The sequence below is a fragment of the Ylistrum balloti genome, unplaced genomic scaffold, assembly GCF_031769215.1.
Source record: "Ylistrum balloti isolate Yb309-2 unplaced genomic scaffold, AGI_CSIRO_Ybal_v1 Utg370092, whole genome shotgun sequence".
NCBI classification, from domain to species: domain Eukaryota; kingdom Metazoa; phylum Mollusca; class Bivalvia; order Pectinida; family Pectinidae; genus Ylistrum; species Ylistrum balloti.
This window is the reverse complement of record NW_026782123.1, coordinates 646,376-790,554: the sequence shown is the minus strand read 5'-3', so window position 1 is coordinate 790,554 and position 144,179 is coordinate 646,376. Positions and strand designations below refer to the sequence as shown.

At 38.1% G+C, this 144,179-nt stretch overlaps 3 protein-coding genes across 3 annotated transcripts; 2 read left to right on the top strand and 1 right to left on the bottom strand.

The window, feature by feature from the left end:
* Positions 1 to 43,082: 43,082 nt before the first annotated feature.
* On the bottom strand, positions 43,083 to 85,935 carry LOC132549954 (sushi, von Willebrand factor type A, EGF and pentraxin domain-containing protein 1-like). The gene is made up of 30 exons (XM_060213940.1): positions 85,871 to 85,935; positions 83,423 to 83,527; positions 78,535 to 78,768; positions 77,932 to 78,120; positions 76,873 to 77,067; positions 75,836 to 75,943; positions 75,385 to 75,621; positions 70,248 to 70,424; positions 68,607 to 68,792; positions 67,626 to 67,730; positions 63,536 to 63,760; positions 62,951 to 63,136; positions 59,523 to 59,705; positions 58,989 to 59,168; positions 57,519 to 57,698; positions 57,114 to 57,215; positions 55,249 to 55,485; positions 54,805 to 54,999; positions 54,413 to 54,592; positions 53,886 to 54,065; positions 53,540 to 53,713; positions 51,532 to 51,714; positions 47,996 to 48,178; positions 47,724 to 47,906; positions 47,341 to 47,523; positions 46,023 to 46,199; positions 45,663 to 45,845; positions 45,298 to 45,427; positions 44,849 to 44,916; positions 43,083 to 44,191 (listed from the first exon to the last, which is right to left on the bottom strand). Exons 1-30 carry the CDS (start codon positions 85,929 to 85,931, stop codon positions 44,184 to 44,186), a joined length of 4,917 nt encoding a protein of 1,638 aa, XP_060069923.1. The 5' UTR covers positions 85,932 to 85,935; the 3' UTR covers positions 43,083 to 44,183.
* Positions 85,936 to 87,556: 1,621 nt separating this feature from the next.
* LOC132549950 (reticulocalbin-2-like) lies at positions 87,557 to 107,654 on the top strand. The gene is made up of 6 exons (XM_060213936.1): positions 87,557 to 87,757; positions 90,879 to 91,043; positions 97,334 to 97,481; positions 98,571 to 98,736; positions 100,544 to 100,739; positions 103,928 to 107,654. The coding sequence occupies exons 2-6, from the start codon at positions 90,881 to 90,883 to the stop codon at positions 104,203 to 104,205; spliced, it is 951 nt and encodes a 316-aa protein (XP_060069919.1). The 5' UTR covers positions 87,557 to 87,757; positions 90,879 to 90,880; the 3' UTR covers positions 104,206 to 107,654.
* Positions 107,655 to 121,159: 13,505 nt separating this feature from the next.
* Positions 121,160 to 129,953, top strand: LOC132549944 (peptidase inhibitor R3HDML-like; the record flags this gene model as incomplete). Its single annotated transcript, XM_060213929.1, is given in 8 exon segments — positions 121,160 to 121,183; positions 121,185 to 121,269; positions 121,477 to 121,528; positions 125,891 to 126,047; positions 126,336 to 126,560; positions 128,892 to 129,010; positions 129,530 to 129,627; positions 129,883 to 129,953. Coding segments are annotated over 8 exon segments (831 nt in total), but the record flags the coding sequence as incomplete, so codon positions are not given.
* Between the last annotated feature and the right edge of the window lie 14,226 nt (positions 129,954 to 144,179).

Below are 144,179 nucleotides of genomic sequence, written 5' to 3'. Positions count from 1 at the left end.
GTGTGATATAAACCCCGGTATTTATGGATAAAACACTTACCCCATGTAGTCCTATATAAACCCCGGTATTTATAGATAAAACACTTACCCCATGCGGTCCTATATAAACCCCGGTATTTATGGATAAAACACTTACCCCATGTAGTCCTATATAAACCCCGGTATTTATAGATAAAACACTTACCCCATGCGGTCCTATATAAACCCCGGTATTTATGGATAAAACACTTACCCCATGTGGTCCTATATAAACCCCGGTATTTACAGATAAAACACTTACCCCATGTGATCCTATATAAACCCCGGTATTTATGGATAAAACACTTACCCCTACACCATCAGTACTTACCGCTGTCTGACAGAAACAGCAAAACCATACCAATGTCACACATTCCAAATGTTGTAAGTCATGATGCTATATATAACACAAAGATAAATTGACATAAGTTATTGGATAAAATTCTATTGAAACAGGTCATTTATATGAATGGTTTACTGTAGAAGATGGGACGTGTTACCAATTTACAAATTTACTGTAGAGGATGGGACGTGTTACCATTTACAAATTTACTGTGGAAGATGGGACATGTTACCATTTACAAATTTACTGTGGAAGATGAGACGTGTTACCATTTACAAATTTACTGTAGAAGATGGGACGTGTTACCATTTACAAATTTACTGTAAAGGATGGGACGTGTTACCATTTACAAATTTACTGTAGAGGATGGGACGTGTTACCATTTACAAATTTACTGTGGAAGATGGGACATGTTACCATTTACAAATTTACTGTGGAAGATGAGACGTGTTACCATTTACAAATTTACTGTAGAAGATGGGACGTGTTACCATTTACAAATTTACTGTAGAGGATGGGACGTGTTACCATTTACAAATTTACTGTAGAGGATGGGACGTGTTACCATTTACAAATTTACTGTAGAAGATGGGACGTGTTACCATTTACAAATTTACTGTAGAAGATGGGACGTGTTACCATTTACAAATTTACTGTAAAGGATGGGACCTATATAAACCCCGTGTTACCATTTACAAATTTACTGTAGAAGATGGGACGTGTTACCATTTACAAATTTACTGTAGAAGATGGGACGTGTTACCATTTACAAATTTACTGTAGAAGATGGGACGTGTTACTTACAAATTTACTGTAGAGGATGGGACGTGTTACCATTTACAAATTTACTGTGGAAGATGGGACATGTTACCATTTACAAATTTACTGTGGAAGATGAGACGTGTTACCATTTACAAATTTACTGTAGAAGATGGGACGTGTTACCATTTACAAATTTACTGTAGAGGATGGGACGTGTTACCATTTACAAATTTACTGTAGAGGATGGGACGTGTTACCATTTACAAATTTACTGTAGAAGATGGGACGTGTTACCATTTACAAATTTACTGTAGAAGATGGGACGTGTTACCATTTACAAATTTACTGTAAAGGATGGGACGTGTTACCATTTACAAATTTACTGTAGAAGATGGGACGTGTTACCATTTACAAATTTACTGTAGAAGATGGGACGTGTTACCATTTACAAATTTACTGTAGAAGATGGGACGTGTTACCATTTACAGAATGGGACGTGTTACCATTTACAAATTTACTGTAGAAGATGGGACGTGTTACCATTTACAAATTTACTGTAAAGGATGGGACGTGTTATTATTCATATGCTAATATACAAACTTTGTTATTGCGAATATGACAGAATTTGCCAGCAATACTGTGAAAAAGGATAGTTTTTAATTGATTTGTAACTTGTTGGAATATCAATAAATCTCATATAACTTTACTCACACTCATCAATCATACATGATATTTATTTAATGCCGACAGTAAATTCTCAGCATGTATGAAAGCACACACGCAAACAATCTGTGCCGTCAATAACGTGTATGAATAGTTCAGAGCTGACACAGTGTTAAGTGAGATATCAGGGGAGATATCAGGGCTGACACAGTGTTTAGTTAGATATCAGGGCTGACACAGTGTTTAGTTAGATATCAGGGCTGACACAGTGTTTAGATAGATATCAGGGCTGACACAGTGTTTAGTTAGATATCAAGGCTGATACAGTGTTTAGTTAGATATCAGGGGAGATATCAGGGCTGACACAGTGTTTAGTAAGATATCAGGGCTGACACAGTCTTTAGTGAGATATCAGGGCTGACACAGTGTTTAGTGAGATATCAGGGCTGACACAGTGTTTAGTGAGATATCAGGGCTGACACAGTGTTTAGTGAGATATCAGGGCTGACACAGTGTTTAGTGAGATATCAGGGCTGACACAGTGTTTAGTGAGATATCAGGGCTGACACAGTGTTTAGTGTGATATCAGGGCTGACACAGTGTTTAGTGAGATATCAGGGCTGACACAGTGTTTAGTAAGATATCAGGGCTGACACAGTGTTTAGTTAGATATCAGGGGAGATATCAGGGCTGACACAGTGTTTAGTTAGATATCAGGGCTGACACAGTGTTTAGTTAGATATCAGGGCTGACACAGTGTTTAGTGAGATATCAGGGCTGACACAGTGTTTAGTGAGATATCAGCACTGACACGGTCTTTAGTGAGATATCAGGGCTGACACAGCGTTTAGAGAGATATAAGGGCTGACACAGTGTTAAGTGAGATATCAGGGCTGACACAGTGTTTAGTTAGATATCAGGGCTGACAGAGTCTTTAGTGAGATATCAGGGATGACAGAGTCTTTAGTGAGATATCAGGGCTGACACAGTGTTTAGTGAGATATCAGGCGAGATATCAGGGCTGACATAGTCTTTAGTGAGATATCAGGGGAGATATCAGGGCTGACACAATGTTTAGTGAGATATCAGGGCTGACACAGTGTTTAGTGAGATATCAGGGCTGACACAGTGTTTAGTGAGATATCAGGGCTGTCACAGTGTTTAGTAAGATATCAGGGCTGACACAGTGTTTAGTTAGATATCAGGGGAGATATCAGGGCTGACACAGTGTTTAGAAAGATATCAGGGCTGACACAGTGTTTAGTGAGATATCAGGGCTGACACAGTGTTAAGTGAGATATCAGGGCTGACACAGTGTTTAGTTAGATATCAGCACTGACACGGTCTTTAGTGAGATATCAGGGATGACAGAGTCTTTAGTGAGATATCAGGGCTGACACAGTGTTTAGTGAGATATCAGGGAAGATATCAGGGCTGACACAGTCTTTAGTGAGATATCAGGGGAGATATCAGAGCTAACACGGGCTTTAGTGAGATATCAGGGCTGACACAGTGTTTAGTGAGATATCAGGGCTGACACAGTGTTTAGTGAGATATCAGGGCTGTCACAGTCTTTAGTGAGATATCAGGGCTGACACAGTCTTTAGTGAGATATCAGGGCTGACACAGTCTTTAGTGAGATATCAGGGCTGTCACAGTCTTTAGTGAGATATCAGGGCTGACACAGTGTTTAGTGAGATATCAGGGCTGACACAGTGTTTAGTGAGATATCAGGGCTGACACAGTGTTTAGTGAGATATCAGGGCTGACACAGTCTTTAGTGAGATATCAGGGCTGACACAGTGTTTAGTGAGATATCAGGGCTGACACGGTCTTTAGTGAGATATCAGGGCTGACACAGTGTTTAGTGAGATATCAGGGCTGACACAGTGTTTAGTGAGATATCAGGGCTAACACAGTCTTTAGTGAGATATCAGGGCTGACAGAGTCTTTAGTGAGATATCAGGGCTAACACAGTCTTTAGTTCAGACGCTTTTGCCAGCGACCTCTAAATAAACGCAGGTTATCTTGTTCTAATGTTAAACGACCTTCCATTGAATCTGAAAATTACAATTCTAAAGCGGGTATCTGTGAAGTGTTCGGGTACAATGACGTCATACCTTGATACATTCTCCTCCAGAACAGAACAATGGTACGTAATAGTGATGTACCTTTATAGCCGGCTATATCAGAGAACGCCCCTTAACATCGCTTTCTTGGAAAGTAGGTTATAGTCGTAGTGATGTGTTTATCATTGTATTTGCCTCGATTCATAACATGATATCAACACTAAATTATTGCCTTGGTTTCCCTTACCATCGGATTTTCCTTGTATCTTTGATGGGAATTTATAGAGACGTAGGTAATTTTCCAAGTAAGGTACTTGCGAGTATCTTTGGAGCACTCCCAGAATACCATGGAAATATCCTTTCGACCACGCTACACTGGGGTTTCCAAGCTACACTTAAAACGCATACAGACGTGCGATGAAGATCTGTTTCGCAACTGTAGAGTTATCCAGCGGAATTATTCTTTACAAATGACGCAGTTCCCTCCTGTCTATTTCGGCGGAGATTCTGAACAGGCTTAGCATTGGCTCATATCTAGGGTTTTCCTTACATTATGTTTCTTATGACAAATTGAATTTCGGCAAGTTGTCATTTCGCTACACAACGGAAGTTGTGACACCACATGGCGTCTGGATTAACCGAAATTATAAACAAGGCATGCTCTCTAATTGTTTTAGCACAAGCATAAAGTTGAGTGTGATTTTTGTTCTATTAAACAAACACTTTCGTTCCAAATGTTGATATCGAAATCCTGGTCCATATACAAAGGTCGATGAAGGTTACTCGACTGTTAACCTGAGGGCGACACGTAGGTGACCTAGTGAAGAATGTTCAAAGGCATATAATTTATATGAGATGTCAATGTAATAAACTGTTTATAAATCATAATGTAATTATCTACAGATGATCAGCTAGGGTTAAAAGCAAAACGTCAGTAAAAAAAATGTCATTTCTGATGAGGGACGGAAAAAACTCACAACAGAAAGGAATGATGGAATATCAACGTAAAGATTGACAACACTTGAAGACACGTCATTATACCTCGTCTTTGGAATCTAATTAGGTTGTGTTACCTGATCGGGAGAGATGGGTGAGAACATGTCCCGGGAATGCGTGATACCGGGGTAGTAATCCGTCACGGTTCTAATGTAAGTAATTATTTATTTACGAGGGAAATCGATGTTATCATGTAAATCTGGTAATTTTAAAAATAAAAAAGACAAAGAACGCACGAAAGACCCATAAAAAACAACAGCAATCTGGCATGAATCTGAACTTTGTATAAAACAGGGTGTCGGGTGATGGACTGGAGCCTCTAATATATGTTGATTGCATTGTTGCGATGCTTCTGTTTGCTCACTCCAACTGTTTTTTCTGTATAATAAACAATGTATAACCTGGGATAGCTGGAGGTATTATTTCCCGGGGTGCACCGCCTCTGGTACCTCTTACTTCAGGTAAACAACCCTTCATATTTCACGATATTAAGATCCAGAAATGCACCGGACTTTCGCGCTAATCGATACCCCTACACGTAAACACAAGTAGTATCTGATTCCTGTATCATACTGGTCAGGTTAGATTTGTTTTGTAATCTGTCTAGGTACACAATGTACTTTTATAACTGACACTATTATAAAAAAGTTGCGTTCTTATTTTCGGATGAAGAACATTTTTTCGTTATCGTTTGCAGAATAAGAGGTTGAAGTGTCTCGAGAATTTAATCGTTAATCGTAAAGAAAGAACATTAATCTTACACCTTTACATCAAACACCCTCAAGTTTCCAAGGGAAATAACTCGAAGTGAGTGTTATAATCTGTATATATGTTTTTGTAATCGAAATCTGATTTGTAGATTAAATCTTGTGTAACTGGTACAGTGACCCTAAAGATGCCATTTAGTGAAGCAGGTTCTAACAAAAGTTTATTTACAAAATCTCAGTGACATTAGAGAGAAACCATGACACAAATAAACATTACATTCAACAGAAATGATGCTGGAGATCGGCGGAGATATCCCTTTCGTACTACACGTCCGTAATTACGGGACCATAGCGAAGTTAATTACACCGTGAGTGACGGTACCATCTACAACCAATAACCCATCTTTATATAGCAGATCTTCGCTGGTCTTTCTTCTCTAAATATTGTATTTTAAACGACCAAAACAATAGTGGATGATAGAATGAATTCATTATGTGTTTTTGTTTTAAGCTATCTTTTGATTTTTTTTTCATCACCAGGCAGTATTCATCAAACCAGGGGAGTTATACAATACAGTAGAAATAAAAATGAATCCTTAATGAGACTAACACGAACACGAGATTTTTAAATATACGTTACTGATTTTTTGGCACGTGTACCACAGAGAAAGTATCCATGACAACATAAGGGTGATGTACCTGAAAAAACTATCCCATTCTACGTATATTTTGTTTGTAATTGTTAGAGAGACTTTCATTAAACAATTCGATATCATTTTCATATCAGTTAGAGCAGTTCTCTCTGTTAATAGAAGCCACATATCTAATTGTTTTATATCGCCAAACTCACATTTGGGTGGGATTTATAGATTAATACTACTGATCATAAAACGACAATGCATGGAAAAATGGTATCCATGGATTTAATGACGTCACCAATGTATCATACAATAGTACCACAAATTAACTGATGGTGAACTTCCTTTATACTGTACGTACCTGGAGAATACTGATGGTGAACCTCCTTTATACTGACGTACCTGGAGAATACTGATGGTGAACCTCCTTTATACTGTACGTACCTGGAGAATACTGATGGTGAACCTCCTTTATACTGTGCGTACCTGGAGAATACTGATGGTGAACCTCCTTTATACTGTACGTACCTGGAGAATACTGATGGTGAACCTCCTTTATACTGTGCGTACCTGGAGAATACTGATGGTGAACCTCCTTTATACTGTACGTACCTGGAGAATACTGATGGTGAACCTCCTTTATACTGTGCGTACCTGGAGAATACTGATGGTGAACCTCCTTTATACTGTGCGTACCTGGAGAATACTGATGGTGAACCTCCTTTATACTGTACGTACCTGGAGAATACTGATGGTGAACCTCCTTTATACTGTACGTACCTGGAGAATACTGATGGTGAACCTCCTTTATACTGTACGTACCTGGAGAATACTGATGGTGAACCTCCTTTATACTGACGTACCTGGAGAATACTGATGGTGAACTTCCTTTATACTGTACGTACCTGGAGAATACTGATGGTGAACCTCCTTTATACTGTACGTACCTGGAGAATACATCATGAGATGTTTCAGGAAGTTTGACTTACAATAAACTACATCAGTGGGAATGTGTAGTTTATCGGCACTAATTTGATCAAACATTTCGTTTCGGTGTACGACTGAATCCAAATGTTCCCTTTTTAGGTCAATTACCTACTGACGATATCGAAACATGTAGGAGCGTATAAAACCAAATTGAAACGTTTCAAAAGCGTTCCAAATAAAGTTTGGACAATTTATAACTCTATGGTAAAAATTTTATTAAAAATTTTCAATTAAAGGAACGGATCGACAGAAAATAGATTTTTAATGTACTGGGTATAACATGTAGGCTAGACTACTAGGTCATTACAGATCGGTAATCTGGACGGCAACACAGACTATCGATTTCCAAGGTATCTCCGTTTTCATGAATATATAAGTAAGCACAAAAGTACATATTGTAGAAATCTGTGTACATTACGTTTTGTTTACAGTGTTCTGTTATGGACAGGCGGATATACAAAGTCAGTAACTGTGTGAATTATCGAGTTTAAAAGTCCAGAAGACAGACTGTCACTGTGCATGCATTTACATGTCCAGCAGGCTATATGTACTTTCGTAATCATGATCCACATCACCTCGGTTAAGAATAAAACCGTTCTTCTCTGACTTCCTGTTCATCTGGGCTGTTTTCTGGTGGCACAGATCTGATAAAACCTGTCTATTCTGACTCCCCGTCCAAACTGGTTTATGTCTAATGACACATATCAGATAAAACCTGTCTATTCTGACTTCCCGTCCAAACTGGTTTTTGTCTAATGACACATATCAGATAAAACCTGTCTATTCCGACTTCCCGTCCAAACTGGCTATTGTCTAATGACACATATCAGATAAAACCTGTCTATTCCGACTCCCCGTCCAAACTGGCTTATGTCTGATGACACATATAAGATAAAACCTGTCTATTCCGACTCCCCGTCCAAACTGGCTGATGTCTAATGACACATATCAGATAAAACCTGTCTTTTCTGACTCCCCGTCCAAACTGGCTTATGTCTAATGACACATATCAGATAAAACCTGTCTATTCCGACTCCCCGTCCAAACTGGCTTCTGTCTAATGACACATATCAGATAAAACCTGTCTTTTCTGACTCCCCGTCCAATCTGGTAGAAATATGGATTGCAACAGAGGTACAGAGATGTAACTTATCTCAATATTAAGACATACTGTTTTTTCAGTTTCTTGTTTATCGTAGCTGTACCTGTTATAGGAACCAAATGGTTAGATTTCGTTATTTTTTCTATGCTTTTAATTTCAGGCAAGCGTTGTTATACTTAAGATTAGACCATTCACAAAATTATAGCCCTTTTTGAGAAGATTGATAAAGATTATCAGTGTCAAACGAACACTATTTAACACTCACTGTTGTGTATACCGCCATTCGCTGTTTTGATCAAAGATAGCCGAGCTCATCACTTGAACTCTCGGAACCTCGTTTTAACCCGCCGTTTTGTTATGATTTCTAAATTTTTCCTGCGTCGCGCATGCGCAAATACATTGTTTACACTCTCCGAACGATAATGATACTAAATAGTGTTGGGTCGCTCCTATTTTATTTTGATTTTTGACGTTTTTATTAAAACGACCATACAAACTTTTAAGTATTATAATTAACAATCAGTCCACAGCTTTCAATAGATATATAAATGCTATAATGTTTTTCCCCAGCTACGAAATGACAATCTAACTTTTTAGTCCTTTAAGGTGTGTAGAGGAAGGCATATATGCGTTCGTTGGTGAAGATTAAAATGATAACCTTATAAAGTATTATCTTAAACTTTCAATCATCCCCTCTTAACCTTTTTACGCTTGTGTAGGTCCTTATATATCCTCTATAAATTTCCATAGCGTAGAATTCACAAATCAAAACAACCAAACAATCAAAAACCTTCAAAGCGTTTTCATTTAAAATTATTCGTAAAATTAAACAGAAATAAAAGTGTTTTGTTACGTATATTTATTGATAAAACGATTATTTTCATTTGGCAGTATTACTGGCTACGAGTGGCGATGTTGTTTACATTCATGCCGTCAACTTGGTACACTAATGGCACAATTTCTGACTTTACTTAATAGCCAAATATGCAGGAAAGTCCCGAGAGTGTTCAATTGGCCAAACTATACTGAAAAAATCGTTTGAACCAGCCACAGTGTTTAGGCTACTAGACCATACAACTGAGACCAATTCATAGTGACAAGTCAACATAGCAGTTTTCTCGGCTACACAGTGGTGACAAGGTCACGCAGCGATTACTCGACCGCACAGTGGTGACAAGGTCACGCAGCGATTACTCGACCGCACAGTGGTGACAAGGTCACGCGGCGGTTAGTCGACCGCACAGTGGTGACAAGGTCATGCGGCGATTACACGACCGCACAGTGGTGACAAGGTCACCCAGCAGTTACTCGGCTACACAGTGGTGACAAGGTCACACAGCAGTTACTCGATCGCACAGTACTGACAAGGTCACACAGCGATTACTCGGCTACACAGTGGTGACAAGGTCACACAGAAGTTACTCGGCTATACAGTGGTGACAAGGTCACACAGCGGTTACTCGGCTACACAGTGGTGACAAGGTCACGCAGCGGTTACTCGGCTACACAGTGGTGACAAGGTCACACAGCAGTTACTCGGCTACACAGTGGTGACAAGGTCACACAGCGGTGTCAAGGTCACCAAAACCATAAAATACTGTGGTCTTAACACTCCATCCTCCAACTGCTAGTAATAATGGAGGTGATACATTTTTATCAAAACCATGAGACAAGTATCTGATGTGCTGTTTGCATGATTACCACTTTCTGACACATCATGTAGAGACTAAAGTGTAACCCAGTTAAGCCACGACTATGTTCCTGTATACACGACTATGTTCTTGTATACACGACTGTGTTCCTGTATACACGACTATGTTCCTGTATACACGACTGTGTTCCTGTATACACGACTGTGTTCCTGTATACACGACTATGTCCCTGTATACACGACTATGTTCCTGTATACACGACTGTGTTCCTGTATACACGACTATGTCCCTGTATACACGACTGTGTTCCTGTATTCACGACTATGTTCCTGTATACACGACTGTGTTCCTGTATACACGACTATGTTCCTGTATACACGACTATGTTCCTGTATATACGACTATGTTCCTGTATTCACGACTATGTTCCTGTATTCACGTCTATGTTCCTGTATACACGACTGTGTTCCTGTATACACTTCTATGTTCCTGTATACACTTCTATGTTCCTGTATACACGACTATGTTCCTGTATACACGACTGTGTTCCTGTATACACGACTGTGTTCCTGTATACACGACTATGTTCCTGTATACACGACTATGTTCCTGTATACACGACTATGTCCCTGTATACACGACTATGTTCCTGTATACACGACTATGTTCCTGTATACACGACTATGTCCCTGTACACATGACTATGTTCCTGTATACACGACTATGTCCCTGTATACACGACTATGTCCCTGTATATACGACTATGTTCCTGTATACACGACTGTGTTCCTGTATACACTTCTATGTCCCTGTATACACGACTATGTTCCTGTATACACGACTGTGTTACACGACTATGTTCCTGTATACACGACTATGTCCCTGTATATACGACTATGTCCCTGTATACACTTCTATGTTCCTGTATACACTTCTATGTCCCTGTATACACGACTATGTTCCTGTATACACGACTATGTTCCTGTATACACTTCTATGTCCCTGTATATACGACTATGTTCCTGTATTCACGACTATGTTCCTGTATTCACGTCTATGTTCCTGTATACACGACTATGTTCCTGTATACACGACTATGTTCCTGTATACACTTCTATGTTCCTGTATACACTTCTATGTCCCTGTATATACGACTATGTTCCTGTATTCACGACTATGTTCCTGTATTCACGTCTATGTTCCTGTATACACGACTATGTTCCTGTATACACGACTATGTTCCTGTATACACTTCTATGTTCCTGTATACACGACTATGTTCCTGTATACACGACTATGTTCCTGTATACACGACTATGTTCCTGTATACACGACTGTGTTCCTGTATACACGACTATGTTCCTGTATACACGACTATGTTCCTGTATGCACGACTATGTCCCTGTATACACTTCTATGTTCCTGTATACACTTCTATGTTCCTGTATACACGACTGTGTTCCTGTATACACGACCATGTTCCTGTATACACGACTGTGTTCCTGTATACACGACTGTGTTCCTGTATACACTTCTATGTTCCTGTATACACTTCTATGTCCCTGTATACACGACTGAGTTCCTGTATACACTTCTGTGTTCCTGTATACACTTCTATGTTCCTGTATACACTTCTATGTTTCTGTATACACGACTATGTTCCTGTATACACGACTATGTTCCTGTATACACTTCTGTGTTCCTGTATACACTTCTATGTCCCTGTATACACGACTGAGTTCCTGTATACACTTCTATGTTCCTGTATACACGACTATGTTCCTGTATACACGACTGTGTTCCTGTATACACGACTATGTTCCTGTATACACGACTATGTTCCTGTATACACGACTGTGTTCCTGTATACACTTCTATGTTCCTGTATACACGACTGAGTTCCTGTATACACTTCTATGTTCCTGTATACACTTCTATGTTCCTGTATACACGACTATGTTCCTGTATACACGACTGAGTTCCTGTATACACTTCTATGTTCCTGTATACACGACTATGTTCATGTATACACGACTATGTCCCTGTATACACTTCTATGTTCCTGTATACACTTCTATGTTCCTGTATACACGACTATGTTCCTGTATACACGACTATGTTCCTGTATACACTTCTATGTTCCTGTATACACTTCTATGTTCCTGTATACACGACTGTGTTCCTGTATACGACAAGTTATCAACGTCTCTTGAGAGTTTGTATCCAATTTACAGTCCATGACAATAACATGTAGCATTTCATGATAATTTATTTAGCGTCACATTATAACAGGTTATGACATCAATAAAAAGGCGCACATAAAATATAATGTATTTGTCATAGAAGTTATTCTCTGAAATTAAGTCAACGCAGTGCGTTTATTTTTATATTGAAAAGCGCTAAAAAATAATATCAAAACTAAACCCTGCAGCACAACAATAACTTTGTAGTTATATGGATACATAATTGATATTATACCTTGATGCATGGGTCCAAAAAGTACATTTGTATTTGGATCCGAGCGCCTTGAATTTGTATCTGGACAAGTACAAGAATACACACTTCCTACGTGAACCTGGTACAGGCGGATGTACTTTGATTCTGAACCTGAATTCAAGCACCAGTAAGTTATTTGATATCCGGACACTTTCAGATATCTGAATACAGGCGCCCGTCAGTATGTACATTCAGATATCCAGATACAGGCGCCCGTCCGTATGTACATTGAACATTTAGATATCTTGATACAGGCGCCCGTCAGAATGCACATTGTACATTCAGATATCTAGATACAGGCGCCCGTCAGTATGAACATTCAAATATCCAGATACAGGCGCCCGTCAGTATGTACATTATACATTCAGATATCCAGATACAGGCGCCCGTCAGTATGTACATTCAGATATCCAGATACAGGCGCCCGTCAGTATGAACATTCAGATATCTAGATACAGGCGCCCGTCAGTATGAACATTCAAATATCCAGATACAGGCGCCCGTCAGTATGAACATTCAAATATCCAGATACAGGCGCCCGTTAGTATGTACATTGTACATTCAGATATCTAGATACAGGCGCCCGTCAGTATGTACATTATACATTCAGATATCGAGATACAGGCGCCCGTCAGTATGTACATTCAGATATCTAGATACAGGCGCCCGTCAGTATGTACATTATACATTCAGATATCGAGATACAGGCGCCCGTCCGTATGTACATTGTACATTTAGATATCGAGATACAGGCGCCCGTCAGTATGTACATTCAGATATCTAGATACAGGCGCCCGTCAGTATGTACGTTGTACATTTAGATATCGAGATACAGGCGCCCGTCCGTATGTACATTGTACATTTAGATATCTAGATACAGGCGCTCGTCAGTATGTACATTCAGATATCTAGATACAGGCGCTCGTCAGTATGTACATTCAGATATCTAGATACAGGCGCCCGTCAGTATGTACATTGTACATTTAGATATCGAGATACAGGCGGCCGTCCGTATGTACATTGTACATTTAGATATCTAGATACAGGCGCCCGTCAGTATGAACATTCAAATATCCAGATACAGGCGCCCGTTCGTATGTACATTTAGATATCTGGATACAGGCGCCCGTCAGTATGTACATTTAGATATCTGGATACAGGCGCCCGTCAGTATGTACATTGTACATTCAGATATCGAGATACAGGCGCCCGTCAGTATGTACATTTAGATATCTAGATACAGGCGCCCGTCAGTATGAACATTCAAATATCCAGATACAGGCGCCCGTTCGTATGTACATTTAGATATCTGGATACAGGCGCCCGTCAGTATGTACATTTAGATATCTGGATACAGGCGCCCGTCAGTATGTACATTGTACATTCAGATATCGAGATACAGGCACCCGTCAGTATGTACATTATACATTCAGATATCAAGATACAGGCGCCCGTCAGTATGTACATTATACATTCAGATATCAAGATACAGGCGCCCGTCAGTATGTACATTGTACATTCAGATATCGAGATACAGGCGCCCGTCAGTATGTACATTATACATTCAGATATCGAGATACAGGCGCCCGTCAGTAACTTTGTATTTGAAAACAAGCGCCAATATAATAATGGACCTGGATACAGACGCCCGGATAAAGGCGCCCGTCATTAACATAATATCTGGATACACGCGCCAATCAGAAGTTTTCTGGATAACCAGAGATCAGCTTGACGAGGAAGCGGTTACAAAAGTTCACCTTTTATGTGGTGTTATCCTTCAGTGTTAAACAGGCCATCCTTCTGTGTTGTATTGATGAAGGGCTTACACGATCAGTAAGAAGCTTTTCTCTGAGCTCACCAGTACCAACGGCAAGATGCTCCAACAAATGACAAAATAATTCTCTATATATCCCATAATATCACAAATATTATCCTCAGTCTGGATGCGTGCCTTATTCTGAATCATTTTCTCCACAACAGTAAGGGCACATGCACCAATAACGAAAACTTCAGGCAAGTTGACACTTATACCATAAACAAGTAGCTGTTCACAAACTTCTCCTGATCGTTAACGAATTACCTATTCCTGTGGCCATTTTACTGTAGTACAAAACTATATTGTGTATGTATGTCATTCATTGTTATTGTTACAGCCAGTACGTAGGTATAATTTACTCTTCCACATAAATCTACATTTAATTAGTCCGTGGATGGAAGTATTGCTATACTGTGCCGTCGGAAGATTTTTTTGTCCGACATCCGTAGTTCAGACACATTTGGAAGTCTATTTATAGAAATCGGTGAGGAAGCTTTAGGTCCCGAGGGGTTTACACTATTTTTAGAATTGTTTGTTATCACATGGTGCAGACTAGCTGTTCGTCGGAAATGATGCTGCTTCGCCGAAAAATCTTGTGAAAATCTCCTAAACTGTTTAATGTCTGTACATTTGTCTCTTTCTTCGTCACTAAAATCCTCTTCCTCCTCCTCCTCCTCCTCCGTCAAATGTCCGTTTTGTCTTCTTTGACGTTTTTTCTCCTTCTCCTGTTTCATGTCGATGTAAAGTTGTACCATGGCTTTTTGGAACACGTCAGAACCTTTAGGCACGGCTCTGGAGGGGGAAGATGTTTCCTGTCGTATCTCTTCTAAAGAGTTCACTGACGATCTCCGCAAATCGTCCAGCTCCATTGGTCAGCCAGAGTCCAGTCTCGTAATGAGAGATTTAAATCACTTTCAGACGTTTGCTGTGTGTACGCTCTCTGACATCACCGACCTATCTCCGGGTTTATAGAATACTAGTATTAACGAGAGATGTACACACTTTAATATCCCTCACACCGACCTGCCAATCACTTCACTGGTCCGGTCTCACGGAACAGTGTGATTGACTTGGAGATTCAGGTGTTTACGTTAGCGTTACAAACCTGTTCGGCCGTATCGGTAAATTGAATAATCTTTTACTTTTCGTGGAGTAAACTATAGTAAAGAGCGCGTTAGTCTCCGTGATAAATGTTTCTCATACAGTCACAATGGACCTTAAGCGATCAAACATATCCACGTGAAAAGGTATTACGTGAAAACACAGCCCTCACTGATACTGAGACTTGTGAAAAACAGCCATAAACCGCACTTTCTAGAAGCAACAAGCTCTTGGTACCAACGGTACACCTGTAGATATGCCACCTGTATATAGAGCGTGTTCTAACTCCCTAAATATCTCCGTCCACAACAGCCTGTAGGGATGACAGGAACATAGATCGATATCGCCATGTTTACTATTTCACTTGGATGAATAAAAGGGGTTCTATTGGACTAAACTGCTAAACAGACAGAAAAAAACTATATCTCGATGCAATACAGCACCGAAATGAATACCGGTCGGTAATTATATCGCTTATACTAAGTGGTCGTCTGTCTGATGTGTCTATCAATACGTATTATGTAAATTTCATTATCCATGAACAGGTGTGCGATGTGTTTTTCATTTTCTCGATAAAAATATTGGTTTATTCGTGTATAAATACACGCATCATTACATATTTAATTTAGAATTTGAAGAATTATCAATATAAAATTTAATGCATTTTCAATACTCTATCACCTGTTTAATATACTTGATGAAGCGTAAATGAACATTCTGAAAGCAGGTTAGCATTTAACAAAAGCATTTCAGTGTTTAAGGGTATCTGCCATTGATAATCTGTTTTTCGACTTGAGACCATTCCTTTCCTTTGAATAACACGCATGGTGAGCCTTTCATCGGTTAAAGGAGAATGGCGAAAGATTTCTGTAAAGCTTATTCTCAGAATAGCGAAACGTGGTCCAAATTGATCGATCACAATGGAATATATGTGCCCCTTCCCTGCCGGTGTACCTAGAATTAAAAAGTCAATAAGACATGGAGTTTTGGTGAGAATAATTTCAATGTTTCGTCGCTGGTACAGTAATTCACATAATGTACCATTCACAATTGATTCGAGATAGAAAGATAAAATAACGCACACCGAAGGTAATTTCACAATCAATGGCGGGCTATTTTCATTATATCTAACATGTATGGCCGTTCATGATTCTCTATCACGTTTTGTAAAGCGTCAGTAAATGTGGAATAGAATTCAAATTAATTCGAGATCAACACAGCGGTGTTAAAGTGAGCTTGTGATAGATATAATTGGATATGGTCTTGCTAATTTCAATGACATAAGTACACATAATTATATTGTAAATACACACTGAGGTGTTGAAATGGCAGGTTGTTAAGTCTGGGGGTCCTACTCGTCCTGATAAAGCCTGGCTCCTTGTCCTTGTATAACCCCACCTTGCTTCTAAACATGCCACACCAACAATTCCGTTCGTCTATCTTGATTTGGTGATAACTCTATCCTGCAACTGGTTTTCTGACCTGAATCAAAGTAACGTTAACATCAGGTAAACGCTGATTCAACACGAAAAGTTCGAGTCTCAAAGATCTAATTTTTTCTTAAATGTTGTAAGAAAAATATAAGATGCAACGGACATCACTGACTGGTCATTGTTCGCCTTTTTTGTCTTTCTAACTATAAACTAAATATATAAATATTAAATACACGTATAAATAGATTTTAGGTCTGTATTCAGTGTAGCAAATTTTATGCCATATTTACTATAAAAAGAGTTTATGTCTGTATTCAGTGTAGCAAACTTTATATCGTATTTACTATAAATATATCTTATGTCTGTATTCAGTGTAGCAAACTTTATATCGTATTTACTATAAATATATCTTATGTCTGTATTCAGTGTAGCAAACTTTATATCGTATTTACTATAAATATATCTTATGTCTGTATTCAGTGTAGCAAACTTTATATCGTATTTACTATAAATATATCTTATGTCTGTATTCAGTTTAGCAAACTTTATATCGTATTTACTATAAATATATCTTATGTCTGTATTCAGTTTAGCAAACTTTATATCGTATTTACTATAAATATATCTTATGTCTGTATTCAGTTTAGCAAACTTTATATCGTATTTACTATAAATATATCTTATGTCTGTATTCAGTGTAGCAAACTTTATATCGTATTTACTATAAATATATCTTATGTCTGTATTCAGTTTAGCATACTCTGCTATAGACACATTTGATGTGATCAGTTATTTATATTTTGTTGTGGGGGTATAGCTGTTACTTCACCTACCTAGTTTGCTTATTTCTAGGTGAGGGATCTGGATGGCTCAGCCCACAGGGCATCTGTTTCAGTCTCAGGTGAAAATGGAGTGACAGATTTGTGTTTCTGTTGAGGTTTTCATCGGCCAAGACATCTTCACTAATTTGCTAGGATAGCGTTCGGCTTTCTAACCGCATGTTGTTCAGTGGGCTAGCCACATGTTTGGTACTACTAGGAAATCCCGCCTCAAAATCACAGATCGACAAAACCAGCAAACACGCAATTTCTCATATCTCTGTATTCAATGTAATAGAACATATTTCTAAGTAGGTCGTAGTCACAGACGTGTCCGGGTTAAAATAGCGAATAAGTAAATATCCTATATTGAATCTAAATCACTGAAATCCTTGATCAATGTAGCGAGGTTACAAATCTGGAGAGGACCATAACTAGGTTCTCTGTACCCTCTAATGATTATCACCAACACATGAAGGTGTGAATGACCTGACAAGACATTAACGTTGACCTGACAAAATTATGTGACATCTACTCCTTTTTCGATTTGTTGTATTCTACATGTACAATTTCCAATATCCTATATAATTAAACATGTCCTGCTACCAATGTCACTGGCCTACCCAAAGGATATCACTGGCAGAACCAACCTTTTATAAACAATAATAATGCTCCTTATCCACTTCGACACAATAGATTGTATGATGTGCCCCATACAAGAACTTGTCAATATAGCACTAGCTTCTTTCCAAAACTCATGAATGAATGGAATGGCCCATCTTGTCTGTATCCCTCATTAACTTCTATTTATGCGATAAAAAAAATCTTTTTTATCACAGCAAGCTACCATTCCTCCTTTCCAATGTAATGACACTTTCAAATATAAAGGACAAAGAAAAGCTAACATAATTTTATGTCAACTAAGAAACTCTGCAAGTAATCTGAATTTTGATTTATTCAATTCCCACCTTAAAGATAACCCTGCCCGTAACTGTGGCCACCCAGTTGAAGATTGTACCCACTTCCTTTTCCACTGTCCCTTCTTTATTAACCAGAGACAACTCCTCTTTAATTCCCTTTCTGACCTTAGTGATTCTATACCTCCTACAATTGATACATTTCTCAAAGGTTCTCCTATACTTGATGCAAACATGAATAAATTTATTCTTGATATAGTTCAGAGATTCATAACTGACACTGGTCGGCTATTTTAGCAAATGTTCATCCCATTCTATACTTCTATCTTTTCTATCTCTCATTTGTATTTGATGTCTCAAATGTGGGTCCGCCTGTCCATTTTAGGGACTCAGCTCAGGATTATGTGCAAATGGACTGTTTGAACCTGCAGCCTGTCCCACCACAAATGGACATATTTTGACCCAGTCTTGTAATATCTTGTGATACCTAATTTGTATTTTTTAGTTTATGTTACTGTTCTGGAACTCAATAATACAAACGATGGTGATGCCTATTTTGCATTTCGGTTATATAATCATCCATTTGAATCTATCTTCTACATTCTTATTCCTAATATTATTATTATCTGTTATCTCTAATTTTGATTGATGTGTCTGTATATTGTTTATGCACTGTAAGGAGAGGGCTTTCATAGGCTCTGCCTGTTGCCCAATTCCTACTGTCAATACCACCATGACAATAAAATATTCTGAAAAAAAAGTGGGAGAGTGAGTCTTCACATTATTAACCAGATAACATATTTGTAACATAACAAACACGATATAAGCAAAAGAATAAATATTTGACGATAAACATATTTGTAGTGTATGTCGATCTATTTAATGATATGGCATAAGGACTGAAACTTCATGGAAGGGCAAAATGTCAAGTACTCAGACACGTGTTCAAGTCTGTAGAATAACTAGAACCACAGAGTTAAGGAACATATTGATGTATGTGATTTGGTTGTCTAGACATCCATTTTTGTTTTGACTTTAAATTGACGTAACCAACAATTTGATGATACTGAGGAAAGACAAGCTAACACATTCAGACTGTGAAATGATGCGATGTTTGTAGATATTATCATAGAATATACTATTTCCGTGAATTATACACCCTGTATGTAAACACTGGGTCAGAGTTCTCACTATGATCACGTGGTGAGCAAATAATGATTTTAAAACAAGCAAATGGGTACTAATCTGTTTGTCACTGTATGACAATTGATCACAGCTGGTACAGTTCTGTACGTGTTGATGGTGAGACTAGATGTTTACTATAGTTACTATGGGATATAACAGGACACACTGCGCGGATCTGTATGGCATATACATTCCATCATCTATATTTACACCGCTTGCGCTCTAGATATATGAACCTTAATCAATTTGAAATCCAGATCAATATGCATTTGACGTCATCATATCAAAGGAAAGTTGAACATTAGATAATGGCGCCAAATGATCCCCCTTCCCCATTTAAATTTTTTTTTCTTGGGTTGTAAAGTTTGTATTGTGAACTCCAGAGGTACCATTGTCCTGTCACACTACTTCTAACGTCTGTATCAGAAAATGGAGAGTAACATCGTATTGATGTTTGGCATTTGATTCTCTTTCCAAACCCAAACCTTTGAAAAAAATCATCAACAGAACAAAAACTTAACACTACAATTTTCTGATTTCTCCGATGTGTACATCTTTATAAACTTTACGCATGATCGTGTCCACACAGAATGTCACGTATACAGTACCCATGACCGTGTCCACACAGAATGTCCCGGTATACAGTACCCATGACCGTGTCCACACAGAATGTCCCGGTATACAGTACCCCCGACCGTGTCCACACACAATGTCACGGTATACAGTACCCATGACCGTGTCCATACAGAATGTCCCGGTATACAGTACCCACGACCGTGTCCACACAGAATGTCACGGTATGCAGTACCCATGACCGTGTCTACACAGAATGTCCTTCTATACTGTACACATGACCGTGTCCACACAGAATGTCCCGGTATACAGTACCCATGACCGTGTCCATACAGAATGTCACAGTATACAGTACCCACGACCGTGTCTACACAGACTGTTCCGGTATACAGTACCCATGACCGTGTCCACACAGAATGTCCCGGTATACAGTACCCATGACCGTGTCCACACAGAATGTCCCGGTATACAGTACCCATGACCGTGTCTACACAGAATGTCCCGGTATACAGTACCCATGACCGTGTCCACACAGAATGTCCCGGTATACAGTACCCATGACCGTGTCTACACACAATGTCACGGTATACAGTACCCATGACCGTGTCCACACAGAATGTCACGGTATACAGTACCCACGACCGTGTCTACACACAATGTCACGGTATACAGTACCCATGACCGTGTCCACACAGAATGTCCAGGTATACAGTACCCATGACCTCCAGGTATACAGTACCCATGACCATGTCTACACAGAATGTCACGGTATACAGTACCCATGACCTTGGCCACACAGAATGTCCAGGTATACAGTACCCATGACCGTGTCTACACGGAATGTCACGGTATACAGTACCCATGACCGTGTCCACACACAATGTCACGGTATACAGTACCCATGACCGTGTCCACACAGAATGTCCAGGTATACAGTACCCATGACGACCGTATCCATACCCATGACCGTGTCCACACAGAATGTCCAGGTATACAGTACCCATGACCTTGGCCACACAGAATGTCCAGGTATACAGTACCCATGACCATGTCTACACAGAATGTCACGGTATACAGTACCCATGACCTTGGCCACACAGAATGTCCAGGTATACAGTACCCATGACCGTGTCTACACAGAATGTCCAGGTATACAGTACCCATGACCTTGGCCACACAGAATGTCCCGGTATACAGTACCCATGACCGTGTCCATACAGAATGTCACGGTATACAGTACCCACGACCGTGTCTACACAGACTGTTCCGGTATACAGTACCCATGACCGTGTCCACACAGAATGTATATACAGTACCCATGACCGTGTCCACACAGAATGTCCAGGTATACAGTACCCATGACCTTGGCCACACAGAATGTCCAGGTATACAGTACCCATGACCGTGTCCACACACAATGTCACACACAATGTCACGGTATACAGTACCCATGACCGTGTCCACACAGAATGTCCAGGTATACAGTACCCATGACCTTGGCCACACAGAATGTCCAGGTATACAGTACCCATGACCATGTCTACACAGAATGTCACGGTATACAGTACCCATGACCTTGGCCACACACAGAATGTCCACACAGGTATACAGTACCCATGACCGTGTCTACACGGAATGTCACGGTATATACAGTACCCACGACCGTGTCCACACAAAATGTCCAGGTATACAGTACCCATGACCATGTCTACACAGAATGTCACGGTATACAGTACCCATGACCTTGGCCACACAGAATGTCCAGGTATACAGTACCCATGACCGTGTCTACACACGACCGTGTCTATACAGAATGTCCCGGTATACAGTACCCATGACCGTGTCTACACAGAATGTCCCGGTATACAGTACCCATGACCGTGTCTACACAGAATGTCCCGGTATACAGTACCCATGACCGTGTCTACACGGAATGTCAGTACCCATGACCGTGTATACAGTACCCATGACCGTGTCCACACAGAATGTCACGGTATACAGTACCCATGACCGTGTCCACACACAATGTCACGGTAAACAGTACCCATGACCGTGTCAACACACAATGACACGGTATACAGTACCCATGACCGTGTCCACACAGAATGTCACGGTATACAGTACCCATACCGTGTCACACACCGTGTACCACACAGTACCCATGACCAGTGTCCACACAGAATGTCCATATACAGTACCCATGACCGTGTCCACACAGAAAGTCACGGAAAGCAGTACCAAACCGTGTCCACACAGAATGTCACGGTATACAGTACCCATGACCGTGTCCACACAGAATGTCACGGTATACAGTACCCATGACCGTGTCCACACAGAATGTCACGGTATACAGTACCCATGACCGTGTCCACACAGAATGTCACGGTATACAGTACCCAAGACCGTGTCCACACAGAATGTCCCGGTATACAGTACCCATGACCGTGTCCACACAGAATGTCCCGGTATACAGTACCCATGACCGTGTCTATACAGAATGTCCCGGTATACAGTACCCATGACCGTGTCTACACAGAATGTCCCGGTATACAGTACCCATGACCGTGTCCACACAGAATGTCATACAGTACCCATGACCGTGTCCACACAGAATGTCCAGGTATTTAGTACCCATGAACGTGTCTGCACAGAATGTCACGGTATACAGTACCCATGACCGTGTCTACACGGAATGTCACGGTATACAGTACCCATGACCGTGTCCACACAGAATGTCACAATATACAGTACCATGACCGTGTCCACACAGAATGTCACGGTATACAGTACCCACGACCGTGTCTACACAGAATGTCCTTCTATACTGTACACATGACCATGTCCACACAGAATATCACGGTATACAGTACCCATGACCGTGTCTACACAGAATGTCCCGGTATATACAGTACCCATGACCGTGTCTACACAGAATGTCCCGGTATACAGTACCCATGACCGTGTCCACACAGAATGTCACGGTATACAGTACCCATGACCGTGTCTACACAGAATGTCATGGTATACAGTACCCACGTCCATGTCCACACAGAATGTCCCGGTATACAGTACCCATGACCATGTCTACACAGAATGCCACGGTATACAGTACCCATGACCTTGGCCACACAGAATGCCACGGTATACAGTACCCATGACCTTGGCCACACAGAATGTCCAGGTATACAGTACCCATGACCGTGTCTACACGGAATGTCACGGTATACAGTACCCATGAACCCGGTATATACAGTACCCATGACCGTGTCCACACAGAATGTCACGGTATACAGTACCCATGACCGTGTCCACACAGAATGTCTACACAGAATGACCGTGTCTACACAGAATGTCCCGGTATACAGTACCCATGACCGTGTCTACACAGAATGTCCCGGTATACAGTACCCATGACCGTGTCTACACGGAATGTCACGGTATATACAGTACCCACGACCGTGTCCACACAAAATGTCACAGAATGTCCCACACACGGTATAAGTACCCACGACCGTGTATACAGTACCCATGACCGTGTCTACACAGAATGTCCCGGTATATACAGTACCCATGACCGTGTCTACACAGAATGTCCCGGTATCCAGTACCCCCGACCGTGTCCTCACACAATGTCACGGTATACAGTACCCACGATCGTGTCCACACGGAATGTCCCGGTATACGGTACCCATGACCGTGTCCATACAGAATGTCCCGGTATACAGTACCCACGACCGTGTCTACACAGAATGTCCCGGTATACAGTACCCACGACCGTGTCCACCCAGAATGTCACGGTATACAGTACCCATGACCGTGTCTACACAGAATGTCCCGGTATACAGTACCCACGTCCGTGTCCACACAGAATGTCACGGTATACAGTACCCATGACCGTGTCTACACAGAATGTCACGGTATACAGTACCCCCGACCGTGTCCACACAGAATGTCATATACAGTACCCATGTCCACACAGAATGTCCACACAGAATGTCCACACAGAATGTCATACAGTACCCATGACCGTGTCCACACAGAATGTCACGGTATACAGTACCCATGACCGTGTCCACACAGAATGTCACGGTATACAGTACCCATGACAGTGTCCACACAGAATGTCACGGTATACAGTACCCATGACCGTGTCCACACAGAATGTCCACACAGGTATACAGTACCCATGACCGTGTCCACACAGAATGTCCATACACCCATGACCGTGTCCACACACAATGTCACTGTATACAGTACCCATGACCGTGTCCACACACAGAATGTCACGGTATACAGTACCCATGACCTTGGCCACACAGAATGTCCAGGTATACAGTACCCATGACCGTGTCTACACGGAATGTCACGGTATACAGTACCCATGACCGTGTCCACACAGAATGTCACGGTATACAGTACCCATGACCGTGTCTACACAGAATGTCACGGTATACAGTACCCATGACCTTGTCCACACAGAATGTCCAGGTATACAGTACCCATGACCGTGTCCACACAGAATGTCACGTATACAGTACCCATGACCGTGTCCACACAGAATGTCCCGGTATACAGTACCCATGACCGTGTCCACACAGAATGTCCCGGTATACAGTACCCACACAGAATGTCCCGTACAGTACCATGACCGTGTCCACACAGAATGTCCCGGTATACAGTACCCATGACCGTGTCTACACAGAATGTCACGGTATACAGTACCCATGACCGTGTCCACACAGAATGTCACGGTATACAGTACCCATGACCGTGTCTACACAGAATGTCACGGTATACAGTACCCATGACCGTGTCCACACAGTACCCAACCGTGTCTACACACAATGTATACACAGAATGTCCAGGTATACAGTACCCATGACCTTGGCCACACAGAATGTCCAGGTATACAGTACCCATGACCATGTCTACACAGAATGTCACGGTATACAGTACCCATGACCTTGGTCACACAGAATGTCCAGGTATACAGTACCCATGACCGTGTCCACACAGAATGTCACAATATACAGTACCATGACCGTGTCCACACAGAATGTCACGGTATACAGTACCCACGTGTCCACCGTGTCCAGGTATACAGTACCCATGACCGTGTCTACACAGAATGTCCCGGTATACAGTACCCATGACCGTGTCTACACAGAATGTCCCGGTATACAGTACCCATGACCGTGTCTACACAGAATGTCCCGGTATACAGTACCCCCGACCGTGTCCACACACAATGTCACGGTATACAGTACCCATGACCGACCGTGTCTACACCCATGACAACACAATGTCACGGTATACAGTACCCATGACCTTGGCCACACAGAATGTCCAGGTATACAGTACCCACGACCGTGTCCACCCAGAATGTCACGGTATACAGTACCCATGACCGTGTCTACACAGAATGTCCCGGTATACAGTACCCATGACCGTGTCCACACAGAATGTCCCGGTATACCCATGACCGTGTCCATACAGAATGTCACGGTATACAGTACCCACGACCGTGTCTACACAGACTGTTCCGGTATACAGTACCCATGACCGTGTCCACACAGAATGTCACGGTATACAGTACCCACGTCCGTGTCCACACAGAATGTCACGGTATACAGTACCCATGACCGTGTCTACACAGAATGTCCCGGTATACAGTACCCACGTCCGTGTCCACACAGAATGTCCCGGTATACAGTACCCATGACCATGTCTACACAGAATGCCACGGTATACAGTACCCATGACCTTGGCCACACAGAATGTCCAGGTATACAGTACCCATGACCGTGTCTACACGGAATGTCACGGTATACAGTACCCATGACCGTGTCCACACAGAATGTCACGGTATACAGTACCCACGACCGTGTCTACACACAATGTCACGGTATACAGTACCCACGACCTTGTCCACACAGAATGTCACGATATACTGTACCCATGACCGTGTCCAAACAGAATATCCAGGTATACAGTACCCATGACCATGTCTACACAGAATGTCACGATATACTGTACCTATGACCGTGTCTACACAATGTCACGGTATACAGTACCCATGACCGTGTCTACACAGAATGTCACGGTATACAGTACCCATGACCGTGTCCACACAGAATGTCCCGGTATACAGTACCCACGTCCGTTTCTACACAGAATGTCACGGTATACAGTACCCACGACCGTGTCCATACAGAATGTCACGGTATACAGTACCTATGACCTTGGCCACACAGAATGTCACGGTATGCAGTACCCATGAACGTGTCTGCACAGAATATCACGGTATACTGTACCTATGACCTTGGCCACACAGAATGTCACGGTATACTGTACCTATGACCTTGGCCACACAGAATGTCACGGTATACTGTACCTATGACCTTGGCCACACAGAATGTCCCGGTATACTGTACCTATGACCTTGGCCACACAGAATGTCACGGTATACTGTACCTATGACCTTGGCCACACAGAATGTCACGGTATACTGTACCTATGACCTTGGCCACACAGAATGTCACGGTATACTGTACCTATGACCTTGGCCACACAGAATGTCACGGTATACTGTACCTATGACCTTGGCCACACAGAATGTCACGACCTTGGCCACACAGAATGTCATACTGTACCTATGACCTTGGCCACACAGAATGTCACGGTATACTGTACCTATGACCAGAATTGGCCACACAGAATGTCACGGTATACTGTACCTATGACCTTGGCCACACAGAATGTCACGGTATACTGTACCTATGACCTTGGCCACACAGAATGTCACGGTATACTGTACCTATGACCTTGGCCACACAGAATGTCACGGTATACTGTACCTATGACCTTGGCCACACAGAATATCACGGTATACTGTACCTATGACCTTGGCCACACAGAATGTCACGGTATACTGTACCTATGACCTTGGCCACACAGAATGTCACGGTATACTGTACCTATGACCTTGGCCACACAGAATGTCCTTTAATGGTGTTATGACTTGTTAATTGTAGAGATTGCTTTATTTCAAAAATTACCATTTGAAATTCAATTAAACGGTGTTGGAGGTGTGGAAACGAACGGGCGGACGGACAAGGTGATATCTATATAACCTCCTTTCGACTTGTTTGCGACAGATACAAATACAAACAAAATGAGAAAAAACAAACACAAAGAGATATTTGGTAAATATCTGTCAAAACAATTCAAATTTAATACACTGAGAAGAATTGCATAAGAAATAGAGTGTCCGTAACACCATATCTCACCTTTGGTATTTGCTTGATGAGTTCAGACGTGTGAGTACATTTTATGAATTTCATTGCCAAAACCGATAATACCAGTGCGAACGCCAACTTGTTGAAAAAAGGTCGGGAAGGATTGAGAAATATCTATAAGTATCTATAAAGTCCAGCACGTTTATACAAATAAAAAGATCAAGTTACGTGTATATATATATCTTGTAATGTACTGATGGAAAACACGTTATTTGATACCGTCAATGTGAATACTATGAGTACATAGATACGACATACCAAGAACGGGAGAAGCTTCTATTTATAAACATAATCTACTTAATTATTTTACATCATAAATTTAATTAATTGACCTTCATGTAGAAAATACGATAACAGTACGTACATCATAGTAGTATACACACACTGACAGCTAGATAATACGGGCATAGGAAGGACATTCTGTTTATCTATTCTGGTCTTTGTGACGTCAGAGAGTTATGGCACTGCTCCGAAAATCTAAAATATTAATATAGTTATGAACTGGTCTTAGTCCAAGGATTAAAGAAGTGTAAATCCGGTTTTATGATAATGAGGTGTCTGCGTGTGAATTTTCTGTCTGTATGGTAAAAGTTCCAATACAATACAATACAATACAATACAATACAATACAATACAATGTAATACAATACAGTGTAATACAATACAATATAATACAATTTAATACAATACAATACAATACAACACAACACAACACAATACAATACAATATAATACAATGTAAAACAATACAACACAACACAATACAATGCAATACAATACAATACAATGTAATACAATACAATATAATACAATTTAATACAATACAATACAATACAATACAACACAACACAACACAATACAATGTAATACAATTTAATACAATACAATACAATACAACACAACACAACACAATACAATATAATACAATTTAATACAATACAATATAATACAATACAACACAACACAACACAACACAATACAATACAATACAATACAATATAATACAATGTAATACAATGTAATACAACACAACACAATACAATACAATACAATGTAATACATACAATACAATACCATATCTGACATACGATTTACATATACTATTTTTCACCCTATAACTATAATTACGACAAACATGGCGAGATATTAGAACATCAGTATTAGAGGACAGTATAGTTACATACAGAAATGAGATGGTAACATCTGAACAAACATGGTTAGTATACACCCAGGGGTACTGCTGATAAAGATATGCTTGTCTGTTTACTTGTGATTTGTAGTTGTTTGTAGCTTCCTCGTTGAACAACATACGGGAGGCTTGTCGCATGCCATTCAGAGTAATCAGGGCAAGGACCAAGGAAACAGAAATCGGTCCGTTTCTTAGTTTCCCGAACCGTCACGGGTAATGGACGTGGAACACGCACCTAGGAACAATAACTACCAACTGAGCCAAAGCACTACCGGAGACATTTGACGGGATAAACAATATTTAAAAGTATCGTTATGGCGTATGGGTAGTACAATGATAAAAAACCAGCATGTAAAACACACGTAAAATAAGCCTAATAACACTCGAACATAAAGTAGCACTTCCTGGCTAGCATACAAACTTTACTCTGTAGAGGACAAAGGGAAAAATCACAAAGTGCAAATACCATTGTTTAAACATTGGAGATATTACAACAGAACTGTATAGCACTGGGGTACTCTTCTGAAGCGCTGACCTGTTGTGTCAGTAATATTTCACCCTACTATTTTTCACTACATATCCCTATAGTACAAATTTACTTGTATATCATTTCCCTATCTCCTTAGTCCCACAAGAACCAGAGCAGTACCTTTGGCTACTCCCCCCCACTCCCACACACTTTTTGCCTACCCTATTTGTATAACTACCACAAACAGGTGTTTATGTAAACCTTTTTCATTCCTTCCTGCATTTAGCACATATACATACAATGTAGTTACATCTAAGATAGATGTCACATGCCACATATAAATTAATGGTATCACAGGGGATTGCATTAACTGTGAAATACTTATCAAGACTTTTTAAGATATCAAGATATTTTAAACGCGATGTAATAGATATAGGTCAGTGTAATAATACTGTCCCCTGTGTCTGGTCTCGTACCCTTAAACCTTGAAAATAAGAAGTGACGTATTTTATTTATGAGTAAGTAAACAGGTTTTTTTTTCTAGGATAAGCTTATTTTTGAGATTTGCTTTTTAGGATGTATATAGTTATCTCCGTGTAAGGTCATTATCTCCGTGTAAGTTAGGTCTTTATCTCCGTGTAAGTTAGGTCTTTATCTCCGTGTAAGTTAGGTCTTTATCTCCGTGTAAGTAAGGCCATTATCTCCGTGTAAGTAGGGTCATTATCTCCGTGTAAGTAAGGTCATTATCTCCGTGTAAGTAAGGTCATTATCTCCGTGTAAGTAAGGTTTATCTAAGTTAGGTCATTATGGTTAGGTCATTATCTCCGTGTAAGTAAGGTCATTATCTCCGTGTAAGTAAGGTCATTATCTCCGTGTAAGTAAGGTCATTATCTCCGTGTAAGTAAGGTCATTATCTCCGTGTAAGTTAGGTCATTATCTCCGTGTAAGTTAGGTCATTATCTCCGTGTAAGTAAGGTCATTATCTCCGTGTAAGTAAGGTCATTATCTCCGTGTAAGTTAGGTCTTTATCTCCGTGTAAGTTAGGTAATTATCTCCGTGTAAGTAAGGTTATTATCTCCGTGTAAGTAGGGTCATTATCTCCGTGTAAGTTAAGTCATTATCTCCGTGTAAGTTAGGTCATTATCTCCGTGTAAGTAAGGTCATTATCTCCGTGTAAGTAGGGCCATTATCTCCGTGTAAGTTAAGTCATTATCTCCGTGTAAGTTAGGTCATTATCTCCGTGTAAGTAAGGTCATTATCTCCGTGTAAGTAGGGCCATTATCTCCGTGTAAGTAGGGCCATTATCTCCGTGTAAGTAAGGTCATTATCTCCGTGTAAGTAAGGTCTTTATCTCCGTGTAAGGTCATTATCTCCGTGTAAGTTAGGTAATTATCTCCGTGTAAGTTAGGTAATTATCTCCGTGTAAGTTAGGTCATTATCTCCGTGTAAGTTAGGTCATTATCTCCGTGTAAGTTAGGTCTTTATCTCCGTGTAAGTTAGGTCATTATCTCCGTGTAAGTAAGGTCATTATCTCCGTGTAAGTAAGGTCATTATCTCCGTGTAAGTAAGGTCATTATCTCCGTGTAAGTAAGGTCATTATCTCCGTGTAAGTAAGGTCATTATCTCCGTGTAAGTTAGGTCATTATCTCCGTGTAAGTTAGGTCATTATCTCCGTGTAAGTAAGGTCATTATCTCCGTGTAAGTAAGGTCATTATCTCCGTGTAAGTAGGGTCATTATCTCCGTGTAAGTAAGGTCATTATCTCCGTGTAAGTAAGGTCATTATCTCCGTGTAAGTTAGGTCTTTATCTCCGTGTAAGTTAGGTCATTATCTCCGTGTAAGTTAGGTCATTATCTCCGTGTAAGGTCATTATCTCCGTGTAAGTAAGGTCATTATCTCCGTGTAAGTAAGGTCATTATCTCCGTGTAAGTTATCTCCGTGTAAGTAAGGGCCATTATCTCCGTGTAAGTAAGGTAATTATCTCCGTGTAAGTAAGGTCATTATCTCCGTGTAAGTTAGGTCATTATCTCCGTGTAAGTAGGGTCATTATCTCCGTGTAAGTTAGGTCATTATCTCCGTGTAAGTAAGGTCATTATCTCCGTGTAAGTAGGGCCATTATCTCCGTGTAATTAAGGTCATTATCTCCGTGTAAGTAAGGTCATTATCTCCGTGTAAGTTAGGTCATTATCTCCGTGTAAGTAGGGCCATTATCTCCGTGTAAGTTAGGTCATTATCTCCGTGTAAGTAAGGTCATTATCTCCGTGTAAGTAGGGCCATTATCTCCGTGTAAGTAAGGTCATTATCTCCGTGTAAGTAAGGTAATTTAGGTTATTAGGCCCATTTATGTTTTCGAGTTTCAGGCTATATAGTTAGGTTATTAGGCCCATTTATGTTTTTGAGTAGGGTATATAGTAAGGTTTTTAGGCCTGTTTATGTTTTTGAGTAGGGTATATAGTAAGGTTATTAGGCCCATTGATGTGTTTGAGTTTTAGGCTGTATAGTAAGGTTATTAGGCCCATTGATGTGTTTGAGTTTTAGGCTGTATAGTAAGGTTATTAGGCCCATTGATGTGTTTGAGTTTTAGGCTATGTAGTTAGGTTATTAGGCCCATTGATGTTTTTGAGTTTTAGGCTATCTAGTAAGGTTATTAGGCCCATTGATGTTTTTGAGTTTTAGGCTATATAGTAAGGTTATTAGGCCCATTTATGTTTTTGAGTAGTAGGCTATGTAGTTAGGTTATTAGGCCCATTGATGTGTTTGAGTTTTAGGCTGTATAGCAAGATTATTAGGCCCATTGATGTGTTTGAGTTTTAGGCTGTATAGCAAGGTTATTAGGCCCATTGATGTGTTTGAGTTTTAGGCTGTATAGCAAGGTTATTAGGCCCATTGATGTGTTTGAGTTTTAGGCTGTATAGCAAGGTTATTAGGCCCATTGATGTGTTTGAGTTTTAGGCTGTATAGTAAGGTTATTAGGCCCATTGATGTGTTTGAGTTTTAGGCTATGTAGTTAGGTTATTAGGCCCATTGATGTTTTTGAGTTTTAGGCTATATAGTAAGGTTATTAGGCCCATTGATGTTTTTGAGTTTTAGGCTATCTAGTAAGGTTATTAGGCCCATTGATGTTTTTGAGTTTTAGGCTATGTAGTTAGGTTATTAGGCCCATTTATGTTTTTGAGTTTTAGGCTATATAGTAAGGTTATTAGGCCCATTGATGTGTTTGAGTTTTAGGCTATGTAGTTAGGTTATTAGGCCCATTGATGTTTTTGAGTTTTAGGCTATGTAGTTAGGTTATTAGGCCCATTTATGTTTTTGAGTTTTAGGCTATATAGTAAGGTTATTAGGCCCATTGATGTGTTTGAGTTTTAGGCTATGTAGTTAGGTTATTAGGCCCATTGATGTTTTTGAGTTTTAGGCTATATAGTAAGGTTATTAGGCCCATTGATGTTTTTGAGTTTTAGGCTATATAGTAAGGTTATTAGGCCCATTGATGTGTTTGAGTTTTAGAGTTTTATTAGGCCCATTGATGTTTTTGAGTTTTAGGCTATCTAGTAAGGTTATTAGGCCCATTGATGTTTTTGAGTTTTAGGCTATATAGTAAGGTTATTAGGCCCATTGATGTTTTTGAGTTTTAGGCTATATAGTAAGGTTATTAGGCCCATTTATGTTTTTGAGTTTTAGGCTATATAGTAAGGTTATTAGGCCCATTGATGTTTTTGAGTTTTAGGCTATATAGTTAGGTTATTAGGCCCATTTATGTTTTTGAGTAGGGTATATAGTTAGGTTAATAACAAACAAGACTGTATTTCTATGTTTTTATTATTGTGGTTGACTGCTGGTTTAATTTTTTACAAAACCCAGTTGTACATTAAGCACTATCACCGTCACTCATGAAGCCTTACATGATCTCGGGATCAATTAAACATTTCGTGATCATTGCTGCGTTATTACGATGTAATAAACCTACCCTTATGATACACGAACACGTGCAGGCACAGAGAAAAAGCCTTCGTTAGCATGTAAGAATAGAAAAGTAGGTAAAACCTGACCAGGTGATAATTTTATGAAACTTGAAATGACATGCTCATTACCATGTGAACACCTATTAAATACTTTATTAAATGTCTGGACATTTACAAAATTTCCATAGGTAAACATTATTTGAATATTCTTATAAGATATTTATATTTTAATCAGTGTATTTTGAACTGGCATGCAGGTGTTCTCACAGAGAATGTTGACAGGCTCGATAAACATGTACAGGCGTAGTAAATCTGTGGGCTTACTTCTTAGTCACCAAGTTGAATTTTGGTCACATATTCTGGCATGACTCCAAACCGAATGCAAAGTTTAAAAACAAAGTAGAGATACAGTACCTTCCGTGTTTATATTTCGTACACTCCCCCTCTACGTTATACGTCTGTTGTAAACAAAACTGTTTCATCAGACTTGGAAATCCCACATAGACCCGGAAATTGATTACAGGCAAGTCTGACACAGGTAGGATATCTTTACAACCAGTTCAATAAAGCTTATGACATTGTCCAGTGGACCACATAACACGTTGGTCATTTGAAACACAACCAGACAAACAACAAATAAACAATTCCTTAAACGTTAACAGTTCCCCGTGACCTTTCCTCACAGAGGACCGAAAACTTCTGTTAGAAAAAAATAGTCTAGTTCTCGGATATTGGGATAAAGAAAAACAAAACGTAACCGAACCTCAGATGTTTGGGGATAATAAGCTGAAAACTCTTATATGAGATAACACACTGGGTATCAGAATTGCTGAAATATCTAAGTCTGAAACTGTCGTGATATGCGGTTTATGGTCTGCCTTAATCACATTGCTTGGCGTGTGTGAGCTCTGTTATACATGGCGACCGTGGATACCTTGGGTTATAAGAAAGCTGTTGGGTTTATCATCTTCAGTGAAATCTGCCCACACGACGAGCCGTGTGGACGGAGAACCGTGTCCATGGTCACAGTCATGGCGTTGTAATGGTCAAGCGTCGCATGGCATTTATCACACCGTAAATCACTATTCTTTCTGTGTAGATTATGTCGGCAGTGTCAGACAAATCAGATAGCAATGTTAGCAAAAAATCAACGTAACGACTTTCCTAAAATATACGTTGTTCGAAATATCAGAAGTTAACAGAAAACGTTATCAATGTCGTGAGTTTATAGGTAAAGAGTGTAGATCAGTTATCATGTTACATAAAAGGTGTTTATCACCTAAGTTCTGGAGAAGGATTCCAGGCATCGTGTTCACTAGAAATAGTCTGTAAACACGCAGCTATATAATATGTATTTTATGACGAAATGAACTTAATACAGTATCGAGACTGAGACATTTCTCACACACTTCGTGGTCACAGGGTCAGCATATCTTATAGATAACTCTAAACAAAACAACCGTTTTTTCTCTAAAGAAAGTTAGACTGCAAATATACATATTATATATTTTTCTCCAAGCTATCCATTACATAATCTTGTATAATGATTAATATTAGCAAAATTCCTGGGATTAGGGAATATATATCAGAATAAAAAACATCAAAGTAAAAACGTTGCTACACTTGTTCGTGGTAAAATAAACCCCTACCTCACCTCGTGTATAGAAAAGACGGTCCCTAATCACCCCATCGGAGTACAAATTTGATACACTTGTTCGTGGTAAAATAAACCCCTACCTCACCTCGTGTATAGAAAAGACGGTCCCTAATCACCCCATCGGAGTACAAATTTGATACACTTGTTCGTGGTAAAAGAAACCCCTTTCTGAACTCGAGTATAGAAGATACGGTCCCTACTCACCCCAGCTGAGTACAAATTTGATACACTTGTTCGTGGTAAAAGAAACCCCTTTCTGAACTCGAGTATAGAAGATACGGTCCCTACTCACCCCAGCTGAGTACAAATTTGATACACTTGTTCGTGGTAAAAGAAACCCCTTTCTGAACTCGTGTATTGAAAAGACGGTCCCTACTCACCCCATCTGAGTACAAATTTGACACACTTGTTCGTGGTAAAAGAAACCCCTTTCTGAACTCGAGTATAGAAAAGACGGTCCCTACTCACCCTACACTTGTTCGTGGTAAAGAAACCCCTTTCTGAACTCGGGTATAGAAAAGACGGTTCCTACAAGTGAAGACCAATGACAGGAAATCTTTAAGTAAATAAAACAGACGAAACAAATATTGCATGTGTTTAAACACAGGAGTGGAACGTTTCTGTTTGTTTACATGTAGGTGGTATAATAAACAACCTGTCAGCATTGTTTAGGCTGGTTGTTTATACTGTATCGGCACGTGGGATATTAAAACGTGATGTTATACATTTACCTATATCTCACGACCCTATTGTTCTGCTGTATTTGGTATTTCTATTGTTAAAGGATATCTGTTTGTTGTTATCTACGATTTAGTGGACCCCACGGGAAAACTCTTCTGTTAAGGAATGAAAAAGGTCACGTGTCTTTGAGTGCATATCTCTAATATTTAAAAAAATCTTTATTCGTGGGTAGATTTACCCAAGTTAACACTACTGATGCAACTCTTAATGGAATAACGGCGCTTAATGTAATAATTATTACAATGAGCGTTGCAGCGGCTACGCTTAATCTAATAAAGTTATTTTTATTACATTAAGTTGGGCATCTGTAACGTTTAATGTAATAATTATTTTTTATTACATTAAGCGCCGAAACTGTACTATTGACAAATTTAAGAAGGTCCTTAGTGTAATAAAGTCCGAAATGAAGGGGGACATATTGAGTCTTCTGTTTTGTATTGTTATGTCATTTTGGTTACTATTAAGGCCCCACATCGAGATGCGGAAACCCTGTAAGAATCACCATGTCCGTCTGTTCGTCCGTCCATCCGGACAGCCGGATGTATGGACATCAGCACTTTTGTTTTCCGATGATCGCTTCAGTTATGATTAGATTAATGATTAGAATGATCAAACCTTGCATGTGACTAAAATGCCAGTTACCTCACTTTTTGTATGCATACACATTATGATGATCCCCGTCAGTCGTGTCATATCAAAGACGTTTAAAATGGCATTTGAAGCTTTCCCCCTTAAAACATTAATACTGCAAGGAGCAAGGAACAGAACGGCCTGGAGTCAGTATCACGGTGTGGGTAGTGGGTTGGGTACATGTATTTAATGCCATGCATGTCATGTTCTCATGATATTATCTGCAAATGACTTAAGCTGTTGCGCGGACGTTAATCGACAATACAACACCACCCTTTTTTGGTCACGAAATCAAAGGGTTATTGCTTTGTGTTGCTCTTTTGTTATGCTGTTGCTAGTCAAGATGCATCACAATATTTCTTAACACCAACATATTGTGTTTGAAAAAATATTCACTTTTTTTGGAAGGTCACAGGTTTTGGCTGTATCTTTTAGATTAAGAATAAGAATTTACACGTGATCAAATTGCATATAATCTTATCATCTTTTTAATGATCAACACTGCATAACATAACCTCGCAATATTGTATTCATGGAAGCCTGGTCTCCTCACAGATCACAGTTGAAGACACGATGTAATCTGGCTAAATAATAAAACAAATTTTACACAAACCATTCATGATCAACAAGATAGATGTGATGTTAAACTTAGAGGCATGTGCCAGCACAACATCCATATGTTTTTAAGGCAACAAGAACTTCAACGGGTTTCGAACTCAAAACCTAGGAGGTAATAGGCTACAACGATCACGGGGCGCAACAACCGAGACCGTTCGGCCACCGACACCCCGGCCCCTCCAAACCTTGACGGGAACATACACCATTATAGTATATTATTGCTATATTGTCTTGTAATCGACACGCAGTGTACTTCCGTAACAGTATAAAAATGGTTACATTAGCGGTAATTTAAATACTACCACGACGCTTAGTGTAATAATTCATTGCGTCAACTACGTTATCCTATATTAACGGTTTGGACCGCGTATGTATGTGTATTTCCAACTAACCTGTCTAATACTATTGTTTATTTTGTATGTCTATAGGTAGGTTATAACCATGTAACCCCGGATCACCAAGGCTGTGACGTGTACAGATTATTATAATTAAACGGTAATAAACATGACGGTGAGTGTAAGTACAGACGTGTATGACTAACAATTTAATAATCTCTTCAAACACTTTAATGCAAGGTGACCTTTTGTTCAGAAGACAAAAATAAAGTGTTTTGCACGTTTAAGAACACGTGAGAACACTCTCTTAAGATGTAAATATTTACTGTAGTTCATTTTTCTGGTGTAGTGCTCGTCTCTTTATAAATCTTAACAGACCGTTTTACAGAATCATTGCCGATGTGTGCAAAATCATTTTTTTTATCAAAGTCAAATTTGAAATTTGAGGCATTAGCACTATTACACATAATGCTGCTCCTAATCAATTGAGAAAAACAAGCTTATGAACATCGGACAGAGTCTGTGAAGGTTATATGCCCCGCCCCCAAGGTTACTTAAAGAAAAAACAAAACAAAAACTGTCAGAGAATGTTTCTGATAGTTTCCTTAAATAATAACACAAGAGCGTTATGTACCATTGATTTCTAAAAAAAAAATGATTTAATATTTTGGCCGAATCGATCTGCCTTTCTTCCTCTATCCAATATTCCAATATTCTCATTACTCTACTCAGCTAATTAACATCGCCGTCAATAAATGTTAGGACATGGATGTTGTATAGGAAAAGCTAACTACCAAACTTTGATTTGACAGTAAATGAAAATCTCGAAAAAAAATGTTGAATAAACGTGCAGAGAGAGGTACGCTGCACTTACAACCAAATCGTTATCACCTGAATATGGAGACTTTGTCTAGCTTCCCATCAACTTACTGTTGAAGTGTATTTCATAAACACCATTAAAACCTCTGACATGTTTGTTATGATGAAAGACAGAGATAGTCTACAACTATTTTACTCTGTCGTATTTGATTCTCTATATATCAAAACGATAAATACGCACTAAAGCAGTAATCGGTAATCGTGTTTAGGGTCCAGATTGAACACAGGACCATGATGACATCAATTTAATCAAGATAGAAAACAATATTATTTACAGAAGAACTTCGTTACAGCTGTCCCATGAATTTTGCTCTTTTTTTATAATGATAAACTCATGTTTGCATCACAGTTACTGTCTTCGAAGTGATGAAACATTGTGAAAAAAAACCCAGAAAACCATTCTGTTTTGGCACTTTCTATGCATTTTGTCTACAAAAAAATCTCGTATTTTACGAACAAAAGAAGGAAACTTAAATATCGTAAAATGTTTATTAGAGATACAAAAATATCACAAGAATGAAATGTTTCCAAATTAATGGTGGATTTTTTACACACATGCTATCATTGATCACCACTATCTGAAATCGTGCACATACATAACGTTATCTGACTTACGACTAATCCATAGTCTGTATGTAATTGTGTACTGCAGTCTCGGAACATCCTTAGAGATAAGTTCTTTAGCACCATACCGAACTTCAGTACCTCTCTCACACTTACCATTGTTTTATAGCTAAACACTCATGTTAATGTTGAATACGACCACGTGACACTGCGATTGGCGTTAAAAGGGATGGAAGTGGGTATGGCGGGTGACAGGGCGGTGCTATTTCGCGGCAATTAGGACATTTTGTTTAGAAGGGTAAAGGGGGATAAGGGATAGAAACATATAAACGAACAGTCAAATCAAACAATACCATTGTAAAAGGGATTATATTAATAGCTTAATATTGATAAGCACGGTTTTCATTCGATCGGACACACTCAAAAATGAACGTTTTTATGTTGATGGTATGTATGTTATACCATGTATATATAACAAAAATACATTTCAATCAACATGATTAAAACACATGTTTCTTAGAGATTATAGAAAAAGGCAGTATACATCACATCTCTTTCAAATATCGTAATAAAATAACACTGAAATAACTGTTCACTATGGACATACACAGACTACACGCCCCAAATACTCGTACATTGTAAGGTATATTGTCACACACACAGTGTTCTTCATACTTCACAATCATCCAGTCTGTCTATGAAAGTTAGAGAAAATCGTGGAAATGCCGAATATTTGGCCTTCACAAATCAATAAGGGATACACGTTTTTTGTAAAAACGTGGACCTCCGCGTAGTTCCGAGTCACAATAGATAGTTTTAATAATACAAGCACTGAGACGCACCGTGTCTGTAGTGTTCACATGTTACGTTAACAATGTTAACGACGATATCTGGGGTGCCGTAACAGCCGAAAGGATCAGACACAAAACTGTACAAGAACCTGATTTTCCAATATTAGATAGATGTTACTTCTTTGAACAGACTGCGGTCAACACATTGCTTAGGAAGAACACATTGGGAAAACTAAAATATTCATCCGACTGAATCGTCAAGTTATTTGGTAATGAGCAGCTGTTTTGATGACGGCGCCTCGTGTTTCAGTATTGATTTTGGAATAGTCTTGATATAAATTCTGGCCGCGTGTTTTTCAGTATCATCTGGTTCGTAAGCTACGGGGACAATGAAACGTTCATCAACCCACTGTACATGGTGTGCTGATGCCCTGGCAGAACGCCGCCCAGGCCCTCGTTTTCGTCCCTCCTTAGTATCGGCCGACCATTTGGGACCTTCTTCACATTCGGATTCATCCTGTGAGTCTGGAATTGTAGTGAGGCTGCTTCTCTCTAGCTGTTTTCTGGATATACCGTCCAAAAACTTCATTACCTCAGGGTCTAAATTAGTCAAGCTTTCCTCATCAGAAAAGTTCAGTTCTTTCAGCACCATCTGAAAAGCATCCGATCCCCTTCTCATTGGTATCCGTTGGTTGGGGGAGGGACTCCTGGACAACCGTCCTGTACTGTGGTCACTATCACTGTCCATTTTTATAAGATAGTTGTCGATGGATCAAGTTGACGGATTGACTAACAATCTTGTTTCTTTTATATCCACAGAAAACACATTTGAAATATCAAAACACTTATTCCAATAATGATGTTTTCGGTTCAAGTTATAATGACCATTTGTGACATATTGCCGTGAATATGCGTGGTAACAGTTGTAATTGTTCAACAACGGCTCATTAACATGTCCGTACACAGTAGTCGATATAGTGCAAATGATTGCTGCCAGCGGGACTTGTTTACAACTTAAATACTATAAGAAGGTCTGGCTAAAGCTAACCTGGAAAGGTGCCAAATCTACAGCTCATTTCCAATCACACAATTGAGCTCTTTCAATCCGCTCAGATCTACGTGTAATTTATATACACGATTCTATATCACTATACACATAAAGGCGGCATATTATCGTCAATATATTTTCTTACTGCACCGATCCGTGTCTATACACGTGAGTTATTTTTGATTCCCATAAAGTTATTTTTCATACCTGATTTGAAATTTATAGTTAAAGGTGAACCGACCGATATTCAGGTAGATAACTTAGAAACGAAGTTAAGACAAGTCAATACGATGTATATCTGTGTTGCCCACACTGTAAGCACTGTATATGTGGACCATTTTTCTCTTCCTACAGTTAGCCTTTGTGTGACATAGATACAATATTTACAGTTCATTCACGTTTGACGCCCATACTGTATTACATGTTAAGAAGACAGAAACAATAACGACGGTTTAAATGAAAATTACTCACCTGGTGATTGGCTATTTATTTGCAGGTCGCTATCGGAATCAGAGAGGCAACATAACATACAGATTTAGTCTCTCATAACATGTAGATATAAATATCAAAAATCACAAGGGACAACTGCTCGGTGGGCGCAAGAGGTAAAATCATTAAGATATATCGACAATATCATAAACGTATTCAAATGAATGTGAAATCTCAGTTTTTAAATTCAAATAATTATTTGTAATTAAAGAAAAGTTGATCGTCAAGTTCTAATGATATCGGATATACTTAAATACTTTCTAAACGGTCCTGTTACTTAATATGTCAGGGGTAGAATTGTAAAGTTTTCGTTCGTTTATATTTTACAATGATTTCCAGTTTGAATTCAGATTTTTAACCTGTCGTTTCTTGTTATTGAATTAACTTAGAAACAGAAGACGCTTACGATTCTGGAACAGCTGGTTTCTTTGGTTTATGTTCTGCCTTCGCTTTAGTGGTTTTACACGCGAACAGCAAATTTCTACGGCATGTTGATATACCATACTGTAGTAAACAGTTTGGTTATAGATTGGTAAAGATGCCGAGGAATTGCATTAGGGATGAATTTCTCTGAGTTCAGGAGAAATAGAAAAAAAAACATGATATGAAAGCAGTAAAATTTTGCAATCGAAAAGAAACTTCAAAATTATACCAGCTTCACTTAATGGTGAGGAGGTAATACACATACTTCCTGATTGTTTAAACGCGTGTTATGTTTTGGCTTGATCACATCTGTATGATGGACAGGGTAGGTACCTTCTATGTAAAATAGAGAGTGTTGACTGTGTAAACTCTATCACACAGCTTGAAAGTCAACACGACGTTATCGGGATATAAGATTCAATTAAAGACAACTGTAGACCTACCGTTGTACGGTTTCCCACCATAAACACTGTTGACTTTTTATTTTGAAGTAACAATAGTATTTGTTTACGGGTCAAGCCAAATAGGTGACTATGATTTATCAATTTCTGAGCAAACAAAGTGGGTGTTCCACATGTTAAGATTAAGTTTTATGACAATGAATGAAATCAGATCATATCGAATTTCCTGTAGAAAAGATTTCATATCAATGTAAACAACATCAAAAACATCTCCGGAGTCAAAAGAAAAAAAATGAGTTGTCGAAGAAAATAGTTAGTGAGAATTTGTATGTAGATCTTTAAATCAGCCATTTACTATTGTGATAAGAAAATGAGGGGTGACGTGGGTGTCACACAGTGCCTGGTTCACGTTCACACTCAATCACTTTCCAGACATACAACTGTATTACAACGGCTTTTATCTACATTACAAAATAGTAGGATTCGAATATTCCTCGTTCAATTTACTATGTCACGAAGAATTTTATCTGTAGATACAAATATCACACGAAATAATCTGTTATCCTTTGCGTCACTATGATTTATATAATGGTTAGGGCTAAAATGTGTTCTCTTGTTTCATTGGATGTAATTTTTAGAGGACAGAATTTAAAATATTGTCTACCTGCTGACTACCTACGTCACAATGCTATTGCTTCTGTTGTGGACTAAGTGTTTCCAACGTTGGCAGTAATGTGTTACGAATGAAATGTATAAAGAAAAAGATGGACTTTTTGTTACATTTAAACGTTTTATTTTCTTTATACATTATACAACCTCGGGATAAGGTTTTCCTCTACTTCAATGTAATGGCGAAGTCGTTATCTATTTCGTTTTCGACATTGCTACGACTGACGTTTAATGTATTGTGATCAGTGGCTCTGATTAAGTGTAAAGAACTGTAATTCTGTGACAAATCCCTTTTAAATTTACTATTAAATACTACATTGAGACTAAACACTTGAATTAACGAATACTCTTTTTGGTGACATAGATTAGAAACACGAAGATCCTTACAACGGCTAGGTTGATACCAAGAAGGGCTAGACAGAGTTACAGCTTTAATTAGAACCTTGGTCAGTTTGTTCTGTAGATGCTGGTGTGACCTGACAACACCAGCTATTGTGAGTGTATTGTGTCTGTTTTTTTGTTTGTTTGTTTTTTCGTCGTCTTTGCTTTCGTTTCAATACTTCGTTTGTTCTTCTGATACTGACGATAGATCGTTTTCAATAATCTTCCTTTTCAACAAAGCTGGTTTGGATAATGTACGGAGGGCATTTTCTGGTACAGTGATGTTTATTATATTTTGATTACAAACGGAGGATAAAACGACATGAAGTATGATCAAATGTAGGCTTGTTTTGTCTCGATAAAGTGTTAATTGCCGTTTACATTTCATCAGCAACTCAACTCACTCATAAATTCGATATCCTACAGGAGTTCCATATTGAACTCACAGAGGTCATAAAATCGTGACATTTAAGTCTGACAGATTTATCAGTATATTTCAGTATATATATAACTTTACCTCTAATACAAGTATTCACACCACACACACACACACACACCCATTACTCACACCCACACCCACACACACACACACACCCACATCTCACACCCAAACACACACCCACACCCACACCCACCACTTACACCCACACACACACACGCCTACACAAACACACACACACACACTCTCTCTCACTCACATATTTATAAATATCTTAAAGGTGTGACACACATATCTATATATTTATCTTATACATGTCTTACTGGTGTGACACACAGATATATATATCTTAAGGTGTGACCCACACACACACACACACACACACACACACCCTCTCTCTCTCTCTCTCTCTCTCACACACACACACAAACACGCACGCACACACACACACACACACACACACACACACACACACACACACACACTATCACAAATACACTCACTCACACACACATATATTAAAAATATCTTAAAGGTGTGACAAACATACACATATGTCTTATTGATGAGACACATCTCAGAAGTTCATATTTATTTCACGTGAATAGTATTGAGAGATAAAGTTTAAACAGTATCGCAAAATCAAAGATAATTAAAAGTAAAGATTTTGGTGTGATAGCGGGAAGTCTATCATTAGATGCCATTGTATTTGTAAGATTATTCCGTACTTAATAGTTACACGTCTGAGATTGATAAGATAATCACGGTTGTGCCCCTTTAAAGCAGTTAAACTTGAAATTCAGTTCATAAAACATTGAAAAAATGAAGGATTCAAGCAGAAAGGTACGTTAGACGATAGCAAACATAATTCTCACAGCTTTCAGGCACAATTTGTTTCCTCTGAAGGCACTCTCCCTGAAGATCGTTCTCAAAATTCTGCAAAGAAATATGAAATAAAATGCTCATAGATGGTAATCTCATCATCATTACAAACTTAAATCAATCTGTTTTTTAAAGCAAAACCGGTAACAACGCAACATTTTTCAATCAGTACAACAACATTGGTTTTAATTTTTAAAGTTTATAATATCAACGTAAAGATTTAATATCTGTACCATGAAATTCACTGAAGCTGTTATAAACATGCCTATTTCTTGTCAATTAATGTCACGCTCAAATCCAAAAAAGGTATATGTATCTAAATGTAAAAGAATGTTAAAAAGTCTTTAGGATTTGGTGAAAGTGATACCACGACTTTAGGATTTGGTGATAGTGATACTACCACGACTTTAGGATTTGGTGATAGTGATACCACCACGACTTTAGGATTTGGTGATAGTGATACCACCACGACTTTAGGATTTGGTGATAGTGATACCATCACGACTTTAGGATATGGTGATAGTGATACCATCACGACTTTAGGATTTGGTGATAGTGATACTATCACGACTTTAGGATGTGGAGAGTGATACCACCACGACTTTAGGATTTGGTGATATTGATACCACCACGACTTTAGGATTTGGTGATAGTGATACCACCACGACTTTAGGATTTGGTGATAGTGTACACCAGAACATCCTTACTCACCGTGTTCCATATCTTTATATGTTATAGCAATGTTAGAACTCTTTAGTCTCCTACTTTTTCTGAATTTTCTGTAACAGAAATATCACACAAGAATATGTACGTCAGTTTATATAATTATGTACTCATCTGAGAATTAAAAACCATTTCCATTATTAAATTCGGATATGATTTGTGTTTGAAAGTTTAGTTGTCAGAAAGTAATTTAAAAGCAAATATCCATATGTTGCTGTATTCGTTTTATCTGATACAAGGGTCAGAATATGTGTAACAGGAAAAATCTTTAAAATTTCACGTGAAGCGCCCTTTTCCAGCTGTAGATCACAAGGCATTAAAACAACACTAAGATAACACTTTGGAATAATTTTCATATTAAATTGTCGTCTCTCCACTTCCAATTATGACCTTCATACATCCTTCAGTAAAAAGAAAATATACAAGTCTTTGCCTACCGTACAAGAAAGTAAGTTGTGGCTGCTATACCAGTAACCAGTATTGCTGCTACACAAGCAGCGATAATACCTATATCCAGAACACTTAAGTCATCCCCGGAATCTGCTTCCGGTGGAACCTGCACCACAGCTAATGAAACAGAGAAGTATACATTTGTATGTAATACATACAGTCGCATCATAGGACAGAGTAGGATTGTAATAACATTCTCCTGTTCGTGAGCTTTTTATCATTGTGTCGATTCTGTTAATTATGATTGTCAGCGTACATTATAGAGGCACTAGGTTTTATACGAAATACTATAATGTGGTACATAACATTACTTTAATTAATCAGAGGAATAAAGAGAGAAATGAAGATTTACTTTTGATTTTATCACATGCTGGTAGTGATGAGTTCCATGTTTTATCTTTCCTGCACCTCAAATTAACTGACTTCTTGTTATTTGTACAGCCAACATGTACAATCCCTCCTACTGATAATGATGATGTTTGGTCCATATTCAGCACGTGCAAGTCACTTAAAGGCGGGAGTGCACATTTCACTTCTGTAAAGTATAGTTCATTACTATATGTCCATATATGGAAAAAGGAAATTGATATGAAAAATTGACATTAACTTATTAAATAGCTAATTACAAAGATGCAGTATGTTAACATATTACATTCTTTGATTTCATAATATTTCAAAAACGTAGCTATTCTCTACATTTAAAGATACATGCCTGAACACCAGGGTTGATTCGTTCCCCACGTGCCGTCAAGTCCACACGCAAGCGTACTTGCGCCCTGTAGTTCGAATCCATCCTTACAATAGACACTAATGGTATCCTTGTATATATAGCTCTTCTTTTTCGGTATAATATTGTAATCAATCCCCAATGGTGGTGAACAGTTAATATCTGAAACACATGTCTTATATAACTCCACACATCCAAGTTTTACCATAAAATCCTAAATTTGTTTACTGTTAGTACTGATGTAAGTCCGTTTCTATAACATATTGACTTATTTACGATATCACTAGTCTACATTTGAGCCTCACGAGACTATATATGATTGTGCGGTATAACTTTGGATACCTGTTCTTGGTCGTTTTACATTTTTTATTCAGTTTATGAGTCTCCATGTAAATCCTCCTGTTGTATTTGTTTTATACTCGTTTCCTTGACTATAAGTTTGGATGAAGATTTCAACAACATGTAGGTACTTTCCTCTGGGTTTTGTCACATTCGTGTAGTTTATCTGATGTATCTACATTTACTAAAATGTTATCAGAACTCACTGCACCTTAATGTTCCAGCTACTTTGGTACTCTAGTACTTGGACACGAGACATGCCCAGTAGACCTGACATACACCTTTAACGTTCCAGCTACTTTGGTACTCTAGTACTTGGACACGAGACATGCCCAGTAGACCTGACATACACCTTTAATCTTGGACACGAGACATGCCCAGTAGACCTGACATACACCTTTAATCTTGGACACGAGATATGCCCAGTAGACCTGACATACACCTTTAATCTTGGACACGAGACATGCCCAGTAGACCTTACATACACCTTTAATCTTGGACACGAGATATGCCCAGTAGACCTGACATACACCTTTAACGTTCCAGCTACTTTGGTACTCTAGAACTTGGACACGAGACATGCCCAGTAGACCTGACATGATATGTTTTGATTGGTTGGATACTCTGTGGAGGGAGGATTAAGAATGTTTTAGTGTAGGGGCTAGACTCTCTGTCAGCAGAGTTGAGTCATATTCCGAAGGGACAACATCAGGGTTTTGAAAAAAAGTAGTGTTTTAGACAAAGGATTGGATGATTTGAGAATGTGTCTAAGACAATGCCCAGAAATGTGTAGGGAACCTAGAACCTCTGTTCCATATACAGGGCTTTATCATATGGATTACTTCGCGGTATAAACATTCAGAAACCAAGTTGTGATGTTTTCATTTCAACCCTAGTACATTCTCATTACCAATTATACATATTAGCTTCATAAATAACCTATTTAGGTAACCGTGTATCTTACGTTGACATGTTGGTGTCGATGCGTTCCACGTGCCGTCCTTCAGACATTTGAGGTAGGGGAAACCAACTACCTTCATTCCTGGTCTACACCAAACCGATATGATATCCCCGGGGGTCACGCCATTTCCCTGGTCAACCATCACATACAGGTCGGAAGACAGACTCGGCAGCATGCACGTCATAGCTAAAAAATCACGTTGTATACGTACAACCGACATAAACACTAGTAGAGTCGTTTATAAACAAATTAGAGACAAAGAGGAGGGAAATACCATACACACACATATATATAATTGGAAATGTCTGTATTCAAAGTGTACGAACGTGACGCTAATCAATGTAATAAAACAATAATGGGTAACTGCAAATGTTGTAGTAACATACCTTGACAGTCTGGCAGATGACCTGCCCAGCGTCCGTTAGCTTCACATATCATTTGTTCATTTCCTAATGTTTTATAGCCTGCCTTACATCCGACAGTTAACGTTCCGCCGAACTGAAGATCAGCAGAGCTCTTAATGATATACTGTAATGTGTCAGGAGGGGTAGGAACCTGGCATGAAAGGGCTGTACAAAATATAAATGTCAAGAAGTAAGTTGTTATATCAAACTTTTATTTGAGTTGATAAAATGAGATTTATAAAATCCATACTGACCATCACACCTATGCATTGTTCCGTTCCAGGTTTTGTCATGCTGACACACTAAAGTGACAGGATATAGAGGACTGTATCCTTCAAGACATATGACCAAGACCGTGTCTCCGTATCTGTACACAGTCTTCTTCCCTCGGACTATCACACTGTGGTCTGGCAACACCGGACTGGGGCATCTGATCACTACAACATCCATTTGTTGAAAAAGAACTCTGTTGACAAATGTTAGAAATCATGCCTGTGACAGACTGACGTTATATTTTTATACCTCTTTACATTTTCACTGGCGACCTTGATTAAACCAGGATATGGACAAAGAAAAGCACCTGCCATTCGGTGCAATGTTTAATGAGCAGTAATATAAACACCTGATAGAAGTCACATTCTCACTATTTCCTAATTTCCTGATAGAAACTGTAGTGACAGTAAACGAGAACGATAGATATATACGGGCATGACTTCAATTACTGGCTTTTCTTATAGAAACTTAATGTCTTTATCACGATCTAATTATCAACGTTTATATAAAACAAGACAAATTATGTATGTTGTTGCACAGCTGGTAAGAATTTGTTTTACATCAGTGAAACAACTATCTGATAATGAAATACAGCTGTAATCAGATTCTATCTCAAGCCGATAACATCAAAGCACAAGATCAAGGACATCTGCTAATTAACTTCCATCTGATCTTCAATCTTCCATCAAACCAGACTGTCCGCGTCACCATATAGTAACTAAGAAACCAGACTGTGCCGCGTCAACATATAGTAACTTAGACATCAGACTGTGCCGCGTCACCATATAGTTATTAAGACATTGGACTGTGCCGCGTCACCATATAGTAACTAAGACATTGGACTGTGCCGCGTCACCACATAGTAACTAAGACATCAGACTATGCGGCGTTACCATATAGTAACTAAGACATAGGACTGTGCCGCGTCACCATATAGTAACTAAGACATCAGACTGTGCCGCGTCACAATATAGTAACTAAGACATCAGACTGTGCCGCGTCACCATATATTAACTAAGACATAGCACTGTGCCGCGTCACCATATAGTAGCTAAGGCATTGGACTGTGCCGCGTCACCATATAGTAACGAAGACATCAGACTGTGCCGCGTCACCATATAGTAACGAAGACATCAGACTGTGCCGCGTCACCATATAGTAACTAAGACATAGGACTGTGCCGGGTCACCATATAGTAACTAAGAAATTGGACTGTGGCGCGTCACCACATAGTAACTAAGATTCCAGTGTGTGCCGCGTCACTATATAGTAACTAAGAAACCAGACTGTGTCGCGTCACCATATAGTAACTAAGACATCAGACTGTGCCGCGTCACCTATAGTAACTAAAAAACCAGACTGTGCCGCGTCACCATATCGTAACTAAGACATCAGAGTGTGCCGCGTCACCATATAGTAACTAAGACATCAGACTGTGCCGCGTCACAATATAGTAACTAAGACATCAGACTGTGCCGCGTCACCACATAGTAACTAAGACATAGCACTGTGCCGCGTCACCATATAGTAGCTAAGACATTGGACTGTGCCGCGTCACCATATAGTAACTAAGACATTGGACTGTGCCGCGTCACCATATAGTAACTAAGACATCAAACTATGCGGCGTTTCCATATAGTAACTAAGACATCAGACTGTGTCGCGTCACCACATAGTAACTAAGAAATCGGACTGTGTCGCGTCACCATATAGTAACTAAGACATAGCACTGTGCCGCGTCACCATATAGTAGGTAGCTAAGACATTTGACTGTGCCGCGTCACCATATAGTAACTAAGACATAGGACTGTGCCGCGTCACCATATAGTAGCTAAGACATCAGACTGTGTCACGTCACCACATAGTAATTAAGAAATCGGACTGTGTCGCGTCACTACATAGTAACTAAGACATCAGACTGTGCCGCGTCATCATATAGTAACTAAGACATCAGACTGTGCCGCGTCACCATATCGTAACTAAGACATAGCACTGTGCCGCGTCACCATATAGTAGCTAAGCGTTGGACTGTGCCGCGTCACCATATAGTAACTAAGACATCAGACTGTGCCGCGTCACCAAATAGTAACTAAGAAACCAGACTGTGCCGCGTCACCATATCGTAACTAAGACATCAGAGTGTGCCGCGTCACCATATAGTAACTAAGACATCAGACTGTGCCGCGTCACCATATAGTAACAAAGAAATCAGACTGTGCCGCGTCACCATATAGTAACTAAGACATCAGACTGTGCCGCGTCACCATATCGTAACTAAGAAATCAGACTGTGTCGCGTCACCATATCGTAGCTAAGAAACCAGACTGTGCCGCGTCACAATATAGTAACTAAGACATCAGACTGTGCCGCGTCACCATATAGTAACTAAGAAATCAGACTGTGCCGCGTCACCATATAGTAACTAAGAAATCAGAATGTGTCGCGTTACCATATCGTAGCTAAGAAACCAGACTGTTCCGCGTCACAATATAGTAACTAAGACATCAGACTGTGTCGCGTCACCATAGAGTAACTAAGAAATCAGACTGTGGCGCGTCACCATATAGTAACTAAGATATCAGACTGTGTCGCGTCACCATATAGTAACTTAGACATCAGACTGTGTCGCGTCACCATATAGTAACTAAGACATCAGACTGTGCCGCGTCACCATATAGTAACTAAGAAACCAGACTGTGCCGCGATCTGGAGGTGTTTTCTTTTTAGATATTTCTCCAAGCGAGCACGTGCATGAAGCCCTGTATAAAATTAAGTTTTGACATATCAATTCTAGTTACTACTAGGTGGAGAATTACCAAAATGCATACGTTGTCAGATGGCAATGTGTGAATATGGAAATTACTTCTCTTGTTTCTAAATAGTGTTGTGCATCGTTAATATTACTTATATATATATACATCTTTTATCTATGTAGAGAAGGAAAATAATGTGACATACAAAATCTTGGTTTAAAGGGACATCACTGTAAAATTATTTGTTGTTATTGACTGTGCGTATTTTATACAATTCCAGTCACGGCTCTATGCTAACCGGATTACAGACGATTTACAATGTCTAGTTTGACCACCCAGTTTATTCGGGAAGATTCTCTCGACTGATAACATCATATGAATAAAAGTCTAATTCCATCAGTGCACGCATTGTAAACAATATGCAAAGCTTTGACCTGTCTCCATTTGCTCAGTCAATGATGCTTTCTCGTCTGATCAGTTTCCATCTACCACGGTTTGCTTCATTAGTGAAAATCTGGGGGTTTCTTGTGCTAATTTGTCTACCCTACCTATGTGGCGACAATATGCTCTCTCATTGAGGAGGATGAAAACCTTGTTGTCTTTATTGTTTCTGTAGTGTTTTTTTTTCTTTTCTGATTGATCCTCATTCTCTTGGTCTAGATGTCAATGCAGACGACAGCATCTAAGTGGAGACTTTGTTAAAGCAGAGTAAGGATTACACCGTTTTTTTCTAAATCTCAATGCTATTTTAAAATTCAACCTACTTTTACATTCACTATTGTCATTGGACCAAGACCCGTTAGTCAAACAGGTGAGCTCTTCAGGACCGTACAGTTCCATACCGCTGACACAGTGAACCATCAGTGTACTTCCAGTGTCCATGTCATTCTCGTGCTTCACAACAACGTATTTGTCTTGGGGCATCGTTGGGGGACCACACCCAGTCGCTGAAATCAAAGGTCTACTTGATATTGAGTAACAACAAGAGCCGTCTGAAACGGGTTATGCTTCCCGAATGGGACAAAATGCTCCGTACATAATTTAAGTATGAAACAAGAGTGCCGTGGACACAATATACACCGTCACAAAATATAAAGATCCACTAAGAGCAAGCTACAGATACAAAGTTGAAAATGTCATAAATCTTACAAAAATCAACGAACCAAAAAATCGCCCCTTCATGCACATCTACCCATTGTAGTAGTGACATTGAGCAAGTTTCGTGAAAATCTTCTGATTATTTCAGGAGGAGTTGCGTTCACAAGGCTCCACTAAGAGCAAGCTACAGATACAAAGTTGAAAATGGCATAAATCTTACAAAAATCAAAGAACCGAAAAATCGCCCATTCATGCACATCTACCCATTGTAGTAGTGACATTGAGCAAGTTTCATGAAAATGATAATAAGTTTAGGAGGAGTTGCGTTCAAAAGAACGGATGGACGTAAGGACGGACAGACGGAGAAGATGACGCCAATATACGACCGCCTCCGGCGGCGTATAAAAAGTAAAAGGCAATGACTCCGAAATTATGAGAAGAGTTGAGGTTCTTGCACTACGCACTTCTTCTCCTCATCAATATATATCTACATTTAAAGATTAATACTGAGATCTCTTATTGTTTTTGTGTTATGCTCCGGACAAAATTTCGAAGGACACACGAACAAATGAACGGACGGGCGAGCGAACAAAGCGACAACTATATAGTATATATCTGACAATACGACAACTTTTCATGTATACTGAAACGAATAAGAAACGCAACTTCAAATTGTAGGTTTAATAAAATAATACTTGTGAGCATTATGTCTAAATTTCATATGTAATAGTTAATATTGAATATTGATGTAACATCCTCTAAATGTTTGGAGATTTTTAAGAAAAGGTCACTTCGCTGATATCGTGTCGTTAAATTCCCATTGACTATCACCAAAGGTGTCTTCAAACCATGGGAGATTCCCGCCCAAACCATAACTCATCCACCCCCAAATCGGTCATGCTCCAAACACAGGCGTCAGCAAAACGTTCGCCTCGACGCCGGTACACAAGTTGACGGCCATCTGCTCGAAATAACGTGAATCGAGATTCATCGGTGAAGAGCATGGACCTCCAACCTCTCACAGGAAAACGTCTGGGCATATGTGCCGTCAACCATTGCATACGACGTGCTCGATGTTGCGGTGTTAGTGGTAAACCAACGTACTGTCGCCTTGCACGCAAATTAGCCTCATGCAGTCTGTTGATCACTGTTTGGGGATGAATCCGATGGTTATGATTACCAATCGTATTCCTTGCCGTTTCAGCAGCCGTTAACCTCCTGTTACGCAAGTGTGCCAGCCTAACAACGTTACGCGTGGACGTCATGATCTCGGCCGGTCATCGACTCTTCCTGTGGCGTTAAGACGTGAAACTAATCGACTGATAGTCGATTTGTGAACTCTGAAGTGTCGAGCGACGTGAAGTTGCGTGCTCCCTGCCATAAGCATTTCGATAGCACGTCCTCTATCAACCTGTGATAACCGTGGCATAATTGTAAAAGGAATTATTGTTTGCAAAAGTATTGGCGATGATATGTCTCGATGTTAGTGATAAATTGATACTGGTTTAGGGTGATAGACAGGGTGTACTTTTATTTCCGCAATTTTTATACAGCTATGTATATTTAATACAAAATTAATAACAATTTTCCAAGTTGCGTTTTCCTTTTCGTTTCAGTATATAATCTATTCTTCTATGGTAGCAATGTCACGGTTTTATCATCGATAATACTCACCTTTACACTCAGGTATGGTTCCTGAAAATGTTCCGTTCGGAAGACACTGTAAGACAGAAGTTCCGTTCGTGTTTCGACACACAACCGTCACATTACCTCCAGGACTCATGTCAGCAAGCGACCGGACATCTACCAAATGTGACATTGGTACTTTAGGCAGGCTGCATGACGGAGCTAAAATGATGTAATACGGCAGATTATAACTTGATTGATAGAATTATAGCGAATGTTGAAACATACACCTTATATATGAGATAAGTAATTAATAAATATTTGATCACACATTATCTACTTTTCTGTGCTTTATTTGAGTATATACCATAATGTTATTATAATATACAACTACCTTTACATTCCGGCATTTCTCCATCCCATCGACCATCCGAAAGACAGCGAAACCTTCCCTGGCCTACACGCCTATACAGCTGAGTACACTTTACCATGATCTGGCTACCAAAGGGATACTCATTCTTGTTCTGATCCACGTAACTGAATGCAGACAGTGCCGGTTTCTGACACACAATAGCTAGGACAAAGTAGGAATATCAGGATATCAGGAAACGCATTAAGGATTGTCTTACTTTGGGCAATGATAATGCTCTTATCATTACAGATTAGAACTGTATTAGGAAAAAACAGCACTAATCATTGTAATTTACAGTATATCTGAATATCGGCTACTTTTGCCTCTTCCCTAGTGGTGTCTTCGTGCAGAACTGACTGTTAAATCGTAATATTACGTTGAATTTAGTTTATTTATATAAAAGTAATCACAGTTTTGATTGCAGTTCGAAAGATACTTGCTTGAAATAAGGAAAAAACCCACTGATGTAAAAAGTCTGTAACAGTGGAATACTATTAAACAATCCTTACGTTTACACTTTGTTACATTCCAGGAATAGTTTGGATGAGAACATGTCAGCTGAGAAGGGCCCTGTAAGGTGTATCCGTCTTTGCAGCTAACCTGTACACTCAGAACGTAAGGAAAATGGGTGACAGACATCCCTGTGATATAGCTGTGGTCAGGGAGTGCTTGGTGCTTGCAACGCACGGCTAAACACAAAAAGTCATGGTTGTGACAAATCAGTTTAGATTTTACCACCCTAACTCGGAAGTTTCGTATTCATTACGTCAACATACAATTGTTCTGTGAAACATGTAACTACGTACACTTCCTCTGTGTCCATTTGTTTGACTTTGGGTATGAACATTGATCCAATATATTACAGTTATTTACTTATTTGATAAAGTTATATAGGACCTACCTTGACATGAAGGAATGCTGTATGTCCAGGTGTTGTTTTCTAGACATTTTATCCTTGGAGATGATACTGTCTTGAATCCTTCCCCACACTTGAGCTCTAGCAACAACACAGAACCCGTGAAGAAAGCGATTTGTGGTGGGTTGATCACTGTGACGTTTTGTGGAAGAACAGGAGGTGGACACTGGGCCAGTGAAGCTGAAAGTTAGTTACATTTTACTTAACAATAAATGTTATATAAACTACTGTTGCATTTTACTCGTGAGCTTTGAATTCTTAACTCTTCCTAAATTATATCAGATATTGCCTCAACTCCTATTCGACCCTAAATTAGGAAAAAATGCATTTTGTTCGTTTCTGTGATTTTTTGTATTTTCTAAACGCTTGAAATACTTAACAAGTCAGGAAATGGATAGAAAGACATCCATCAGGGAGTACTAGACTCACAACAGAGAGGAACTGGACAAAGCTCCCATCGTACATCCGGATCTACGGTATAGCACCATGGACACGTCTCATTGTCTGGATTTCTACAGAAGTTGTTAGCCTCTATGTCAACAAACTTCTCGTACTTGTGAGTATGGACTGTTGTATCAGACCATGCCTGGCAGACACGCCCACTAATCGTAGAATTCATCTCTCCGCGATATTCTGTTCCTTGTGGCGACAGACGACATCCTAACGCTGTAACATTGATAGTCTGGTTTAGTATTTTTGTTTTGAAAAACCAATCCAAATAGGATGACGTGTATATTGATGCGAAATGAACGTGAGAACAATGACCTTAACTGTTTATGAGTAGACGATAATTAATGGTCGTGAGAACAGACGTGTTTTACTATAACATGGCATGCAATACCTACTATCTTTGAAATATAATCACATACTGGACGTTCAGCAATGGTAATTGATGAGATTAATCTAAATAATGCTAAAACTGCACATAACGAAAGATCTTACAGTCTTTCTACCTCGGTTCGACATACAAGACTCCTAGCATCACCGACGAGTAATAGAAGGACCAAACAGCTGTATGATGTAGCATCGCTAACTTGTCTTAGATGGACCAAACAGCTGTATGATGTAGCATCACTAACTTGTCTTAGAAGGACCAAACAGCTATATGATGTAGCATCGCTAACTTGTCTTAGGAGGACCAAACAGCTGTATGATGTAGCATCACTAACTTGTCTTAGAAGGACGAAACAGTTGTATGATGTCACATCACTGACGAGTCTTAGAAGGATGAAACAGTTGTATGATGTAGCATCACTAACTTGTCTTAGAAGGACGATACAGTTGTATGATGTCACATCACTGACGAGTCTTAGTCATCTTACTAATAAATTTAATGTATAATTTCTCCATTTAATTTAATCTTTCTCCATTTAATCTTTATCTACGGATCACTGAAATAACACCTGATGTATGTAAATCAGCAATATCAAGCGTTTTAATAGTATTTCTGACTGAAATTGATGAGCATTTTGAAAGTATTGTTTGAATGTATTCTTTAAATTCATGATTACTACTTATACTTATGTAGCAGTAACTAATTGTTAACTTATTATATACTATGTTAAGAGGACCAACTCCAATATAGATGAAAAAAACTGAAATACCATTTTATAAACCTCTCATACTTAACCATGATCTTACCTATCAACAGAGTAAATGCAGAATTGTTGATAAGTTATTATGCATATCCTTGGGTGGATGGTCGAGGTATTTATACACATGGACTTTATGACCTGAATCCCTGGATTCTTGCATGGTAAATTATCAGTAAACCTGCATTATTTCAACTTATTTATAATCCTATGAAAAATAATCTGACATAATGAACTACTTCACGTTCCACAATAAATTGGAGTTACCTCCCTTTACCTTTTATATCCTAATTTGATATATACAATATTTTACTCACTGGATTTTCTTGCAGATAAATGTAATTTATTCATGTATTAATTCTGGAAAGGAGTGATATAGGCTCAGCCTGTTGTCCAATCCGTTTAACATATAAAATGTTAATAAAATTTTGTTGAAATTGAAATTGAGTCTCAGAAGGAGGAAACAGTTGTATGAACTAAGGTATACAATAATTTCTGTCGAAAGTGATATTCATTCGTGTGTCGATTTTACAAACATTATAATCATGTCAGTTTTTATTAACAGCAAATCAAGGGAATTGGATGAGTCTGTATTATTTTACTTATATTACACAATCTACAATGTAACAGCTTTTACTGCGAGTCACTCAGGCGGAACGAAGGAAAATTTAAAATGTATATGGATGGTGCAAGATGACTCACGGTATTGGCAGTGTCTTCCCCACCATGCTGGCTCACAATCCGGGCAACCTCCATCCGGGTCATCACAGATCTGGCTATCTTTACAGTGAAGAGGACAAGTCCCTACAGATCATACATAAGAAACTTTATTTCTGTTATTGCAAACTTTGGATAAATGAGTAAATACTAGTAGCAATATTTGAAATCCACTTATCTTAATTTTGTCTCAAAAGATGGTAGTTGGGTTTTTTATTTGCCCAAAGTATACTTAGAATTCTATTGACCTTTAAGAAAATGATTGTGTCTTCTCCATTACGTAGATTAAAGAGAAACGAATCATTGGAATTCAAATTGATAACAAACTAGTTGAAATAACGATGGTACAGTCCTATTTAAGGGGTTAACTACTTCTTTTTAAAAAGGTACCTTTGCAAACGGGAAAATTTCCATCCCAGCGACCATCGCTCTTGCACATGAATATGTCGTAGCCGAACAGCTGATATCCCTGTTTACATTTTACATGTATAATGTCCCCGAAAACGTAAGGGTTACTGCCGTTTTCAACAAGACTGTTGTCATTTAGAACTGGCACAGGGCAAACCACCGCTATACAATGTAGATAAACAATCATTGCTATAATACAAGTAATATCTAAGACTTTTGTTTGATGGTAAAGTTAATTGACAATATCCAAGACTTTTGTTTAATGGTAAAGTTAATTAATAATATCTTAGACTTTTGATTGTTGGTAAAGTTAATTAATAATATCTAAGACTTTTGTTTAATGGTAAAGTTAATTTATAATATCTAAGACTTTTGATTGTTGGTAAAGTTAATTAATAATATCTAAGACTTTTGATTGTTGGTAAAGTTAATTAATAATATCTAAGACTTTTGATTGTTGGTAAAGTTAATTAATAATATCTAAGACTTTTGTTTAATGGTAAAGTTAATTAATAATATCTAAGACTTTTGATTGTTGGTAAAGTTAATTAATAATATCTCAGACTTTTGTTTAATGGTAAAGTTAATTAATAATATCTAAGACTTTTGATTGTTGGTAAAGTTAATTAATAATATCTAAGACTTTTGATTGTTGGTAAAGTTAATTAATAATATCTAAGACTTTTGATTGTTGGTAAAGTTAATTAATAATATCTAAGACTTTTGATTGTTGGTAAAGTTAATTAATAATATCTAAGACTTTTGATTGTTGGTAAAGTTAATTAATAATATCTAAGACTTTTGATTGTTGGTAAAGTTAATTAATAATATCTAAGACTTTTGATTGTTGGTAAAGTTAATTAATAATATCTAAGACTTTTGATTGTTGGTAAAGTTAATTAATAATATCTAAGACTTTTGATTGTTGGTAAAGTTAATTAATAATATCTAAGACTTTTGATTGTTGGCAAAGTTAATTAATAATATCTAAATCTTTTGTTTAATGGTACAGTTAATTAATAATATCTAAGACTTTTGTTTAAGGGTAAAGTTAATTAATAATATCTAAGACTTTTGATTGTTGGTAAAGTTAATTAATAATATCTAAGACTTTTGTTTAATGGTAAAGTTAATTAATAATATCTAAAACTTTTGTTTAATGGTAAAGTTAATTCAAAATGTCTAAGACTTTTGATTGTTGGTAAAGTTAATTCATAATATGGTAAGCAGTAAATGACGTCACTATCCTGAAAGAGTACACAGCTGTCTGACGGACACATGGTGGTAACGTACATGCGCACAATCACAATTATGTAATTACTTTTTTCGTATTTCCCTTCTTTTCTTAAACTGGACTAGAGATTAATGTGCTCATGTACCATCTTGCCTTATTCATATGTTAACATGCATTTAAAACTAAAAACAGGAATCAAACAGTATACACAAACGAACCTTGACATGTCGGTAAGGAGGTATTCCACGTGCCGTCGGCCTGACAATACAGGTGTGAATCTCCCACAAGTGTGTAACCCGTATCACACCGAACTATGGTCACATCCGCGTATGTGTAAGACACAGAAATATCTTCTATGTGACTGTTTGATGATGGATGAAGTTCCGGACAAGAAACACCTGTAAAATGTTTGTAAATTTACTCGGTCAACAAAAAATTAAACTTTGAAACCCTAAACTTGATCTCTTAATAATGGCAGTGTGTCATTATTTCAATATATTGTGTTTAATTGTAACTTTATTCGGGTCAACAAAGAATCAAACTTTGAAATCCTAAATTTGATCACATGATATAAGCAGTATGTAATTATTTCAATATATCTTATATTAAATTGTAAATTTGAAAAACTAGATGTTATTCATCTTTTGCAGCCATGAAATAACAGACTACACTTTTATCGAAATTCATGTACCTATACTGGATATTCTTTTGAAATTTGACTTAAAATCTGTATGATGTTTTTGTATAATCACCGGTACATATAGGCATAGTTCCATTCCATTGCGAATTGTAGAGACAGCGAAACATTGTCTGTCCTGTTGTATAATAACCAAGTTCACATCCAACTTCAATTGTGTCGTTTTGTTGATAAGGACCTTCCGTGCCTTCGATAATATGACTGTTGTCTCTCAGTGTAGGACTGTCACAAAAGACCGCTGAAACAATATATACATCTCAGTGTAGGACTGTCACAAAAGACCGCTGAAACAATATATACATCTCAGTGTAGGACTGTCACAAAAGACCGCTGAAACAATATATACATCTCAGTGTAGGACTGTCACAAAAGACCGCTGAAACAATATATACATCTCAGTGTAGGACTGTCACAAAAGACCGCTGAAACAATATATACATCTCAGTGTGGGACTGTCACAAAAGACCGCTGAAACAATATATACATCTCAGTGTAGGACTGTCACAAAAGACCGCTGAAACAATATATACATCTCAGTGTGGGACTGTCACAAACTACAGAAACAATATATACATCTCAGTGTGGGACTGTCACAAAAGACCGCTGAAACAATATATACAACTCTGTGTAGGACTGTCACAAAAGACCGCTGAAACAATATATACATCTCAGTGTAGGACTGTCACAAAAGACCGCTGAAACAATATATACATCTCAGTGTGGGACTGTCACAAAAGACCGCTGAAACAATATATACAACTCTGTGTAGGACTGTCACAAAAGACCGCTGAAACAATATATACATCTCAGTGTGGGACTGTCACAAAAGACCGCTGAAACAATATATACATCTCTGTGTAGGACTGTCACAAACTACAGAAACAATATATACATCTCAGTGTAGGACTGTCACGAAAGACCGCTGAAACAATATATACATCTCAGTGTAGGACTGTTACAAAAACTACTGAAACAATATATACATCTCAGTGTAGGACTGTTACAAAAGACCGCTGAAACAATATATATATCTCAGTGTAGGACTGTCACAAAAGACCACTGAAAAAATATATACATCTCAGTGTAGGACTGTTACAAAAACTACTGAAACAATATATACATCTCAGTGTAGGACTGTTACAAAAGACCGCTGAAACAATATATACATCTCAGTGTAGGACTGTCACCAAAGACCGCTGAAACAATAAATACATCTCAGTATAGGACTGTTACAAAAACTACAGAAACAATATATACATCTCAGTGTAGGACTATCACAAAAGACCGCTGAAACAATATATACATCTCAGTGTAGGACTATCACAAAAGACCGCTGAAACAATATATACATCTCAGTGTAGGACTGTCACAAAAACTACTGAAATAATATATACATCTCAGTGTAGGACTGTTACAAAAACTACAGAAACAATATATACATCTCAGTGTGGGACTGTCACAAAAGACCGCTGAAACAATATATACATCTCAGTGTAGGACTATCACAAAAGACCGCTGAAACAATATATACATCTCAGTGTAGGACTGTCACAAAAACTACTGAAATAATATATACATCTCAGTGTAGGACTGTCACAAAAACTACAGAAACAATATATACATCTCAGTGTGGGACTGTCACAAAAGACCGCTGAAATAATATATACATCTTAGTGTAGGACTGTTACAAAAACTACAGAAACAATATATACATCTCAGTGTAGGACTGTCACAAAAACTACAGAAACAATAAATACATCTCAGTATAGGACTGTCACAAAAACTACAGAATCAATAAATACATCTCAGTGTAGGACTGTCACAAAAACTACTGAAACAATATATACATCTCAATGTAGGACTGTCACAAAAGACCGCTGAAACAATATATACATCTCAGTGTGGGACTGTCACAAAAGACCGCTGAAACAATATATACATCTCAGTGTGGGACTATCACAAAAGACCGCTGAAACAATATATACATCTCAGTGTAGGACTGTCACAAAAGACCGCTGAAACAATATATACATCTCATTGTAGGACTGTTACAAAAACCCACTGAAACAATATATACATCTCAGTATAGGACTGTTACAAAAACTACTGAAACAATATATATATCTCAGTGTAGGACTGTCACAAAAGACCGCTGAAACAATATATACATCTCAGTGTGGGACTGTCACAAAAGACCGCTGAAACAATATATACATCTCAGTGTAGGACTGTCACAAAAGACCGCTGAAACAATATATACATCTCAGTGTAGGACTGTCACAAAAGACCGCTGAAACAATATATACATCTCAGTGTAGGACTGTCACAAAAACCCGCTGAAACAATATATACATCTCAGTGTAGGACTGTCACAAAAACTACAGAAACAATAAATACATCTCAGTATAGGACTGTTACAAAAACTACTGAAACAATATATATATCTCAGTGTAGGACTGTCACAAAAGACCGCTGAAACAATATATACATCTCAGTGTGGGACTGTTACAAAAGACCGCTGAAACAATATATACATCTCAGTGTAGGACTGTCACAAAAGACCGCTGAAACAATATATACATCTCAGTGTAGGACTGTCACAAAAGACCGCTGAAATAATATATACATCTCAGTGTAGGACTGTCACAAAAACCCACTGAAACCATATATACATCTCAGTGTAGGACTGTCACAAAAGACCGCTGAAACAATATATTCATCTCAGTGTAGGACTGTCACAAAAGACCGCTGAAACAATATATACATCTCTGTGTAGGACTTTCACAAAAACTACAGAAACAATATATACATCTCATTGTAGGACTGTCACAAAAACTACAGAAACAATATATACATCTCAGTGTAGGACTGTCACAAAAGACCGCTGAAACAATATATACATCTCAGTGTAGGACTGTCACAAAAGACCGCTGAAACAGTATATACATCTCAGTGTAGGACTGTCACAAAAGACCGCTGAAACAATATATACATCTCAGTGTAGGACTGTCACAAAAATTACTGAAACAATATATACATCTCAGTGTAGGACTGTCACAAAAATTACTGAAACAATATATACATCTCAATGTAGGACTGTCACAAAAGACCGCTGAAACAGTATATACATCTCAGTGTAGGACTGTCACAAAAGACCGCTGAAACAATATATACATCTCAGTGTAGGACTGTCACAAAAATTACTGAAACAATATATACATCTCAATGTAGGACTGTCACAAAAACCGCGGAAACATGTTGCTGATACAGATTTGGAAAGTCTAGTATATTTTGTGTTTAGCAAATAGTAAACGATTACAAATTTTGTTTGAATTAAATTTCTGTCGATAACCGTATTGAATACAATGCTGTGCGAAAAAATAGGTACAAAACGACCAAGTTGATAGATATGAACGACATGTGTCATATTAAAATTATCATTAGTTTTACAGCAGTGAAACCTATATTTCTGACGATACATACCAGAACAGGACAGTCGATCCATTGTCCATTTTCTATTGGACTCACAAATGATGTTGACCAGTTCATACGTGCCTCCACACGTTAGGTTTACCATTATAGTGGAACCTGTGTAAAACACGCTGTCCATGGGTGACGCCACGCTGGAATACATAGGCAACTCCGGGGGAGGACACACGGCACCATCATCTAGTCAAACATTCATGATGAATTATAAACGTATCACATTTATACCATACGTAAAGCTATCTCATATTTACTTATATATACTTAGCGTCGTTTTCGGCTTACAGTTGTGGGAACGCGCGTGGCACGAGGAAAAGTGTGTGTCTAGTGTTCGCATATCCCCTGCACAAGTCCACGATGATCTCGCTTAGTTGTGCGGTAAATTGTGCGGTTGTTTATCCTGATGATGTGCCGATGTTTAGTATCAAATAGATGGTTTGCCTTTAACTGTCACGTGCATGATACATGTATAATGTAGTACACATTATCATATATAATATTTGTCCTGAAACCGTAACTCGTTTTCTTGTTAACATTTATTTTTATGTTGTGATAAAAACAACCGAAGAGAAATATATTTACTGCATCTCGGGACTGGACAGACTTCCCATCGCCTCCTCGGGTCTACAGTATAACACCATGGTTTCGGTTCATTGTCCGGATTTCGACAAAAGTTTTCGGAGTTGGGCAGCTTTAGTCTGTGCTTGTGAGGTGATGTCGAATTCCATGATTGACACTTTCGGCCACTTACAGTTATGCTAACTGTGCCCCTGTAGTTCGCTCCACGGTTAACATAACATTCAAGTGCTGAAACAACGTAAAACACAAGGACAATTAGAGGCAGATAATTAGGCCAATGATTCTTATAGCGGCAGCATGAGAGAAGTCGAGAGATCTTCGATAACAACCCCTCTCGACCAAGAATAACAGGACTTAATATAAACTCTGACCTCTGACACGCGTGCTAAGATATCCTGTCCATTTTGGATACCCGTGTTTGACAATTTTCCTTAAATTATTAAGAAAGTTGGAAATTGTACGTTGTTTTGAAACCTATCAATCGCGCCATTATCAATGTCACAGTTTATAAAATCAGTTAGCGAAATGACTATGCTATGTAAACTGATGACGCTTTTTTTACTATACATCCTAGTGTGTGAAGTCGGAGAAGTATGTGAGATAGAGTTACCCCTAACAACCACAGGATCAGTCTGTGATGTATGTGAGATAGAGTTACCCCTAACAACCACAGGATCAGTCTGTGATGTATGTGAGATAGAGTTACCCCTAACAACCACAGGATCAGTCTGTGATGTATGTGAGATAGAGTTACCCCTAACAACCACAGGATCAGTCTGTGATGTATGTGAGATAGAGTTACCCCTAACAACCACAGGATCAGTCTGTGATGTATGTGAGATAGAGTTACCCCTAACAACCACAGGATCAGTCTGTGATGTATGTGAGATAGAGTTACCCCTAACAACCACAGGATCAGTCTGTGATGTATGTGAGATAGAGCTAACCCTAACAACCACAGGATAAGTCTGTGATGTATGTGAGATAGAGTTATCCCTAACAACCACAGGATCAATCTGTGATGTATGTGAGATAGAGTTATATCTAACAACCACAGGATCAATCTGTGATGTATGTGAGATAGTGTTACCCCTAACAACCACAGGATCAATCTGTGATGTATTTGAGATAGAGTTACCCCTAACAACCACAGGATCAGTCTGTGATGTATGTGAGATAGAGTTACCCCTAACAACCACAGGATCAGTCTGTGATGTATGTGAGATAGAGTTACCCCTAACAACCACAGGATCAGTCTGTGATGTATGTGAGATAGAGTTACCCCTAACAACCACAGGATCAGTCTGTGATGTATGTGAGATAGAGTTACCCCTAACAACCACAGGATCAGTCTGTGATGTATGTGAGATAGAGTTACCCCTAACAACCACAGGATCAGTCTGTGATGTATGTGAGATAGAGCTAACCCTAACAACCACAGGATAAGTCTGTGATGTATGTGAGATAGAGTTACCCCTAACAACCACAGGATCAATCTGTGATGTATGTGAGATAGAGTTATATCTAACAACCACAGGATCAATCTGTGATGTATGTGAGATAGTGTTACCCCTAACAACCACAGGATCAATCTGTGATGTATTTGAGATAGAGTTACCCCTAACAACCACAGGATCAGTCTGTGATGTATGTGAGATAGAGTTATATCTAACAACCACAGGATCAATCTGTGATGTATGTGAGATAGAGCTAACCCTAACAACCACAGGATCAGTCTGTGATGTATGTGAGATAGAGTTATATCTAACAACCACAGGATCAGCCTGTGATGTATGTGAGATAGAGTTACCCCTACCAACCACAGGATCAGTCTGTGATGTATGTGAGATAGAGTTATATCTAACAACCACAGGATCAGTCTGTGATGTATGTGAGATAGAGTTATATCTAACAACCACAGGATCAGTCTGTGATGTATGTGAGATAGAGTTATATCTAACAACCACAGGATCAGTCTGTGATGTATGTGAGATAGAGTTATATCTAACAACCACAGGATCAGTCTGTGATGTATGTGAGATAGAGTTATATCTAACAACCACAGGATCAGTCTGTGATGTATGTGAGATAGAGTTATATCTAACAACCACAGGATCAGTCTGTGATGTATGTGAGATAGAGTTATATCTAACAACCACAGGATCAGTCTGTGATGTATGTGAGATACAGTTACCCCTAACAACCACAGGATCAGTCTGTGATGTATGTGAGATAGAGTTACCCCTAACAACCACAGGATCAGCCTGTGATGTATGTGAGATAGAGTTACCCCTAACAACCACAGGATCAGTCTGTGATGTATGTGAGATAGAGTTACCCCTAACAACCACAGGATAAGTCTGTGATGTATGTGAGATAGAGTTACCCCTAACAACCACAGGATCAGTCTGTGATGTATGTGAGATAGAGTTATATCTAACAACCACAGGATCAGTCTGTGATGTATGTGAGATAGAGTTACCCCTAACAACCACAGGATCAGTCTGTGATGTATGTGAGATAGAGTTACCCCTAACAACCACAGGATCAATCTGTGATGTATGTGAGATAGAGTTACCCCTAACAACCACAGGATCAGCCTGTGATGTATGTGAGATAGAGTAGATTGAGTTACCCCTAACAACCACAGGATCAGCCTGTGATGTATGTGAGATAGAGTTACCCCTAACAACCACAGGATCAGTCTGTGATGTATGTGAGATAGAGTTATATCTAACAACCACAGGATCAGTCTGTGATGTATGTGAGATAGAGTTACCCCTAACAACCACAGGATCAATCTGTGATGTATGTGAGATAGAGTTATATCTAACAACCACAGGATCAATCTGTGATGTATGTGAGATAGAGTTACCCCTAACAACCACAGGATCAATCTGTGATGTATGTGAGATAGAGTTATATCTAACAACCACAGGATCAGTCTGTGATGTATGTGAGATAGAGTTACCCCTAACAACCACAGGATCAGTCTGTGATGTATGTGAGATAGAGTTACCCCTAACAACCACAGGATCAATCTGTGATGTATGTGAGATAGAGTTACCCCTAACAACCACAGGATCAGCCTGTGATGTATGTGAGATAGAGTAGATAGAGTTACCCCTAACAACCACAGGATCAGCCTGTGATGTATGTGAGATAGAGTTACCCCTAACAACCACAGGATCAGTCTGTGATGTATGTGAGATAGAGTTATATCTAACAACCACAGGATCAGTCTGTGATGTATGTGAGATAGAGTTACCCCTAACAACCACAGGATCAATCTGTGATGTATGTGAGATAGAGTTATATCTAACAACCACAGGATCAATCTGTGATGTATGTGAGATAGAGTTACCCCTAACAACCACAGGATCAATCTGTGATGTATGTGAGATAGAGTTATATCTAACAACCACAGGATCAGTCTGTGATGTATGTGAGATAGAGTTACCCCTAACAACCACAGGATCAATCTGTGATGTATGTGAGATAGAGTTATATCTAACAACCACAGGATCAGTCTGTGATGTATGTGAGATAGAGTTACTCCTAACAACCACAGGATCAGTCTGTGATGTATGTGAGATAGAGTTATATCTAACAACCACAGGATCAATCTGTGATGTATGTGAGATAGAGTTACCCCTAAAAACCACAGGATCAGTCTGTGATGTATGTGAGATAGAGTTATATCTAACAACCATAGGATCAGTCTGTGATGTATGTGAGATAGAGTTACCCCTAACAACCACAGGATCAGTCTGTGATGTATGTGAGATAGAGTTACCCCTAACAACCACAGGATCAGTCTGTGATGTATGTGAGATAGAGTTATATCTAACAACCACAGGATCAGCCTGTGATGTATGTGAGATATCGAAGCCATGTACATTGGACCGTACTGAGATTTTAAAAATAGTGTATTGACAATGAAGCTGTAACTGAACAAGCTAGTTTAACTAAAGATTCCGCTAAAGTTCCGTATGTTTCCTCTTGTTTCGGTAGTTCCTATGTTGATGTTTTTTGTGCCGAAAAAGTATTTTTATTTTCAGGATTCGTTGATAAATATACAGTGCATACTTACGATACTGGCAGTGTCGGCCCCAATATCCAGGAGAACAACGTGGACACGCCCTGTCAGCCTCCGTACAGGGAACACCTTTCGCGCACTTGGGTGGACAGGTACCTCCTTCAGAGTGTAAATTTAAGGAAATTGATTTCTTTTCATACACATATATATATTTTATCAAAATACTGAACCAGCATGCTCATCGAAAATACGCCTTCTAAACGTATCAGACCAAGTTCTTTTCAACAATAGCAGATTTGCATGTGAAATTACTCCGGCGAGAAATTTTTTATATAATAATAGTGAACAGTATTTCAAACTATTTCAAAAAATGTGTAATAATGTTATTTTAATTGTGAAACGATCCGGTTTATCTTCGCTATATATAAAAGTCGTAGTGTGGTTAGTCAAAAGGTTTTCACTGTTAATCATTGATCATACATGCAAGCTAACGCTGTAATATGATGAGAACTAGTGTAAAGTACTACCGCAGGTAGACATGCTTGTGTAAAGTACCATTGCATCGGCATGCTTATGTAAAGTACCATCGCAGGTAGGCAAGTTTGTGTAAGGTACCATTGCGTCGGCATGCTTATGTAAAGTACCATCGCAGGTAGGCAAGTTTGTGTAAAGTACCATTGCGTCGGCATGCTTATGTAAAGTACCATCGCAGGTAGGCAAGCGTGTGTAAAGTACTATTGCGTCGGCATGCTTATGTAAAGTACCATCGTAGGTAGACATCTTGTGTTAAGTTCCATTGCATCGGCATGCTTATGTAAAGTGCCATTGCAGAGAGGCAAGCTTGTGTAAAGAACCATCGCAAGAAGACTACTTGTGTTAAGTACCATCACAGGTAGACATGCTTGTGTTAAGTTCCATTGCATCGGCATACTTATGTAAAAAACCAATACATGTTGACATGCTTGTGTGAAGTACCATCTCAGGTGGGCAATCCTATGTTAATTATCATCGCAGAAAGGTGCTTATTTACAGTACCGTCACAAGTCGGCATACTGCCGTTCCAGGTACGGTCTGCCTGACACTGGAACAAATGTTGACCTCCCTGAATAAACCCAACGGGACATCGAACCTCAATCGTGTCGTACTGAGCGTACAGTCTACTAGAGCGGTCTCTAACGATGAAACTGTCCTTATTTAGAGTAGGACGCCCACAATGGACGGCTGTGAAAATAATAGTGGTTTATAGAATCAAAATGAACAGATTATTATTATGTTAGTTTATGACACATGCAGATTCACTTCCACTACTTCTCTACTGACAATGCCAACAAGTAGGTGTTTCTGTACAGTTTTCCCAATATCTACAAAATCATAGCATTTGGCTCTTAACACATTTTTCAAATCGAAGAAGCAGGTAACGTTGGCTTTTACAAATTCTTTAGTTTGTCTGCCGTCCGTACATATCTTATTGATATAACACTGTATGTTTGTTTTGTCTGCCGTCCGTACATATCTTATTGATATAACACTGTATGTGTGTTTTGTCTGGAGTCCGTACAGATCTTATTTCTATACGTACTGTATGTTTGTTTTGTCTGCCGTCCGTACATAACTTATTGATATAATACTGTATGTTTGTTTTGTCTGGAGTCCGTACAGATCTTATTTCTATACATACTCTATGTGTGTTTTGTCTGGAGTCCGTACAGATCTTATTTCTGTATATACTGTATGTGTGTTTTGTCTGGAGTCCGTACAGATCTTCTTTCTATACATACTGTATGTTTGTTTTGTCTGCCGTCCGTACATATCTTATTGATATAACACTGTATGTTTGTTTTGTCTGCCGTCCGGACATATCTTATTGATATAATACTGTATGTGTGTTTTGTCTAGAGTCCGTACATATCTTATTTCTATACATACTGTATGTTTGTTTTGTCTGTCGTCCGTACATATCTTATTGATATAACAGTGTATGTTTGTTTTGTCTGCCGTCCGTACATATTTTATTGATATAAAACTGTATGTGTGTTTTGTCTTGAGTCCGTACAGATCATATTTCTGTACATACTGTATGTTTGTTTTGTCTGCCGTCCGTACATATATTATTGATATAACACTGTATGTTTGTTTTGTCTGCCGTCCGTACATATCTTATTGATATAATACTGTATGTGTGTTTTGTCTGGAGTCCGTACAGATCATATTTCTATACATACTGTATGTTTGTTTTGTCTGCCGTCCGTACATATCTTATTGATATAACACTGTATGTTTGTTTTGTCTGCCGTCCGTACATATCTTATTGATATAATACTGTATGTGTGTTTTGTCTGGAGTCCGTACATATCTTATTTCTATACATACTGTATGTGTGTTTTGTCTGGAGTCCGTACAGATCTTATTGATATACATACTGTATGTATGTTTTGTCTGGAGTCCGTACAGATGTTATTTCTATACATACTGTATGTATGTTTTGTCTGGAGTCCGTACAGATCTTATTTCTATACATACTGTATGTGTGTTTTTTTCTGGAGTCCGTACAGATCTTCTTTCTATACATTCTGAATGCGTGTTTTGTCTGCAGTCCGAAACATACCATAACATTGGACTGATTATGAAAATACACGAGAAAAAAAGAAAATCAATATTTATAAATCTGAGTCTTACCATCACAAGACACATTGTGTGACCAAGTCAAATCCGACTGACACCTGGTAACCATGGTTACGTTTTTGCCGTCACACGTCATATTTATAAACAGTTCGTAACCCACACTGAATGGGCTTGACGTAACTTCTGTTAGATGGCTGTACATAGACATCTCAGGAGGCTGGCACACAGTGTCTACAATAAACATAACCACGTCAAGCGCTTTTAGTAAAAACGTGATCAGTAATTATATATCATTCTTGGCAATAATAAACAGAGAAAAATGTCTTAATTAATAAAAAAAAAATCCTATCTAAATGACATTATGACAATCCCTGAAATACGTCCTCAAAGTGTTCACCACATTTTATGTTTTTATATATAATTGTATATTGATATAACTTTCGTTGTTTTTATTGTTTCAAACAATGTTCTACGAAATGGTCTGAAAACAGTGCTGCATTTCATGGATTCCCCCCCCCCCCCCCCCCCCCCCGGAAAATGATCTTCAATACATTTAAATGTAATTGTCAGAAACAGCTATTTGTATAGCTGTATCAGAAGTATGGGCTGAAAAATGGTAATACAATGCCCTCCTCCCAAAATACTCGAACCAACCATTAAATCTAAATGTTGATGTACAATACCTCATGATATAAATACATACGAAATATTCATATTAAAGAAAAACATTGTCACACATTTATTCTGCTGTCTCAGAAACGCCTTATAGTTTGAAAAAGATTTTACAAAAACACTCAAGTGAATAGCACCATTTAATACAAATTCAGAGCTGGATGCAATAGAGCCAAAAATGAATTAAACTTCATTATATATATGTTTCGTCTTTCTAGGGCTCGTCATTGATGCTATATCATACAGTGGTTTCGTCTTTCTAGGACTCGTCATTGATGCTACATCATACAGTGGTTTCGTCTTTCTAGGACTCGTCATTGATGCTGCATCATACAGCTGTTTCGTCTTTCTAGGACTCGTCATTGATGCTACATCATACAGCTGTTTCGTCTTTCTAGGACTCGTCATTGATGCTACATCATACAGCGGTTTCGTCTTTCTAGGACTCGTCATTGATGCTACACCATACAGCTGTTTCGTCTTTCTGTGACTCGTCAGTGGTGATACGTTAAACAGTTGTTTCGTCTTTCTAGGACTCGTCATTGTTGCTACATCATACAGCTGTTTCGTCTTTCTAGAACTCGTCAGTGATGCTATGCCATACAGCTGTTTCGTCTTTCTAGGGCTCGTCATTGATGCTACATCATACAGCTGTTTCGTCTTTCTGTGACTCGTCATTGATGCTACATCATACAGCTGTTTCGTCTTTCTAGGACTCGTCATTGATGCTACATCATACAGCTGATGCTACATCATACAGCTGTTTCGTCTTTCTGTGACTCGTCATTGATGCTACATCATACAGCTATTTCGTCTTTCTGTGACTCGTCAGTGGTCAGTGGTGATACGTTAAACAGTTGTTTCGTCTTTCTAGGACTCGTCATTGTTGCTACATCGTACAGCTGTTTCGTCTTTCTAGGACTCGTCATTGATACTACATCATACAGCGGTTTCGTGTTTCTAGGACTCGTCAGTGATGCTACATCATACAGCTGCTTCGTCTTTCTAGGACTCGTCAGTGATTTTACGTCTTACAGCTGTTTGTCCCTCTAGAACTCGTCAGTGATGCTATGTCATACAGCTGTTTCGTCTTTCTAGGGCTCGTCATTGATGCTACATCATACAGCTATTTCGTCTTTCTGTGACTCGTCATTGATGCTACATCATACAGCGGTTTCGTCTTTCTAGGACTCGTCATTGATGCTACACCATACAGCTGTTTCGTCTTTCTGTGACTCGTCAGTGGTGATACGTTAAACAGTTGTTTCGTCTTTCTAGGACTCGTCATTGTTGCTACATCGTACAGCTGTTTCGTCTTTCTAGAACTCGTCAGTGATGCTATGCCATACAGCTGTTTCGTCTTTCTAGGTCTCGTCAATGATGCTACATCATACAGCTGTTTCGTCTTTCTGTGACTCGTCATTGATGCTACATCATACAGCTATTTCGTCTTTCTGTGACTCGTCAGTGGTCAGTGGTGATACGTTAAACAGTTGTTTCGTCTTTCTAGGACTCGTCATTGTTGCTACATCGTACAGCTGTTTCGTCTTTCTAGGACTCGTCATTGATGCTACATCATACAGTGGTTTCGTCTTTCTAGGACTCGTCATTGATGCTACATCATACAGCGGTTTCGTGTTTCTAGGACTCGTCAGTGATGCTACATCATACAGCTGCTTCGTCTTTCTAGGACTCGTCAGTGATGCTACATCATACAGCTGCTTCGTCTTTCTAGGACTCGTCAGTGATTTTACGTCTTACAGCTGTTTGTCCCTCTAGAACTCGTCAGTGATGCTATGTCATACAGCTGTTTCGTCTTTCTAGGGCTCGTCATTGATGCTACATCATACAGCTATTTCGTCTTTCTGTGACTCGTCATTGATGCTACATCATACAGTTGTTTCGTCTTTCTGTGACTCGTCAGTGGTGATACGTTAAACAGTTGTTTCGTCTTTCTTGGGCTCGTCATTGATGCTACATCATACAGCTGTTTCGTCTTTCTGTGACTCGTCATTGATGCTACATCATACAGCTGTTTCGTCTTTCTGTGACTCGTCATTAATGCTACATCATACAGCTGTTTCGTCTTTCTAGGACTCGTCATTGATGCTACATCATACAGCTATTTCGTCTTTCTAGGACTCGTCATTGATGCTACATCATACAGTGGTTTCGTCTTTCTAGGACTCGTCAGTGATGCTACATCATACAGCTGCTTCGTCTTTCTAGGACTCGTCAGTGATGTTACGTCATACAGCTGTTTGTCCCTCTAGAACTCGTCAGTCATCATACAGCTGTTTCGTCTTTCTGTGACTCGTCATTGATGCTACATCATACAGCTGTTTCGTCTTTCTGTGACTCGTCATTGATGCTACATCATACAGCTATTTCGTCTTTCTGTGACTCGTCAGTGGTCAGTGGTGATACGTTAAACAGTTGTTTCGTCTTTCTAGGACTCGTCATTGTTGCTACATCGTACAGCTGTTTCGTCTTTCTAGGACTCGTCATTGATACTACATCATACAGCGGTTTCGTGTTTCTAGGACTCGTCAGTGATGCTACATCATACAGCTGCTTCGTCTTTCTAGGACTCGTCAGTGATTTTACGTCTTACAGCTGTTTGTCCCTCTAGAACTCGTCAGTGATGCTATGTCATACAGCTGTTTCGTCTTTCTAGGGCTCGTCATTGATGCTACATCATACAGCTATTTCGTCTTTCTGTGACTCGTCATTGATGCTACATCATACAGCGGTTTCGTCTTTCTAGGACTCGTCATTGATGCTACACCATACAGCTGTTTCGTCTTTCTGTGACTCGTCAGTGGTGATACGTTAAACAGTTGTTTCGTCTTTCTAGGACTCGTCATTGTTGCTACATCGTACAGCTGTTTCGTCTTTCTAGAACTCGTCAGTGATGCTATGCCATACAGCTGTTTCGTCTTTCTAGGTCTCGTCAATGATGCTACATCATACAGCTGTTTCGTCTTTCTGTGACTCGTCATTGATGCTACATCATACAGCTATTTCGTCTTTCTGTGACTCGTCAGTGGTCAGTGGTGATACGTTAAACAGTTGTTTCGTCTTTCTAGGACTCGTCATTGTTGCTACATCGTACAGCTGTTTCGTCTTTCTAGGACTCGTCATTGATGCTACATCATACAGTGGTTTCGTCTTTCTAGGACTCGTCATTGATGCTACATCATACAGCGGTTTCGTGTTTCTAGGACTCGTCAGTGATGCTACATCATACAGCTGCTTCGTCTTTCTAGGACTCGTCAGTGATGCTACATCATACAGCTGCTTCGTCTTTCTAGGACTCGTCAGTGATTTTACGTCTTACAGCTGTTTGTCCCTCTAGAACTCGTCAGTGATGCTATGTCATACAGCTGTTTCGTCTTTCTAGGGCTCGTCATTGATGCTACATCATACAGCTATTTCGTCTTTCTGTGACTCGTCATTGATGCTACATCATACAGTTGTTTCGTCTTTCTGTGACTCGTCAGTGGTGATACGTTAAACAGTTGTTTCGTCTTTCTTGGGCTCGTCATTGATGCTACATCATACAGCTGTTTCGTCTTTCTGTGACTCGTCATTGATGCTACATCATACAGCTGTTTCGTCTTTCTGTGACTCGTCATTAATGCTACATCATACAGCTGTTTCGTCTTTCTAGGACTCGTCATTGATGCTACATCATACAGCTATTTCGTCTTTCTAGGACTCGTCATTGATGCTACATCATACAGTGGTTTCGTCTTTCTAGGACTCGTCAGTGATGCTACATCATACAGCTGCTTCGTCTTTCTAGGACTCGTCAGTGATGTTACGTCATACAGCTGTTTGTCCCTCTAGAACTCGTCAGTCATCATACAGCTGTTTCGTCTTTCTGTGACTCGTCATTGATGCTACATCATACAGCTGTTTCGTCTTTCTGTGACTCGTCAGTGATGTTACGTCTTACAGCTGTTTGTCCCTCTAGAACTCGTCAGTGATGCTACATCATACAGTTGTTTCGTCTTTCTGTGACTCGTCATTGATGCTACATCATACAGCTGTTTCGTCTTTCTGTGACTCGTCAGTGGTGATACGTTAAACAGTTGTTTGGTCTTTCTAGTACTCGTCATTGATGCTACATCCTAAGCTGCTTCGTCTTTCTAGGACTCGTCATTGATGCTACATCCTAAGCTGCTTCGTCTTTCTAGGACTCGTCATTGATGCTACATCCTAAGCTGCTTCGTCTTTCTAGGACTTGTCAGTGATGCTGAGTCAATGTGTCACTTCCTAGGCTTCAACAATTTTGGCCGTAAGTATCTCCGATGAGTTTCAGAAGGACGAAACAGTTGTATGATGCAGTTTAATTCTGACTTTACTATATAATTATTGTGTTAAAAGACATTACTCATTTATCTTTCTGGTGCACCATTATAAAGCATGTCAAAAGAAACACGGAAGTAATCGCACTGTGACACGAAAAATGTCATGAAATAAAAAGATGAGCAGTACATCATCAGTTATTTACCACATTTTGGCACATTGCAACGTTTCCAGCGGACGTTAGGGTTGGTCGTGTAACACCATGGAGAAGGTTCTAGGTCTGGGTTACGGCAATAGTTAGCTGCCCCGTCGTCCACTCTATCACCAAACGGATGTTTGTGAGGAACTCTGCTATTCCAGTTCTGACAGAGAAGACCATCCGCTGTCCTGTTATGTATACCCCTGTAATCTGATCCTCTATCTGTGTTGTAACATTCCATATCTGTAAAATAGTAATAAAATGATATGTTGGAAAAAATTATCAAAACGCTGCTTAGATGTTGTACAGAATTGTTGAATTTTCATATTTTTTCTTTGATAAAATTTGCTTCCGGGATTGGACAAATTCCCTACAGAATCTACTGCCGGGACTAGTTTTGTTGCAGTCCCCTGCATCCATAAATACAAAAAATAAAATGGTGGGGATATTTACTTACAATATTCACAGTGTCGACCCCATCTTGTCGGTTTACACTTCGGACACCCTCTGTCTTCGTTGTCACAACTGAGATCATCCTCGCACATTGATGGACATAAATTACTGCCTTTAAGTAAATCATTACAAATCGTGTTCAGTAGTGGAAGATTACAGTGGTTTTACTACACTAACATGTTACTGATCACAATGATAATTTATGTGATAAGCATCAGTAATACAACATTGCTCCGAAGATACAGGGATAATCATCCATATTTACATTACTATATTCAGGTATAACTCAGATTATTTGGTATGTTGTTTTCATTATATGTTGGTGGATTAGGGTGTTTGTAATCAATAACCGATATTCGTTAACGTTACCAGTGATTGGCATGGTATTGATTTGGTCAGAAGATATGCTACTATACTGTTATGTTTCAAATTCATATCTGTTTCATTTTCAAACATTAAGCGGATGTAGATAATGTAATGTTTAAAATGTTCATCTAATGTATTTCGAAACGTTTATTCCTTCAAATGTTATCAATTATGTCCTACATATTGTGATGAAATTGTTAAATACAGGGGACAGCGCTCATACCGTATATACTGAACTATGTCTGTATTCAAAATTAACAAGATCTCAAAAATGTTTCATCAAAAGTCACGAAAAATTGCAAAATAAAGGTAGCTAAATATATCTATTTGACAATAAAGTGAATTAGAAAAGTTTTTCATCCTTGTAATATTAGTTATATAGAAAGCGCAAAGCCACATAGGTCTCTGAATTCAGCATACCTGCAAACTTTCTTTTCATTATGGATGGAGGAAAGTTCCATTTACGCTTCAGATGTGAAGATTCATTACATTGATTCGTGTTTGATCAATCCTATAATGGTTATTTATATTCTAGATTATAAATAAAATATTTAAGATAGCAACACGTTCAGGTATACACGAATTTGTACACAATTATTTTTGTCATTTTGTTTTAAAAAAACAAATAAAATGAATTTATTTTGGAATAAAACAAATAGGACAAGCAGTGATTACCATTCATATAACAGGTAGGTAGAGTACCATTCCAGGTGCCGTCTTCCTGACATTCTAGAGTACCAGAACCTTGTATTGTAAAACCTTCCAGACAGCGAATATCGATAGTGTCGTTGTGGCGATAGACGGAGTCGTGGTCATTAAAAATGTAAGTGTTCCTCTCTAAAGCTGGTCTTGGACAATAGGCAACCAGGTCTGGTACAAAGAAATCACATGTTTACCTATGTTTAACTAGTTACTTATTTGATAAAGTGATTTTTAAAACGAATCTAAGAATGTCAGATTTCACCGAACTTTTCACGAGCTAATGAGAAAAGAGAATAGGGTGGTCGGGTAGCGCCGTGGTAACGCATTCGCCTTTCCCCTAGCCGTCCTGGGTTCGATTCCTGGAAAAGGTATGGTGTCACCTGCCACGTGGGTTTTCCAAGGGTATTGCGGTTTCCTCCCTCAGTAAGACCCCTTGTGCGCTTACATCCGGGCAAACTAGAGTGATTAGTATAAGCTGTTTCGTTGTTGTTAAAATAAATAAGTTTATAAGTGAAAGAGAAACCTTATTAACAAGTGCTACTTTTTATCACCTGATCGATGATGCTATAAAACGGACATTTTTGACAATTTGAAAAGGTATCTTCAATAATCAAGGTTTTAAGACAAAAAATGTTTTACAATTTTGAATTGTATTGGCTCCCAAGACAAAACCGAGAACAAGCGTATGTTTTAAGAAAGAAAACCGCTGATAAAGGTAGTTTCTCTTATTAGACTATGATGATGATCTTAAAGCTTAAGATTCCACATTAAAATATCTAATGTATACATGTAACTTCAGAATTATATGTAACAGACTTATATATTGTTTGTGTTATGTGTTGCTTTTGTATTGTGTGAACACGAACAATGAACAAAACACCCGTCACCATCAGGCATGAAGTAAGGAACTTGGTGATGACGTAATCAATCAGAATAGCAAATCTCCACTGGTATATATAGACACAACGACAACCAGTGACGAACTCTTCAACACACCGATTTAATTGGACTCGATTAGGAATCACAACACACCTGTACAGCCTCCGGAAGAAGCCCACATCTGATTGGACAAACACCATATCGTAGCCTCTTTCTGAAGAGTTCCACAAGAAATCACCACGCGCAAAGATGTCCCTGAGAAGAATGGCTTCGTAAAGGGAACTCCTTCCGGTAGAACTTTTTGGACAGGAAACGTCGGCACGGGACACAATTTCCTCGAATCTAAAGAAAGTTTATCATGCTTAATAAATGGAGACTAATATTCTCAAATATCTTGATAATTTCCAAAAACTGAACAGCAAGAATACAATAAACGATAATCATATATAATTTATAAGCATTCATTGATAAGAAAACTAATTTTATCAAGAGATTTCGACAAGTTAATTTAATATTGTACAATAGACAACCAAGTGTAAATACTTGTCAATGTAAAGAGTACGATCAGTAGAGCCAAACCTACCAATAAAACAACACTATAGAAAATATCATAAAATGATTGTTACTCTAATGACATAAAACATTGTCAAAATGTTTGAACTAGTCAATTAATAGTTTATAAAATCTAGTAATAAATAAATCATGATAAACTGGTTTTATAATATGTTCAGTACAGTGTAGTTGTCGACCACTTACCACAACGAGGCACGTCACAATCCTGTCGTGCAACCTTTCCGTAAGTCGTCAAACACCAGGGAACAGGGTGGTTTTCAGGACTACGACAATAGTTTTTAGCTCCTTGGGTGAGGTCTTTGTACCTGTGACTGTGCGGTATGCTACTGGACCACTGTTGACAGACAATCCCACTGACCGTCACGGATGTTGTCCCACGGTATTTGGCTGGATCCTCCGCCCAATAACATCCCATTGCTGTGGACGATATTCGTGAACAATTCAAATAAAGGAAACCTGAAGTTGGTTCTCAGTTCCTAATACCGTATACAAAAATCGGGTGCACATGAACTTATCTTAATTCGGGACAGGAGTCGAACCCACAACCTTACACACAGAAACTACCAAAGCTTTTGTAAATGAGTCGATCTTATACGGAACTCGCATTCCAACTCCAGTTCCGTGTAACCAGATCCTACTTCTGTTTAGGAAAAAAGTATATGTTGACAAAACGAAAGATCCAATACGCATGATGTCATTTTAATTCGGTACAGGAATCGAACTTATAACCCTTCAGAAAGAAATTGTATTTTATATTGTTTGTGACGGTAGTGTTGTCTTGTATTTTATATTGTTTGTGACGGTAGTGTTGTCTTGTATTTTATATTGTTTGTGACGGTTGTGTTGTCTTGTACTTTATATTGTTTGTGACGGTAGCACTGTCTTGTATTTTATATTGTTTGTGACGGTAGCACTGTCTTGTATTTTATATTGTTTGTGACGGTAGTGTTGTCTTGTACTTTATATTGTTTGTGACGGTAGCACTGGCTTGTATTTTATATTGTTTGTGACGGTATCACTGTCTTGTATTTTATATTGTTTGTGACGGTTGTGTTGGCTTGTATTTTATATTGTTTGTGACGGTAGTGTTGTCTTGTATTTTATATTGTTTGTGACGGTATCACTGTCTTGTATTTTATATTGTTTGTGACGGTAGTGTTGTCTTGTATTTTATATTGTTTGTGACGGTATCACTGTCTTGTATTTTATATTGTTTGTGACGGTTGTGTTGGCTTGTATTTTATATTGTTTGTGACGGTAACACTGTCCTGTATTTTATATTGTTTGTGACGGTAGCACTGTCTTGTATTTTATATTGTTTGTGACGGTAGCACTGTCTTGTATTTTATATTGTTTGTGACGGCAGCACTGTCTTGTATTTTATATTGTTTTTGACGGCTGTGTTGTCTTGTATTTTATATTGTTTGTGACGGTTGTGTTGGCTTGTATTTTATATTGTTTGTGACGGTAACACTGTCCTGTATTTTATATTGTTTGTGACGGTAGCACTGTCTTGTATTTTATATTGTTTGTGACGGTAGCACTGTCTTGTATTTTATATTGTTTGTGACGGCAGCACTGTCTTGTATTTTATATTGTTTTTGACGGCTGTGTTGTCTTGTATTTTATATTGTTTGTGACGGTTGTGTTGGCTTGTATTTTATATTGTTTGTGACGGTAGCACTGTCTTGTATTTTATATTGTTTGTGACGGTTGTGTTGGCTTGTATTTTATATTGTTTGTGACGGTTGTGTTGGCTTGTATTTTATATTGTTTGTGGCGGTTGTGTTGGCTTGTATTTTATATTGTTTGTGACGGTTGTGTTGGCTTGTATTTTATATTGTTTGTGGCGGTTGTGTTGGCTTGTATTTTATATTGTTTGTGACGGTAACAATGTCTTGTATTTTATATTGTTTGTGACGGTAGCACTGTCTTGTATTTATATTGTTTGTGACGGTAGCACTGTCTTGTATTTATAATCAATGATATACATGTATGCAGTTAAATATTTGACAAAGCACTCAATAACAGACATTTTATTTCACATTCGTTTGATGGTAATAATAAAATGAAACAGTATTCTTGTATCGCTCCCCCTGATACATAACTATCATGTATCTAAACAAGTATAGCAATATACTAAACAAAAAAAGAAAGGTAACACTACTTTATTCTGTGATTAATTAATCAACCCCTTCATAAATCCTTACCAATCATGTACGAATAAAGTAATTGATAAATTCTGATAAAACTGCAGTCATGGTTCATTATAAAACTTTGCGTTCACTTGATTTTATTCGACTGTAAAGGACGTTGGGGTCAATTTCAAAGGTAACACCATTAGTAACGGGTATGGCCACCGTTTGCGAAGTAAACAGCATTGCAGCGTCGTCGCATGAAACTCGTAAACCGGCGGATAATTCGAGGAGAGATGTTGTTCCATTCAGCGATCAAGGTTTGGGCCAGTTTGACGGCTGATTTTGACGTTCTCTCACGCGTCGCCCAAGAACGTCCCAGACATGCTCAATCGGTGACAAATCAGGTGATTTAGATGGCCAATCTAACACCTGTACGTTATTCTGCTGCAAGAAAGTTCTGCTGACGCGACAGGTGTTCGCTGGTGCGTTATCCTGTTGAAAAATGCCGCCAACGCCATGGCGTCTTAAGAATGGCAGAACCACTGGTCTTAAAATTTCGTCCCGATATCGAATGCCGGTTAAATTGCCATTTAACACAACAAGCCTGGTACGAGTCCCCCGACAAATACCACCCCAAACCATTACACTTCCGCCGACAAAGCGGTCCCGTTCTGCGATGCAGCAGTTCGCAAAACGCTCCCCTCGTCACCTCCACACTCTGCGCCTTCCGTCACCGTGTTGCAGACAAAAACCTGGACTCCTCTGAAAACAGAACATTGTTCCACTGTTGTAAGGCCCAACGACGGTGAACACGGGTCCAGTTACGCCGATTATTACGGTGACGTCGCAACAAATTGGGTCCAGTGTAGGGACGCCGCGCTTTCAATTGGTAGGCCCTCAACCTGTTGCGGACTGTTTGGGGAGACACACGACGCCCAAACAATGTCCTTGTAGTCTCTACTGCGGTTACGAATCGATTGCGCAAGTGTATCAATCGTATACGACGGTCATCTCTGGCGGTCGTTTTACGGGGTCGGCCGCTTCGGGGACGATCGGATGTTGACCCAGTTTGGTTTAAACGACTTACCAACTGGCAAATTGTCTTAACACTGCAAACAAAATGCCGTGCAACTCGACGGCGAGACTCCCCAGCCTGGATCATGCATACAGCCCTTTCTCTCTGTACTTGTGACAGCCGGGGCATAATGATAAAGTTGATAGATAGCAAGATTCGGTGATTTCTAAGTCCTAAGGATCTAAGGAACAGTTGTCAGTTTGAATGTTTATAAAATTCAAGCGAAGATACAAGTTAGTCGCAGAAAACCTCGTGCAGCTCTTTCGTTAATACAGACTTTCACGCTTGAATGATTTTGGTAACCCCCTTGGATTTTGTAATGTAAAACATTACCATTTTCTAATATTGCACAAACGTCATTTTGTTTTCTCTCATTTACAGGTATTCGCCAAGGAAACATGTTAACCTTTCTTTTTTTGTTGAGTATATATCTTCGATTGGGTCCGAACCCAAAGCCAAATCTTTGTAGCAGATCTGAATTTTATTGTTCAGGTCTAGCAATACTGTTACCAAGTTGTGGCAAATCCAAAGAGTCAGCTCATGACCACCTTCGTCTTTTTGCCTAGCAATAGTATTTGTGGTTACGCGTTTGGGAATCTCCGTCACTCAAATTATGACCCTGGTGGCAAGGTCTACACGCGCAGAGATATACCTTAGGGACATCCTGGAAACACAAGTTTCTTTATACTCATCAGTTGTAAACTGATTTCAAGTTAAACATTACTTACGGTTTCGTCCCTTATCTCGTAGGTCCAGCCAGTGTTTGATTGATATCTAGCGTACAGGACTTTTCTTAATGTTATAACCAAATTACGCCATTACATTAAGGCTAAGCCCATCGTCAACTTTCTAGGGTTACGCCTCATCAATTGTACAACTGTAAATGAGGGATAAATTTAAGTGAATTCCAATCAGTAGATATGAAGAAGCCGGTTGAAGAAATTAATGACGTAAGGACGACTGACGCCACAGTATGGAATAAATGGTAAACTACAATAATTTCACTGGTTTCAGTTTTAAAGCCTGTTTTCCTAACGTTAACGAGCAATGCCAATGGATCGTTATAATCTATTTTAAGAAAGGACACTAGTGCAATAAATTAATGTTTAACCAACTGAATGGAAGCTTATAATGCATGTTATTAAATAACATTTTTGTCAAATTCAGCATCTGAAACATGATATCCCTGGATGAATTCTTATAGAGTTAATTACATGTACTTGTAGTAGCGAAGATCTGACTTATATGTTTATATACTAGTAGATATGTTATCAGATCAACTCTCAGCAGAGATATAGGAGTTAAAATATCAAATATAATTACCATAGCAATATAATGGTGATTTAAAGTTCACCATTTGCTATTTCTTATAACTAACATCCGCAAAAAAGCATCAGTAGAACAACCAGAGATAAACAATGGATGTGAAAATTTCAATCGAAACTGATTTTGCATTTTGTAACAATTAACTCTATAGTCCTTGATGTATATCATTTTGTGCTTGGTGCTGTATGCTGCATAGCAAGTCAGCTGGCGACTTCTTGCACGAAGATCGTGATAATGAGAACAGGCCCTTGAATATCGAATCAACTGTGACATATAAAAGGTATGAAAGGTTGGAGATGCAGGGATATTGCCATCCAGAAATGGAAAATTCACTTTAGGGAAATAAAAAAATCATCATGTTTATCATACAGTTTGATTGAAATCTGTCCATGTTGGTCTCGTTGTAGGAAAAGATCGAGATAAGCAGCTGATGTAGAAGAGTCGTATCTTTGAATTCCAGTTCTGGTGGGTATATACGAGGTATCAAAGTAAAGTTACAAAATTAAGCTCGTGATAAAGAAAGAATACCTACGGTTATTACATTGACGCCCCCACCATTCCTTCTCGCATTTTGGACAACCGCCATCTGGGTCATCACAACTCTTCGCAGCGCAGTTTTCAGGACAGATGCCCGCATCTTTTGAAAGAAAGGAACATATCAACATATGAACAATACCGTAACACGAACTCGAGATATATAATAAAGTAATAAATGTGAACAAAAGAAAGATTGACATGTAGACAAAGGAGGAATATAGCCTGGATATTTCACCCAAACCTGTCTTAGTAAGAAATACTACGTTCTGAAATGAGAACAAGGTTAATTACAACGAAATCTTTAGGCACGAAAACGATTATCAAACACATCGAACTTCTTTTGCAGAATTTGATGTATTTTTTCCTTATGACAATCATGTTTTATAGTCTGTTGTAATCTGCACGTCTTGAAATAATGCAATTGTATCTTTCAGCTGTTTCCATCTCTCAATGAAACCGAGATAAGGAGAACAAGACATTGGATATCGAATAAACTGTGACATGTTAACATAGTTGGTTGTAGAAAAGGCGCGATACTATCTAGAATTCGAAATTATCATATGAATTTTGGAACTATGTCCTTGGTGGTTGTGTTGTAGGTGAAGATCGAGGTAAACGGTTGATGTTGGAGAGACTGTCGTGTCATCGACTTCGAAGTCTGTTGGGTATTTACTGGTATAAAACGAACATGGTCAGACCATTTCCTGAGTCTCTAGACCGAACATCATCGGTACACTATCTATCTCACCAGAATTGGCAGACTTGTGACCTGTTTTGATAAGTGTTTTTGATATTTAGCTTCTGGTGAAACCTAATCAACCCCAAGAGGCCACCGTTAGTCTCAATGGCTGAACGTTATTAAGACCATACTAAACGATTATTTAACAGTTCTCACGAATTCGGCCTCATCATATTTCATCTTGTCCTTAGACGTCCTTTTAACGAAATATACGATAGTGTATACAACAATCGTGTACAACAACACGTTTACAACCTTCCCCCATACTGAAAAGAAATATCTTGTAACCAAATAATGGCGGAGTTTGGAATGTGAAGAGGGGAAATAGTAAGATGTTCTTTTAGTTGTCTTATCAGAAGTGGGTGTTGAAGATTGACCAGGAGCTCTTTGGAGTTTTTCGATTTCCACATTCGAATAATTCTATTTTTGAGGTAAATACCGTAACCATATTCGGACTATAACTCCGCTTTGGTTACAACAAGATTAGATAAAGATTTGGACGAACACGTAGGAAAGCCAGCAGTTAAGTAATGATTTAATACCAAAAAGGCTTATACACGACAGCAGAACATCTGAGCAGACAGGATATTGCTATTAACTCAAGATATTGTTATCAAATTCTGAGAGCTATGTTCGAGTTACTTCGGTGGTTATTCGTATCGCCGTCTAATATACATACGAAAACTGCTTCTGTGAAAACTAGCAGCAGCCACATGTTCCTGGTTTTATTGTAGAGTTAGTCACGGCTAAAGAAGAAGAATTTTCATTTAGCTACGATGCATCTGCAAATACTTCAGCTGAACTATATAACTTGAATTTTATACATAAGTAAGTGGTAAAATCTACCAGCATCAGTAAATGTTTATCATGAAAAATCCAAGTGATTTTCCTTGATCACAACAAACAAATTGGGATATAAATTGGTCTGTGTGAAGGCGACACTGTCGTGGTTGTTGTTCTTTGGACGATATACTTTTCCTATAATAACTGAAGGTGCTACAAGGAGTCTAAAATTCTGTCAACATAACAAGCCTGGCCTTTACCCCCTATAAGCCATACACTGTATGTGATCGTACCGTATGTCATTTATATCCTGTTACTGTTGTCGAGCCTCTGTGCACTTATTAATTACTGTTACAGAGCGTTCTTTTTATGGTGGTATGTGAACAGTAAAACAGTTGTAAACAATGGACTACCTACCATAATTATGATGTTTATAATAAACTCCGCTGTTTTTGTTTTAAAGGCATAATATTTGAGTTGATTCTATACAGATTCCGATGTAAACTGTCCGCTTTTATCATTTGGACTTATGAAAACTCCTGTCAACGTATGAGTAAATGAAATATATCTCCAATGCCAAAATGAGTTTATCTAAATTGTTGTTTTAACATATGATCTATTTTTATAGAGCATATTAAAACAGACTCGTTCATATCCTTAATGTTGATAAAAGGCAGCCTGTCCATCCTGTGTCATTATTACATCTCCTTGTCTTCAAACATGCAGTTCTGAGACATGGCCTCTACAACCTCAGTTGTTAATCAAAACTAGATATCAAGATAACTCACATTTATAACAGTGGACTGTTTTAACGTCATCCAGCGCATCATACAAAAAACGGTCCCATTTTTGTAGATGAACTTTTGCTCCAACATACGAAGAATGAAAAAAAAAATTAATGATAACATATACAATACTTACATGATCCCTTCATTAAATACAATAAGTAAGTGAATATGAACGTGTCCCGTATGTAATACATCCTTGTGTCACTCCAGTACCACTGACGGGTAACTCTGGGGTTCCCTAATTAAAACGCACAACGGGCACAGTGACATCAGACTTAAGTGCTTTACACTTAAACATTGATGTTATGTAAATTGGATAGGACTCAACTCTGTTTCTTAAACAACACAAGTCTATATTGCCTGACTTTGTAGGGTAATTATATAATACTTACTGTAATATTCACAGAGGGCGTTGGTGTCGATAGATGACTTCTACAGTAAAACCTCGATATACTGCCTCAATTTGCAAAATTGGTGTTATATTTTTTTTGTCAAAAAAGAATTGCAGAAATAGAATCAAGTGAGTTAAAATGCATTTAATATGTGTTTAGATACCCATCCAACAACAAAGTACCTTCTGCCTGTGGTAGCGGTTATGTCGAGAACAGTAGGTTATCGTTTGTAAGTTGACCGTAATTGGGTGATGCATATATCTCTTTTTGAATACTTTTGAATAACAACTGAGTAATAGTATAGGTCATCGGCAATGAAAATAAAATCCACGCAAAATTTGAGAAGGTGTTCGGTATATTTCTCAATGTATACGTAGCGTTCTTTTACCAGTAAACATCAGAAGAAGTTGAAATATTCAGAATTATTTCTCTACTGAAAACTAAGGTATTTTATTATAACGTAGTTTCAGTCATATAAACATTTTAACTAGGAGTGTTTATGAGATGCATGTAATTAAATCGGGTATATTTAATTAGACAAGCAATCTACTCCGGAAACTGCTAAGAGGTAGAAATTGTTAATTTCCATACCGGCGTGAGTCTTGAATAAAATATAATACGTGCAAACGGAATCTTCTTTTTATTTATTTATTTATCTATTTATTTATTTTATTTGAAAATGGCATCCTTGCCTTGAAATGGAAGGAAATGTGCCATGTACAGTAATACAAATACATCAATCTAAACCCAGTCCGTGTCTGGACTAGCACGTCCCTGGGACTAGTAAGCATGTTCTTTTTCGTTTTCATAAGATATTGCCGTAATGGTGTCGGATTGATGTCATCTAGATTTTTCCCGAACTTCGGTGTCGATGTTAATGTTGCTCCCATAGATAGCATTAGGATCTCCGGGGAATATGTGTCGACTATATAACAGACTGTACATAAGAAGTATGTCTATAGCCCGTAGGAATAATGAAACGACTGTAATAGGGGGCGGGGCACGCATGTCGGAGGTGTACTGGGACGCGTTACGACACCCTATCAACATGCCATTAGAAATTTAATTCTGATTCAAATTCAGTGAAACTATGACAAAATATGGACAACATTGACGGCGGTGAATGTCAGGTACAACTTTTGAAATATCTTATCAACTATGGACTTTTATTTCTGTATAGTGACACCTTAAGAGTAGGATCCCCTTACACATTCAATCATTTCGTGTACAACCATCATACGCTGGTCCAATTAAATAAAAAATAATCAAATTAAATTTTAAAATGATTTTACTTGAAATACACCTCTCAGTCAAAGTTTGTATATAACCTAGCAATTTTGTTATAAAACGTCTTTAATGTTTTCTCCCCTGTCCCTCTACAAGTACTTCCGCTTCCGGTGAAGACCGGCTGCTGACGAGCGATCTGTCATCATTTGTCACCTTTGATCAATCACTATAAGCCACGTTGCATGTTGATACAAAACACTGACTTGCATCTGATGATAACGATTATATCTACCACGTGTAATAAACATTGAACCGGAAGGGAGATAAACTGTGAGAGCAGAGATCGCTCGTGTCCTACACAAAGAATAAGCAACCCGCTACAGGAGTACAATAGTTGAACAGTAAGTTATCCTAACTTATAGTTAGCGAGACAAGTTATTTGTCGAGGTCACTAAATTAAGAGGTGAAGTTAGAAGGCTTGGTGACCTAGACCAAGTTTTTAAAATTTATTTTCAAAATGGTTTCGGCTTACGCGTTGCTACCTTTTTTCCACTGTTTAACACCCGTGTTTTTGTCTGGTTTGTGATACGAAAAAGGCAAAGCCTTAGAATAAGAGCAGATGGTTTTCCAACTCATTGCAAAAGTATTTATGATTACTGTGGAACAAGGCATATATATGTAATATGAAATAGGCACTGCCTAAAAGCGAGCACAAGTTATTCTTCTTCTAGAAAGCAATGCATCATCTTGATCAGGTGGTGGTTTGATGCCGCAGTTGTGAGACACTTTTTCACCTTGCCGTCAAGGGTTCGATTACCTGAAAGAATACAGGTTTCCTCCCATAGTTAGACCCACTGTTTAAAAGGAAGACAATCATATATATATGTTAATATTACAACAAGTTTGATTGTATTTGTTATCTTTAATTATTCCATTCAAGATATAGAAATAGAGAACTTATACATGAGTACTAGCTTTATACCTGTGTAAAGTTTTGAGTAATGAGCAATTAACTTATACAGCTTAAGAGAACTAGTCTAAAAAACTTAACTTTGTGATTTTGCCTATCTGTTTCCATGGTAACAGAAATGGTATTTAAATGGAGAATTTCCTCATAGCAAAAGATGCTACTAGTTTAATCAGTGTAAAACATTTTGAGCAATTATCTTGAATGTTTCAGAGCACTGGGCCAGAAAAATCGAAATTTGTGATGAGGGTTATCTGTTTTCATGGTAACAAAAAATGTATAAATTAAGTCTTTGATAACATATCTAGACAACAAAAATTGATAAAAAAGAAAAATCTTCAAAATAAATGTACAAGAGTTTCCCTTTCAAAGTTATAGAGTTTGCAGAGAGAACTGTCTATTATCTTTGCTTTAAAAAAGAGTTTGTAGTCAAAATATGGTGAAAGACAATATAGTTTTAGTCGGATTTGTAAAGGGGGTGTTATATGTTTAACCAGTTTTCATCATTAAAATCAGAATACTCTCATCCGCCATTTTCTTTTTTCTTTGTTATTGAGAGATTCGTTCTGTTAATGAAGAAATCATAAAATGCTTTAGAACCTGCTGTTTCTTAAGCAATGTTGCTTTTTTTGTTAGAAAAAAAGGGTTAAGTTGTAAACACTGCTGAGACTTTCTGTTATACATTGTAATTCAGAAAATCAATAGAAATATATTTATATTTAAATGAATTTCTTATTAAAGTCACCAATATTACATAAACTGCATTTTTCTGACAAAAAAACAACAACTTGACACTGATAGTTATCTTATCACTGTGCCTTATAAGTGTTATCTGGAAAATTTCTAAATGTTCAAATACTTGATCATGATTAATTTCAAACAGTTATCGAAAGAATATCTACATCTTGCAGTTTGAATGTAGTTAGGAGATGGGGCAGGTTTTATGCCAAATCGGGACCTTTCGGCTGCTTCCATGTTAGAGACAATGTGTTTATCGTTCATGAAAAGTGACAAAAGTTCCCATAGATTAAACCGGAAATCATGTATATCGGAACACAATCGTGTTCAAATTTTGAATGGTTAAAGTTGTAATTTTTCAACGAGATATTTGTTATATGCATTTCAAACGATTAAAGTATATATTTGTTAAATTCATTTTAATTATTTAAGACTTTTAGCATGATTTCATTTCCACATGAAAGCTTAGAATGATATTTTGTTTTTTAAAATTATTTTTAATCCATTCAATTGGTTGGCAGTTCTCATTTCATAATGAGGTAAGTGTATTGTATGTAATGTTGATTGTATTGGCAGCTTGTTGGGGTTGAATTACCACACACAATACTGTAGAGCGCTTGTTCCACTCGCTATAAACTTATATATAAACCCAATAAAAAGCGACAGTCATTCCATGTTGATGTACAAATGTAAATCTTATGTTGTGTGTAATTATTGATTAGTCAATGGGTTATATGGAATTATAATTGTATGCACTCAGTCCAAAAGTACATGTACACTATGTAAATTGTCTCCTGGTACCAGTATATTTGTATTGCCAAAGTGCTGAAATCCAAATCATCCTAACTTGTTGGTCTGACAGAAAATAACTTTTCTCCGTCTGGTGAGAATATAACAAGATGTGCAGCTGTGCATCTTGGTGTGTTACTCACAGTGGTTTTCATTGAAAAATGTAATTGAAAACTAGAATCTTGGATTTGAGATAATCAAGTCTTATTATTTGTACAAAATTACAGAATCTAAATTTCGATCATCACATTTTCTTTACTAGTCTTGTTCAGCCAGCTCATTACTTTGTAAAATTTTTAAGTGTCTGGTTAAGTGAGATTTTGTCTCCACATTTTGGTTTTCTGACCATCCAATAATGAAGCAGGACTTATGGGAAGGGAGGTAACTCTGTTGGTTGTTAATATTTTAACCAAACAAATGTTCTTCTTAGATATGCATTTGAAAAATTGTGATTCTCTAAATGGTCGTGTATTGTTTGGTTTCTCCAATGATTGATCAGTTCTCAAATATATACAAGCTGACAGTTATTTTTAATGACAGCTGTTGGAATGTTGAGTGCCGTAACAGTACTCTTCATCATACCCGGTAATTGCATTTTACATAAAAAAAAGTATAATCCATCAACTGTTCAACTATTGATTTTTTTTTCACATTTCAGAACTTGTTTTAAAAAATATGTTCATTTACATGAATAAGGTTTGAATGGAAACATACCCGGTATAGTCATTTCAGAGAGAGTTGACTAAAAGCTATGATATAGGTTATCAGACTGGAAAAGTGATCAGTAAGCATGAATGGTACACGTGCCATTATTTAGGTCAGCATGTATTATTATCATGGTCTCTCCACTGTTTAGTTTTTAACTGTGTCACTGTCCATTGTCAGAAATTCCAAAAGACACCATCTGTAATAGCTGATAATTACATGTACCTGTAAATGAGTCAAATTCTCACTGGTCAGTTTAATTTGGGGTAATTCAGATTTCATAAAACATCAACATTATATTCATATCCATTTGTAACTTTCAGATATGAAGCTACTGTTTTATACCATGCTGTTACTGGCCTGTTCTTACCAGAGTTGTGGCGATCAGGAGCACGCCCAACATGGCAGTCACCATGTTCAGTCAGATTCTCATCACTTTGATGATCACGGAGAACACAACTCTCACTTTGATCATGAAGCCATTTTAGGTTTGTTTCTTTTTTTTATTTTTATACATACAATGGAGTACAATCCTTATCAATAGGCAAGTTGTATGTTGTTAGTACAGAAGTACCACACAGTTATATGTTGTTAGTACAGACATACTAATCAGTTGTATGTTGTTAGTACAGATGTACTAATCAGTTGTATGTTGTTAGTACAGATGTACCAATCAGTTGTATGTTGTTAGTACAGATGTACTAATCAGTTGTATGTTGTTAGTACAGATGTACTAATCAGTTGTATGTTGTTAGTACAGATGTACCAAACAGTTGTATGTTGTTAGTACAGATGTACCACACAGTTGTATGTTGTTAGTACAGATGTATAACAGTTGTATGTTGTTGTACAGATGTTACTAATCAGTTGTATGTTGTTAGTACAGATGTACTACATCAGTTGTATGTTGTTAGTACAGATGTACTAATCAGTTGTATGTTGTTAGTATGTACAGATGTTGTTACAGATGTATCAGTTGTATGTTGTTAGTACAGATGTACTAATCAGTTGTATGTTGTTAGTACAGATGTACTAATCAGTTGTATGTTGTTAGTACAGATGTACTAATCAGTTGTATGTTGTTAGTACAGATGTACTAATCAGTTGTATGTTGTTAGTACAGATGTACTAATCAGTTGTATGTTGTTAGTACAGATGTACCACACAGTTGTATGTTGTTAGTACAGATGTACTTATCAGTTGTATGTTGTTAGTACAGATGTACTTATCAGTTGTATGTTGTTAGTACAGATGTACTAATCAGTTGTATGTTGTTAGTACAGATGTACAGATGTACTAATCAGTTGTATGTTGTTAGTACAGATGTACTAATCAGTTGTATGTTGTTAGTACAGATGTACTAATCAGTTGTATGTTGTTAGTACAGATGTACTAATCAGTTGTAGGTTGTTAGTACAGATGTACTAATCAGTTGTATGTACTTATCAGTTGTATGTTGTTAGTACAGATGTACCACACAGTTGTATGTTGTTAGTACAGATGTACCACACAGTTGTATGTTGTTAGTACAGATGTACTAATCAGTTGTATGTTGTTAGTACAGATGTACTAATCAGTTGTATGTTGTTAGTACAGATGTACTAATTGTAGTTGTATGTTGTTAGTACAGATGTACTAATCAGTTGTATGTTGTTAGTACAGATGTACTAATCAGTTGTATGTTGTTAGTACAGATGTACTAATCAGTTGTATGTTGTTAGTACAGATGTACTAATCAGTTGTATGTTGTTAGTACAGATGTACTAATCAGTTGTATGTTGTTAGTACAGATGTACCACACAGTTGTATGTTGTTAGTACAGATGTACCACAGATGTACTACATCAGTTGTATGTTGTTAGTACAGATGTACTAATCAGTTGTATGTTGTTAGTACAGATGTACTAATCAGTTGTATGTTGTTAGTACAGATGTACTAATCAGTTGTATGTTGTTAGTACAGATGTACTAATCAGTTGTATGTTGTTAGTACAGATGTACCACTCAGTTGTATGTTGTTAGTACAGATGTACCACTCAGTTGTATGTTGTTAGTACAGATGTACTAATCAGTTGTATGTTGTTAGTACAGATGTACAGATGTACACACAGTTTGTATGTTGTTAGTACAGATGTACTACATCAGTACTGTATGTTGTACAGTACAGTAGTACAGATGTACCACAGTTGTATGTTGTTAGTACAGATGTACTAATCAGTTGTATGTTGTTAGTACAGATGTACTGTACACAGTTGTATGTTGTTAGTACAGATGTACTAATCAGTTGTATGTTGTTAGTACAGATGTACTAATCAGTTGTATGTTGTTAGTTGTATGTTGTTAGTACAGAGGTACTAATCAGTTGTAGGTTGTTAGTACAGATGTACCACTCAGTTGTATGTTGTTAGTACAGATGTACTAATCAGTTGTATGTTGTTAGTACAGATGTACTAATCAGTTGTATGTTGTTAGTACAGATGTACTAATCAGTTGTATGTTGTTAGTACAGATGTACCACACAGTTGTAAGTTGTTAGTACAGATGTACAATCAGTCAGATTGTATGTTGTTAGTACAGATGTATTAATCAGTTGTATGTTGTTAGTACAGATGTATTAATCAGTTGTATGTTGTTAGTACAGATGTACTAATCAGTTGTATGTTGTTAGTACAGATGTACTAATCAGTTGTATGTTGTTAGTACAGATGTACTAATCAGTTGTATGTTGTTAGTACAGATGTACTAATCAGTTGTATGTTGTTAGTACAGATGTACTAATCAGTTGTATGTTGTTAGTACAGATGTACCACACAGTTGTATGTTGTTAGTCAGTTGTATGTTGTTAGTACAGATGTACTAATCAGTTGTATGTTGTTAGTACAGATGTACTAATCAGTTGTATGTTGTTAGTACAGATGTACCACACAGTTGTATGTTGTTAGTACAGATGTACTTATCAGTTGTATGTTGTTAGTACAGATGTACTTATCAGTTGTATGTTGTTAGTACAGATGTACTACATCAGTTGTACCAGATGTACCAACAGTTGTATGTTGTTACAGATGTACTAATCAGTTGTATGTTGTTAGTACAGATGTACCACACAGTTGTATGTTGTTAGTACAGATGTACTAATCAGTTGTATGTTGTTAGTACAGATGTACTAATCAGTTGTATGTTGTTAGTACAGATGTACTAATCAGTTGTATGTTGTTAGTACAGATGTACTAATCAGTTGTATGTTGTTAGTACAGATGTACTAATCAGTTGTATGTTGTTAGTACAGATGTACTAATCAGTTGTATGTTGTTAGTACAGATGTACCACACAGTTGTATGTTGTTAGTACAGATGTACCACAGATCAGTTGTATGTTGTTAGTACAGATGTACTAATCAGTTGTATGTTGTTAGTACAGATACACAGTTGTATGTTGTTAGTACAGATGTACCACACAGTTGTATGTTGTTAGTACAGATGTACCACACAGTTGTATGTTGTTAGTACAGATGTACCACACAGTTGTATGTTGTTAGTACAGATGTACTAATCAGTTGTATGTTGTTAGTACAGATGTACTAATCAGTTGTATGTTGTTAGTACAGATGTACTAATCAGTTGTATGTTGTTAGTACAGATGTACCTATCAGTTGTATGTTGTTAGTACAGATGTACTAATCAGTTGTATGTTGTTAGTACAGATGTACTAATCAGTTGTATGTTGTTAGTACAGATGTACCATCAGTTGTATGTTGTTAGTACAGATGTACCACACAGTTGTATGTTGTTAGTACAGATGTACTTATCAGTTGTATGTTGTTAGTACAGATGTACTAATCAGTTGTATGTTGTTAGTACAGATGTACTAATCAGTTGTATGTTGTTAGTACAGATGTACTAATCAGTTGTATGTTGTTAGTACAGATGTACTAATCAGTTGTATGTTGTTAGTACAGATGTACCACACAGTTGTATGTTGTTAGTACAGATGTACCACACAGTTGTATGTTGTTAGTACAGATGTACCACAGATGTCAGTTGTATGTTGTTAGTACAGATGTACTAATCAGTTGTATGTTGTTAGTACAGATGTACCACACAGTTGTATGTTGTTAGTACAGATGTACTAATCAGTTGTATGTTGTTAGTACAGATGTACCACACAGTTGTATGTTGTTAGTACAGATGTACTAATCAGTTGTATGTTGTTAGTACAGATGTACTTATCAGTTGTATGTTGTTAGTACAGATGTACCACACAGTTGTATGTTGTTAGTACAGATGTACCACACAGTTGTATGTTGTTAGTACAGATGTACCACACAGTTGTATGTTGTTAGTACAGATGTACAGAGTACAGATGTACTAATCAGTGTTGTATGTTGTTATGTTGTTACAGATGTACTAATCAGTTGTATGTTGTTAGTACAGATGTACTAATCAGTTGTATGTTGTTATTAGTACAGATGTACTAATCAGTTGTATGTTGTTAGTACAGACATACAGATGTTGTTAGTAGTACAGATGTACTAATCAGTTGTATGTTGTTAGTACAGATGTACTAATCAGTTGTATGTTGTTAGTACAGACGTACTAATCAGTTGTATGTTGTTAGTACAGACGTACTAATCAGTTGTATGTTGTTAGTACAGATGTACTAATCAGTTGTATGTTGTTAGTACAGATGTACTAATCAATTGTATGTTGTTAGTACAGATGTACCACACAGTTGTATGTTGTTAGTACAGACGTACTAATCAGTTGTATGTTGTTAGTACAGATGTACTAATCAGTTGTATGTTGTTAGTACAGACGTACTAATCAGTTGTATGTTGTTAGTACAGATGTACCACACAGTTGTATGTTGTTAGTACAGATGTACCACACAGTTGTATGTTGTTAGTACAGATGTACTAATCAGTTGTATGTTGTTAGTACAGATGTACTAATCAGTTGTATGTTGTTAGTACAGATGTACCACACAGTTGTATGTTGTTAGTACAGATGTACTAATCAGTTGTATGTTGTTAGTACAGATGTACTAATCAGTTGTATGTTGTTAGTACAGATGTACTAATCAGTTGTATGTTGTTAGTACAGATGTTGTTACAGATGTACCACACAGTTGTATGTTGTTAGTACAGTATGATACTAATCAGTTGTATGTTGTTAGTACAGATGTACTAATCAGTTGTATGTTGTTAGTACAGATGTACTAATCAGTTGTATGTTGTTAGTACAGATGTACTAATCAGTTGTATGTTGTTAGTACAGATGTACTAATCAGTTGTATGTTGTTAGTACAGATGTACTAATCAGTTGTATGTTGTTAGTACAGATGTACTAATCAGTTGTATGTTGTTAGTACAGATGTACTAATCAGTTGTATGTTGTTAGTACAGATGTACCACACAGTTGTATGTTGTTAGTACAGATGTACCACACAGTTGTATGTTGTTAGTACAGATGTACTAATCAGTTGTATGTTGTTAGTACAGATGTACCACACAGTTGTATGTTGTTAGTACAGATGTACCACACAGTTGTATGTTGTTAGTACAGATGTACCACACAGTTGTATGTTGTTAGTACAGATGTACTAATCAGTTGTATGTTGTTAGTACAGATGTACCACACAGTTGTATGTTGTTAGTACAGATGTACCACACAGTTGTATGTTGTTAGTACAGATGTACCACACAGTTGTATGTTGTTAGTACAGATGTACCACACAGTTGTATGTTGTTAGTACAGATGTACCACACAGTTGTATGTTGTTAGTACAGATGTACCACTCAGTTGTATGTTGTTAGTACAGATGTACTAATCAGTTGTATGTTGTTAGTACAGATGTACTAATCAGTTGTATGTTGTTAGTACAGATGTACTAATCAGTTGTATGTTGTTAGTACAGATGTACCACACAGTTGTATGTTGTTAGTACAGATGTACCACACAGTTGTATGTTGTTAGTACAGATGTACCTATCAGTTGTATGTTGTTAGTACAGATGTACTTTTTGTAATTTAGGATTTATTCATAATTATTGAGCTTTTATATTACCTTTCAAGTTCAACTAAAGTTCTCAACTGCCCTGAAAGGGACTTTTATTGGTTTATAAATATGTTGATGTTTTTGTCTATGTGGTATCCTTTAATGTTAACGAGCTTCCAGATGATAAGGTAACACAGTGACTCCACAGTGACTCCACAGTTACTCCACACTTACTCCACAGTTACTCCACATTGACTCCACAGTTACTCTACAGTGACTCCACAGTGACTCCACAGTTACTCCACAGTGACTCCACAGTTACTCCACAGTTACTCCACAGTGACTCTACAGTGACTCCACAGCTACTCCACAGTTACTCCACACTTACTCCACAGTGACTCCACATTGACTCCACAGTTACTCCACAGTTACTCCACAGTTACTCCACAGTGACTCCACAGTTACTCCACACTTACTCCACAGTGACTCCACATTGACTCCACAGTTACTCCACACTTACTCCACAGTTACTCCACATTGACTCCACAGTTACTCTACAGTGACTCCACAGTTACTCCACTGTATTGACAGTTTAATCCTGTGTTCAACCCTTCACTTTATTCACCGTTTGGTTGAAAAGTGTCAGTCTTATCAGCTATAATGACATATGTATTGTTTGATTTGTTTATTTGTTTCACTCCTATTGTCTTACTACAGATTGGTGTTATTATTTCACTGATTGTTTGTTGGTTGATCAACATCGCTGATTTCTGTGCATTACAACAGGATCTAAGGAGCTGGAGGAGGAGTTTGATACGTTGGCCCCAGAGGAGGCCAAAAAGAGACTCCGTCTTCTGTACAAACAGATGGATGAGGATAAAGATGCATTCGTCACTGAAGAGGAACTGATGAAGTGGATCATGGGTTCCTTTAAGTAAGTATTTGTACTTGTCAGTATCTGTACTAATGTGCTAACATTACACAGAACATTTTGTATTTGTTGAATATCTGCCTAAGCCTACAAAATGTTTTATTTAATTTATTCAGCTGAGATAGTGTTCTTATAGACATTTTGTCTTAGACTGTAAAAGGCATACCATCTAAGAGAAAAAATCTGTATACTCATAATCAAGGTCATCCATATATCTAAGGTCAAGGTTATATATGTAACTAAGAAGTTGAAGAGACACATTGACACTTGCTGTTTCTTGTTGAAGAGACACAATGACACTGACTGTTTCTTGTTGAAGAGACACATTGGCACTGACTGTTTCTTGTTGAAGAGACACATTGACACTTGCTGTTTCTTGTTGAAGAGACACATTGACACTTGCTGTTTCTTGTTGAAGAGACACAATGACACTGACTGTTTCTTGTTGAAGAGACACATTGGCACTGACTGTTTCTTGTTGAAGAGACACATTGACACTTGCTGTTTCTTGTTGAAGAGACACATTGACACTTGCTGTTTCTTGTTGAAGAGACACATTGACACTGACTGTTTCTTGTTGAAGAGACACATTGACACTGACTGTTTCTTGTTGAAGAGACACATAACACTGACTGTTTCTTGTTGAAGAGACACATTGACACTGACTGTTTCTTGTTGAAGAGACACATTAACACTGACTGTTTCTTGTTGAAGAGACACATTGACACTGACTGTTTCTTGTTGAAGAGACACATTAACACTGACTGTTTCTTGTTGAAGAGACACATTGACACTTGCTGTTTCTTGTTGAAGAGACACATTAACACTGACTGTTTCTTGTTGAAGAGACACATTAACACTGACTGTTTCTTGTTGAAGAGACACATTGACACTGACTGTTTCTTGTTGAAGAGACACATTAACACTGACTGTTTCTTGTTGAAGAGACACATTGACACTGACTGTTTCTTGTTGAAATCTCACATTGACACTGACTGTTTCTTGTTGAAATCACACATTGACACTGGCTGTGTCTTGTTGAAGTGACACATTGACACTAATTGTTAATCTTGTAATGTTCTTGGTCATTAGAAAGCTTGATGCAGAAGACTCTTTAGAAGAATTTGAGAAGCAGGATAAAGATGAAGACGGGAAAATGACATGGCGTGAATATATTGGAGCAGTGTATGGATACAACCCAGAGGATATGGACGATTTCCACAAACTGACAGATGATGATCTGGAAGATTTTAACAAGGTACTTAGACATAAATCTTGAAAAGTGGATGCTGCACAGAGTTATAAATAAAGCACATCAAGGGCAATTTACTTACCAAAACAATTGACACATATCAAGGACATTTGACACACTAATGACTTTTTTTTACTTTGATAGCTGATGAACTAGAATAGTAATTTTGATACCACAATGTCCTAAATTGTTGTTGGAGTATTTGGAAAAAAAAAGAAGAAAGAAATTTGATATATCTTTTATAAGATTTATATTTTACTTGATTAGATTTCGACTTTTTAGATGTTATCTGGTTTGATGTTACCTGATCAGACATTACCTGATCAGATTTTACCTGGTTTGATGTCTGATCAGATTTTACCTGGTTTGATGTTACCTGATCAGATTTTACCTGGTTAGATGTTACCTGATCAGATTTTACCTGGTTTGATGTTACCTGATCAGATTTTACCTGGTTTGATGTCTGATCAGATTTTACCTGGTTTGATGTCTGATCAGATTTTACCTGGTTTGATGTCTGATCAGATTTTACCTGGTTTGATGTCTGATCAGATTTTACCTGGTTTGATGTTACCTGATCAGATTTTACCTGGTTAGATGTTACCTGATCAGATTTTACCTGGTTTGATGTCTTATCAGATTTTACCTGGTTTGATGTCTGATCAGATTTTACCTGGTTTGATGTCTAATCAGATTTTACCTGGTTTGATGTTACCTGATCAGATTTTACCTGATCAGACATTACCTGATCAGATTTTACCTGGTTTGATGTCTGATCAGATTTTACCTGGTTTGATGTTACCTGATCAGATTTTACCTGGTTTGATGTTACCTGATCAGATTTTACCTGGTTAGATGTTACCTGATCAGATTTTACCTGGTTTGATGTTACCTGATCAGATTTTACCTGGTTAGATGTTACCTGATCAGATTTTACCTGGTTTGATGTCTGATCAGATTTTACCTGGTTTGATGTTACCTGATCAGATTTTACCTGGTTTGATGTTACCTGATCAGATTTTACCTGGTTAGATGTTACCTGATCAGATTTTACCTGGTTTGATGTTACCTGATCAGATTTTACCTGGTTAGATGTTACCTGATCAGATTTTACCTGGTTTGATGTTACCTGATCAGATTTTACCTGGTTTGATGTTACCTGATCAGATGTTACCTGGTTTGATGTTACCTGATCAGATTTTACCTGGTTTGATGTTACCTGATCAGATTTTACCTGGTTTGATGTCTGATCAGATTTTACCTGGTTAGATGTTACCTGATCAGATTTTACCTGGTTTGATGTTACCTGATCAGATTTTACCTGGTTAGATGTTACCTGATCAGATTTTACCTGGTTTGATGTTACCTGATCAGATTTTACCTGGTTAGATGTTACCTGATCAGATTTTACCTGGTTTGATGTTACCTGATCAGATTTTACCTGGTTTGATGTTACCTGATCAGATTTTACCTGGTTTGATGTCTGATCAGATTTTACCTGGTTAGATGTTACCTGATCAGATTTTACCTGGTTTGATGTTACCTGATCAGATGTTACCTGGTTTGATGTTACCTGATCAGATTTTACCTGGTTTGATGTTACCTGATCAGATGTTACCTGGTTAGATTGTACCTGATCAGATTTTATCTGATTAGATTTTATCTGATGATATTTTACCAGGTTAGATTTTATCTGATTAGATTTACCTGGTTAGATTGTACCTGATAAGATTTTATCTGGGTAGATATTAACCCTACTTTATTAAATCTTATAAGATTTAACCAGATTAAATTTGATCTTAATATTTCTTAGGTGGTATCAGAAGATGAGGAAAAATTCAAGATTGCTGACTTAAACAAAGATGAAGTATTGGATGCAGAAGAATATAGAGCCTTTACACATCCTTATGATTATGAACACATGCACGAGATTGAACTAACCAGGGCACAAAAAGACTATGATAAAGATGGAGATGGTCACATATCAAAACAGGAATTTGTGAAAAGAGGTATGACACATTTGCAACTCAAAGGTACCTGATGTTGTGCATGAATAGAACAGATATATGCATACTGAATAGCCCTCCCTTCCCATCCGTTAAAGATGAAAATAGTTGAAAATAAATAACATGATATTTTCCTGCCCCAGGGGTGGGTATAAGGAGAGTTTAGATGTATAGACATTTCTCTCTTAAGGTTAGCAATTGCTGGTTACCTGTAGAGGTTACAGTTTAGTCTGTGTATATAAAGTTAATGGTTACCTGTAGAGGTTACGGTTTAGACTGTGTATATAAAGATACTGGTTACCTGTAGGGGTTACGGTTTAGACTGTGTATATAAAGATACTGGTTACCTGAAGGGGTTACGGTTTAGACTGTGTATATAAAGTTACTGGTTACCTGTAGGGGTTACGGTTTAGTCTGTGTATATAAAGTTACAGGTTACCTGTAGGGGTTACGGTTTAGACTGTGTATATAAAGTTACAGGCTACCTGTAGGGGTTACGGTTTAGACTGTGTATATAAAGTTACAGGTTACCTGTAGGGGTTACGGTTTAGACTGTGTATATAAAGTTACTGGTTACCTGTAGGGGTTACTGCTTAGTCTGTGTATATAAAGTTACTGGTTACCTGTAGGGGTTACGGTTTAGTCTGTGTATATAAAGTTACAGGTTACCTGTAGGGGTTACGGTTTAGTCTGTGTATATAAAGTTACTGGTTACCTGTAGGGGTTACGGTTTAGACTGTGTATATAAAGTTACTGGTTACCTGTAGGGGTTACGGTTTAGTCTGTGTATATAAAGTTACTGGTTACCTGTAGGGGTTACGGTTTAGACTGTGTATATAAAGTTACCGGTTCACTGTAAAGGTTATGGTTTTGTCTGTGTATATAAAGTTACTGGTTACCTGTAGGGTTACGGTTTAGTCTGTGTATATAAAGTTACTGGTTACCTGTAGGGGTTACGGCTTAGTCTGTGTATATAAAGTTACTGGTTACCTGTAGAGGTTACGGTTTAGACTGTGTATATAAAGTTACTGGTTACCTGTAGGGGTTACGGCTTAGTCTGTGTATATAAAGTTACTGGTTACCTGTAGGGGTTACGGTTTAGTCTGTGTATATAAAGTTACTGGTTACCTGTAGGGGTTATGGTTTAGACTGTGTATATAAAGTTACTGGTTACCTGTAGGGGTTACCGTTTAGACTGTGTATATAAAGTTACTGGTTACGTGTAGGTCTTACGGTTTAGTCTGTGTATATAAAGTTACTGGTTACCTGTAGGGGTTACAGTTTAGTCTGTGTATATAAAGTTACGGGTTACCAAATATGGAAGAATTGAACGGCTAAACAAAACTACAAATAATTAAGAAATGTCGACATGCTAATAAATTATTCGACATACATTTTCATTTAACTGCTTAGAACACAGAATGTATTGGTAATTATATAGTAATTTTCATACAATGCTTATGATTTCTAATAATTATAATTTCTGTTTTTAAAGTGTAATCATTTATGAAATACATGTCACTCATTATAAGTTAATGAGTTAGTTCCATTAGCTTGATTCTGCTGGTGTCTTTGGATTTTAGAACCTAATCTAAAGTAGCTAGACTTTACTGATATTTGTAACTAAAGGGTAAAAATTGTGTCTGGTATTCCCATCTGCATATTATTATAGTGTTTGTGTACACATGGTGAATTGTTACTTAATGAATTTCTGAATGAAAAGACAGTTGTATAAATGCACTATATCCTGTTTTGAGGATTAAAGACATGTAAAAACAAAGAACATTATCTCATTCATTTCATGGACATACTTGTTAATATTACTGATAGAATCATCTTAGATGTCACAATTATCCTGAAATCTGTTTCATCCTGGAGCCATGTGCATACTCCAACACACCTTAAACCTACTGGCAATAATGTTCCAAACTTCCAAATTTAACCTTGACCTTGACATTTATTGCATAGAGCATGCGTGTGCTGAAAGATTTATACCAGTTGAAGGCTAAGGATTGCTAAGCCTTATCATTTCTTGGCAGTTTTTGTGTCGCCTGCAGAGCTGGCGGACACTTAGGGATCACTTTGTCTGTCGTCACGGCGGCATCGTCATCCATACGAAAGTTTTCTAGACTTTTTTCGGTAATGCTTAGAGTTATCAAAATGAAATTTGGCATATGGCTTCTTGTTGCAAGGGAACAGATTAATCGTGATTCCTGGCTGTCTTTGACCCTTCTTGGCTGAGTTATGCCCCTTTGAACTTAGAAAATTCTCTGGGAATATTGTTTGAGTTATAGAAATGACATTTGCTATATGCTGTCTGTGACCCTTCTTGTCAGTGATATGTCCATTTGAACTTGGAAAATTTCTCAGGAATATTGCTTTGCACAGTTTTCCCTTTATGCTTCAAGTTATAGAAATGAAATTTGGTATTACAGCTTTATGGTTGATCGTTGCACATCCAGTTCAATTTCTGGGTGACCGTGACACTTTATGTAGGCGACACATACAGTTCCGAGGAACTCTTGTTGAACTATCATAAGCAGTCCCATTAACAGCTTAAAAGTATTCACAAGCAGTGCATTGAATAAAAGGAAGTAGTTATTATTGTTGAACTGTTAGGGAATGTTTAAAACAGGTACAGTAACAGATAAGAAGGCTTGAGAACAGCTAAAGAACTGCTTCTGACTGTAAGGCACTTTGGCATGATGATCAGAGAAAAAAATGGCAGAAAGGCAACTTTATTAGATTTGACGGTCAAAGATTATTACTGCTACTTTTAAGAGGAATTTTCTAATTCATATAATTAAGAGCAAAAACAGGAGGAAGAGGAGAAAAGATATAACTTTTAAAGATCAAACTTTACATGGGCATTGGGTATTTTAGGAGGAGGGGCACTGGTGGTCGAGTGACCTTTGACCGTCTTTATCATTAGCCCTTCCCAACCTCTTGGGCAGTCACCAGGTACTGGTGGCAGGTTAGTGTTTTTCACTCCCGGGATTCAGGCTTTCTTCCACCATCCAAACCTGGCACATCTGTAAATGACCCTGGCTGTTAATAGGACATAAAGCAATAATAATATAAATTTGGGAAGACATGCATTTTTTTGTAGTTTGCATTTTACTTAAAAAACACGAAACTAACAAGAAACTAAGCAGAAATGGTGAGATATTACACCTAATCTTTGTTTTTAGATGGAGACGCAGATCGAGAAATCGAGATTTATGAGGAGGAGCAGTTTAGTAATTATGACACAGATGGTGACGGAAAACTAAATCGTGAAGAGATTGTGGAGTGGGTGTTGCCTAGCAACAGAGAAGCTGCTTTAGAGGAAGCACAACATCTGATGGAGCGAGCTGACACAGATAAGGACGGTAAACTTTCAGAGGAGGAAATGGTGGATAAGCATGATGAATTTGTAGGAAGCCAAGCCACAAATTATGGGGGATACCTTCCTAAGGATGAGTTATAAAAACTAATGTTAATGTTATTTTTGCCCCAAATTTTGTATTTTCTGTAGTTTCATTTATTTTTAAAATATTTTGTTTGAGCCTACTACCTAAGCTTTACACTATTTTATCAAAACAATTGTAAACATTTTTTGCTTATTTACTTATTCTGACACAATAAAGACTTGCTTATATTGTATGCTTTCCTGTATGGCTGGAAATACTCATATCTAATGTAGTTCTGTAGAGATGTCAGCAAACACCTGTTCCATGTACCCATATCTAATGTAGTTCTGTAGAGATGTCAGCAAACACCTGTTCCATGTACCCATATCTAATGTAGTTCTGTAGAGATGTCAGCAAACACCTGTTCCATGTACCCATATCTAATGTAGTTCTGTAGAGATGTCAGCAAACACCTGTTCCATGTACCCATATCTAATGTAGTTCTGTAGAGATGTCAGCAAACACCTGTTCCATGTACCCATATCTAATGTAGTTCTGTAGAGATGTCAGCAAACACCTGCTCAATGTAATGGTATACTGTATTCTTCGGAGTGTTATAATTTCTTATTGCTGTTGGTACATGTAGTGATTACAATGCTTTTGATCATGTATGTACTTACAACAATAGAACTATAGTATAAAAATATACCTTTACGTCAGTAACATCACTTACATCAGTCTTCTATCCCAGAAGTAATACTAATTCAACACTCAAGGATGTCAGAGATGACCGTAAAACTAGGAAATAATATACTGATTATACCTGATCAATTCAAGCCCACAAATGCACAGTTAGCTGAAACGTTTTCATTGCAGCAGATTTTATTGATAAATATGCATTATATATTACTGGTCAAAGGGGAACAACTCTTGTATTTTGGACATATTGGATAAGGCTATTATATAATATAAAAGTGATTTATGAAGCACATGTCCATTCAGTATACTTATCATGCACACTATAAAGAGTTCATAGTGTAATAAATTTATTCTTTTATGACAGTAAAATCATGTCATCATAGTGCTGTAATTATAAATCTTAGATATAATGTACAGTATAACACACAGCAGGCCTTCAGACAGTCACTCTATAGCCTCCATCACTCAGCTTCTCTAATTTTTTTCATTTCGACTAGAACTTTTCTTAACATGAATATATGAAACATAATACTTATATTTCTAACGATATCAAAACATGTTTGATTTAATACCACCCCCCACCCCCAACTCCCAAAATGTAATGATATTGAAGAAGGTTAAAAATAACTCTCTTTTTTTTAATGGAATAAGGAAAATTTGATTTTGGTTTATATTGGTAATGATTATGTCACAAATTGAATTTCAACGGCCATTGTGGTGCAGTATCTGAGATGGCCATTGCTTATTTGATATAGTCCCTTAACACAGGTGGTCACTTAACACAGGTGGTCAGGTGACACAGGTAGACACATAACACAGGTGGTCATGTGACACAGGCAGACACTTAAACGAGTTGGTCCTTTGTCACTTAACATGGGTGGTCCTAAAGCACATGTAGTCCTTTAGCACAGGTAATCCTATAACACAGGTGTCCTTTAACACAAGTGGTCTTTTAACACAGGTGATCTGGTAACACAGGTTTAACAGCAGTGGTCCTTTAACACAGGTGGTCTTTTGAACAAAGGTGGTCCCTTTAGAGGGATAATCTCTTGATAGAAGTAGTTTACTAGTTCACTTGAACATATTGACACAAAATAAAAGATCAAAATGTTTTTAGTTATTTCTGATTGATAAGTACAGTATACAATCTATATTGCCTTATTTGTAAAACAATGCATTTTTAAGTGATTATTGATATCAAATCTGACATCTTTTGCACTTCATCATTTTTATGGCAGTAAAATTTTAACATTCCAGCTGAGGTATTTAATGAAGTGACTTTGTAGTTCTAGCATACCTTAGTCATAAGTTATTGATATGACAAGAACACTTTGTTATCAAAATTAAGTTATTTAGTGTTTTTTTAAATCAATGTAAATGTCCATGGTGTAAAAGTTCCATTTAAGAAGTCTAGATTTCCATGTTTCGTGTTCCATTACGTAACTCTTTCATTAGTTTTAGTTAGATTAGTGAAATATTTCAAATTTTGCTTGTAAACTGGTGCTGTGGTGTACACCATGAAGTGTCCTGTTAGAGACAAATCATTGCTAACATTTACTAGTTTTTTTTATTGAGATGTGAATTTATTGTTTATACATTGTATTTATTTTTATAATGGGAACAAAGTAACAAACTGTTAAAACAATACAAGTACTCAAACTTGTCAACCAAAGAAATGCTTGTGTAATCAAGTTATACAGAGTATACCAAAACTGTTTATAATGTCACAGTGCCATTGTGTAGTGTAGATAACAAAAGGACAATATTTTAGCCGTCTCATGATTCATGGCTGTCATTCTGTTAATACTTGTTTGTCCTACTCCACATGTGATTTATAGATTGTTTCAACGTGATTTTTGTTTAGTATAAACACGATAGGAAAATAAAATCTTTATATGCCTTTGTGTTCCAAGAAGTAAAGTTTTACCATTTAAGAGGATTTTTTGAATCATTGCTGTTGATTTTTTATTTGTTATCGTTCATTTTTTTTTCAAAATAGTAATTAATTATTCTAAGTTTTGTTTTCCTTGAATCAGTTTAAAATCCAGAAAGTATGAATGTGATTTTAAAGAAAGAAAAAAGTTTATTATACATAGCTATGTAATATAAGTCTTGAGACTCAGCATTATCAGACTCAGTGTCTTCAGACTCAGCGTCGTCAGACTCGTCAGACTCAGCGTCGTCAGACTAAGCGTCATCAGATTCAGCATTGTCAGACTCAGTGTCGTCAGACTCAGTGTCATCAGACTCAGCGTTCTCAGACTCAGTGTCGTCAGACTCAGCGTCATCAGACTCAGCATCCTCAGACTCAGCGTCGTCAGACTCAGCGTTGTCAGACTCAGTGTCTCCATATTCCCATTATAACCAACTTGTTTAAGGTATATAGAGATACTAGCAAAATACTGTAGTTTGATCAGATGTAAATATAACCTGATCCAATTACAGTACTAATAACCTTATGCTGATGCTAGTTACAGCTTTCTGAAGGAAGTTTGGCAATGAAACAAGTGTTGTGATGAATCAACACAACCTTTTTTTTAAATTTTTTTTTTAAAAATGAGAAATGAAATTGTAAAAGGCATTTTGAAATATATTTTTTGGTAATGGACCAGCAGAGAATGAGACATATTGAAGCTTTATATTACAAGTATAAATACATCCTATGTAATATTCTATCTAGTCACATGGCCTGACTTTGGATAGTATAGGTACATTATTATATACTATTGTTGTATAAAATCGTGAATGGATGTTTGATGAGCTTTTACATGAACAAATAAAATATGACTGTCAGAAAGAAATGATTAAAACTGTGCAATAAAATTGACCAACTGAATCTCTTGTTCATTCCCAGTGCTCCATAGAGATTGGACCAAAAGGACATTCATGATATCAGCACTACATCTTACTCTTTCAGTGATTGTGGAGTTTGAGACATGGCATGCTTTACACAACCTCTAAAGGAAGATAATGTCTAGGGCCGTATTGTTTAGTGTTTAGTTTGAGTGGTTGAAAGATAAGGTCGAAGGTCATGTTGATTGATGTTAGCAAAGCAAATAAGCATCAAGACAAATGCAAACCTGTGTCTATAGACAAGGGTCTGACTAAACAAGACAAGGGTCTGACTGAACAAGACAAGGGTCAAGACAAGGGTCTGACTAAACAAGACAAGGGTCTGACAAAACAAGACAAGGGTCTGACTAAACAAGACAAGGGTCTGACTACACAAGACAAGGGCTAACTAAACAAGACAAGGGTCTACCTAAACAAGACAAGGGTCTGACTAAACAAGACCAGGGCCTGACTAAACAAGACAAGTGCCTAACTAAACAAGACAAGGGTCTGACTACACAAGACAAGGGTCTGACTACACAAGACAAGGGTCTGACTAAACAAGACAAGGGTCTGACTAAACAAGACCAGGGCCTGACTAAACAAGACAAGTGCCTAACTAAACAAGACGAGGGTCTGACTAAACAAGACGAGGGCCTAACTAAACAAGACAAGTGCCTAACTAAACAAGACAATGGTCTGACTAAACAAGACAAGAGTCTGACTTAACAAGACAAGGGCCTAACTTAACAAGACAAGGGTCTGACTTGTAAAGACGAAAAGTAGGCAGTATTAACCGAAAGTACAAACATAGCGAAATGGGAAATGTACTAAAATGATAGAGTGGACATCAGAGAGAGAATTTTACAAAGACAATAGAACCAGTACAGAAAATAGTATCCCTGAATTAAACCTTGATGTTATGAAACATAAGTCATCTCTAACAAAACTTCGTAAGTCGACTGGAAGTACACAACATGACAGCGATGTTTAAAGATTAATAAATATCTCCTTAAAGATGATTCAACGTTAACCAAATACACAAGTTTTACACAGGACTCCGTCGTCTGCTTAAAATGGCGCAAAGCTGAAAGATTTGAAATATAATCGTTAGTTGCTAGACAAGATATTCAGATAAAAGTTGATTATTTAAAAAATCGATTATAATTCTGAGAATTTTTACGATGATGATGATGATGATGATGATGATGATATTAATGATGATGATGATGATGTTAATGATGATTGTTGTAATAGTTGGCCAGGATGATGATGATGATGATGATGATGATGATATTAATGATGATGATGTTGATGATGATGATGATGATGATAAAAAGGCAGAAAAAGAGAATCCTGACTGTTGAAGAATACACTAACGTTTCACAACTGTCGCAACATAAGGCATTGGCGATTAAAAGTCACTAGGTCAGTGATAAACATTTTTTTATAAAACGGGAGATTAACAAAACTGATAAATTGTGTTGAATTGATTGTGTTTTTTAGATAGTGTGTCATCCGAGTGCATATTTCAGGAAATGATCCGAGTGATTAACGAGCACAGCTCTGACAGTGGCCAAATGGGCGTGTGACAATAATGTCATACCTTATACATTGTGTGTTTCCTGCTATTTCTCGTAGTAATATATTTATGAATGGAGTATCCATATTTATGAATGACAGCAATATCCGGAACATTGGCTGGTAGTTGTATTACACATACATGTATACCATAGCATGGCCATTCTTATAAAAAATATCATTCTAATGAACCTCAACAAAGGCTCATCTAAAACGAACGTAGTATTGTTTTATCGTTATTTAACTAGGAAAGTTATCTCTATCATAATTATGTATAAAAATATTAAATGTTGTTTAATGATCAATTCATAGATTTATTTATCCACAAAAACAAAAACACCCCCACTCGCCGCCCCCCAACACACTCACACAAAAACAAAAAAGCAAAACATTAAAATTAAAAAAAAATAAATAAAAAATAAATAAGTAGAAAAAAACTCGAACACGTGCACAAACCTAGCACAGATGCGTAGCCACAATATTTTTGTCATGTGATTTTTTTTCTTTCTTTTTGTGTCAAGATCGAGAGAAACACATTTAGCCGTTATAAAAATTGCTATACCTTGAGCTAAGCAATCGTGTTAATGTTTAGAAAGGGAGCTATGCTGCTAGCAACATTACTCACCAATATATATATATATATATATACTCTATTTTGTGACACGCTGGTAAGATTACCTATAAATATCTATATGTTAAACTGTCTGTCCTTCCGTCCGTCCGTCTCGCCGTTATTCCGTCCGTCTGTATGTCTTTCCGTCCGTCCGTCTGCATGTCGGCCTCTGTGTGTGTGTGTGTGTGTGTTTCTGTCCGTCCTTCCGTCCGTCCGTCTGTCTGTCGCATATCTTTACGCAGATACATATAGCACTGATTACAATTGAATAAAGAATACACGGATGGAATATGACGTCAGTGATCATGTGAACGGATGTCATCATAGACAGACAAATAAGTGCATATTAAACTTGTGAATCGGTTTATAAACGGATGTTCGTCATCATGGACAGACAAATAAGTGCATATTAAACTTGTGTATCGGTTTATAAACGGACGTCCTCGTTGACAGACAAATAAGTGCATATTAAACTTGTGTATCGGTTTATTAACGGATGTTCGCCATGGACAGACAAATAAGTGCATATTAAACTGATGTATCGGTTTATAAACGGATGTCATCATAGCCAGACAAATAAGTGCATATTAAACTTGTGAATCGGTTTATAAACGGATGTTCGTCATCATGGACAGACAAATAAGTGCATATTAAACTTGTGAATCGGTTTATAAACGGATGTTCGTCATCATGGACAGACAAATAAGTGCATATTAAACTGATGTATCGGTTTATAAACGGATGTCATCATAGACAGACAAATAAGTGTTTATTAAACTTGTGTATCGGTTTATTAACGGATGTTCGCCATGGACAGACAAATAAGTGCATATTAAACTTGTGAATCGGTTTATAAGCGGATGTTCGTCATCATGGACAGACAAATAAGTGCATATTAAACTTATGTATCGGTTTATAAACGGATGTCATCATAGACAAATAAGTGCATATTAAACTTGTGAATCGGTTTATAAACGGATGTTCATCATCATGGACAGACAAATAAGTGCATATTTAACTTATGTATCGGTTTATAAACGGATGTCATCATAGACAAATAAGTGCATATCAAACTTGTGAATCGGTTTATAAACGGATGTTCGTCATCATGGACAGACAAATAAGTGCATATTAAACTTGTGAATCGGTTTATAAACGGATGTTCGTCATCATAGACAGACAAATAAGTGTTTATTAAACTTGTGTATCGGTTTATTAACGGATGTTCGCCATGGACAGACAAATAAGTGCATATTAAACTTGTGAATCTGTTTATAAACGGATGTTCGTCATCATGGACAGACAAATAAGTGCATATTTAACTTGTGTATTGGTTTATAAACGGATGTTCGTCATCATGGACAGACAAATAAGTGCATATTAAACTTGTGTGTATCGGTTTATAAGCGGATGTTCGTCATTGTTGACAGACAAATAAGTGCATATTAAACTAGTGAATCGGTTTATAAACGGATGTTCGTCATCATGGACAGACAAATAAGTGCATATTAAACTTGTGTATCGGTTTATAAACGGACGTCCTCGTTGACAGACAAATAAGTGCATATTAAACTTGTGTATCGTTTTATTAACGGATGTTCGCCATGGACAGACAAATAAGTGCATATTAAACCTGTGTATCGGTTTATTAACGGATGTTCGCCATGGACAGACAAATAAGTGCATATTAAACTTGTGTATCGGTTTATTAACGGATGTTCGCCATGGACAGACAAATAAGTGCATATTAAGCTTATGTATCTTTTTTAAACGGATGTTCGTCATGGACAGACAAATAAGTGCATATTAAACTTGTGTATCGGTTTACAAACGGATGTTATCATGGACAGACAAATAAGTGCATATTAAACTTGTGTATCGGTTTATTAACGGATGTTCGCCATGGACAGACAAATAAGTGCATATTAAGCTTATGTATCTTTTTTAAACGGATGTTCGTCATGGACAGACAAATAAGTGCATATTAAACTTGTGTATCGGTTTACAAACGGATGTTATCATGGACAGACAAATAAGTGCATATTAAACTTGTGTATCAGTTTATATTGAAATGAAATAGTCTGAAACAACCACCAAGTTTAATATGCACTTATTTGTCTGTACATAAGTGCATATTAAACTTGTGTATCGGTTTTTAAATGGATGTTCGTCATCATGGACAGACAAATAAGTGCATATTAAACTTATGTATCGGTTTGTAAACGGATGTAATCATGGACAGACAAATAAGTGCATATTAAACTTGTGTATCGGTTTACAAACGGATGTTATCATGGACAGACAAATAAGTGCATATTAAATTTGTGTACCGGTTTATATTGAAATGAAATAGGCTGAAACAACCACCGAGGTGCTTTATTTTTGAATTATCATACAGAATTTACATGGGTCGATTTCACACTAAACTGGTATCTGGTACTTAAAACTGATGCAAATGTGCAACAATTTACAAACAATGAACATTTGCTTATCTGCTGATAACTCGACCGTGACCAGGTGACCGACTTGGCTACAAAGTTGGCTGACTAGTGTTTTTTTATCTGACCTAAAACAAATAGACGAATATCGGTATAGAAATAAAAGCGCTGTTACAAAGCTGACATGCAATGCCACACACTGAACATGTGCATGTTGTGTTAACATTCGTGTCCAATAACTCCACTGTCATGCTCTCTACATTTAGTCTCTATCAACAGTTCATTGCCCAGCAGAGACTGGCGAGGGAAACACGTTTGTTAGTAAATCAAATTTATTTACTACTTTACAACTAAATCGCATTTCCATAAATCTTCGACCTTAGCGAGATGTTCGGGTTTTTTTTTATATGTCCGCCCTGAATAGAACCAAAGATTAGTGATAAACTAACTGTCAGCCGTTTAAGGCTTACACAATAATCCTAGTAAAAACGGAATATTCGTCGACTTATGGCGTCATGTTTTTATTTCATTTAGACGATGTAACCATTCATATAAAAACATGCTATGTGATGCATTGTTATAGCTTTGTACCGTACTTCTTTGCTACTCAACATTGTCTTTTTTAGGCATCGGAGCGAAGTCGATATAAGAAAGTTGATTGACCGTTTTTGTCGCTATTATTTAGGTGTCCTTTTTTATTTTGTATTTGACATTAATGGCCTACAACACCTATGCAACAAGTCCTAGTTGACGTCAACACCGAAAGTTGTCCGTGGTTTGACCTTCAGTGACCGATATTTTGTTCTGTATAAACAGAAGACATTTATAAAACAGAATTGTTTCCTTTGTGTATTTCATATGTGAGAAGGGAGGAGAAAGCCCACAAGGCTACTTACAAGGAAGTAAGCATCTGTAACGTTTCATTAATTAATCACCACTAAGTAGTGTATGCCCAAATTTGGTCTGAAGCATCCTGAAGTGAAGAGGAATCAATTTTGTATAAAAAAGTGGGTTCGGCACCATGGGACGGGAGGGGCGGGGCCCAATAGTGGAAAAAAAGCAAAATAGTTAAAATCGTTAAAATCTTTCCTCTTCTGTTATTTTTCTCCAATTTGGTGTTAAGAAGTTTAGGTTGAAGGGGAATTACTTTTGAATGAATGGTGGGTCCTACACCCTAGGACAAGGAGGGTGGGGCTCAATAAGGAAAATAAACGATTCTTTAATTTTGTTTCTTCTGAAAGTGTACCAGCATTCTGTCCAGATTCGGCTTGAAGCATTCTTTGGTGAAGAGGAATCAATTTCATATAAATGGCGGATCTAAGCCCCCTGAAGAGGGAGGGAATGGTCCCATGGGAAAAAAGACCAGCTGTGTCAAGAAAAAGGCGCATCTACGTTAGATTATTGATATGTTGGTGAATTGTATATCGACCGTTAAAAATCTGAGATTGATGTTTTTTCTTCAGTAAAAGTGTATTGCCTGCTCGTGAAATTTATTGTTCGGTGCAAACTGATGATTGAGTAGGATATTTGACGCTATCTGGTGATTGGGTACGATATTTGACGCTACCTGGTGATTGGGTACGATATTTGACGCTACCTGGTGATAGAGTACGATATTTGACGCTACCTGGTGATTGGGTATGATATTTGACGCTACCTGGTGATAGACTACGATATTTGACGCTACCTGGTGATTGAGTATGATATTTGACGCTTCCTGGTGATTGGGTACGATATTTGACGCTACTTGGTGATTGAGTATGATATTTGACGCTACCTGGTGATTGGGTACGATATTTGACGCTACTTGGTGATTGAGTACGATACTTGACGCTACCTGGTGATTGAGTACAATATTTGACGCTACCTGGTGATTGAGTACGATATTTGACGCTACCTGGTGATTGAGTACGATATTTGACGCTACCTGGTGATTGAGTACGATATTTAACGTTGCCTGGTGATAGAGTACTATATTTGACTTTACCTGGTGATTGAGTACGATATTTGACGCTACCTGGTGATAGAGTACTATATGTAACGCTACCTGGTGATTGAGTACGATATTTGACGCTACCTGGTGATTGAGTATGATATTTGACGCTACCTGGTGATTGAGTACGATATTTGACGCTACCTGGTGATAGAGTACAAATGTACTATATTTGACTTTACCTGGTGATTGAGTACGATACTTGACGCTACCTGGTGATTGAGTACAATATTTGACGCTACCTGGTGATTGAGTACGATATTTGACGCTACCTCGTTATAGAGTACTATATTTGACAATACCTGGTGATTGGGTACGATATTTGACGCTACCTGGTGATTGAGTAGAATATTTGACGCTACCTGGTGATTGAGTACGATATTTGACGCTACCTGGTTATAGAGTACCATATTTGACGCTACCTGGTGATAGAGTACTTTATTTGACGCTTCATGATGATTGAGTACGATATTTTACTCTACCTGGTGATTGAGTACGATATTTGACGCTACCTGGTGATAGAGTACTATATTTGACGCTACATGATGATTGAGTACGATATTTGAAGCTACCTGGTAATTGAGTACGATATTTGACGCTACCTGGTGATTGAGTATGATATTTGACGGTACCTGGTGATAGAGTACAAATGTACTATATGTGACGCTACCTGGTGATAGAGTATGATATTTGAGGTTACCTGGTGATAGAGTATGATATTTGACGCTACCTGGTGATTGAGTACAATATTTGACGCTACCTGGTGATTGAGTACGATATTTGACGCTACCTGGTGATTGAGTACGATATTTGACGCTACCTGGTGATTGAGCACGATATTTAACGTTGCCTGGTGATAGAGTACTATATTTGACTTTACCTGGTGATTGAGTACGATATTTGACGCTACCTGGTGATAGAGTACTATATGTAACGCTACCTGGTGATTGAGTACGATATTTGACGCTACCTGGTGATTGAGTACGATATTTGACGCTACCTGGTTATAGAGTACTATATTTGACGCTACCTAGTGATAGAGTACTTTATTTGACGCTTCATGATGATTGAGTACGATATTTTACGCTACCTGGTGATTGAGTACGATATTTGACGCTAACTGGTGATAGAGTACTATATTTGACGCTACATGATGATTGAGTACGATATTTGAAGCTACCTGGTGATTGAGTACGATATTTCACGCTACCTGGTGATTGAGTATGATATTTGACGCTACCTGGTGATAGAGTACAAATGTACTATATTTGACGCTACCTGGTGATAGAGTATGATATTTGAGGTTACCTGGTGATAGATTATGATATTTGAAGCTACCTGGTGATTGAGTACAATATTTGACGCTACCTGGTGATTGAGTACGATATTTGACGCTACCTGGTGATTGAGTACGATATTTGACGCTACCTGGTGATTGAGTACGATATTTAACGTTGCCTGGTGACAGAGTACTATATTTGACTTTACCTGGTGATTGAGTACGATATTTGACGCTACCTGGTGATTGAGTATGATATTTGACGCTACCTGGTGATTGAGTACGATATTTGACGCTACCTGGTGATAGAGTACTATATGTAACGCTACCTGGTGATAGAGTACAAATGTACTATATTTGACGCTACCTGGTGATTGAGTACGATACTTGACGCTACCTGGTGATTGAGTACAATATTTGACGCTACCTGGTGATTGAGTACGATATTTGACGCTACCTGGTTATAGAGTACTATATTTGACGCTACCTGGTGATTGGGTACGATATTTGACGCTACCTGGTGATTAAGTACAATATTTGACGCTACCTGGTGATTGAGTACGATATTTGACGCTACCTGGTGATTGAGTATGATATTTGACGCTACCTGGTGATTGAGTACGATATTTGACGCTACCTGGTGATAGAGTACTATATTTGACGCTACCTGGTGATAGAGTACAAATGTACTATATTTGACGCTACCTGGTGATTGAGTACGATACTTGACGCTACCTGGTGATTGAGTACAATATTTGACGCTACCTGGTGATTGAGTACGATATTTGACGCTACCTCGTTATAGAGTACTATATTTGACAATACCTGGTGATTGGGTACGATATTTGACGCTACCTGGTGATTGAGTACAATATTTGACGCTACATGGTGATTGAGTACGATATTTGACGCTACCTGGTTATAGAGTACCATATTTGACGCTACCTGGTGATAGAGTACTATATTTGACGCTACCTGGTGATAGAGTACAAATGTAGTACCTGGTGATTGATATTTGACGCTACCTGGTGATTGAGTACAATATTTGACGCTACCTGGTGATTGGGTACGATATTTGACAATACCTGGTGATTGGGTACGATATTTGACGCTACCTGGTGATTGAGTACGATATTTTACGCTACCTGGTGATTGAGTACGATATTTGACGCTACCTGGTGATAGAGTACTATATTTGACGCTACATGATGATTGAGTACGATATTTGAAGCTACCTGGTAATTGAGTACGATATTTGACGCTACCTGGTGATTGAGTATGATATTTGACGGTACCTGGTGATAGAGTACAAATGTACTATATGTGACGCTACCTGGTGATAGAGTATGATATTTGAGGTTACCTGGTGATAGAGTATGATATTTGACGCTACCTGGTGATTGAGTACAATATTTGACGCTACCTGGTGATTGAGTACGATATTTGACGCTACCTGGTGATTGAGTACGATATTTGACGCTACCTGGTGATTGAGTACGATATTTAACGTTGCCTGGTGATAGAGTACTATATTTGACTTTACCTGGTGATTGAGTACGATATTTGACGCTACCTGGTGATTAAGTACAATATTTGACGCTACCTGGTGATTGAGTACGATATTTGACGCTACCTGGTGATTGAGTATGATATTTGACGCTACCTGGTGATTGAGTACGATATTTCACGCTACCTGGTGATTGAGTATGATATTTGACGCTACCTGGTGATAGAGTACAAATGTACTATATTTGACGCTACCTGGTGATAGAGTATGATATTTGAGGTTACCTGGTGATAGAGTATGATATTTGACGCTACCTGGTGATTGAGTACAATATTTGACGCTACCTGGTGATTGAGTACGATATTTGACGCTACCTGGTGATTGAGTACGATATTTGACGCTACCTGGTGATTGAGTACGATATTTAACGTTGCCTGGTGATAGAGTACTATATTTGACTTTACCTGGTGATTGAGTACGATATTTGACGCTACCTGGTGATAGAGTACTTTATTTGACGCTACATGATGATTGAGTACGATATTTGACGCTACCTGGTGAGTGAGTACGATATTTGACTCTACCTGGTGATAGAGTACTATATTTGACGCTACCTGGTGATAGAGTACTTTATTTGACGCTTCATGATGATTGAGTACGATATTTGACGCTACCTGGTGATTGAGTACGATATTTGACGCTACCTGGTGATAGAGTACTATATTTGACGCTACATGATGATTGAGTACGATATTTGACGCTACCTGGTGATTGAGTACGATATTTGACGCTACCTGGTGATAGAGTACGATATTTGACGCTACCTGGTGATAGAGTACAAATGTACTATATTTGACGCTACCTGGTGATAGAGTATGATATTTGAGGTTACCTGGTGATAGATTATGATATTTGAAGCTACCTGGTGATTGAGTACAATATTTGACGCTACCTGGTGATTGAGTACGATATTTGACGCTACCTGGTGATTGAGTACGATATTTGACGCTACCTGGTGATTGAGTACGATATTTGACGCTACCTGGTGATTGAGTACTATATTTGACGCTACCTGGTGATTGAGTACGATATTTGACGCTACCTGGTGATTGAGTATGATATTTGACGCTACCTGGTGATTGAGTACGATATTTGACGCTACCTGGTGATAGAGTACTATATGTAACGCTACCTGGTGATAGAGTACAAATGTATATATTTGACGCTACCTGGTGATTGAGTACGATATTTGACGCTACCTGGTGATTGAGTACAATATTTGACGCTACCTGGTGATTGAGTACGATATTTGACGCTACCTGGTTATAGAGTACTATATTTGACGCTACCTGGTGATTGGGTACGATATTTGACGCTACCTGGTGATTGAGTACAATATTTGACGCTACCTGGTGATTGAGTACGATATTTGACGCTACCTGGTGATTGAGTACGATATTTGACGCTACCTGGTGATTGAGTACGATATTTGACGCTACCTGGTGATAGAGTACTATATTTGACGCTACCTGGTGATAGAGTACAAATTGACGCTACCTGGTGATTGAGTACGATATTTGACGCTACCTGGTGATTAAGTACAATATTTGACGCTACCTGGTGATTGAGTACGATATTTGACGCTACCTGGTTATAGAGTACTATATTTGACGCTACCTGGTGATTGGGTACGATATTTGACGCTACCTGGTGATTGAGTACGATATTTTACGCTACCTGGTGATTGAGTACGATATTTGACGCTACCTGGTGATAGAGTACTATATTTGACGCTACATGATGATTGAGTACGATATTTGACGCTACCTGGTGATTGAGTACGATATTTGACGCTACCTGGTGATTGAGTATGATATTTGACGGTACCTGGTGATAGAGTACAAATGTACTATATGTGACGCTACCTGGTGATTGAGTACGATATTTGACGCTACCTGGTGATAGAGTACTATATTTGACGCTACCTGGTGATAGAGTACGATATTTGACGCTACCTGGTGATTGAGTACGATATTTGACGCTACCTGGTGATTGAGTACGATATTTGACGCTACCTGGTGATAGAGTATGATATTTGACGCTACCTGGTGATTGAGTATGATATTTGACGCTACCTGGTGATTGAGTACGATATTTGACGCTACCTGGTGATTGAGTACGATATTTGACGCTACCTGGTGATTGAGTACGATATTTGACGCTACCTGGTGATTGAGTACGATATTTGACGCTACCTGGTGATAGAGTACTATATTTGACGCTACATGATGATTGAGTACGATATTTGACGCTACCTGGTGATTAAGTACAATATTTGACGCTACCTGGTGATTGAGTACGATATTTGACGCTACCTGGTGATTGAGTATGATATTTGACGCTACCTGGTGATTGAGTACGATATTTGACGCTACCTGGTGATTGAGTACTATATTTGACGCTACCTGGTAATTGAGTACAAATGTACTATATTTGACGCTACCTGGTGATAGAGTATGATATTTGACGCTACCTGGTGATTGAGTATGATATTTGACGCTACCTGGTGATTGAGTACGATATTTGAAGCTACCTGGTGATTGAGTACGATATTTGACGCTACCTGGTGAGTGAGTACGATATTTGACGCTACCTGGTGATTGAGTACTACAAATGGTGACAGAGTATATTTTGACGCTACCTGGTGATTAAGTACAATATTTGACGCTACCTGGTGATTGAGTATGATATTTGACGCTACCTGGTGATTGAGTACGATATTTGACGCTACCTGGTGATAGAGTACTGACTATATTTGACGCTACCTGGTGATTGAGTACGATATTTGACGCTACCTGGTGATTGAGTACGATATTTGACGCTACCTGGTGATTGAGTACGATATTTGACGCTACCTGGTGATTGAGTACGATATTTGACGCTACCTGGTGATTGAGTACGATATTTGACGCTACCTGGTGATTGAGTACAATATTTGACGCTACCTGGTGATTGAGTACGATATTTGACGCTACCTGGTGATTGAGTAAGATATTTGACGCTACCTGGTGATTGAGTACGATATTTGACGCTACCTGGTGATAGAGTACTATATTTGACGCTACCTGGTGATAGAGTACAAATGTACTATATTTGACGCTACCTGGTGATTGAGTACGATACTTGACGCTACCTGGTGATTGAGTACAATATTTGACGCTACCTGGTGATTGAGTACGATATTTGACGCTACCTGGTTATAGAGTACTATATTTGACGCTACCTGGTGATTGGGTACGATATTTGACGCTACCTGGTGATTGGGTACGATATTTGACGCTACCTGGTGATAGAGTACTTTATTTGACGCTTCATGATGATTGAGTACGATATTTGACGCTACCTGGTAATTGAGTACGATATTTGACGCTACCTGGTGATTGAGTATGATATTTGACGCTAACTGGTGATTGAGTACGATATTTGAAGCTACCTGGTGATTGAGTACGATATTTGACGCTACCTGGTGATTGAGTATGATATTTGACGCTACCTGGTAATAGAGTACAAATGTACTATATTTGACGCTACCTGGTGATAGAGTATGATATTTGACGCTACCTGGTGATAGAGTATGATATTTGACGCTACCTGGTGATTGAGTAGGATATTTCACGCTACCTGGTGATTGAGTACTATATTTGACGCTACCTGGTGATTGAGTACAAATGTACTATATTTGACGCTACCTGGTGATAGAGTATGATATTTGACGCTACCTGGTGATTGAGTACGATATTTGACGCTACCTGGTGATTGAGTACTATATTTGACGCTACCTGGTGATAGAGTACGATATTTGACGCTACCTGGTGATTGAGTACTATATTTGACGCTACCTGGCGATTGAGTACAATATTTGACGTTTCCTGGTGATTGAGTACGATATTTCACGCTACCTGGTAAATGACTACGATGACAGGTTCTTACTCAGATACAATTGATAAAAACAGTTTGGAAAGTTTTACCGAAGCTAATGAGATATCAATCTGTGTCATATCAAATGACAAACCTAAAAACTGACCATTCTCTGTAGTGACATGCACTAAAAACCAGCCCCTTACATGGTTATGAAAGCGCCAGCCTATATAAGGTCAATCTGACTCATTCATCGACACTACGATCAATGCAGCATACAGGTGAGTTGTTTTTTATCTTCAGTAGAGTGATTGAGGTTCGCTGATGATGCGTTAATATATAAATGTAAGGTAAGAATTAACAAAACCATTCTTCAAATAGTGGAATATAAAAATTCAGAATTAGTTGATTGTGTATTTCAATACAAATTACATACAGCAGAGCGAATTATTGAATCAAATTACATTGCAAATGTTTCTTCATTCGAGGACTTGTCAGTGATGCAAAGCGCCTAAATTTTGAAACTCAGGGGCCGATTGAGTAAAACCAAGATTTAAAGTAAGAAGTGTTAAATTGAAGACGGAGATATATACTAGCCTCATAACTGAAAAAAAATTGATAATTTTACATATTTGATAACTTCAGAAGAAATGTATCAGCATGTATATTATGAACCGAGAATTCATTTCATTGTAGTAACCGTGATTATTGTTAGAGAGGTAACACTATTGTAGTAAGAGTGATTATTGTTAGAGAGGTAACACTATTGTAGTAACCGTGATTATTGTTAGAGGTAACACTATTGTAGTAACCGTGATTATTGTTAGAGATGTAACACTATTGTAGTAACAGTGATTATTGTCAGAGTTAACACTATTGTAGTAACAGTGATTATTGTTAGAGAGGTAACACTATTGTAGTAACAGTGATTATTGTTAGAGTTAACACTATTGTAGTAACAGTGATTATTGTTAGAGAGGTAACACTATTGTAGTAACAGTGATTATTGTTAGAGAGGTAACACTATTGTAGTAACAGTCATTATTGTTAGAGAGGTAACACTATTGTAGTAACAGTGATTATTGTTAGAGAGGTTACACTATTGTAGTAACCGTGATTATAGTTAGAGAGGTAACACTATTGTAGTAACAGTGATTATTGTTAGAGAGGTAACACTATTGTAGTAACAGTCATTATTGTTAGAGAGGTAACACTATTGTAGTAACAGTGATTATTGTTAGAGAGGTAACACTATTGTAGTAACAGTGATTATAGTTAGAGAGGTAACACTATTGTAGTAACCGTGATTATTGTTAGAGATGTAACACTATTGTAGTAACCGTGATTATTGTTAGAGGTATCACTATATATATATATATATATATGTATATATTTCCCTAGAACCGTGTTTGTATTTCCCTCGAACAGTGTATGTATTTCCCTAGAACAGTGTATATATTTCCCTAGAACAGTGTATGTATTTCCCTCGAACGGTGTATATATTTCCCTAGAACAGTGTATGTATTTCCCTAGAACAGTGTATGTATTTCCCTCGAACAGTGTATGTATTTCCCTCGAACAGTGTATGTATTTCCCTAGAACAGTGTATGTATTTCCCTCGAACAGTGTATGTATTTCTCTAGAACAGTGTATATATTTCCCTAGAACAGTGTATATATTTTCCTAGAACAGTGTATGTATTTCCCTAGAACAGTGTATATATTTCCCTATAACAGTGTATGTATTTCCCTAGAACAGTGTATGTATTTCCCTAGAACAGTGTATGTATTTCCCTAGAACATTGTATGTATTTCTCTAGAACAGTGTATGTATTTCCCTAAAACACTGTATGTATTTCCCTAGAACAGTGTATGTATTTCCCTCGAACAGTGTATGTATTTCCCTAGAACAGTGTATATATTTCCCTAGAACAGTGTATATATTTCCCTAGAACAGTGTATGTATTTCCCTAAAACAGTGTATGTATTTCCCTAGAACAGTGTATGTATTTCCCTCGAACAGTGTATGTATTTCCCTCGAACAGTGTATATATTTCCCTAGAACAGTGTATGTATTTCCCTAGTATTTCCCTAGAACAGTGTATGTATTTCCCTAAAACAGTGTATGTATTTCACTAGAACAGTGTATGTATTTCCCTAGAACAGTGTATGTATTTCCCTAGAACAGTGTATGTATTTCCCTAGAACAGTGTATATATTTCCCTAGAACAGTGTATATATTTCCCTAGATATATTTCAGTGTATGTATTTCCCTAAAACAGTGTATGTATTTCCCTAGAACAGTGTATGTATTTCCCTCGAACAGTGTATGTATTTCCCTAGAACAGTGTATATATTTCCCTAGAACAGTGTATATATTTCCCTAGAACAGTGTATGTATTTCCCTAGAAAGGTGTATGTATTTCCCTCGAACAGTGTATGTATTTCCCTCGAACAGTGTATGTATTTCCCTAAAACAGTGTATGTATTTCCCTCGAACAGTGTATGTATTTCCCTCGAACAGTGTATGTATTTCCCTCGAACAGTGTATGTATTTCCCTAGAACAGTGTATATATTTCCCTAGAACAGTGTATGTATTTCCCTAGAACAGTGTATGTATTTCTCTAGAACAGTGTATGTATTTCCCTAGAACAGTGTATATATTTCCCTAGAACAGTGTATATATTTCCCTAGAACAGTGTATGTATTTCCCTAGAACAGTGTATATATTTCCCTAGAACAGTGTATGTACTTCCCTAGAACAGTGTATATATTTCCCTAGAACAGTGTATGTATTTCCCTAAAACAGTGTATGTATTTCCCTAGAAAGGTGTATGTATTTCCCTCGAACAGTGTATGTATTTCCCTAAAACAGTGTATGTATTTCCCTCGAACAGTGTATGTATTTCCCTAGAACAGTGTATATATTTCCCTAGAACAGTGTATGTAATTCCCTAGAACAGTGTATGTATTTCTCTAGAACAGTGTATATATCTCCCTAGAACAGTGTATGTATTTCCCTAGAACAGTGTATATATTTCCCTAGAACAGTGTATGTATTTCCCTAGAACAGTGTATATATTTCCCTAGAACAGTGTATGTACTTCCCTAGAACAGTGTATGTATTTCCCTAGAACAGTGTATATATTTCCCTAGGACAGTGTTAGGATGATACCTTATGTACCAGGAAGTGTTATTAGGAGTTGTATCAAACGTTGACCATTCACTGACCAGTCATTCACTGACCACATGTGAATGGACAGTATTTTTTATGACCTCCATTGTTGATCTCCATTAACATTATTACACGGCGTAGACTTTTATTATCAACACTTCCTCCATGGTATACTGTCTTCATGTTTATCATCCTGTGTAGTATGTGCGATTCTAAATGTAAATAAGATATTTCTCTGTACAAAACGATAAACTGCGGTTGTATTAAAATGTTAAATACGTTTTTCTAGTCTATGATGGATATTTAACATACCGATTGATCGCCATATATAGAAAAAATGAGTTACCGACAGATAATTCACAATGTCTTACACTTATTTTCAGGAGAAAATGAAACTTAGATATACATCGCGATTATATTGGTCGCAAGGCTAAGTAGACTTCGGAAGGAACTGATGTAGAGGAGAATAGTTACAGGCATATAACTGTAACGGTCAAATACATCAGGGACAATACTACACCTGACCACAACGGTCTAGTACATCAGGGACAATACCAAACCTGACTATAACGGTCTAGTACATCAGGGACAATACTACACCTGACTATAACGGTCTAGTACATCAGGGACAATACCAAACCTGACTATAACGGTCTAGTACATCAGGGACAATACTACACCTGACTATAACGGTCTAGTACATCAAGGACAATACTAAACCTGACCACAACGGTCTAGTACATCAGGGACAATACCAAACCTGACTATAACGGTCTAGTACATCAAGGACAATACTACACCTGACCATAACGGTCTAACAAATCAAGGACAATACCAAACCTGACTATAACGGTCTAGAACATCAGGGACAATACTACACCTGACTATAACGGTCTAGTACATCAAGGACAATACTAAACCTGACCATAGTGGTATAGTACATAAGGGACAATACCACACCTGACCATAACGGTCTAGTACATCAGGGACAATACCACACCTGACTATAACGATCTAGTATATCAGTGACAATACCACACCTGACCATAACGGTCTAACAAATCAAGGACAATACCAAACCTGACTATAACGGTCTAGTATATCAGTGACAATACTACACCTGACTTGGCGGTCAAGTACATCAGAGACAATACCACACCTGACTATAGTGGTCTAGTAAATCAAGGACAATACTACACCTGACTATAGCGGTCAAGTACATAAGGGACAATACCACACCTGACAATAACGGTCTAGTACATCAGTGACAATACCACACCTGACCATAACGGTCTAACAAATCAAGGACAATACCACACCTGACAATAACGGTCTAGTATATCAGTGACAATACTACACCTGACTATAGTGGTCTAGTAAATCAAGGACAATAATACACCTGACTATAGCGGTCAAGTACATCAGGGACAATACCACACCTGACAATAACGGTTTAGAACATCAGGGACAATACCACACCTGACCATAACGGTCGTGTACATCAGGGACAATACCAAACCTGACCATAACGATCTAGTATATCAGTGACAATACCACACCTGACCATAACACATTGTGACGTATATCGTACACACACAATGATAGACCGATAATTGGAAGGTTTTGACAAATAAAAAATACACAATGAAGTCCTGTATTCATTTTCTCCGTCTGGGAGTCTCATATCTTTAAACATAACCTATAAATGAACTATTTCTACATTTTAGCTACAAGATGGATATATTTCCTAGTCTATTGGTGATAGTTACATCATTAGTGAGCATGTGCGGAAGTCTTCAAGACATTTCCCAGTATAGGGGATACATCCAGACCTTCCATAACGTGCTCCGGGCCCGTGAAGGAGCCGCAGACATGCAGTTCATGGTAAGCTGTATGTGTCATTAGCAAAAACACAGTAAGTACTCGGATGGAATGGAAATGGTACAGTGTAGCTTATCATTATTTCTAGGCTTTAAAAACCTTAGAATACTTTTCAGATTTCGTGGTATCACCACTTAAACTGTATTGAGACAAGCTAGATATTATCTTCTGTTTCTTCCTGTACATGTAGGACGGATACACGTAGAGACGAAAGGGTAACTCTATTGTCCGGTGATAATTCCTTGCATTTTTAACTCACAATATTATTCCCTTTTTTGTTTTCATTCCTAGAGCTACGACCTGGGGCTGGAGAGGAGGGCCGCTTCCTGGGCCAACCGTTGTATGTTCCGCCACCAGATGGCAGGGTTCGGAGAAAACTTAGCATTCGTGTCCAGCACTGGTCAAGCTGTGAATGACCTATACAGCATCAACAACGCTATCAGCAACTGGTACGCAGAGCGTCCACTTTGGCGTGGGGGTACCGGGCACTGTGGCTCCGCCTGTCATTATACACAGGTGAGAGACTCTGTCTATCATTACACACAGGTGGGTGACTCCGCCTGTCATTACACACAGGTTATGGCCTCCTTTCTGTCATTACAAACAGGTGTGTGACTCCGGCTGTCATTTCACACAGGTGAGGGACTCCTTTCTGTCATTACACACAGGTGAGGGACTCCTTTCTGTCATTACACACAGGTGAGGGACTCCTTTGTTTCATTACAAACAGATGAGGGACTCCTTTCTGTCATTACACACAGGTGTGTGACTCCGTCTGTCATTACACACAGGAGTGTGACTCCGTCTGTCATTACACACAGGTGTGTGACTCCGTTTGTCATTTCACGCAGGTGTGTGACTCCGTCTGACATTACACACAGGTGAGAGACTCCGTCTGTCATTATACACAGGTGAGTGACTGTCTGTCATTACACACAGGCGAGAGACTCCGTCAGTCATTATACACAGGCGAGAGACTCCGTCTGTCATTATGCACAGGTGAGACATTCCGTTTGTCATTATACACAGGTGAGACATTCCGTCTGTCATTATACACAGATGAGGGACTCCTTTCTGTCATTACACACAGGTGTGTGACTCCGTCTGTCATTACACACAGGTGAGAGACTCCGTCTGTCATTACACACAGGCGAGAGACTCCGTCTGTCATTATACACAGGTGAGTGACTGTCTGTCATTACACATAGGCGAGAGACTCCGTCAGTCATTACACACAGGCGAGAGACTCCGTCTGTCATTATGCACAGGTGAGACATTCCGTCTGTCATTATACACAGGTGAGACATTCCGTCTGTCATTATACACAGATGAGGGACTCCTTTCTGTCATTACACACAGGTGTGTGACTCCGTCTGTCATTACACACAGGTGAGAGACTCCGTCTGTCATTACACACAGGCGAGAGACTCCGTCTGTCATTATACACAGGTGAGTAACTCCGTCTGTCATTGCATACAGGTAAGGAACTCCTCTCTACCATTACACACAGGTGTGTGACTCCATCTTTCATTGCATACAGGTAAGGAACTTCTCTCTGTCATAAAACACAGGTAAGGGAATACTCTCTGTCATTACACACAAGTGAGTGACTACGTGACATTTCACATAGGTCATTACATACAAGTGATGATATATGTCGATTGTAGATTGCCCCGGACTTGTTACTGACGTGTTAGTTACCAATGTCTATTGTATATAATTGTAGATTGTCCCGGACTTGTTACTGACGTGTTAGTTACCAATGTCTATTGTATATAATTGTAGATTGTCCCGGACTTGTTACTTACCTGTTAGTTACCAATGTCTATTGTATATAATTGTAGATTGTCCCGGACTTGTTACTGACGTGTTAGTTACCAATGTCTATTGTATATAATTGTAGATTGTCCCGGACTTGTTACTTACCTGTTAGTTACCAATGTCTGTTGTATATAATTGTAGATTGTCCCGGACTTGTTACTTACCTATTAGTTACCAATGTCTATTGTATATAATTGTAGATTGTCCCGGACTTGTTACTGACGTGTTAGTTACCAATGTCTATTGTATATAATTGTAGATTGTCCCGGACTTGTTACTTACCTGTTAGTTACCAATGTCTATTGTATATAATTGTAGATTGTCCCGGACTTGTTACTGACGTGTTAGTTACCAATGTCTATTGTATATAATTGTAGATTGTCCCGGACTTGTTACTGACGTGTTAGTTACCAATGTCTATTGTATATAATTGTAGATTGTCCCGGACTTGTTACTGACGTGTTAGTTACCAATGTCTATTGTATATAATTGTAGATTGTCCCGGACTTGTTACTGACGTGTTAGTTACCAATGTCTATTGTATATAATTGTAGATTGTCCCGGACTTGTTACTGACGTGTTAGTTACCAATGTCTATTGTATATAATTGTAGATTGTCCCGGACTTGTTACTGACGTGTTAGTTACCAATGTCTATTGTATATAATTGTAGATTGTCCCGGACTTGTTACTGACGTGTTAGTTACCAATGTCTATTGTATATAATTGTAGATTGTCCCGGACTTGTTACTGACGTGTTAGTTACCAATGTCTATTGTATATAATTGTAGATTGTCCCGGACTTGTTACTGACGTGTTAGTTACCAATGTCTATTGTATATAATTGTAGATTGTCCCGGACTTGTTACTGACGTGTTAGTTACCAATGTCTATTGTATATAATTGTAGATTGTCCCGGACTTGTTACTGACGTGTTAGTTACCAATGTCTATTGTATATAATTGTAGATTGTCCCGGACTTGTTACTGACGTGTTAGTTACCAATGTCTATTGTATATAATTGTAGATTGTATGGTCCCGGACTTCACGTCTCGGATGTGCTCTAAATCACTGCTCCATCTTAGGAGATAGAAATGGTCAAGTCTATCAAAACGCCAAATATTTTGTTTGTTTCTATTCACCAATGTAAGTACATGAATTTACATATTGTTTAAATCTACCGTCCACATTGAGATGTTAGTTCAGATATAACCTGCACGCTCCTTTCTTCACGGTCAAATCGTCAGTAATTGTTTAAGGTCGCTACACGGTGGTACTGCCATGTTAACAGTACATTAACTGAAATATATTTTCAATAAAATAAGAGAAAGATAAGAACAAAAGAAAAAAATTACACGGAGAAAAAGTACAATTAGAATAAGCACAGGTATTCCGGCAGGGTAAGAGACTTCGGCTTGATCGACGACAACGTCATATAAATGTTTGTAAATCCAAGTAAGTAATGTCACGTTCTCAAACAAGGCAACTGGCCTTCATATCACACAAAGAAAATGACACATTTACAATGAGATTACTATGGCGACCGTAAAACTTCTTTATTATCTCTATCTACTTCTCGAAGTCCTGTGTTGTGAGTTTGTCTGTCACTTGTCATGGGTTTGACTTGTATCATAAATAATGCATACCTATATATTTTACTTGAAGGGGGAACTGGGTAGGTGAGCCTGCCTTCTTGAGAGGTCCGCCCTGTTCGAGATGTCCCGCCGGCAACACGTGCTTAAATGGACTTTGTTTAGGACAAAGTGTGTATTAACGACGTGATACAGATATTGTTCGACGGAGGGTCGCCATTGCCAGATATCAGAATTTAAAACGATATATTGACTTATTCATCTTCATAATTATGACTTATTTGAGATTTCCCTCCAGAATAAGTTTTTCCTAGATCTTGAAGAAAACTAATGCATAGTTAATTTTACATAGGTAATTGAAATAACATAAAAATAATAACAATGTTATTCTTGGCATTTAGTAAATATGTAATTACCCTTTAACAGGTATTAATCCTCGAGGACGAAGGAGTGTGGACAACTGCCAGTCAATCAACGGTACAGATACGTGTGCCTGATCATACCAGGCTACAATGGTAAGCTTGGATTATTGGTACAAACAAACAGGGTCAGGCCAAAATACTGCTTAAAACATGTCTATGTGTTCCTTTGTATAATTCACCATGTATGATGATTCATTCAGCGGAATTCTCAAAACAATGACAAAGCACAACTTATCATCTTTTAATACTTTCGGTTTTGGAAATTTGATTTCTAATTTTGACATTTTAGTAATAAAACATTGTAACGAATCATTCATCATATCCATCTATATATTTGGACTGAATTAACTGACACACCTTTCTTGTTTTATCGTTTTTGTTTTAGAGTATAAAGAAAGCGCAAGATCAACCATCATATCGCCAAGAACTCAGGATACATCACCATGTCGCCATGAACTCAGGATACATCACCATATCGACAGGACCACACGATACATCACCATATCGCCGCGAACTCAGGGAGAGCTATCATATCGTGCTAGTCCATCAAATCGACATACCAATAAATTTTTCATCATGTAGAAATACTTTATCATGGAATATCAGTTACTTGTATATTTTTATTTGAGACCAGCAGTCAGCTCGTAGTAATCGTAAACATAACATGTTATCTTGGAATGTAAATAAAAATCATTGTCAACCATAAACGTCTTTTATTAATGTTTTACAGTTAAAATTATTATGCACGATTCTTCGTCTCCAGTGGGTTACAGTGTTACATCGTCTCCAGTATGTGTTACACCGTCTCCTGTAGGTGTCAGTGTTACATCGTCTTCAGTAGGTGAAAGTGTTACATCGTCTCCAGTTGTTGACAGTGTTACATCATCTCCAGTAGGTGATAGTGTTACACCGTCTCCAGTAGGTGACAGTGTTACATCGTCTCCTGTAGGTAACAGTGTTACATCGTCTCCAGTAGGTGACAGTGTTACAGTAGGTGATAGTGTTACATCGTCTCCAGTAGGTAACAGTGTTACATCGTCTCCAGTAGGTAACAGTGTTACATCGTCTCCAGTAGGTGACAGTGTTACATCGTCTCCAGTAGGTAACAGTGTTACATCGTCTCCAGTAAGTAACAGTGTTACATCGTCTGTAGTAGGTAACAGTGTTACATCGTCTCCAGTAGGTGACAGTGTTACATCGTCTCCAGTAGGTGACAGTGTTACATCGTCTCCAGTAGGTGACAGTGTTACATAGTAGGTGACAGTGTTACATCGTCTCCAGTAGGTGACAGTGTTACATCGTCTCCAGTAGGTGACAGTGTTACATCGTCTCCAGTAGGTGACAGTGTTACATCGTCTCCAGTAGGTGACAGTGTTACATCGTCTCCAGTAGGTGACAGTGTTACATCGTTTCCAGTAGGTGACAGTGTTACATCGTCTCCAGTAGGTGACAGTGTTACATCGTCTCCAGTAGGTGACAGTGTTACATCGTCTCCAGTAGGTGACAGTGTTACATCGTCTCCAGTAGGTGACAGTGTTACAGTAGGTGATAGTCTTACATCGTCTCCAGTAGATGACAGTGTTACATCGTCTCCAGTAGGTGACAGTGTTACAGTAGGTAACAGTGTTATATCGTCTCCAGTAGGTGACAGTGTTACATCGTCTCCAGTAGGTGACAGTGTTACATCGTCTCCAGTAGGTGACAGTGTTACAGTAGGTGACAGTGTTATATCGTCTCCAGTAGGTGACAGTGTTACATCGCCTCCAGTAGGTGACAGTGTTACATCGCCTCCAGTAGGTGATAGTGTTACATCGTCTCTAGTAGGTGACAGTGTTACATCGTCTCCAGTAGGTGATAGTGTTACATCGTCTCCAGTAGGTGATAGTGTTACATCGTCTCCAGTAGGTGACAGTGTTATATCGTCTCCAGTAGGTGATAGTGTTACATCGTCTCCAGTAGGTGATAGTGTTACATCGTCTCCAGTAGGTGACAGTGTTACATCGTCTGTAGTAGGTAACAGTGTTACATCGTCTCCAGTAGGTGACAGTGTTACATCGTCTGTAGTAGGTGACAGTGTTACATCGTCTCTAGAAGGTGACAGTGTTACATCGTCTCTAGTAGGTGACAGTGTTACATCGTCTCCAGTAGGTGATAGTGTTACATCGTCTCTAGTAGGTGACAGTGTTACATCGTCTCTAGTAGGTGACAGTGTTACAGTAGGTGATAGTCTTACATCGTCTCCAGTAGATGACAGTGTTACATCGTCTCCAGTAGGTGACAGTGTTACAGTAGGTGATAGTGTTACATCGTCTCCAGTAGGTGACAGTGTTACAGTAGGTGATAGTCTTACATCGTCTCCAGTAGATGACAGTGTTACATCGTCTCCAGTAGGTGACAGTGTTACAGTAGGTGATAGTGTTACATCGTCTCCAGTAGGTGATAGTGTTACATCGTCTCCAGTAGGTAACAGTGTTACATCGTCTCCAGTAGGTGACAGTGTTACATCGTCTGTAGTAGGTAACAGTGTTACATCGTTTCCAGTAGGTGACAGTGTTACATCGTCTCCAGTAGGTGACAGTGTTACAGTAGGTGATAGTCTTACAACGTCTCCAGTAGATGACAGTGTTACATCGTCTCCAGTAGGTGACAGTGTTACAGTAGGTAACAGTGTTACATCGTCTCCAGTAGATGACAGTGTTACATCGTCTCCAGTAGGTGACAGTGTTACAGTAGGTAACAGTGTTATATCGTCTCCAGTAGGTGACAGTGTTACATCGTCTCCAGTAGGTGACAGTGTTACAGTAGGTAACAGTGTTACATCGTCTCCAGTAGGTGACAGTGTTACGTCGCCTCCAGTAGGTGACAGTGTTACATCGCCTCCAGTAGGTGATAGTGTTACATCGTCTCTAGTAGGTGACAGTGTTACATCGTCTCCAGTAGGTGATAGTGTTACATCGTCTCCAGTAGGTGATAGTGTTACATCATCTCAAGTAGGTGACAGTGTTACAGTAGGTGACAGTGTTACATCGTCTGTAGTAGGTAACAGTGTTACATCGTCTCCAGTAGGTGATAGTGTTACATCGTCTCCAGTAGGTGACAGTGTTATATCGTTTCCAGTAGGTGATAGTGTTACATCGTCTCCAGTAGGTGATAGTGTTACATCGTCTCCAGTAGGTGACAGTGTTACATCGTCTGTAGTAGGTAACAGTGTTACATCGTCTCCAGTAGGTGACAGTGTTACAGTAGGTGATAGTCTTACATCGTCTCCAGTAGATGACAGTGTTACATCGTCTCCAGTAGGTGACAGTGTTACAGTAGGTGATAGTGTTACATCGTCTCCAGTAGGTGATAGTGTTACATCGTCTCCAGTAGGTAACAGTGTTACATCGTCTCCAGTAGGTGACAGTGTTACATCGTCTGTAGTAGGTAACAGTGTTACATCGTTTCCAGTAGGTGACAGTGTTACATCGTCTCCAGTAGGTGACAGTGTTACATCGTCTCCAGTAGGTAACAGTGTTACATCGTCTCCAGTAGGTGACAGTGTTACAGTAGGTGATAGTGTTACATCGTCTCCAGTAGGTGACAGTGTTACAGTAGGTGATAGTCTTACATCGTCTCCAGTAGATGACAGTGTTACATCGTCTCCAGTAGGTGACAGTGTTACAGTAGGTGATAGTGTTACATCGTCTCCAGTAGGTGATAGTGTTACATCGTCTCCAGTAGGTAACAGTGTTACATCGTCTCCAGTAGGTGACAGTGTTACATCGTCTGTAGTAGGTAACAGTGTTACATCGTTTCCAGTAGGTGACAGTGTTACATCGTCTCCAGTAGGTGACAGTGTTACATCGTCTCCAGTAGGTGACAGTGTTACAGTAGGTGATAGTCTTACAACGTCTCCAGTAGATGACAGTGTTACATCGTCTCCAGTAGGTGACAGTGTTACAGTAGGTAACAGTGTTACATCGTCTCCAGTAGATGACAGTGTTACATCGTCTCCAGTAGGTGACAGTGTTACAGTAGGTAACAGTGTTATATCGTCTCCAGTAGGTGACAGTGTTACATCGTCTCCAGTAGGTGACAGTGTTACATCGTCTCCAGTAGGTGACAGTGTTACAGTAGGTGACAGTGTTACATCGTCTCCAGTAGGTGACAGTGTTACATCGTCTCCAGTAGGTGACAGTGTTACATCGTCTCCAGTAGGTGACAGTGTTACAGTAGGTGACAGTGTTATATCGTCTCCAGTAGGTGACAGTGTTACGTCGCCTCCAGTAGGTGACAGTGTTACATCGCCTCCAGTAGGTGATAGTGTTACATCGTCTCTAGTAGGTGACAGTGTTACATCGTCTCCAGTAGGTGATAGTGTTACATCGTCTCCAGTAGGTGATAGTGTTACATCATCTCAAGTAGGTGACAGTGTTACAGTAGGTGACAGTGTTACATCGTCTGTAGTAGGTAACAGTGTTACATCGTCTCCAGTAGGTGATAGTGTTACATCGTCTCCAGTAGGTGACAGTGTTATATCGTCTCCAGTAGGTGATAGTGTTACATCGTCTCCAGTAGGTGATAGTGTTACATCGTCTCCAGTAGGTGACAGTGTTACATCGTCTGTAGTAGGTAACAGTGTTACATCGTCTCCAGTAGGTAACAGTGTTACATCGTCTCCAGTAGGTGACAGTGTTACATCGTCTGTAGTAGGTGACAGTGTTACATCGTCTCTAGAAGGTGACAGTGTTACATCGTCTCCAGTAGGTGACAGTGTTACATCGTCTGTAGTAGGTGACAGTGTTACATCGTCTCTAGTAGGTGACAGTGTTACATCGTCTCTAGTAGGTGACAGTGTTACATCGTCTGTAGTAGGTGATAGTGTTACATCGTCTCCAGTAGGTGATAGTGTTACATCGTCTCCAGTAGGTGACAGTGTTATATCGTCTCCAGTAGGTGATACTGTTACATCGTCTCCAGTAGGTGATAGTGTTACATCATCTCAAGTAGGTGACAGTGTTACAGTAGGTGACAGTGTTACATCGTCTCCAGTAGATGACAGTGTTACATCGTCTCCAGTAGGTGATAGTGTTACATCGTCTCTAGTAGGTGACAGTGTTACATCGTCTGTAGTAGGTGATAGTGTTACATCGTCTCCAGTAGGTGATAGTGTTACATCGTCTCCAGTAGGTGACAGTAATACAGTAGGTAACAGTGTTATATCGTCTCCAGTAGGTAACAGTGTTATATCGTCTCCAGTAGATGACAGTGTTACATCGTCTCCAGTAGGTGACAGTGTTACATCGTCTCCAGTAGGTGGCAGTGTTATATCGTCTCCAGTAGATGACAGTGTTACATCGTCTCCAGTAGGTGACAGTGTTACAGTAGGTGATAGTCTTACATCGTCTCCAGTAGGTGACAGTAATACAGTAGGTAACAGTGTTATATCGTCTCCAGTAGGTAACAGTGTTATATCGTCTCCAATAGATGACAGTGTTACATCGTCTCCAGTAGGTGACAGTGTTACATCGTCTCCAGTAGGTGATAGTGTTACATCGTCTCCAGTAGGTGATAGTGTTACATCATCTCAAGTAGGTGACAGTGTTACAGTAGGTGACAGTGTTATATCGTCTGTATTAGGTGATAGTGTTACATCGTCTCCAGTAGGTGGTAGTGTTACATCGTCTCCAGTAGGTGACAGTGTTACACCGTCTCCAGTAGGTGATAGTGTTACATCGTCTCCAGTAGGTGACAGTGTTACATCGTCTCCAGTAGGTGACAGTGTTACATCGTCTCTAGTAGGTGACAGTGTTACATCGTCTCCAGTAGGTGATAGTGTTACATCGTCTCCAGTAGGTACATCGTCTCCAGTAGGTGACAGTGTTACATCGTCTCCAGTAGGTGACAGTGTTACATCGTCTCCAGTAGGTGATAGTGTTACATCGTCTCCAGTAGGTGACAGTGTTACATCGTCTCCAGTAGGTGATAGTGTTACACCGTCTCCAGTAGGTGATAGTGTTACATCGTCTCCAGTAGGTGACAGTGTTACATCGTCTCCAGTAGGTGACAGTGTTACACCGTCTCCAGTAGGTGACAGTGTTACATCGTCTCCAGTAGGTGACAGTGTTATATCGTCTCCAGTAGATGATAGTGTTACATCGTCTCCAGTAGGTGATAGTGTTACATCATCTCAAGTAGGTGACAGTGTTACAGTAGGTGACAGTGTTACATCGTCTCCAGTAGATGACAGTGTTACATCGTCTCCAGTAGGTGATAGTGTTACATCGTCTCCAGTAGGTGACAGTGTTACATCGTCTGTAGTAGGTGATAGTGTTACATCGTCTCCAGTAGGTGATAGTGTTACATCGTCTCCAGTAGGTGACAGTAATACAGTAGGTAACAGTGTTATATCGTCTCCAGTAGGTAACAGTGTTATATCGTCTCCAGTATATGACAGTGTTACATCGTCTCCAGTAGGTGACAGTGTTACAGTAGGTGACAGTGTTACATCGTCTCCAGTAGATGACAGTGTTACATCGTCTCCAGTAGGTGATAGTGTTACATCGTCTCTAGTAGGTGACAGTGTTACATCGTCTGTAGTAGGTGATAGTGTTACATCGTCTCCAGTAGGTGATAGTGTTACATCGTCTCCAGTAGGTGACAGTAATACAGTAGGTAACAGTGTTATATCGTCTCCAGTAGGTAACAGTGTTATATCGTCTCCAGTAGATGACAGTGTTACATCGTCTCCAGTAGGTGACAGTGTTACATCGTCTCCAGTAGGTGACAGTGTTATATCGTCTCCAGTAGGTGAGTGTTACATCGTCTCCAGTAGGTGACAGTGTTACAGTAGGTGATAGTCTTACATCGTCTCCAGTAGGTGACAGTAATACAGTAGGTAACAGTGTTATATCGTCTCCAGTAGGTAACAGTGTTATATCGTCTCCAATAGATGACAGTGTTACATCGTCTCCAGTAGGTGACAGTGTTATATCGTCTCCAGTAGGTGACAGTGTTACATCGCCTCCAGTAGGTGACAGTGTTACATCGTCTCCAGTAGGTAACAGTGTTATATCGTCTCCAGTAGGTGATAGTGTTACAGTAGGTAACAGTGTTATATCGTCTCCAGTAGGTGATAGTGTTACATCGTCTCCAGTAGGTGACAGTGTTACATCGTCTGTAATAGGTGATAGTGTTACATCGTCTCCAGTAGGTGATAGTGTTACATCGTCTCCAGTAGGTGACAGTGTTACATCGTCTCCAGTAGGTGACAGTGTTATATCGTCTCCAGTAGATGATAGTGTTACATATTAAACAATAGTGTACCGCTTCCTGTTTTAATTGCCAATAAGTTCTGCCAACATATCAACAGGAATACAGACCAATGATTGTAGGAAAGAATTTAAGATATTGTTATGAAACCGCCGTATGTTATTTACAACACTGTAAAAAGAATGAGTATTTACAAGAGTTACAATTATCGGAATCACGCATACCTGTATGTTCCAACGGGAAAGAAAAAGAAAATAAGCAAGGTACAAAATGCCAAGAAAAAGTGTTTGATTATTTAAAAAAAATATTTCCGTCGATAAAATCAGATGCCGATTAAACACAGAGATAATAAAGAATAATAATGAGAGGAAATGAGAGGAAAATAGGTGAAATTTTAATGTATAACCAAACAGACATTGACAGGAAATAAATACATTCAATTAAAACAAAAACATAAATAATACCTTTTAAATATAAATTAATACATTGCTTCAATTATAGGATTGTTAGACTTAAAATGTACTAACGATCCTATAATTATCGTTTTTATTAGACTGTAAAGACTATACATTTACCAATTTCTGTTGTTTATTAAAACCCTTCAGTGAAATCACGAGTACACTGTAATAGCCTCTATCACAAGACTAGGACGTATTATCGTGTTGTCTCCAGTTTTGTAAACTTCATCTTCTATAATAAAACAACGAAGCCGATATAATATCAGATTCTTGGAGACAATGATCACCAGTAAATATTCAGGTATGTATATCAGACTTCAATTGTAACATACAATAAAATCGAAATGTTTAAACCACGTAATAATCTGTCATTATCTCCGTGTATAAAAATCTGAAGGATGTTTATATATACCGCTGATACAAAGTGAGAACACTGACCTGATGTAAACAAGAATAAGGTAAACACCGTTAACATCACTGATAAAAACATTAGCTAGTTAAATTATATAAAGTCACACACATTTACGTTATACTGTCAAAGGCTAGTAATAAGTTTCTTTTTGTTTGAGAACATGGAAAAAATAACCACACGAAACAGAATGTTTTAAATGTTTAAACACATACTTGTTCATGTATCAAACTCTCAACAATAGGAATACTTAACTATCAACGACCAAGTATATCTCAAATTATAGCTGTAAAAATAAATCGGACATCGATAACTGAAATATCGATGTAGAAGTAATTAGGATGTCAGTGAAGTAATTAGGATGTCTGTGATTATCGATGTAGAAGTAATTAGGATGTCGGTGATTATCGATGTAGAAGTAATAAGAATGTCAGTAATTATCGATGTAGAAGTAATTAGGATGTCGGTGATTATCGATGTAGAAGTAATTAGGATGTCAGTGAAGTAATTAGGATGTCTGTGATTATCGATGTAGAAGTAATTAGGATGTCAGTGATTATCGATGTAGAAGTAATTAGGATGTCAGTGATTATCGATGTAGAAGTAATTAGGATGTCAGTGATTATCGATGTAGAAGTAATTAGGATGTCGGTGATTATCGATGTAGAAGTAATTAGGATGTCGGTGATTATCGATGTAGAAGTAATTAGGATGTCAGTGAAGTAATTAGGATGTCAGTGATTATCGATGTAGAAGTAATTAGGATGTCGGTGATTATCGATGTAGAAGTAATTAGGATGTCGGTGATAAGTGATCTAGAAGTAATTAGGATGTCGGTGATAAGTGATCTAGAAGTAATTAGGATGTCAGTGATTATCGATGTAGAAGTAGTTAGGATGTCGGTGATTATCGATGTAGAAGTAATTAGGATGTCAGTGATTATCGATGTAGAAGTAATTAGGATGTCAGTGATTATCGATGTAGAAGTAATTAGGATGTCAGTGATTATCGATGTAGAAGTAATTAGGATGTCGATTATCGATGTGAAAGTAATTAGGATGTCAGTGAAGTAATTAGGATGTCAGTGATTATCGATGTAGAAGTAATTAGGATGTCAGTGATTATCGATGTAGAAGTAATTAGGATGTCGGTGATAAGTGATCTAGAAGTAATTAGGATGTCGGTGATAAGTGATCTAGAAGTAATTAGGATGTCAGTGATTATCGATGTAGAAGTAATTAGGATGTCGGTGATAAGTGATCTAGAAGTAATTAGGATGTCAGTGATTATCGATGTAGAAGTAATTAGGATGTCGGTGATAAGTGATCTAGAAGTAATTAGGATGTCAGTGATTATCGATGTAGAAGTAATTAGAATGTCGATTATCGATGTAGAAGTGTTCTTCTAACGATGTTTGCCTTCTTAATCTATAAGATATTTGATAATCAATAAAACTGTACGAACATAATAACGATAGACCTAGATATGCGCAATTGTTAAAGTTTGGATAAACAAAGGACCACGGACGAAGGGCGATTTGAACATCTAATCACATATGCTGATGAGGGTGGATCAAACATAATATATTTGGAATGTAAACATGACATACAGAAACAATCACGCCGTCAATGAAATATGACTACAATATATCACGATATTATCTTCTTTAACACCAGTAAGAAGGTCATTACATTAATGCACGCACGCACACGCACACGCACGCACACGCACGCACACGCACACACACGCACACGCGCACACGCAAACGCACACACACACACGCGCACGCACACGCGCGCACGCGCACGCACACGCACACGCACACACGCGCGCACACACACACACACACACACAAACATACACACCTACACACACAGTCACAGAAAATTATTACAATATGAGGATTTATATTAGAATTTTGATAAGTCTGGAATGCACATAGCAACTTAACAGATCCAGGTCAAATTAAAAATTAGTCATAGTAATAATAATATTAGTAATATGTTGATAAAAATAAACTTCAATAAATCATAACACATGATACAACCCCGCCCTGCCCCCTCCAAACAAAACCCCTCGCGGATCGTTTTGAGTGGTTCCAAATAACAGATGGTTACTTCAAGTTGGTATCAGATTCTACAAGTGCTGAAAAAGGTTACTTTTACAGATAAGAATTGTAAGGTCCTTTATTATATATAAAAAGTAACAGTGACTGACATTTATTCGAGAACAAGGGAAACTCAAAAGTCAGTGACATAATGGTCATGTATAAATGTGTGAATTAGTCTGGAAGTTGAAATAATAGGCATTCGTACACACCCATACCGATATTCTTTATATATATCTGTTAATGTTCTACAAGTTATCAAAGCTTGGGTTTACAAAAATCAAAGGCCTGTATTGCTCACTTTAATATTTCTATTTCCAGTCATAATTCTGTTGTAAGGTGTGTTGATGAAGATAAAACACTCCTTTATTTCTCCGATTGGTCATGCCCTGTCACCAAGGGTTCCAGAGGCTCCAGATTTATACAAAAACGAATTTTGCACAAAATACTTTGATTGCAGCACAGGAAAATTTAAATGTGAAGATGTATCTGCCATTTGGGTCAAACAGTCCTACTGTTTATACAACATTTGATAGCCTCCAACTTCATCATTTCAACAGAAGAAAAAAAGTTATTCCAGTAATTCTCCAAATGTGTCCTGGCTCTCTGCTCTAAGACGGGTAAGATCCATAGTTATACAGAATTCGGTTCCTCTTTACTCGCGTATGTTTCAGACTAGATTTTAACAACGTCCAATTATCCCTACAAAATAATGAAATGATTTGAAAGAATTCGCTAGTTCTCCGATTTACCTCCCGCCACTCAAGCTCCTAGGGTCGACAAATTCTCAGCTTTACCTCCCGCCCCTCAAGCTCCTGGGGTCGACAAATTCTCAGCTTTACCTCCCGTCCCTCAAGCTCCTGGTGTCGACACTCACCGTTTATAAAGTAATAGATTCCCCTTCCCCAATAGATACTACCAGCTGAAGAAGGATTTTAAATGATTCCTGTTTTTCTCTTATTGGGCTCCAGCCTTCTGTAGAAGAATTTGTCATAAATGTGCTCAGTAGCTAATCACTAGAAGTTACAGACGTAGCGTCATGGCATAAGCTTAGTGTTCCCTCGGACCAGCTAAAGAGTGTAATATTAACAAAAGTGAACTTTCAACAATCATATCACCATCATAGGGACTAATATCATTAGTTCTAAAGACGAAGTTTTATATGACTGTTTTCGCAACATTAGCGTTATTATATCTGGACGACGGTCGTCAGAATGTGTGACCTCTACCAGGATAACGATTCATCTACTGAAGGTCACCTACACCACACAGTTCAATAGATAAATGCAGCAACCAAACTTATACTTCTATTTCGTCTATAAATATGTGTATCTTATAGTCAAACACGTGATTCATTAAACGTGATTCATTAAACCAATTACTGAGCGGAATCCAACGGAGCTTTGAGATTCAGACGCAGATTAGTAATGGAAACGATCTTAATGATATTTATGTTAAAAAAGAAATAAAACACCGTCAGTTTCTATGTTGTAGAGAACACGACAAAATATTAAGATGATTTGGGAAACTAATTGTATAAATATTGTTGTGTGATACACAACAATTAACCGTCATTTAACACAAAATAAATAAATATTAAAGTCCTGTAGAAACAATACACTGACATTATAGAAATTAACTTATTATATAGAGCATACAATAGATACGGTTAGACATAAATAACCGGTTATTGTCAGGCATTTCATGGGTTTCATAAATATATGTAAGACATAACAGAACTACACTAGCCATGGTCCTCTTCCACGTCCGTTTGTCCTGGCGACAGCAGGTGAGATATCTCTTGGCCTTCCTGTGAGTCGGCAGTATTTTCTGACACCGGTGTGGGAATGTTAAACGTTTGTAGAGGATACGACTGGGAAGGAAATCCCTGATCAACCGAATCTAAACATGATGACATACCGAAAACGTCATTATCATCTTTTTGCCACGATGTGCTCGAATGCACATTTGCTTGAGCTAGAAATTTGGTTTGGTTTCTAGACAGTGCTGGAGAAAGCGTTGAACCCGCTGCCAGGTTGGTTATATATTTGTTGTTTTCTGATCCAACGTAAGCACTACTGGAGGCGCCTTTTAAACCCCCGGGTCTCTCCTTTCGTGTGTACGCAGCACCTACAACACTTAGATTCGAAGCTACTGAATTGCTGCCAAGTAATGATGACAGTTCCCGCTTTCGCTCTTTGGTAAATTTGAGTCTGTCAACTTCATCATAATATTTATTCACGCTGTCTTGTTCCTTACTAGTCCTCTGTTTCTCTATTTTCGCTGGTTTTATGAAAGCTGAAAGATGATATTATCATGGTGAAATATCTACGTTTTGTGTCTTGTAAAAGTATTTCACTGTGTGTATGGTCACAAACTAGTATTATCGACAAATGTTAAGATACAGTACAACATAAATAGATGTTGTGTTGATGTCTAGAAGGAAGATGTACATCTTAAGAATGTGTAACTTTTGTGTGCAGACACATGCTGTTAGAAAAATATATATGTCCGCATTATCAACAAAACTCAAAGTAAATTGCTTAATAAAAAGTGGGAATATATATATACATACATTTTTTGAAAATATTTAAAAATCAGTAAATAACGTGATAACTCTGAAAATACTTACTTCGGAAGGCGTTGGTTGTGGGTGTCTGTAAATGGGAAAGCGTCAGTTAGTAAATACTTCAATAATAATCATCTCAATTGAATTAGTGACTGGGTGATCACTTAAACCAACCTTTATAATTAGTGACTGGGTGATCACTTAAACCGACCTTTATAATTAGTGACTGGGTGATCACTTAAACCAACCTTTATAATTAGTGACTGGGTGATCACTTAAACCGACCTTTATAATTAGTGACTGGGTGATCACTTAAACCGACCTTTATAATTAGTGACTGGGTGATCACTTAAACCGACCTTTATAATTAGTGACTGGGTGATCACTTAAACCAACCTTTATAATTAGTGACTGGGTGATCACTTAAACCGATCTTTATAATTAGTGACTGGGTGATCACTTAAACCGACCTTTATAATTAGTGACTGGGTGATCACTTAAACCGACCTTTATAATTAGTGACTGGGTCATCACTTAAACCAACCTTTATAATTAGTGACTGGGTGATCACTTTTATAATTAGTGACTGGGTGATCACTTAAACCAACCTTTATAATTAGTGACTGGGTGATCACTTAAACCGACCTTTATAATTAGTGACTGGGTGATCACTTAAACCGACCTTTATAATTAGTGACTGGGTGATCACTTAAACCGACCTTTATAATTAGTGACTGGGTCATCACTTAAACCAACCTTTATAATTAGTGACTGGGTCATCACTTAAACCAACCTTTATAATTAGTGACTGGGTCATCACTTAAACCAACCTTTATAATTAGTGACTGGGTCATCACTTAAACCAACCTTTATGTACATATATATAGGTTCTCAAATGAATGTTCTTTTCCATGAAATTTCATGAATGGCTGTATTTTTGCAAATGAAAACAACTTCAGGGTTTGTTTGGTACATTATTCAGAATAATTATCATCTGACATGTTTGAGAATATAAATGTGGAGGGCAAAATCAAACGGAGGAAGCAAAATGGTGTTGCGCCGTTTTCAATTCATGAGGTAACGTCATGGTCAGTTGTCAAAACTAATGATAAATGTCCATAGTATATCAGATTATTGGCACATATAAAAATATTACTTGGGCGAAGTCATGAGAAAACAGATCGTTTATGTGATGAATAACTATGAAATTAAGGTAAAGAGTTTTTTAAAAAAACCATAACTTAACTCATACATTTTAAATTCTAGGTCTTTGTCGGAAAGATTCAAGCTATACATTACAATTAGATTCTAGGTCTTTGTCGAAAATATTTGTGTAATTCATCAATATTACCTCAGGTAAACATCGATGCATTTTATAGGATAAACGAGGTTTAGAAGAATTAGCTCTCTATTTTATAGAATAAACGAGGTTTAGAAGAATTAGCTCTCTATTCTATAGGATAAACGAGGTTTAGAAGAATTAGCTCTCTACTTTATAGGATAA

Excerpts from the sequence above, each read along its gene's own strand:
- LOC132549954 (XM_060213940.1), bottom strand. The coding sequence starts at position 85,931 with ATGTATTACATACGGGACACGTTCATATTCACTTACTTATTGTATTTA. Across the intron at positions 70,425-75,384 it reads TTGCAATGTGCCAAAATGTG|ACACTGTGTGCCAGCCTCCT; the intron begins GTAAATAACTGA and ends TGTTTATTGTAG. Across the intron at positions 47,524-47,723 it reads TCATCTGCCAGACTGTCAAG|CTATGACGTGCATGCTGCCG; the intron begins GTATGTTACTAC and ends GTGATTTTTTAG.
- LOC132549950 (XM_060213936.1), top strand. The coding sequence starts at position 90,881 with ATGAAGCTACTGTTTTATACCATGCTGTTACTGGCCTGTTCTTACCAG. Across the intron at positions 91,044-97,333 it reads TGATCATGAAGCCATTTTAG|GATCTAAGGAGCTGGAGGAG; the intron begins GTTTGTTTCTTT and ends GCATTACAACAG. Across the intron at positions 97,482-98,570 it reads TGGATCATGGGTTCCTTTAA|AAAGCTTGATGCAGAAGACT; the intron begins GTAAGTATTTGT and ends CTTGGTCATTAG.